The following is a 144,179-nucleotide window of genomic DNA, read 5'->3' as shown; positions in this document are numbered from 1 at the left end:
CCTTTGTCATCTGCCATGTTTATTTTCAAGTTTGTGACGTAACTGCTCAAAGAAATATTTCGCAGCACGCCGATCGTCAACTCTCAGATGCGCGCGCTGATAGTCAAACGTCACACCGCGGTAGGTGACAATTGCAGAGCTATACCGGGTAGAAGACAAGATGGCACCTAACTTTGAAAATAAGTGACAAACACCTACTAGGCACTTAATCCAGCTATTATGGCATCCATCTTGTGTTCTTAACCGTAGCAACAATGAAGATGCTAATAATGCTAACAAATAAACTTTGCATGAAGAGATGATCAGAAACGAATTCTAACTACGTGAATAAGCAACTCTGCAAGGAAATAACAGCGATAGGATAAAATGAAGCAGTAAGGAAAGAAATTCCGGAAATCAGTTTTTTTTTATACAAGACGCGAGATTCTATGCGTAATGAAAAACGTACTTACATCAGTCGTTTTGCGCACTGTTGTTATTTTTCGAATTTTTTTTTTTTTAATACTTCCACGGTTTCGTTCAGTACTTCCTTTACGGCTTCCCGATGTCCACCGGATGATGTCATGAAACAATAACAGAACAGATTAAAAAAATTTTTTATCAAGTCCCTGTTCGGGCGCCAGATCTAGTATGATAAAAAAAAATTATTATTATTATTACGTTAAATATATTTCAATTCTATCAATTTAAATCTGTATTTCATACTAGAATGCCGTGTTCCCAGTTTGGCACACAGCTTTGCCACAGGACACACGAAAGCGGTCGAAGACGTCCATCTTCTGGTCGGCTCCTGATCGTTGTCAGAAGGAGGCTAGTTTTTGATTACGCAAAGACTTCTATTATTTGGAAAAGAACAACCCGGATTTCTTTACGTAATCAGTATGAATTTTATAATTACCTAAGGGACCTTTAACAATGAATAGTAAAAAAAATTGCTTTTGCAAATGAAATCATTAATAAATGGGGCAGCTATGAGTTGTATAGAAGACAAGGAGCGGCCTTCTGTCTACGACCAGGATGCCGCAGTATTCTCTGCTGTAGTAAAGGCTGTTTGACATTTATAAAAATAATATGCCACGGAGGATAAAAAAGTATAAAGGAAAAGAACAGAATAAGAAGTCTTGTAAACACTAAATATATTCAAACAATTCTCACTAGCAAATTAGGGCTTATTTATAAACAATACAACTTACATAATTACTTTTCTAACAGTATGGTGCGATCAGATTTCAGCCTGTCCTGTGCTGTCTCCTTGGTTCGCGTTTTTGTCACAAATTATAGTCACTACTTTTCTCCTTTCGTTGAAGACAATTCTTGCACTGTTCAACACCTCTGATAACAATAACTTGCTGATTTACAGTTTCGAACATGAATTACTTTAATTTTATTAATTAATAATGTTGTCTGCACGCTAGCAAGACCGCTCACTTTTTTAACTTAAAGTCGACCTCCTTTACGTTTTCACATAACCAGCAGAAGTACATTAAAAATCTGAAGATCTACAAACTTTTTTACTGTCATCTTTTATTTAGATCGAAGCGGAACGACAGTTCAGCTTCTGTTAAAATGTTTCTTTGACTGCGCAATCGATGTATTAGCGTCCGCGCTAGATGCGCATCTTTACAGTTATGTAAATTATACAAAACAAATGTCTTTCAAAGGGTACTCAAAGCTTTCATAGGACGGAAATACCAATAATATTACAAATTGTATGTTTTCTATGTGGATAGTAGAGCCCCTTCATTGTAATTGTAGTGACCAAAACTTACTGTTACCTGAAAACCATCCATTCACTTGTTGCGAATTCCAAGGAACATCCATATTTCTCTTGTTTCCATGTTAAAAATTTGCTTCTTTTGGTAAAAAGAAGCAGAGTTTGCACAATGTCACTTTGCTAACACCCTAATGCACTTGCAATTATGACAGAACCCTGAAACAATGGTTCTCTAACCAAGAACTGAGGAATAACAGGATGGTGAATGTAAAAGTGTGGGGTGACAGATTGAGCTTGAGTTGGGATACAGTTTTGAAACACATTTATTAACGTGACCAACTTCAGATATCTTATGAAAACTGAAATAAAATACCACATTTTGTAAATACAGATTAGACTCTAACAGACTGCTGCATTGGAATTAATAACTGAGCTTTTATAAAACACAAAGTGATAAGGCAAAATGGCGGCTAGTGTTGATATACATAATGTTCATGTGAAAAAAAGTGAAAATTACACCGATAAAAACAGAGTGTGCACAAATTGTAGTGATGAAATCAGAAAGTTAAGTGATCATGTAAGTAGTCTGCAACTAAACATTAATACCCTGATGAGGGAACTAAAAAGACTTATGTCCAGAAAGTGTAAACCTACATCAACCTTGCCTCACAGTAACCACAAAATTCCAGGTAAAGTGAAAAACAAAGTGCCTCATTCGCAATGAAGTTTATTGTATGAGCCTAATATCGCATTTACAAACAGGTTCAGTGTGCAATCAACTGTGCAAGATAAGAAACATTGTGCATCTGATAAAACTAACTTCTGAGCTGAATATGAAACTACAAATACGCGGAGTGATACATCCAAAAGAATGCCTAACAACTCAATTACTGTTATGAAAGGAAATGAAACTGAAAGACCTGAACACTTGCATGACCTAAATATCAAGTGTTTGTCCAGTGCTATTACTAAATTGTTTGGCCATAACGCCAGTGGGCCTTCTAAACATGCAGAGATACCTAAACAAAGAAAAGTAGTAGTGATGGCAGACAGTCATGGTCGTGGATTTGCTCACCTTCTGAATGGTCAGTCCAGTGTACAAACAATCGCTTACATAAAGCCTGGTGCTTCTATGTCAGAAGTTTGCAAGCATGTACAATCCACAGACGTTGCTGATTTATCCTGTGAAGACTTTGTTGTGCTAATTGGTGGGTCAAATGACGTATATAAAAACAAAACACACAAAGCAAAACAAGAACTAAAAAGGTGCTTAGGACAGTTGACTCACACAAATGTTTTAGTGCTGAACATCCCACATCGGCATGACTTACCATCTTGGTCATGCGTAAATAAAGAAATAATCAATGCCGACCAACAACTTTCATTACTTTGCAAACATTTCAGAAATGTAGAATTCGTAAATGTTAACAATATTGGGTGCAGATTCCACACATTACATGGATTGCACGTTAACAACATGGGGAAAAAACTGCTTGTCGGAAAAATTGAAGAAATTATCATCAAGAGGCGTCAAACACTCAAAAGCAAAATCATCCTGGATTGCCACCCCACATATTCGAAGGAAACAATGCCAGCAAGACCTCACTCACCAACATCAACAACAAAAGAAGGAACAAGGTGCCTCCAGTATTCAGACACAGTAACAACAATGAATGCAATAACAGCTCTACCAATTGCAGACCAGCTCTAACACCAGCAGCAAAATTATCAACAGTAGGATCAGCAGCTGAACAACTACCAGGGGGGCCAGACACAGAAGAAAATTCTGCTGCAGATGATAATAGAAGAATAGGTGCAGTCGGGAAAAGAAAAGCAGTAATTCCAGCACACCTGAATGATTTTTTATTGACAAGGTAAAGGTAAGTGATCAAGTAAATATGCCAAAGTCTAACAATATGCCAAAGCCTAACAAATCCTGATTCATCAAAATGTCCAATCTTTGCTAAACAAATTAAGTGAAGTTGAAATTTTACGTACTGATGAGCTAAAAAACGCTTCTGTAATGTGTATAACTGAACACTGGCTGCCTAAAGATGCAATGTCAGTCACAAAACTTGCAGACTTCAATCTTCCATCATCATTCTCTAGAATTACATACAGTCATGGAGGCTCATGTACATTTGTTAAAAGTGGCATTGATTACTGTAACATAAAACCCATTGAACTGTTAGCTGAAGAGAAAGTTTTTGAAGTATCCCCAGTTGAACCCTCTGCATTAAAATTAATAATATCTGTGTATATAGGAGCCCTGATGGGAACTTAAATGATTTCTGTCATCAAATAGAAGCAGCTTTAAATACTATAAAAAACTTCAACAAAACAGTGATCATTTGCGGAGATTTTAATATTGATTTTCAAGAAATCTCAAAAGACCAGCAAAGCTTGATGCCCCTATTGGAAACATATAACATAAAAGCCACCATAGACTCTCCTACAAGAGTTACACCATCAACTAGCTCAACAATTGATCAGATATTAGTAAATACAAATGTAAATCACAATCTCTGTGCCGGAAATCCTAATACTGACTTCAGTGATCACTATGCACAGTTTATTGCTTTGCACACCCCAAGTGAAACAACTGAAAAAGAGGAACTTGTAAAAGAAGCAAGGAAATTCACTAACAAACAAATAAACCTTTTTGTACAGAGACTAAGTGAAGAAACTTGGTATCAAGTGTATACTTGTGAAAATACTAACAAAAAGTTTGAAAAATTCATGGAAATCTTCATGTCATACTTTGAAGCTGCATTTCCATTAAAAAGGCAAAAATGTCAACCTAACTTCAAAAAGAACAAATGGATTACAACAGGTATTAAAATATCTTGTGCAGAGAAAATAAGATTACACAATATAGCAAAGACACAGAACATGCCTCGTGAATTTCATTTGTGCCTGAAGAATTACAAGAGAATCCTCAAAAATGTTGTAGGGAAAGCTAAAACAATGGCAAATGACAAATACATTGAAAATTCAAAAAACAAATCTAAAGCTATATGGGAAGTTATAAAAAATCAAACAACAAGTGAAACTAAACAATATAAAAATATGACCTTATGTTATGAAGGACAAATGATTTCTTGCCCAACAGAAATTGCAGGGAACTTCAACAAATATTTTGCAAACATAAGTGAGTGGACTGGAAGAACACAACAAAATATCACCTCTATCATGCAATAGTGTGAGAAATGTGTCTACATCTTTGTTCCTGTCACCCACAAATACTGAAGAAATTTTATCAGTTATAAAAACCTTGAAAACAGGGTACTCATGTGGAATTGATGGAATACCAGATGCAATTATTAAAAAACGCTGTCTTGCGTTAGCTGAACCCTTGACAAACTTTTTCAACAGTTCACTGGCATCAGGAACCTTCCCTTCATGCTTAAAAACAGCCAAACTGGAACCACTTCATGCTTAAAAACAGCAAAACTGAAACCACTGTTCAAAAAAGGAAATGCAGAATGTGTTGCAAATTATAGACCAATAGCCCTGATGCCTGTATTTTCAAAAATTTTAGAATTTTTTTTTATATGAGATTGTCTGATTTCCTAAACAAAAATAAAATTCTCTCTCCTTCACAGCATGGCTTCAGTAAAGGCTATTCAACGGAAAATGCAATATTTGCATTTCTTAATGAAATCTATACTAAACTGGATCAAGTGAGTTTGTGGCAGGCATATGTCTTTATTTATCTAAAGCTTTTGACATCATTGACCATAATGCCCTACTGCAGAAGCTTGACCAATTAGGAATTAGAGGTATATCCAATGAGTGGCTCAAGACATACCTCGCAAACAGGTGGTTCAAGTGCAATATACTGACCATAACAAAATCAGCTACTACTATTCAGGATATGAAAACGTGAAATATGGCATCCCTCAAGGATCAGTACTAGGACCCATTCTGTTTTTCCTCTATGTCAATGATCTTATGTACAACAAGTATTGCAAACTACCCTCCAATTTGCAGACGATACAAGCTTCCTTATTAGTGGTAAAACAGAAGAAAAACTAAAAGACTCTGCTATCCAAACAATGAACAGTGTAGAATAGTGGTTCAGTTATAACAAGCTAATTATAAACAAAGAAAAGACAGTAGCACTGAACTTCTGTAATGTAAAAGGAAGACACCACCCAAACATAAAAATAGAACTTAGGGACAGAGTTCTTGAAAGTGTTGACAGCACTAAATTTCTGGGACTCTGGCTCCAGAACAACACAAAATGGGAGATACAAATTGAATATTTGCAAAGAAAACTAAGCAAAACTTGTTACATGATACGGATCTTAAAAACTTGTTGCAGCAAAGCCAGCCTGTTAAATGTATACTACTCCTATGTGCATTCTGTAGTTAAATATGGCACAATCTTCTGGGGTAATACAACAACAAATGTTAAACTTTTCAGGATGCAAAAGAGAATACTAAGAATTATTGAAGGGGTAAACAATATGAAATCATGCAGACCCATATTCAGAAAACTGTCGGTTCTTCCTCTTCCTTGCATTTTTATCTACGAAACATCAGTTTTCATCAAACAATATATTGATAGACACCCAGACATCTTATTTAAAAATGAAGATATACATGCACACAATGCAAGGCAAAAATCTGATCTTCATATGAAACAGGTGAGAACATCATTGTGCCAAAAAGTTACACTACATACTGGAATAAAGATTTTTAATAATCTGCCTAACAATATTAAATCAATAGGTAAACTCTGTAGTTTTAAGGCTGAAGTAAAGGCATATTTAATTGATCATTACTTTACCTCACTCGATTACATACAGACCAACACTTCTTGTTAAATTTTGTGCGAAAGCCTCCCCACAATAAAACAATTATCACTTTACTAGGAAACACAATATTAGGTAAAGATATTCTACTTTCTACTTTGGCATGGACAAGTTTGAATTCTTTCCATAAATTATCTATGCCTCTCTTAGTATCCTTAAGTCCCGAAGCTAAATTTTGAGAAACATTGTCAGAGGTTACCCTTGCAGCAACTTTTCTGTCTATTATCTCTTCTACCTGTTCCTCCAGATTACTTATATTTACTATGTCTGAAGTGGCTAGTTTCTCTTTAACATTTCATTCCACATCCCCTACTTGAATGCTCAAGACTGCAATTTACGATTGGACCATAGGCATTAATTTATCCTGTTTGTCCAAACTCTCTTTTAAGGTGTGTAACCTATGCTTTACAGCATCAAATGTAACATTGCATATGCTTTGAAATGATACTAACTTTTCGCAAAGTTCAGTTTCTACGTTATTACATTTATCTTCAATATCAAATTCTAGTTTTTTAGCTAAGTCCTGAAACTGGTTACTCTGTGTCTTGGTTTACATGGATAGTCAGAGAATTACTTAATTCATTCTTTAAATCTAATTGCAAACTCTCCATTTTATCATTTAAGACAATGAACGTAGCATTTAAAACCTCACCCTGTGCTTCTAGTTTTTCACTTAAAGTAGCACTTAGTTCCTTTCATATAGCAGCTGAATCCGCCTTCTGTTCATCTAATCTAGCATTTAGTTGAGCATTTGCTGAGTCTAATTTAAGACTTAGTGCTTTCATTAAATTTGCTACCTCAGTCCAGTCTGGCATTTCTTTTCTCACTGTCATGGCCATGGCTGGTTCTGACGTTTCCCCAGTCTTTTGAGTATTATCCATACTCCCCCCACTTTTAGCTCTAGTGATCATTAAAATAAATTCACCTCTGGGTATAATAACTATACTAACAGTCTATTATTGAAGCGTGTCCTTAACTTCACACTCAAATAATTATTGTCTTTCGTTCACCCTGCATAGAGTTTTAGGCTGCATCAGTGAGCCACTGTGGAGCACCAGTGAACAGTATGGGCACCGGTAGCATCGTAGGTTGGTTTCAGCGTCAGTGCCGTTGAAAGGATTTGTAGTCAACACCGGTGAGCAGCAGCTGGTGCCATTGGCGTTGGTTGCTGGTTACAGGGTCCTCGCCCCCGTGATGTGTGTGAGCGCTGCTTACTTTCCACACTGGATCTTCATCATCAAACAGATCTCAACGTAACTCTTCTTAGTCTAAACTGTTGAGATTTTCCTTGCGTCTTTTCTTGTGTGGTATTTATTAATTTTCGCCCCTTTTCTACTGTTTACGCAGAATCCAACTCTGCGAAAAAATTTCCCTGTTTTGTTACTATTGGTTGCTATGGCAACCCACAATATCTTTTTATCTTGATTTCGTTTCAAAATTCCTCTTTCTTTGAGTCCTGATATTGTCAGTCACCATGTTCTAACTGTTTTGATGACAAGAGAAGAGGTGCAAAACTGGATTGCTAACTTCACACTTCTCTTACTACTTGAAACGTTTAGCTGATCCTCTTCTCTCTCTCTCTCTCTCTCTCTCTCTCTCTCTCTCTCTCTCTCTCTCACTAGACATAACTTGGTTCCCTCATACTTTCAGTTCAGTTCAGGTATATTTTCAAATGTAGTGGGTTTAATAACCACCAGAAATTCTAAAACAGGTCTTGCTTCTAGCAAGTCTAACATTAAGATTAAGTAAGTCTCTAGACACATCATGTTTCAATTGTCTATAACAATTACAATTAATTGACCACCAAGGAATAATGTGTAGTTACTCCTTGCACCCTCCATACAGGTTCTATGGTGCAAGCGGCAAACACTTGTCAGCGTTGCCCGTCTGATGCAACGCCTGTCCTCCCATGACCAACGTCCATCCTGCGCACACAGACATGTGTTGCACAGTAAATAGTCTCTCTCTCTTACACATTTATCCTTAAAACATCGCATGATTGAGGCAGCAGAAGATCGAGTGGTTCCAGACTTTATGTGGAAATTCTCGAATCACTGCACAGTGAAGGTGCTCAGTGTAAGAGGGGTTAGGATAGTATGGGATCATGGTAATGTGTTGGACTCTCATCCCTAAACAAACTTGTTCAAATCCATTGGCTGTAAAACAGCTCACATTATCAGTAATGATGGGTTTTGGTGGTCCAAATGTACCAAAAATCCTACTTAAATTCTGGGTGACTGCATGAGTTGTTGCTCCTCTGTTTGGTAACAACTATTTGAATCTGATACAGGCATCAATACAAACTAATATATATTTGTTCACGTCCACAGTTCTTGGCAGGGGACCCATGAAATCAGTACACATGCGCTGAAATGCCTTCTCAATGGGCTTTGAAGCCAAGTGCCCAACCTCGGTATTCTGAGCTGGTTTACTCAGAGCACATACCTGACAGTTGGCTACCCTCTTGCGAATCACTGTGTCCATTTTTGGCCATGAGGAAAACTCTTGGATCTTTTCCTGTGTTTTGTATGTCCCCAGATGCCCTGTCCCCTCCTCCATCCGACACTGGGGTTTCATGGAAATATTTAACAACAGCGGGACCAGTTCCTCAGGTGCTACAGCCTTAGGTTGTCCCTCATCATGCACCTTACAACACAACACATAATCTTTCATTTAAAAAGGTCAACATGCTCAGTATCCACAATCCTCTGCTAGATGACCCTCACAAATTCAGCCCAATCTTGAAAGTTTCAAATATCTCTGAACAAACCAGGGATTTGAGTTGGGATAGAACTAAATTTGACCTGCCTGTTTCTGTTCATCCTCTGGAGGATGTGATAGACTATCATCATCCTGTTCATATATGCAACTTAAGCCATTGGCCAACACATTCAGCCCTTGATATTGTGTACCTCAAATCTAAATGCCACCAGTGCACAAGGAGCTCTGTTAGAGTCACATGAATTCCAATCAGTTGCAAACATAGTGACTGGCTTGAACTGTTCATCTAAAGGTATCTGGCTGTAAGCTTGGCTTTGATCTAATGTGGTAAAAACCTGAGCCCCTCGGAACCACCCAAAGCACCAATGAAGGTCTGGCGGAGGTACCGTAGCGACTTTAACTACACCTTTTTATTTAATTCCCAATAATCCACTACTGGCCAATATTATCTACTCAATTTAGGCACCAGAAATATTGGCACTATGGTGGGTGACATAGAGGGATGAATGACACCTTGATCAACCATATTCTTAATTTTTTTCTTGTAATATCTTCATCATAGGCACAGATAACCTATACGGTGTCATCTTAACTGGCACATGGTCCACTAGCTCAATGTCATACTCAAGCATTCGGGTGACCCAAGTTTCTTTGTTAGCACATCCGGAAATTGGGAACGAAGAGCTTCGATTTTGTTCTTAACAAATGATTCAAATGGTTTAATTTATCATTACATGTATCTGACTCCTCTTCAACTGTCCTGCTCTCCTGGGACTTCTCCTTACCAGTTACCATGGCAACACATTCACCATGCTGGCAGAACTTGAACAGAGTTCCTGGTTTAAATTTGAAATAAAAGCTCCTCCAAGCCCAATACGGAATTATGCCCACCTTTTCAATGAAGTCAGCTCTAAGTATGCAAGATAAGGCCGGATTTTTAACAATCTTCATATTAATTTTCCACTCAATATCTCCCAAGGCTACCTTAATCAGCAAACTACCTTTAACCATTAAACTTGATTTATCCGCCATCATAAACAACCCCTTTTACAATGACAATTCTTCCCACTTACATTTACCTTGCTGTTGGGTGAACCAGACATAATCAGTCACTGAGATGGTACTCCCTAAATCCAAGACTGCACAAACTAGCTCATTATATACAACAATACACACAAAGGTCAGTTGTTTATTCGACACATCCCTAATTGCACATATTAGTTTATCCTGTCAGTGATACAATAATTGTCACAACACAAAGTTGCAAACGTATTCCCATTACAACCCTTCTTCACATGATCTGGAGTATTACAATTCCAAAATTTCAATTTTGAGCTTTCCCCTCTCACAAATTCTGTTCCTCAGTACCTACTGATTGTATCCTGACCTGGATGGTATTTTCCTCAGCACTCACTTTCTTGTTCACAAAATTCTTCCCCTCCCATTTCTGTCTATGGTAGTCTAGATACTCCTAGCTTGAATCTGTCTGATCAGATCCTCTAACTGTAAAAATGTCCTAGATACATGACAGAATACCACCCTTTTCCTACTTTCAGTGTTTAATCCTTCTAATAAGAATGTTATGACCTGTTCCTCTGTGTGATCCAGAACCAGTGCCAATATGCTTCTCGTAATTTGGGCAACATATTCCACTAATGGTTCATTAGAATCCTGCTCATTTTCATACTGCCAATAAACTATTTCACTCAAAGCTCAGGGAGGAATGAGCCTAATTATTCAGTGCCTACACTATTGCTGAGTATTCTTATGTTGTAAGGCTGGCAAAATGTAGGGAGGAATGAGCCTAATTATTCAGTGCCTACACTATTGCTGAGTATTCTTATGTTGTAAGGCTGGCAAAATCTCCTTGCACTGCCTAACTTCCACAGTTAATGGCAATTAATCTTAATGCACCAATTTCAATTAGTTCAATGACCAAAGCCTTATGCTGAAATTCTAATGAAAAATACAAAAGCTTCAGGATTGAATACGCCAACTCAAGCGGCATGCTAGAGCACTGCTTTAAAATATCTTGCAACAGATTTTGCAACTTGGTAAAAATAATATTCAGGATCATTCCCTTCATGTCCACACTGTATGCCCCTAAATTATTGACAGGATGTGCAGAATGCACATTTTATACAGCCATTCCCGAATATTATCAGTATAATTCTGTAGATCCTTGGCCTGTCCTGGATCAACACCAACCAAGTCATTCATTCTATCAAGAAAATGATTGAATCGGGCCTGTAACCTACAAACCTGACTAGTCCAGGATAATTTCAACGATCTCTACCAAGGCTTCACAAACAGCAGGAGAGGCCAACTTTACCTCACTGGGTGCTGTCACTATGTGTGCCACTGGAAGATGATAGTGCTTATGTATTTGTTCAATCAATTCCTGTACCGTATACTTGGGTTCAAGCTCCTGTTGCTCCAGTTCATAAAAAAGTTCACTTCACCTCAGACAAGCCACGCATTCTGGAAAATACAAAGTAATTAACAGCCACAACTTAATCTTAATATCTGCTCATCCCTGGAGCTCAATCGATCAAGCTCGTTCTGCTACCAAATTTGTAACAGGAAGATGGATGTAAAGCTGTGGAGTAACTGACTGAGCATGACTTGGAATACAGTTTTGAAACACATTTATTTAGCTGACCAAGTTGAGATAATTTTAAGAAAACCACAATAAACTACATTTTGTAAATACAGACTAGACTCGAACAGACTGATGCATCAGAACAAATACTTGAGCTGTTGTAAAACAAAATATAGCAGATCCAAATGAACTGTCAACATTCTAATGGTTTCTGATGACACAAGACAGTGTGGTACTGAGGTGCAAGACTCACACGCCTCTCACAGTTGACTTACGTATTGTGTGCAGCCGATCTTCTTCTTGGGTCAGATGGCTGCGTCGATCTTCACAAACTCTTCTTCTCCAAAGACTATAACTGGTTAAAGGAATTTCAAAATAGACTCCTTTTCTACTCTTGAAATGGTTCTGTACTCTTACGATACTTTTTGCTCAACTCTGTTGTATTTTCATCTCCACAATAAAACAACTTCACAAGTTTCACACAGCATTCAACTCTCGCAAGTCAACCCCATCTTGGACCATCAGATACCATCCGCCACACACCATTGGGTGGCTTGCGGAGTATAAATGTAGATGTAGATACTAACAGATACAATTACAGTATGTTTGGTTCAATAACCACTATAAAACCAGTTCTTGCTTCTAGCAAGTCCAACGCCAGAAAATCAAATGTAAGTGTCTTTAGTTCAATACATAATTCATTTGTTCACAACAAATACAGTCGTTACAACATCAAGAAATAAAGCATGCTTGCTTCTTGTACTGGACATACAGCTTCTATGGCGCGAGCGGCAAACACTTGTCCGTGCCGATCGACCGTCACTATTGCGGTATTCTCCCAATACACGTCCATCCTGCTCACACAGAAATGAGCGGCGAGGCAGACACACATCCACTCTCTCACCCTCGTACTTAAAATATCGAGTGTTCGAGATGGTGGAAAGTCAAGTGTCTCTAGAACTTACACCCAAATTCTCGAGGCACTACTCAAACCACTACTCAAAAAAGGTAAAAAGGATGAAGTGGCTAACTAGAGGCCCATTGCTCTACTATCTGTATTCTCAAAAATCATAGAAAAAATTTTTCAAAGAAGAGTAGTAGATTTTTTGGAAGAGCACAAAATACTATCCACAGCACAACATGGTTTCAGGAAAGGCCAATCAACTGATACAGCAATTTTTGAACTATTATGTGAAGTACTTCAGAGACTAGATTATTTATTTATTTATTTTTTTCTATGCATCTGTAGACAATATAGATTGTATGGATGTTGTCAACAAGTACATATATATGATAGAGACACAAGGGTATATGAAAGTACAATTGCATTACCTAAATATAAAATTCAATTATTTGTCTTACTGTGTTTCATGATTATATCTGATGTACCACTCTGGTATTGAACATACCAAAGAAAGCCTCTAGTTACAGTGCTTAATCAGTCACATTGTTGACAAAATTTTACCTACTTTGCAGGTAATCTTTGACAGAATAAAAACACTTTTCTAACAAATAACTTTTTAGGCTATGTCTGAAGGTGTGTATTTCGCTTCTATCTTTTATATTCTGTGGAAGTTAGATGAATAGTTTAAGCCCATTGTATAGTACACTATTCTGTGTTTTCGTTTTGTTTTTTCTGCTCAGATGTAGGTGGTCTGGTTTCATGTTCATGTAGGGAACTGTTCATTGGGTATTGATTGATGTTTTTCTTTATGTGAATCACTGTTTGAAAAATGTATTCACAGGGAACAGTCAAGATTTCCATAGATTTAAACAACTTGGTGCAGTGCATGCTCTTGTTACTATTTGTCATAATTCAGATGGCTCTTTTTTGTAGTTTGGAGATTGTTTGCATATTCTGAGTATTTGTTCCCCAAAAGATTATTCCATAACAAATGATTGAGTGCACATATGCAAAGTAAGTTGCTCTGGTGGATGCATTACTACACATCGATTTTATTATTCTAAGGGCATAGCATGCTGATGTTATTCGCTTTCCAAGGGCATTAATATGTTCAGTCCATTTTAGTTGAGTGTCAATATGCATCCCCAGAAATTTTGTTTTTGAGACACATTCTATGTTTTCATCTTTCACTTTTATAGAGTTACCATTGGATTTTTTATTGGTGTGGAAGCTGATACTATTGGTTTTGTTTACATTTAAAGTGAATTTGTTGTTATCTATCCAGTTGCACATTTTCTTAAGTGATTCCACAGCTTTATTGTTTAGTACGTTTTGTGATGCATCAGTGAGCAGGATGTTACTGTTGTTGGCAAACAGTACCATTTCACCAAGTTTAACACTCTTCAGTAAATCGTTGATATATATCAGAAAGAGTATTGAACCAAGCACACTTCCTTGAGGGACTCCAATGTTAATATACTCTGGATCAGAGACGTATTTTCTAGTGTGATTGTTGTTAGTTTGAGAGATTTCTACCCATTGCACCCTGTTTGTCAGGTATGAGTGAAACCATCTGTTTGCTACTCCTCTTATGCCGAGTGCATCCAGTTTGTTTAGCAGGATTGTGTGGTCAACTGTATCAATAGCTTTTGTGAAGTCTAGGAAGATGCCTGTTACCTGGTTCCCTTTATCTAGTTCTTCAAGAACAATGTTTGTAAATTGAGCTATAGCTGTCTGTGTACTTTTGTTAGGCCTGAAACCAAACTGCTCTTTGTACAGAAGATTGTACTTTGTTAGATATTCCATTAGTCTGTTTTTCATTATGGTTTCTATTACTTTTGAAAAGGATGACAGTAAAGAGATAGGTCTGTAGTTTTCTATATTTTCTGGGTTGCCTTTCTTAAGTTTGGGTAAAACCTTTGCATATTTTAGTGCTTCTGGGAAGTTCCCTGTGATGAATGATTCATTTATGATGTGTGTTAAAGGCTCATTGAGACTTTCTGTACTGTCCTTAAGCAGGCACATAGGCACTTCATCTATACCCGTTGCAGTTTTATTTTTCAGGTTCCGAACAATGTTGGTTATTTCTTCTGTGATGGTGGGTTGCAGCATCATTGTGTTTGTAATCTAGTGATTGTACATGCTGTTTTCTGTCAAATTTTTGTTGTAGTTTGGTGGCTATATTGCCGAGATATTGATTGACAAAGTTTGCTGCTTTTTTTAGGCTCTTGTATTATAATTCCGTTGTGACGTAAGAGGATGTTTTCCTGTTTAGCTTTTTTTTATTTGTCTCCTCTTTGGTGACATTCCAGGCTGCTTTTATCTTGTTTTCTGTTTTATCTATAATTTTATCATTACGAGACTTCTTTGCTGTTAGCAGCACTTTTCTATATATTCTTTTGTAGGTGCGGTAGTATTCTTAAGATGCGTGATCATTTGGGTTTTTTGTGTTACTCAAGTGCTTGAGTGTAAGGGAGGATTTCCTTATCCCACTGGTCACCCAGTTGGTTCTATTTAGAGGTTTGATGACTCTAAGTACTTTTGGGAACATTTCTTCAAGTCTAAATTTAAATATTAATAGAAACTTTACAAACTTTTTATCTATACCGGACTCCATGTAGACTTCATCCCAGGTTTCTTTGTTAATCTGCATGGCAAATTCTGATCTTTTTGATTTTTTTAAAAAAAAAAACTCTTCTATGTGTGAGTATTTTAGTTTTGTTTTCTGTAGGGATGCGTAATTTTAAGATCTGACAGAAATGGTCTGAAAGTCCAAGGTTATCTACAATAATGTCACAGTTTCTTTTCTCCAGGTCCATTAGGACACGATCAATGATTGAAGCTGATAGCTTTGCTGCCCTTGTGGCAGTGTTAACTAGTGTGATATTTTATAGCTGTACATGATATTCAAGAATGTGTTGCAGTACCCATCGGGATGCAATGTGTTAATGTTTAAATCTCCACAAATGAGAATTTTGCCCTTGGGCTTAGAAACCAAGTCCAACACCTGGGTTAGTTTTGCAAGGAAGATATCCATGTCTCCACTTGAGAATGGTAAATACACAAAATAGTAAGACTTGGGAACTTATATAGCTTGCTTATTTCTACAGCTGATCTCTCTGCATGTTTTTCTTCACTCAATAGAATAACATCATTTCTAACTTTATACAGCATCCCTTCCTTTACATATATGCATGATCCCCCACCTCTCATAGTTGTTCTACTATAATGGCAAGCTAGATCATATGAGTTCAAAGCTACATGTGTAATTTCAGACTTCCTACACCAATGTTCTGTTAAGCAAATAATTGAACAATCAGAAGTCTGTAGCTCCACTTCTAGTTGTTGTATTTTGTTTCTTATGGACTGGATGTTTTGATGGAGAACTGATAAATACTGAGAACTGCTTACCTTGGAGACATCATGTTTTTCTTGCTTTCGCTTAAAAAATCATGTGACTGAAGACGAGCTAAGGTTACCTTGTCATTCACTTCACTTATCACTGTTGATATTCTTGGCTCTTCGTTTATTCTCACATGTTTTGCTGGTGCAGATGACGGTTTTACAGCTTCTTTTTCTTTTAGAATTGCTTCTATGGTTCTTGTCGGTTTTGCCACTGTCTTTGTAGCTATTATCATTGTTTTGAAGCTATTTTTGCGGTTTTTTATTACCTTGGATATCAGTTTAGCCGAATATTCTTTTCCCAGGGCGAAAATGTCATTGGAATAAGGCTTTTGATATCATAGATCACACAAAACTATTGCCTAAGCTTGACAACATGGGGATTAGAGGAATAACTTAACAGCTTGACAAAGTCATACCCAAGCAGTCAAAAACAGTGGTTGTAGTGCAACATCAAAATTTCATGAAACTCACTCAACACTATTCAAACTATGAAACCATTAAATATGGAGTGCCACAAGATTCAGTTCTGGGACCTCTTCTATTTGTGTTATATGTGAATGACCTAAACAAATTCTGCGGGAACGTCATCCAGTTTGCTGACGATACAAGTGTGTTAGTGAGTGGGAAAGAAATGGAAATGCTTCAGCAGTCTACAACAGAGACACTGAACAATGTTGAAAACTGGTTCAGTCACAACAAATTGGTAATAAATGCAAGTAAGACAGTGGCACTAAATTTCGATAATGTGAAAAAAGGAGAGCAAACTGTTCAGATTCAGATATCTGACTAAGACCTTAGAATGTAGACAACATTAAGTTCTTAGGAGTATGGCTCCAAGATAATCTTAAATGGGGGACACATAGTGAAAAAGTTTGTAAGAAATTAAGCACTACATGCTACTTAATGAGAATATTAGAGGTATGCCACAACAAAGATTCTCTGAAAACTGTGTATTATGTCTATATATACTCACAACTGAAATATGGAATTATTTTCTGGGGTAACTCTTCTGTTAGCCAAAAGCTCTTTAGGCTACAAAAAAGAATTACAAGAATAACGGAAGGTGTAAAACGGAACAAAACCTGTAGACCACTCTTTAAAAAGCTAGAAATCCTCCCACTCCCATGTATGTGTGTAAGATAACTGTGTTTGTGAAAAAATATTCAGTGGAAAATCCCACTCTCTTCCAGAAAAATGAAAATATCCACTCCTATAACACCAGGCAAAAAGGAGACTTTCATCTATAACCCACCAACACCATCCCAAATAAAAAAGGACCGCTGTATTATGGGAAAGTTATTTATAATAAACTTCCCACACAAATTAAATCAATAAATGACCTGGAAAATTTCAAGTCAACTCCTAAGGCATATTTGACTCATCACTGCTTCTACAGCCTCCACGAGTTCCTTCAGAAAGTTCACTAACAATATGTGTCTTTGCCTTAGTGATGTATCATATAAATGTTACTAGAACTTTAATGATTTACCATGTAAATGTTACTGTAATACAAATATTAATCTCCCAGTACAGTACATGCTCTTTCTGCTTTAAAATATCTACTCTAATCTCTACAATATTTGCTCTGTATATTGTAATTCAGTGATCATTTAATGTAGAAATAATGACATTAATGCAAATTTAATATCATATTTTGTTATATATTGACTTGTCCTACGTTGGAATGTACTATTTGTGTACTATATGATTACCAGGACCAATAAAACTCAACTCAATTCTACTCTACTCTAATACAGAAGTGTGTCACCTTTACTATTTTACTTTAGTAATGGATTTTTAAATGAATATGGTACTTTTGAATTTCCATGTTATTTGCTTATATGTTTCTTTCCCTTAATAATGTGAACTTATTTAGAAATAGTTTTCTGAATCTTTCAGAAAATATCCACTTATGCACTTTTCTGTTCCTTGGCATTACACATGTATTATGTGAACACTTGTATCATTATAAACTCACTGTCATAATCATTTGAACCATATATCATCTCATTTTTGACTTGTCCTATATCATCATGTGCTTTTCTGCACACAATCTATGATCTACAGGATTAATAAAATTACAATTACCAGTCCCAAGAACTGTGGGTGTTGTCTCAAGGTCAGGCCTCCACAAATGCACAGATGGGGACTGCAGGTACCAAGAATCCACGGGAAACATCTGTGACCTATTGGGAAAAATCTGCTTGTACGTGGCCAGCTAATGTGGAGGTAGGCTGTAACTTCAACCAGAGCCCTTGCATCTCACAAGGCTTTCTGTAACACTGGGGGCATTCCTCTTGGACGTGATCCCTGTTTGTCCACTTGCTCATGTTTCAATTCATCTTCAAAAGTGTAACAGCTTTTTCTTGCTGCAGGAGCATTGTCAACGAACAATTTTCTGTCCTCAGACCCATGGCAGGTCTTATGGTGTTCAGGTTATAGAAAGTGGTGACACAAGTCAAGGTGAAATTCAGTGCTGAATGATGACATTTGAGGGCATCAGGGCCCACAAGATGTCAGAGTTCCAGGTGTATTTCACACTATGCAGCAAATCTTTCACTCTCAGGAAAATGGGGAAGATGGACCCCATCAGCCATGTGGAAGGAGGTAAGTACTCCAAGGTAGTTTTTCTGGTCAGGAAGACAGAGGACATTTGTCTTTTTCGTCAGTACTCAGTAAGTGAAGCACTACAATCACTAAGTGACACACAGACTCTGAGGTTGCCCATGTAACAGAAGATCTAGGGTCAATGAGTGTGAAAAGAGTTTAAGGAAAGGAAAAGCACCCTCTGGAGCTGGTATTTGAACCCAGGGGACATGTTTGGAGGAAGGTTCTCAGCTTGCATTGTTCTGTAGTTGTGTAGCGCCTCACAGTCTAACGGTTTCTTAAACCAGCTCTAGAGTGTGTTTTTATTCTTATGCCGTGTTCTTTATAAACTCAGTGACACTAATGGAATTTTATTGTTGATGATTGCATTGTTTTTAGCCCATTGTTTTTGTGATGTATTATGCTGTTAAAAGGGTATTCCAGTGACTCTATAAAACCCAAGCATGGAGAAAAGGAATGTCAAGTGAGCTGGAAAACCTCACCAACAGGCTGGTGCTTCAAAGTGACTGCCGTACTTTGGCATTCTCAACTGCAGCTTGATTTAAGCTACCCTTTTGCTTTCTAATGTCAAGTTTTGGCACTCATTTTTGACACTTGCTATTGATTTTGCAGTACAGAGGGAGGACTGGCAAGGTATGCCCTGCTTTCCTGGTTTTTCTTCTTCCTTCCTCTTTATATGAGGGGGTTGGTTTCATTAACCCCTTCTTTATCGTGAACACATACTGAAACTGGATATACTCATCTGTTGACGACCACTGTTCTTTCCTTGACAGTATCACATAGCTGATGTCATCATCTTATTGGGATATTTCATTGTCTTTAGAGTGCTGGTACTTCCAGATCATGCTCCCTATAATATGGCAAGATAACTGTGGGTGAAGAAGACATTCCCTTGATGCTTGATGACATGGCAGTGACTGGTGAATATTGCAGTTGACAGTCAATTGTTGTCCTCCCAACAACCATGGCCCAGTGCCTAGTAAACCACTACCACTATGCTGTGTCAGCTGACAGTTGTATTTCAAAGCACCTGATCCAGGATAATGTTACAAGGGCAGAAATATTATGGCCTTTGCAGGCTATCAAAAACCATCTGTCATTTACTACTACAGGTAAGCAGAATCCTTTATTTCTGGTAATATAGCTGGTAACATGAAGCTTGGGTGGACCAAGACATCATACGGTATCATTTATAGGTTAGCTCTGAACTTCGGGAAAAATATTCTTGCAGATCATGAAGGGTACATTCTCTTTATTTTATGCCCCCAGGGGCTTGGCATTCATTTGCTGGGTATGGGCTTGGTGACCCTGGGATTCCTGAGCTGGGGACTGGTAAGCACCGCCAGTCCCCTGTCACCGTATGCTCTGGGCATGCTTCAGTGACCATTGTGCGGTGCAGCAGTGAAACGTTGTGTGTCTCAGGGAATAGGGATCTCAGCTTGACCACCTGGATTGTGAGGATGGAATAAACCTCTATAAAAAACCCTTCAGTCTCAAGATGTGCTGCGTGCTGATGAGATGCATGGCTGTTGAGGTGGAACAGTCATTAGAGGGCAACCTCTGGGGAACCGGCGGCACCTCAGTTGTATAAGGCTTACCTAGGCATGTGGAGCTCTATCTAGGTGGACTTCTAGTTCTCTAGCTGCTTGTGGGACTGAGATGGATCCTTCAAAATCTTTTCCTCCTCCCAGCAAAAAGGGTGGACTGCTGGTAGGTTCCAACACCCAATCCAACAAGAGGGCACATATAGCCAGTCCTCCTGACTCAGGAGTGAAATCTGAGAGTATCATGACTAGTAACAGAACACATGCTGGTGGTCAGAATGTGCTTTTAATTGTTAAAAGGAAAGAGGGCAGCTTCGAGAAAATTCCCCCTTTCTGTATTCACAAAGGGCTCGAGGGCATTGCTGGCAGTTTGAAATCTGTTAAGCAATTGCATAATGGGCTGCTGTTGGTGGAAATTGGAAGTTCCCAACAAGCTAAGAATCTACAAAATGCACAATCCCTTGGGGAACATGCCATCTAAACTGAGCTGCACACCATCTTGAATTACAGCAAAGGTGTTGTGACATGCAGGGATCTGCTGGACATTCCCAAAGAGGAACTGAAAGATGAGTGTCTTCCAGCAGGAATAGCTGATGTGCAAAATATCATGAAGAGGGTGGACGGGGTTCTTGTTAAGTCAGACTCCTTTATCCTGACGTTTAATAGCACAAAAATCCCTGAGCATATTAAGGCAGGTTTCCTTCGCTTAAGTGTGCGGCCGTATGTACCCGACCCAATGCGGTGTTTCAAATGACAGCGCTTTGGGCATACTACTCTTGGGTGTCATGGAGAGGCTACTTGTGGCAAGTATGGTAAGGCCGCCCATGAAGGTGTCCATTGTTTGTCTCCATTGAAGTGTGTAAATTGCTCTAGACCTCACCCTATCCGGAGTCGAGACTGCAGTGTGTATCTGGAAGAACGGAAGATACAGGAGCTTAAGACTATTAAGCACATCCCATATACTGAGGCAAAAAAGCTCTATAAAGCCATGCTACCTCCGTGTTTTGCTACCTCCTTCAATTTCAGTTGTTAAACAGCCCACACAGAAAGCTGACGCTCCTTTTTCTATTTGCTGTTCCTCCTCTTTTTTCTTCTTGGCTTGTTCTTCCTCATGCAGGTCTCCATTTGGGTTCAGGGGTTCTTCAAAATACGCCTTCCACATATTCTTGAGTTCCTCCTTATTCTCTACATCTTGTCCACTTTTGTTCACCATTCGAGCATAATCTGTTGTACTGTTCTTCCTCTTACTTTTAATCATCCCATATGACACCTTTTTTGAACCTTCACTATCCTCCTCCATCATTCTGGTCCACTGTTCCATCCACTTTCTTCTTTCCTCCACCACCACTCTTTTTGCTTCTTTCTTTCTTGCCTGATACTCTTCCCTTGTCTCTACTGTTCTCTTTTGGAACCATACCCTAAAGGCTCTATTCTTCTTTTGTATTATATCCTTTGTTTTATCATTCCACCAGGGTGTTTCTTTCCATCTCTTTTTTGTTGCTTGTCCTCCCACATATTGCTCCTGCCGCTCTTACTAATGTTCCCTTGAATCTACCCCAATCATCTTCTACAATTTTTGGTTCATCCTTTGGGATGCTTTCCTTTACCACTCGTAGGTACTATAGCCTGCTTTCTTCCTCCTTCAACTTCCATACCCTTATACATCTTTCCTGGTTTTCTGTCCCTTTATTATCCTTAGTCCTTCTCAGGTTCATTACCAGTGATCAGTGATCGCTATCCAAGTCCTCTGATGGTAATACCTTAAGGTCAATGATGTTCCTATTCATCTCACTATCATACAGGAAGTAGTTAACTATTGACTTTCTCTTTTAGTCTTGACTGTACCAGGTAATCTTGTGGCTCTCCTTTTCCTGAACCAAGAGTTCGCAACCAGTAAACCATTCCTTTGATAGAACTCCAATAGTCTTTCACCTTCCTCATTTTGACAGCCCCAAACCTCTGGTCCAAGCACACTTTCACAACCTTATCTTTCTCCTACAACGTGTGTGTTTAAATCCCCCATTACTATCATATGCTTCCTTCCCATCTGCTTCTGCATGTCCTCTTCAAGCTCTTGCTTCTCCTCAGAACTGCAACCCACCTGCGGTGCATGCACTTGTATTACCTCTATGATCGTCCCCTCCTTGAGTGATATTTTGTCTTCATCATCCTATCATTTACTCTTTTAATGCATCTCTTACTACTATTCTGACTCCATTTCTCCTTCCCTCCTCATTTCCACTCCAGTACAGTTGGTAGCCTTTCCTCAGTTCTCTCCTTCCTTCTCCTTTCCATCTCATTTCAGCTAATCCCAATAGGTCTACCATCTCCTCCACCTTTCCAGTCAATGTTTGTATAGTTAATGTTCCAAATCTTAGTCCTTATTTATAGTCAGTTTGTAGTCAATTAAATCTGTCCTTTCTGAGGCCCGTTCTATTTTTGAAAGCAGAAATCATAATCCACTACTGGCTTGCTGGGCCTATAGCAGCTTCACCAGAGCCCTATTAGCTGTCATCTTTCCGGGTTCCTGTAGGACCTTCATAGCCATCGTAGCGGTCCCGGGGCACACACAGTCCCCACTGTACCTTGCTCCTACAGGTAATCACCTAATTCAGGCTGCTGCCCATCTCCCATGACTTCGATGAGGGGTTGGACTTGAGAGAAACTGGGCATCTCATATAAATAAGGAACAGGAGTGGCCCCAGCACTGATCCCTGGGGCAACACCCATTTAACCATACCTCACTCAGATCCCACATCATAGCCATTCTCGACACTGTGGATAATGACCTTTTGCTGTCTGTTGTTAAAGTAGGAGGTGAACCAATTGTGAGCTGCTCCCCATATTCCATAATGGTCCAACTTCAGGAGCAATATTTTGTGATTAACACAAACATCTTAGTAAAATCGAAAAAGGTGCCTAGCATTTGAAATCTTTTATTTAATCCATTCAGTACCTCACAGAGAAAAGATAATATAGCATTTTCAGTTGTTAAACCACTTCTAAAACCGAACTATACATCTGGTAGCAAATTATTTGAAATAAAATAATCAATTATCCTTACGTACCCAACCTTTTCAATAATTTAGCAAAAACTGATGGCTTAGAAATAGGTTTAAAATTGTCTACATTATCGCTTTCTACAGTGTAGCTTTACTACTGAGTACTTCAGTTGTTCAGGAAACTGACCACTCTTAAAGGAAAAATAAACTTAGCTCATCGTGCTTTGCACTAAGAGCTCTCCATCAGTTAGTAGACAGAGAAATAATGTTGTTGTCATACTTTGCATATTTCCATTCTGTTCTCTCCTACGGCATAATCTTCTGGGGAAATGCTGCAGGTGTTGAAAAAGTCTTCAGAATACAAAACGAGCAGTGAGGCTAATATGTGGGGTCCCTAATGGGACATCTTGCAGAGGTCTCTTCAAATCTCTCAGGATACTTACCATCACAGGTCAGTATATATACTCACTGATGTTATTTGTAGCCAACAACAGGCAACTGTTTCAGAAAAATTGTGACATCCACAACCATGACACAAGACAGGTGAAAAATTTTCATCAAGGCTCTGCATCTCTCACTAAAGTACAATGGGGAGTTACTGAGTCAGGTATAAAGGTCTTCAATAAGCTCCCAATCAATATAAAAAAGGAAATAAATAATGTACAGGTTTTCAAAAGGAAACTAAAATTATTTCTCATCAAACAAACTTTTTATAAAATGAATGAATACTTAAGAGTTATGATGTACAAGAGTGGGGGAAACTGCCTAAGAAAAGCACTCCCTTAAAGATAAAGTGTGATGCTATTACTCGTAGTTTAATTGAAATTGTGGTGATAAAATGTAAATTTATCTGTTTCGTTATGAGAAAATGTGAACTCCCATGTATCCCACTCTCTGGAGCATTCACTTAAGCCTCTTCTTAAGGAATACAGTTAAAACTTGTATTCATTCAAACCATGACCATGAAGAAAATTTACTTCCTTATATAAGTCAGTAGCATAAAAATATGCACGGTCACTTATTCTACTATTTTAAACAATCACTTAAACTGTTTTTGGCATAATGCAGGCTTTAATACTGCATGCAAGTAATTGTTCTTGTAAAATAAACCAATGTCTGTGCAATGTGATATATAAATGTTAATGTACTACTGTAATTGCATCAATTGACTTGTCCTATATTACTTGTACACTAGCTGTATAATATGTAATCAACAGGACCAAATAAATAAATAAAAATACAAATATGGCTAACAAGGGAACCTCCCCATCGCAACCCCCTCAGATTTAGTTATAAATTGACACAGTGGATAGGCCTTGAAAAACTGAACACAGATCAATCGAGAAAACAGGAAGAAGTTGTGTGGAACTATGAAAAAATAAGCAAAATATACAAACTGAGTAGTCCAAGTGTACGATATGTAACATAAAGGACAATGTAACCTGAGGAGCGTCGTGGTCCCGTGGTTAGAGTGAGCAACTGCGGAACGAGAGGTCCTTGGTTCGAGTCCTCCCTCAAGTGAAAATTTTACTTACTTTATTTTCACAAAGTTATGATCTGACCGTTCATTCATTGACATCTCTGTTCACTATAATAAGTTGAGTGTCTGTGTTTTGTGACCGCACTGCAAAACCGTGCGATTAGTAGGGGACAGGACGTGCCTCTCCAATAGGAACCGAAAACATTTGATCGCAAATTCATGGGACAACCCATTCCTCCTCAGGAAAACACGTCTGAAATATTCTATAATATTCTATATGACACTGGTGACGGCATGTGCGTCACATGACAGGAATATGTTGTCAACCCACCTAACTTGCACACTTGGTGAATGGGTAAAAAGATTCTTCTACCTTGCCCGACTTAGGTTTTCTTGTGGATGTGATAACCACTCCCAAAAAAGTGATGAAAACATAAGAGTTTGTCACATAAACCGGAACAAATGAATGCAACAGTTTCACAGTCGCACCGTTTTCCCTGTGCTCTGTCAAAACATATGTTTTTTACGTTTTAAAATGTTTCCGTGTGTAGACCGCCAAATCCTGCATATGTCCAAGCAAATCTGAACATGTCCTGGAATTTTGGAGAGCGAAGTTAATTATGTGTGAGTGCCTGAACTTTGATAATTGTCTGAAAATAAAAAATTAAACTTTTCACTCGAGAGAAGATTTGAACCAAGGACCTCTCGATCCACAGCTGCTCACACTAACCATGGGACCACGGCGCTCGTAAGCCGGCACCCTCCTTGATGTTGCCTACCTTGCGTATGGATTACTCAGTTTGTATATTTTGCTAATTTTTTTCATAGTTCCGCACAACTTCTTCCTGTTTTCTCGATTGATCGGTGTTCAGTTTTTCATGGCCTATCCCTGTGCCAACTTATAACTAAATCTGAGGGGGGTGCGATGGGGAGGTTCCCTTGTAAGTACAGGGGTAACATGTACACCATAGTACTTTAATGTTCTGCTAGGTACTCCATCATATCCATGAGAGTCCTTAGCCTTCAGTGATTTAATCAATGACTCAATGTCCCCCTTGTCAGCATCACAGAGGAGATTTCAGACATCAGTCTCAGAAAGGCATTTTCCAAGAGTGTTGTATAATTCCCTGTAGAAACTAATTTTTTATTTAATACTCAGAAAATGATTGGTAAATACTATACATGTATCTGACTTATCAGTAAAAGAAATATTTTTACATTGAACTCACTTTATATTGTTCACTTTGTGCTGCTGACCAGGCACTTCCTTCACAACTGACCATATGGTTTTAATTTTATCCTGTGAATTTGCGATTCTGTTTGTGTACCACATACTCTTTGCATTCCTAATAACATTTTTAAGCACCTTAAAATACTGTTTGTAGTGGGCTTCTGTAGCTTGATTGTGACTACTTCTAACATTTTGATATAATTGCCACTTTGTTCTATGTGATGTCCTTAACCCACTATTCAACTCCCCCAGGCTGCCTTTTACTGCTAGTACACTGTTCAGAACATTCTAATGGAAAGCAACTTTCAAAGAGCATGAGAAATGTGTTAAGGGAAGCATTATATTTGTCATCTGTGTTATTGGCACTACAAACATCCTGCCACCCTTGTCCCTTAACGAGGTTTAAAAAAAACTCTCTATCACTGTTGTATTAGCTTTTCTACAAAGTTTGTAATTATATATAACTTTCATTCGGATACAAAAACATTTTAGTATTAAAATTTGTGCTTCATAGTCTGAAAGGCCATTCATCCTTTTACTAACAGAATGCCCATCTAGTAACGAAGAATGAATAAAAATATTGTCTATGGCTGTGATATTGCTCCCCTGTGCCCCAGTTGAAGAAACAGTCTGCATCAAGTCAGATGAATTTAGAAGATCCTCCAACATCCTTTTTCTTGCACAGTTATATACAAAATTAATATTGAAGTCACCACATATAACTAATTTTTGGTACTTCCTATAAGAGAACCAAGAACCTCTCTAGCTTGAGCAGAAATGCTCTGAAGTCAAGAGTTTGGGGACCTATAAATAACAACAATTAGAAGTTTAGTTCCCCTAAATTCAACTGCCCCTGTACACCATTCAAATACCTGTTCAGTGCAGTGTCATGATAAATCTATGGACTCAAATGAAATACCATACTGTTTTCATACACAGCCACTAACTCACTCTGCAAAGAACTTATTGAAAAACAGCCAACTAATCTGTATCCTGGTAAAGGAAGCCTCTGAGTTGTTAAATTATTTAAGTGTTGCTCTGACATACCAATAATGTCAGAGTCAATATCTATAAGCAGTTCACTAACTTTAATATCTTTTATATTTTGATGAAAAATGCTAATTCCTTTAATATCTGGATCCCCAACCTCCTTTGAAGATCATTCCTTTGTTAGAGGGACCTCCTTTAAGTGGGGATACCTATCAGCTAACTTCAATCTAAAAAAGTTGCAGCTCTAACAGCAACTACTACAGTAATTTCCCCATTAGTTATCCCACTACCACCCACTACACTGTCCTCTATAAGCTTTGCATCCTCCCACTCCCATACCCACTGAGGTGCTCACCATGCCTAATAACTCTGATCTATTGGTAGACTCAAGTGGCACCACTACAATGTGAGCCACACCCTACACCATCAGTGTCTTCTCCAGCCCCATGCCTAACAGTAGCATTAAGATGAGGCCAATCATGACGCCGAAATCAGTGTCATCAGTTTGAGTAACTATCTTTGCCAGGTCACCACCCACATCATACTCCCCATCCCTATCAAGACTATTCCCAGCTCCACCCACAATCACTACCTGATCCTCTTTTGTAAAATTCCTACATAACTTCTCTATGTTAACAGTCACCTGAGTCAGCCCTGCACTAGGCTTCACAATGCTGGTGACCTGGTACTCAATCCCCAACACTTCCTGCCACTGCTGATCCACACCTCTGTCATGCGAACTACCTATCAGCAGAACCTTCCTCTTTCTGATAGGATTTGCATCTGGCTTAGGCTTCCTTACTGCTGCATGCTCCTACACCTACAGCTACAAGAGGCTCCTCTCCACTAAACTCTGACAGTTGGTCAAATCTAATGATTATACGCAAAGTAAAATTGTCTGAATATCTCCTCCTCCCAACTGCCTTCTTACCAACTGCCACTTTCCACTCCCCCAGTGCCTTTCACCCTCCTGTTTGCAATCTCATTTTATGAGAGCCTTAACAAGGTGACTGGGTTACAGTGAATGGCTATTGCCCTCAGATAATGGCACAAAGTAAACAATAAGGTTGAAACACACTACTTTTTCTCTGCATTTTTAAGCCTTACTACTGCTGCCAATATTTTGGATGGTCTTAAGAAAGAAACTTCTGATCTGAATCTTACCAACAAGCTTCAAGTATCAATGGATAGGTCAAAAATCAACTGGACATTCTTGAATTGAAGAGTATTCATGGAGACAGTGCATCTCCTTTTATTGCTGAGGCATCTTGTGGTCTCCGTACAGTTCACCAGAGTTTTTTCTGAGATTGATTTATCATGTGTTGAAGAATTTATGTGCAAGAGGAGCTGATTACAAAAGATTTAATAATACAAAAAAAAACTGCCCTTCAGTGAAAAGTTTTGCTCCATGTGCTGGCTGGAAAATGAGGATTTGGCCAATTTGGGTATAAAACTGATGCCCTTTCTAAAGACTTACAAGGACACATTAAAGGAGCTCAAGATTATTTACTTACAGCTGGCAAATTATGTTGAAGAACTTGGAAGATCCTCTGCCAATGGCTAAATTACCTGTTTTTGGCTTTGTTTAGGGGCAAGTCGCACCCTTTTTGAGGTAATTCCAATGTGTGGCCCCATGCCATCTTTCCGGTACAATGTTTTGTCTTCTATTATTGTTGATGCAATGTCCATAGTAGTTAAGCCTGATGTATTATCTACTTGAATGCAGTATGTGATATAAAACTCAATACTGAACCTAGACTTTTCCCAGCAAAGAAATTAACTCAGGTTATGCTGTATGGTCCTAGTTGAGAAAGATAAAAGGCCTCCAAAGATATTTTAACTTTCAGAACTGAGTGCAGGGACTTTGTGGTCAAAATGTGCTCAAACCTCCTTTTCAAGTCACTGTTAAAGCATAGCATTTGTAGATAATAAGCTTTTGTGATACAGTTGTAATAAATAGCATCCCAAGAACCAGTAAGACTCACATCTCAAATTCCTTGCAGACATTCTCTTCATGCTATTGTATGAGTGCGAAGGCCAACTTCTTAGCAAGCAATAATTTTTGGATCTCTGTGTACACGACAAGAGATGTAAGATGAGAGTTGATCACTTTTGGAGAGACTTATTGGCTGTTGGTTCCACCTGTCAGCATTTGTATAGCTTTCTTCAAAAGGTCCTCTTGCTGAAACATGGTCAAGCCTTCACAGGGCAAGGTTTTCCCATTAATAAGGAGTGTATGACAATCAAACAAGAAACTAATCACTGGACCCATATGTCAAATACATGATGTGCTGAAATTGGCTAGTAATGTCTTCAACAGTGGCATTAACAAGAGAATTATTTTGGACTGCCGCAATCCTCGAGACCGGTACGGCGAGGATTTTAAAGCAGAATCAATGTGAAGATGATGAAGTCGAGAGAGCTAGATGGAAGGAGTCCATCATCCAGCAACTTATTGAACTAAAGGCCAAAACGTTACAGATACTGGCTGAGAGGGCCACTGAACTAAGTGTAATTGACAGAGATCACTTCTCTCACAAAGGAGTTTTGACTGGTTTTCATTGATCGATTTTAATTGTTTGTTTGACTTTTTATAGTTTGATAAAACACTGAGTATTATTTGGCAAAGTTACTGTCACTATACACTGATGAGTCAAAACATTAGGACCACTGCAAACCACGAGGCCGAATGCCTCCTGATCGTGTTGCGGCAATATAGTGCAGTGAGGAAAGAAAGCAAGCCGAAGAGAGGTGGATGGACAGTCATCGTGGCAAAGACAGTGGAAATCCACTGATATAAGTGATTTTGACAAAGGGCACACTGTTGTGACACAGTGGCTGGAAATCAGAATCTCTGACCTGTGGAGGTGCACCAGTCCTCGAGCTGTCTGTAAATCGTGAAAAACCACAGATTTACATCACACGCAGATAGACCTGAGCTGGAGGCAGGTTGGAGAGACTAGATGTGATGAGTGGGCCTGCATATTAATGGGAACGAAAAGGCTTCAGATCGGATGGGACGATCCATCAGTGACACCCACGGAACTGGCCTGTTGTGGAAATTCGCTCGTATGTGGTCAGTTATTCATGCCCGTAGTCATGTGTCACTGACAGCATGTTGATGAACTGAGACAGCTCTGATCAATCTGTGCATAAGGTAACTGTGTGAACACTCTGAGATCCAAATAAACTGGTCCTCACACCTCCCTGCTGCTCTTGTCGGCAGCTGCTCGGCTAGTGGTAAGCAGCGGCGGCAGTACTGATTGCAAGATTAGGCCACCAGTGGGGAGGGGAGAAGTGGTAGGAACAACGGAGTATGGAGGAAGCGCATAACATTCAGCAGTTGTACTCAGCTGCACCCAGTGATGATGTGTGGCGTATATAAACAAACAATTTCATCCAGAGAACCAAAAACGAGATTTTTCAGTTCACCCCCCCCCCCCCCCCTTCATTAGTCCCCTATTCAGATCTCCAGGAGGGAACTGCTAAAAGGAAGGTGACTACGCAGATATAAAAAACCAACTAAATCACCGTTCCGTGAGTCTGAATGTCAGAAGGTTGTATGTGGCAGGGAAGCAATTAAAAGCAAAAAGGGAAATGCAAAAGCTCAATTGAGGTAAAGTAAAAGTCAGTGAAATGAAGTGGAAAGAACATAAAGATTTGAGGTTATTTGGATACAAAGTAATATCAACAGAAAATGGCACAATGAGAGTATGATTCATTACGACTAAAAAGTGAATTATTGAGAACTGTCCAGTGATAGAATTATTCTCACTAGAAAACCAATGCAAACAACAGTCCAGATAACAGGTGGTTATAATTAAAGTGCAGCTGCTGATGGAGGTCCCTCGTGGGCCTGTAATTATTGTATGGGAGTGAAACTTAATAGATATGCTATCCATTACCACAGAACCAGTTTACCCTGGAAAACAAATTAGTTCCAGTTGTGGCCCGAGAAGAGAGAACATGCCCTGTTACTGACACTGTTTTATGTGAATGGTAGTAATACGGCGCTGTGTTCAGAGAGTCTCACCAACTGAAAGGTTTCAGGAGAGGCTCGATGTCATTATATGGTTTAAAGAAGATTACAAAGAAATTGAAACACATGCGTGAGCTTTGTGTTGCACCTGGAGGAGGAAAGAGACGTATCCTGATGGAAGTTACTGACAGTGTTGCTGTTGCTGTTGCTGTAACTGACCATGCAGCACATGCCCTGGCTAGTGCTAGAGCTCGTACAGTGTGATGACAGTTGTCCACTTCATGGTCAACTGTACAGAAAGATTTGCAGTCAGTTTTACATTGACACCTGTACAACATCCAGACTATGCGGGAACTGAAACATTATGATTCACAACAATATTCTGAATTTGCTCTTCAGTTACTGGCATGGATTAAAGTTGATGACAAGTGGTCATATAATATTAATGGAGTGGCAAGGCACATTTTACACTACAGGACGCAGTGAATACACAGAAATGCTTGACTTGGGGTACTATTAGCACATTAATGGCCACAACAATTTTCTGTTTTTGATTAAATTAAGTCAAAGTAGTTCTTTTAAGGGTACCAACATGTTTCAATGACTGAAATATTAAATTTTAATTTTTACAATGTTTTATTTCACGTATGATAAAACATATGGTGGGCATTAACATTTACAGTTCAGTAGCACAACGTAATTTTTTGTGTAGCAAGAAAGCAATGTTACAGCTAATTTTGTTCATAAAAACAGATACATTACTCTTATTTAAATTTACAATCCAATCATTAAAGGTATTGGGAATATAAAAATAAACTGGATGAAATCCAACATCACATTATATCAACGATATGTTCTGTATTTCGCACAATGTTTACCTGTGATACTGCCAAAAACCAGAAGCTGGATGAAGATGAACATTACATTTTATGCAATGAAATTATGTGGATTTTCTGCAATTTTTACATCTCCTCTAAGTTAGAATTTTGTCCACAAAGTGTCCAACATTGTCTCTGTAGATATCACTTGGTACACTGTCCCCGGATTTTGTCATGGATGCCTGAAGGTTTATCCATTTCTGGTTACATCAATAGAGATAGTGCAACACTTCATCAGAACCCCAATAAGCTTATGTTATTCACGTTTCTATACAGCATCCCCATATTAATGAGGCTACCGTTAAGGCAGATTCTAACAAGAGGCAAGTACTATGTCTTAGAGCAGATCGTCATTCTATATAGACCTGTCAGTTTGTCGAAAAGATCGACACCTCCCGCCCCTTTGTTGTAGAGTTGTATTAAGCCTGGTTGAGGCACGGTTGCATGTTTTCATTCTGCTTTACTCCATCTCTTGCAGGTTCCCTCAGTAAGACAATCACAGTTACAAGTTTTCGTTCTGCTTTACTCCATCTCTAGCAGGTTCCCTTGGTAAGACACTCATTGATTTGCAGACTTGTAGCTACCATCACTTGACTGTTATCACGCCACTTCAGCAGTTAAAGTCATTCATCTTGAAGATCCACAAGGTTCCTTTTTTAAGTTTTTCACAGAGTTTTTTCAATCCCCCCCCCATCTCTCTCTCTCTCTGGATAGTGCCAATGCAGTGTAATTCATGCTTGATGAGTAATTCCAAGTGGGTGAGAGTTGAAATAGTTGTCAATAAAGACAGCAGAATTAGAAGTGAGAAAACCTGCACAACATTTTTCTTTAACTGAAGTTTCCAATGTTTTTCCTTCTTCTTTGTCACCAGCACCAGAGTAAGGAATGAATGAACTTCACAATATGGCCCTCAGATGTTGCAAGGCACCCAACTTTTAACCATAGTGAATAGGTTTTCCCCTTATGAATTGTTTCATCTTGTTATGTCCTTAGTAGGGTTCCATGTCCTATTGACTGAACAAGTTGCAGAAACATGTTGCGGTGTTTCAAAAGCGCATCAATTTTGTAAGTTTCATTACTTAGATCTATAGTTGTGTTATCATTGAAATGCGGAAAGTGATGGATTTGTTCAAACTTGTTTCTACTGAGTGAATTACTTACAAGGTAATTGTAAGTATGTACCCCTGTCTCCCAACACATTCAAAGGGAATGGACTGTAACCAGACAGAATAAGGATTCCAAAATATTTGCATAATTCATCAACTGATAGTTCAAATTCTAAATATCCTTTCTTATCAGCATATTTCACTGTCTCTTTACAAATGTACTCCATGAATTCTTCATTGAAAACATCCTTGAATATATCTACAATCATCTTATGTGACTGCTTCATTTTAGCCACTAGAACAGGCTCTGATACATTACCAGTGAAATATACTCAACTGCCAATGTTCATGTTTTCAGTTCCTTTGATACCCACTTCTGTGGAATTGTTTTGTATTTCTTTGCTAGTTATGGTGTGTTCTTACCTCCATTATGGCTTTCTCTCACAGGCTGCACAATAACATAGTTTCTGTTTCCTTCTAAAGTGGCCTGTACTTCCATTGGCTGCAAAAGAATTCTTTTACAAATGTGACTAAAACTAATGAATCTTTCATTGTCACTAAGAGCATCATCAGTCACAATTGGAATCATTTCCCATCAGGTGATGGACGGAGAAATAAATCCGGCTCATCAGCTCATTCTATTTCAATGTAGATACTATATTCATTGCTGAGATTCTCAAGTAGTTTTAGAATCTCTTCTGCACCAGGGGAATTGCCAGGATTATAATAGTATTCATTTGACCTGACAATGAAATATATCACATAAGAATCTAGCAAAATGACCTCAGGAAACAAATGGTTCAAATGGCTCTGAGCACTTTGGGACTTAACTTCTGAGGTCATCAGTACCCTAGAACTTAGAACTACTTAAACCTAACTAACCTAAGGACATCACACACGTCCATGCCCGAGGCAGGATTCGAACCTGTCGCGCGGTTCCAGACTGTAGCGCCTAGAACAGCTCGGCCACTCCGGGGAAATACGGAAGCGTCCGATCCCGCCCGTCTGCTTTGACCCATGACGTCACAAATATGGCGGAAACAAAAACAAACACACACACTTTCCACAAGAAGCCTAATGACACTAACGGGACAAGCGCGGGAAATGGGGTGTTTTGGGTGGGGGGCAAACTAAATATAAACAAATTTAGACACCTTGCGTAGCTACAACGTGTAAGTGAAGACAGCCATGCATGAATACCCACCCACCTCCCCAGGGGTCGTAACCCCTGCAACCCATAGAAGATAAAGATGCTTCAGTAGCTGATTAGTGTTTTTTACTTTTTTAAAAAAAAAATCTCACGGGGTAGAACGAACAGATCAGAAAGATAAATATAATAAAGTAAAACAGAAATTGGAGGAAACAGATAATTAAAATAAGTAATAAGTGTTTTTAAATTAAAAAAAAAAAAAAAAAAAATCTCACGAGATAGAACGAACAGATCAGAAAAGTAAATAAAATAAGATAAAACAAAACTGGAGACAAACTCCGCGCCGTCATGACGTCACACACGACAACACTCTTACGTCATGGGTCAAAGCCGACGCGTGGGATCAGACGCTTCTGTCGACCCCACTCTGGCTGGCCTCAGGAAACAACTGCATCTATTTATTTTACTCTAAAAGAAAAAAAAATAAAAGAAAAAATAAACGTTTTCTGAATTACGTTTAAAAGTAGTGATAGTTTCTCATTGTATGGCATATCATACAACAAAGTATTACTCTATTACATAATCCTAGATAAAGATTTTACAACCAGAAATATCATCATCCTTAATTATTATTCTGATCTAATACTAAAACCATAAGCCAAACATTTATATCAATACAAGCAGTTTGAGTTTAGGATAAAGTTCTCACCTGTCACTCATTATGTTGCTGGTTCAGAGTAGCACCAAAAGTAAATGGCTAACTGTGCAATAATGGTATTTTTGTGTCACTGAAAACTGCCACATTGTGGAGCAGCACCCGCTGACTGTACACGCAAATATTTGTAAGCAGCCTACGCCATTCTATCTTGTGGTAACAACACAAAATAAAAGCACACGTGCAATGTACGATATAATACACGATGGGCATTAATGGATTCTGTGTTGTGCAAGAAGAGCCACTGTACCTGCCATACGTGACTGTGTAGTAAGGATTCACGAGCATCTTTATTCTGAGTCTGTTCTTCTTCTAAGAGAATACACCCAGAGGGCCTGTCAGATGCACCGTGACATCTGCACATTATCGGACCACCTTGTACAGAACATGATTCCTGCTTTGGAAGAGTGCAACTGTGTAGAATCACTGTTTTCATGCAAGGTGGGTAACATCGCATGTCACTCAAGCAGTGAAAGATCTGCTTAATGCAACATTCCATAAACGTATATCTCCACAGGTTTTGCAGATGCATGGCCTGTAAGATCACCTGATCTGAATCCATGTGAATTTGGCTCTGGGGATATCTAAATTAACAATTCACCAGGGACATGTCCTGTCTCACCTGATCTGAAGGCCACAATACAGGAACACATTGCTCAGATTCCACCGGCACTGCTGCCACCAACTGCTGATCACATCATTTTATCGATGCAGCATCTCGTCAGCATTACCTGTGCCCATATTGAACAAATCGTGTAAGCAGCGGTTAATAATAAAATCAACACTATGTTTATTTCACTTGTTTGACCTTTTGTGCACATGTTGTTTTCCTAATCCTTACATACGGAAACATTTCTGTACGTCTTTCCTGCATTTACAGTGGCAGATTTGCACCAGGTGATCAAAATTGGAACTAATTTTTTCCAGCGTAAATCAATTCCACATTAACACATTAGAATATCTATCGAGCTTCACTGCTATATTGTAATCAGAGCCCACACTGGACCTCCATGAGCAGCAGCACTTTAATTATAACCACCTGGTAAATGCTGATGTCACAAGCCAAAGATGAAGAGATTGTATGGAAAGGAATGGAAGGCAGAGTTACAGGAGAATACAGGTTCAATAGTAGGAATGAGAGAGGAGAAAGATTCCTTTACATATGCAATAAATTTCAACTAGCAACAGCAAATACACTGTTCAAAAGTAATAAGATGAGGAGGAGGAGGAGTACTCTGAAAGGGCTTAGAGATATAATGGTCAAGTGGAGACTCCAATATGAGATACTGAATTGTAAGACGTATCCAGGGGCAGATATAGACTCAGACCACAGTTCAGTGACGATGAAAAGATGGCCAAAACTTAAGAGAGTGGTCACAATGAATACACGTGTAAGGAAGTGAGATACTGAAGTATTGAGGAATGATTATGTGCACTTGAAGTTCTCTAAGGCTGTACATGCTGCAATAACAAATATTATAGTATGCACTTCAGTTGACAAAGAACGTACAAACCTAAAAATGGGGTAATCGGTGAAGTTGCATAGGCAAATGGAAGTCACAAGGAAGGTAACTGTGAAGAAATTTTGGTTAATAGAAGAAATATTTCAATTGATACATGAAATACAAATATTTTCTTGAAAAGATAGGAGCACAGCAATATAAACCACTTAGGAATAAAATCAATAAGACAGTAACGAATATAAAGCAAAATGGCTGCAGGAAAAAGAAATGGTTGTCTGAAGGGCAGATTCATCATATAGCAAAAAGCAAGGTGACAACATTAATGGAGTCAAATGCAGCAGAGAGCACGTAGCACAACGAGGGCCTCTCAAATGAGGATATCATAGAAGAAATATGGATGTCAACTTGGAAGACCAGCAGATACAATATTAGATTAGAGTCTGGCACAGCTTCGGAAGACTCACAATCAAACTAGGTGGAAGGCAAAGGAAACATTCTTTCAGAATTACTAAAATCATTGATGAAGTGGCAGCTGAAAGATTATTCAAGTTAGTGTGTAAAATTTATGAGATTGGAGACATACTATTAGACTTTCAGAAAAACATCACACACTTAATTCTAATGATAACAAGGGCAGATAAATAAACAGACAACAGCATAACCAGCTTAACAGCTCACACGTCTAAGTCGTTGACAAGAATAAAATACTGAGGAGTAGGGAATAAAATAGAGGATCTAAGAGGTAAGAAATAGTTTGGCTTCTTAAAAAGTAACAGCAATTGAGAAGCAGTGCAGGCAACACAATTGATATTGGAAAAATCAAGACACCTTCACTTTTTATTCAGGCTAGAAAAAGCACTCAATAAAGTGAATGTGTGCAATATGTGAGAAATGGGTATAAACTGTACGGAAAGATGGATAATAAACGATATGTATAAGAACCAAGGGGGACTAATGAAAACTGACCAATAACGAAGGCTTTGAATTAGAAGGGATATAAGACAGGGACACAGTCTTTCACACTTATTATTCATTATTCATCCTATACATCAAAGATTCTGTGACTGAAATAAAAGGAAGATTCAGGAGTGGGAATATAGGTCAGGGTGAAAGGGTATCTGTGATAAGATTCACAGATGAAACTTCTATCCTCAGTGGATGTAAGGACAAACTGCATGACCTGTTGAAAGGAATAAATAGTGTACTGAGAACATAATATGAACTGAGAGGAGACCAAAGAAAAACAAAAGTAATAAGGAGTAGCAGGAATGATAATGGTGATAAATGTAACATCAAAACAGGAGATTATGAGATTTTAGAGTTCTGCTATCTAAATGAGTGTGATGGATGAAATATGAGAATATTAAAAACAAGACTAGTACAGCCAATGAGTATTTAGTGCTATCAAACATGGACCTCAAATCGAGATGGAAATTTGTGAAAATGTACAAGTATGCTCAAAAGTATCCGAACGACCTGAATTGCACTTCGCCTGATTCGCATGCAACCCGCTTAACGCAGCTGTCTAGCAGGTCCTCTAATCGCTCCTTGGTACAGTCGTTTGACTATTGAAAATGGTTCCAACAAGCCACCACTAGAAAACACTGTTCTGTATCGCAGTAACTCAAGATGTAAAGTAATACTACGATACTACAAATATTAGAGAACACCTTATCACAGATAAGACTGACCTTAAGGCTTGTACGCTCACATTTATTACAATAAATGACATACCTGAAATGTTACCACTCTCATTATTACGTCAGATAGGTAATGCACGTACTAAGTCGTCGTATTCATGATTTCCTCTTCAGAGTAACATACTGTTCTTATTATTTAACAGAAAATGACATTAAAAATTTAAGTTATTCACGAGCAGCTAGTTGGGAATATGTATGAACTTCAAATGACACGACGAACCGTCTCGTTCTGCATATGGATTCAAACCCAGGTCATGCAGACTAAGCAAAGATTTCGTGACTGACGGAAACTAACAGTCATTCCTGACTAGGCATACAGAGAGTGATATACCTCAATTTTAGACAGTATAAGTTAGCAAACATCAACTTTAAATTACACAACGTAAACATTTTTAATGGACCGAATTCCTACCCAACATCTATTGTCCCAGTTAACGAACTACAAGGAATGTTAACTATTGCTTCTTCACAAGTAACTTACTTGAAATGCTGTGAGTTAAAGCTTTGTGTTCGAGAGGGATTCGAACCCAGAACCTAATCGGATTGATATCAAAGCACAATCAACTGTGACATATCGGATTTTCTCGGCAGTAGCTAGATGTTTTAACTGAAATGACGAGACGAAACATTAATTTTTTACTTCCCAGATCTCCAACCTGGCACCTATCGCTGTTATATTCTAGAGAAAACGAACGTTAAATATCGGATTGTTACACCAGCAGCGACATGTGCTCATATTTGAGCTAAAAATAATGTGACAAAGAGATCAGTGCTGACTGGGAATCGAACACCACACATATCGTTGTTGACTACACACAAAGAGACGTGAGCTACCGAATTTTTCTCCACCAGCAGCTCGGCATAATATCCTTGAACTTAGAGTCATCTCACAAATAGTTCTGTGTCTCACTGGTAGTCAAAAACGTCAGATATCGTTAGTGTTGACAACGAATGAAAATACGAGGGTTATTCCAAAAGTAAGGTCCGGTTATAAAAAAAAAAAATCAAAACTAAAATGTTTTTTCAAAACAATTGTTTTATTTACATTCCTTACATCTTTATCTATTTTTCTACATAACTTCCATACTTATTTAAACATTTGTCACATTGTTCAACAAGCTTTTGAATGCCCATGTTACAGAAATCGGCCGCCTGTGGCGATAACCAGTCCTTAACTGCTTCTTTCACTTCATCATCTGTGTCGAAGCGCTTGCTGCCGAGAAACTCCTTTAAGTAACGGAACAGGTGGAAATCACTTGGCGCCAGGTCCGGACTGTAAGGAGGATGGTCCATCTGTTCCCATCCAAATTTCTTGATCAGAGCTTGCGTTTCATTTGCAGTGTGGGGTCTGGCATTGTCATGCAACAACAAGATTCCAGACGACAAAAGACCACGTCGCTTATTCTGGATTGCACGTCGAAGTTTAGTCAGGGTAGCGCAGTAGGCGGCTTTATTAATCGTTGTTCCTCTCTCCATAAAGTCGACTAACAATACTCCACGTCTATCCCAGAACACAGTCGCCATAACCTTACGTGTTGAGATTGTCTGCTTTGCCTTGACCTTGACTGGCGATGACGTGTGACGCCATTGCATTGACTGACGTTTAGACTCTGGAGTGATGTGAGAAACCCATGTCTCATCCCCTGTGACAACATTGTCTAAAAGACTGTCACCTTCCTTATGATATCGCTCCAAAAAATCAAGAGCAAAAGCCATTCTTTTCATTCGTTGGGGCTCAGTAAGCAGCCTGGGAACCCAACGGGCACACAATTTGTGAAACTTCAAATGTTCAGACACAATTCTGTACAAAGTTGTTCTACTCACATTCGGAAAATGCATGTCTACGTCTGTAATAGTGAATCGGCGATCTTCACGAATTTTTTTGTCAACCGCATTGACCAAATCGTCTGAAATCACTGATGGTCGGCCACACCGTGGTTCATCGTGCACATTATCCCGTCCTTCATTAAAAGCTCGCACCCACTTGCGCACTTTACTGTCGCTCATTATGTTAGGACCGTACACTTCAGTAATCTGCCGATGGATTTCCGCCGCTGAATTGTTTCTTGCAGACAAAAACCGTATCACTGCCCTTACTTCACAATCGGCGGGCTGATCAATTGTCTTAAACATTGTAAAGTGACACTGTGAACTACACTCAGCAACAGTAACAAAGCGAATGGCGGCGTTTGACGCGCAAGGCTTGCCGGGAGTCGGCGCGCATGCGTGTTTTGTCATTGGCGCCAAATTTCAATAGTTACGGCGAATCGGACCTTACTTTTGGAATAACCCTCGTACATTAAAAATCAAAATTATTATCCACCAGCAGATAGGTGATCTCGTGCTAGAGCTTGATAATACATAATGAAAACTTTAGTGCCGGTCCAGGATTCGAACCCATTCATGTGCAATATATGGAGATGCTGAAGAATCTGCAGTTTTGAATAAATAAAAAATTTTAGTCGAGCTGTATTGTCACGAAGAGGTCAAATTCCGCGTTAAGGGAGGTCTGAGTTGCATTCCCAGTTCAGAACCAATTTTATCGACGTACAGAAGCGCAAATAAAAGATGGAATAAGTGTCCTGTGATCCTACATAGCGTTTGTATCGTCACTAAAAATAAATAACTATTTTAAGAAAGGTTACTGGTGATAGAGTTTCTACATGTCGCCACTTCTGACTTTATTGTGGTTCAACCTAATGTCTACTTGGTAGAGAAGGAATATCATGCTTAATATGAATTTCAGACCGCAATTCCATTACACCATCTTCACTTGGCGTAGCCAGAAGAGAATAGAATCTGTATCTCCCTATCAAAAATCAGCAGCAGAAGTTAGAATCGAACCCAGACCGTAAGTATATGAACCTATCATCAATCCAACAGACCACGGAATCCTCTTTTCTGAGACTCATTTCTCTATCGTAACGCCGTTGCGCCACACTGGATGAGAATTCTGACACAGTCTCCCTGTAGTGGTTTGCAGCATGTTCAGTACATTCATTTACTTGTTTGACCGAATCGCCATGAATTGCTGCCTCGGCTACCCAGTGCATACATTCGACTCTATTTTGTAATCACCGAAATAAAATCACGTAATTGCCACCTACACAGAACTGCCCACAGTGTAGGATGCAGAAATTTAAATAGGAAGTGTTCCTTTCCACTTGAGCTAGTATATTGCGCTATCTGTTTGTTGAAAACGTCGTGCAGTGCAGAAAAAAAGCTGGAACTGTCTGTCTCTCAGAAGTCTAGATCTGGCCATATGCATTATCTCACAGCACTGTGGAATGCGGAAGTTCTGGAGGAACTGTTTTGACTTCTGGAGCTGCTATTGCTACGTGTCACCTAGTAGTGTAACTTCAAGTGTCGTGCACCACAGATAAGACATCGCGAGGTCGAATACAGTCACTGCTACTGTTTTTAAAACGCAGTGCTGCTGTCTGCTGAAGTTATCAGTCTAATGGAACTTTGAACATAATTCCCTTCACTTCTCATCCCAAATAGTCGCATGTGGAAAAAGGATTAACTTCTGTGACATTTTGTTCTTTTAATATTTAATAGACGGCCAGGCAACAGATGCATCAGAAAAGTACTTCCTAGTTTAGCTGTCGTGTGGTAGTGGCATTTTATTCTTGTTCAAACCTTGTTTGACAGCTTTAACTCAGAACAAGTTTTCTACATGCGTGTAATCAATAAACTGCATGTGCATTGTCAGACTGTTATAGATAACATCTTTGCATACCTCTACAGTGCTGTTCCTAGCACAGCCGAACATTGGCAACATCGTCACAAACATTTGGCAACACTGTGACAGTGCAATCACTCCATGTACGGTACTGAATTTGACTTACTAAATTCACTTGATATTCCCTTTATGTTTGAATGGCTCATGCTATACAATCCTCAAGTAATCTAAGACACTGAAACAGAAAATATTTTGGTTAAAGAAATGCTATTCTTCAATAAGTGACAACTTTTATTATCTTTCACGATGCTTTAATGAGGCCGAGGGCGCAAGAAGACTAACGAATTATAATCAAAATACACTGAGACGCCAACTTGTCTGTCATCATCGTGTTAAGTCGACAGAAATAGTTGGGTATTATTGCCTGCATCACCGGCATCCCATTGTCATCTTCTCTTACTGAGATTTTCATATTTCCCTGAACAGAAGACGCCGAGATATACCATGATGAGAGTGGTGTGCTGGCAGCAGTGTGTCCATAACCCCGTGGTACAGCCCGTGCCTCGTGTCGCAATGACTCAGTGAGTCGTCAGTTCTATATGTGGTAGGGGCCAACATGTGCGAGCTTTTTTTCTGATTTATTTTATGGAGCTGCGAATTTCCAGAAAAAATTCTGTAACGAAATCTGAAGAAAACCTTCACACATCAAGTTCTCTTGGTAGCTCGACTCAGTAAGTTGTGTTAATGGTGATAGATCTTGGCTTTCTGACTGCCAAGCTGCTTCACAATACAAGCATCTCTGAAGAAATTCGAATCAACTGTCAACAATACGAATTTCAATATCGTTCTTCACTTAAGACTCGCATGCCAGGGTGATAATTATGAAGGAAATGAACCTCTTGATTACTATAGGGCCTCTATGCTAAATTTCCACAGTAGCAATAAGGAACTCTCTGCAGACATTTCCTAACAGCGGCTCTAGCAACTTACTGTTTCTCTGGGTAGCTTCAAATATGGGCAATTTTGTCGTCTCAAATCCAATTGAATTTTTTAAATATCACTTTTGAAAAGCATTCACTTCTCCATTAATTAATCTATGAACCTAAAAACAAGCAATTTGCCTGAGTAGCTGTAGAGCACGTTCTGAAAGGTATTGACAAAATGTTTCGCATCCATTTACCATATGGAATCAAAGAAAGAAACCAAACACATTACATTGCATTTACTCTCTGTGCCTTGACTAAAATAAATTATTTGAAGAATTTCCTGTGAAAGGAAAAAGAACAGGATGTGACACTTAAAATATAGCGCACTGGATCAGAAACAATGAAATTAATTCTGTGCCACATTGATGTATTGCATATTAGTGTAATAAAATGTTGTTGTTGTGGTCTTCAGTCCTGAAACTGGTTTGATGCAGCTCTCCATGCTACCCTATCCTGTTCAAGCTTTGATCTCCCTGTACTTACTGCAACCTACATCCTTCTGAATCTGCTTAGTGTATTCATCTCTTGGTCTCCTCTACGATTTTTACCCTCCACACTGCCCTCCAATGCTAAATTTGTGATCCCTTGATGCCTCAGAACATATGCTACTAACCGGTCCCTTCTTTTTGTCAAGTTGTGCCACAAACTCCTCTTCTCCACAATTCAATTCAATACTTCATCATTAGTTATGTGATCCACCCATCTAATCTTCAGCATTCTTCTGTAGCACCACATTTCGAAAGCTTCTATTCTCTTCTTGTCCAAACTATTTATCGTCCATGTTTCACTTCCATACATGGCTACACTCCATACAAATACTTTCAGAAACTACTTCCTGACACTTAAATCTATACTCGATGTTAACAAATTTCTCTTCTTCAGAAACGCTTTCCTTGCCATTGCCAGTCTACATTTTATATCTTCTCTACTTCGACCATCATCAGTTATTTTGCTCCCCAAATAGCAAAACTCCTTTACTACTTTAAGTGTCTCATTTCCTAATCTAATTCCCTCAGCATCACCCGACTTAACTAGACTACATTCCATTATCCTCGTTTTGCTTTTGTTGGTGTTCATCTTATATCCTGCATTCAAGACACTGTCCATTCCGTTCAACTGCTCTTCCAAGTCCTTTGCTGTCTCTGACAGAATTACAATGTCATCGGCGAACCTTTAAAGTTTTTATTTCTTAAAATACTCATCAAATAAAAAGGGTTTTGTGCCGCCGTTGCTATCGAGTGTGAAACACAAATCGTAGACAGATTTTATGGGTCACCACTCAACAACATTAAAGCATTTTACACCGTCGAGAGTGAGGAGTGGAGCAGACGTTGGTGGCAGAAGACGAAGCAACGCAGTGCCTCAGCTCCCGCGCCAGTAGGCAGCAAAGGGGTCCCAGAGAAGAACTGAGACACATGCAGTGTTTAGAGGCAGATGGTCGGCCAACAAATCTCTCACTAAAATATTGTTGAACCAAACTGTTATTACCAATGTGACAGAAAGAGAAATATGCTGTAGATTCACTTGAATTACACTCATAGCTTCAGCACCGAAAGGAAAGGGGCGATAAAAATTTTGTTGACGCGTGCTTTCAGTTCCCAGACGTCGTATTAGCTAGTCCCGCGTTTAACCTCAAGACTATGGTCGTAGTTAAGGGTGAGGTACTCAGACTGCAGTCAAGATTTCCTCCGGGAAGTGCCTCAGTTACAATGTTGCCAGATGGAGCATACTGCCGGATATAGAATTCTGACGGGAGCATGACTGTATTGTCCACCTTACGTGAACGACTCGGTTGTCAATTTTTTAGTGTAATACTGTATCTACAAACCATATTGCACGCTGAAAACCCAGAAGAATTTAAAAAAGAAAATTAGTTTATGAGGCAACGTTAACTATAGTGTTCGAAATACTGATAGTATTGTATACGTGTGTGTAAATGCCTTCCAATGCCCACTCAAGGGAGACAAGGATAGACAGTCTAGCTTCAATACTATAAATACGCCTCAGTTTGTGGATAAACGCATACTTAGGTTACTGATCGTTTTGAATATTTAGCAGTACTGTACCCATCGGTGTTAAACTCGTTTTCAACCAATGATTCCCACAGCTACAGGAACACTACTTGTGATACCTCTTAGACAAAATACTAATGCAGTGCTATCAGACAAAAAGATCAACCTGACACAAACTGTGGGAAATTTGTTTTACAAAAATGGCTCAAATGCCTCTGAGCACTATGGGACTTAACATCTATGGTCATCAGTCCCCTAGAACTTAGAACTACTTAAACCTAACTAACCTAAGGACATCACACAACACCCAGTCATCACGAGGGAGAGAAAATCCCTGACGCCGCCGGGAATCGAACCCGGGAACCCGGGCGCGGGAAGCGAGAACGGTACCGCACGACCACGAGCTGTGGACATTTGTTTTACAACCTTCGAACCTGGATACAGAGCTTTTCCTATTTGAGATATCTGTGAACGTTGCTGCATAAGGCGATTTAAGAAGAAATTAAATTCCTTCAGCTACGACAATGTTTAAAGAAATCGTCTTAACGGCACTAAATCATGGTTTGTGAATCGTTTACAGGCCGTACTCTGCCGCATTTCGCTGGTTGGAAGGCAAAAAACGTAGTGACAAATTTCACATAAGGAAAAGGGGGACGAAAAATCTCCCACTGGAAGGTCATGTTGTTTTATTTAAATGATTACAAAATCGTGTAAAAAGAACAGTGAGGTTGTCAGTATAAGCACATTACTGTTTTCAGTATGATGATGTACTGCCCAAGGGCTGTAATGAGAAACGGCCTGTTTAGGTCAGGCATATTGTATAGAGAAGTAGAAGAGAGAGCACCACTAAATTCTACAATCCATATGCATTGCATACACATAGAAATTACTGGTACAGTGTACTTATGGAGCCCAATGAGTGAACTGCCTATTTTCCAGTGAGAAAGAGCACTGGCAAACAGTATTCGCTACATTAGGTTACTTAAACTGGTGTCACTCTGAGCTGGAATTTATGGTCAGCGACTAAGTGTAAGGTCAATGAGTCAAATGCGGATTTTGCAACTGTGAAATACTTTCCTACATTATAGAAGCGAATATTAAATTTCAACTAATATTGCTAAAAGTTTGAACTTGGATAGCTTAGAATGAAAATCTTTCTGTTTATTTCAAAGGAAAACAATTGATTTTCTAAAACATCCTCTGTCCTACACAACTTGAAACAGGTCACGTCGACCAAATCATATGGCAGAACTGACAGCAACGTATATCGGAAGGCAGTAAGATCCCTTGGCTTTTGGTTTGGCAGTATTCGACAGCCATTTCTAGGCGCAAGTAAATGAAGAAAGGCAGCATGTTTTGCTATCAAGTAACGTCTTCATCAATTACTTTAGTTTTAATGTAATCTACGAGTAGTTGCTGATGTTTGATATTAACACGAAAAGGATTCTGTAGACAGGGAAAGAACCTGTTCTTGGGCAACTGCTTCTATAATCACCAAAAGGCATTAAATGGTCTTCAAGCACATGTGTTTCAGCAGAGGTATGAAGAAAATGATACTAATAATGACGGTAATAATTGAATTATCTGGTAATTTCACACGTCACAGAGGATTTTCTCGAACTAAGAAATGTGCTAAATTAGTGAAAATTTCATAATGGCTTCACATCGAGGCTATGATGCCTAGAAGAGTCTTTACATCCTGCTGACATGAGAATAGCATAACCTCCACGTCAGAATCTTGCTTCTACTTAACAATTTAATAGACTCGCATTTTTTCCCCCATGATTAATTTTGTAAACTAAGTACATCATCCGTTACAGTACACTCCTGGGGCTGGGAAATGTGGCCACAATGATCTGGTGGAACGAACTATCACAGGTGCAATGCGTGGGTTCAGGCTTTTACTTCTGAGACGCACAAAGAGATTTACTTTACCTCTGGTAACCTCAAGAGAAAGACGTTATAATCCAGAATCCGCATTAAACATCACGTTCCTTCATTACCAACTGGGCAGAGCCGGTTTGTGTTGGGAAATGACATTGGCGGAAGTCATGGTAAACAGAAATACTGTCGCCACTAAACTTACTTACATTACAAAATTTTATTCCATTTGATGAACCGATAGCCATTTAAAGGAACAGGGCTCTTATTTTATATGTACTTGATTGAAATTCCTCTCTTGAGGAACTGAATCTCTTGGTACAGTACAGATCAATAATTTCGATCCTTTTCCCCAGACTGCAGTCTTCTATAGGTCTCCTCTAAAAGTAAGGGTCCGAATCCTGATCCAGTACAAAAATATTCATAATTTCATTTTCACGTGCAAACCAGCCTGCTAGTGAAAATAACGTGCTTTTTTAATGTCTGTTCATGTGTTGTCAACAATCGCAGTAGGCGTCGTTTTTACTGGTCAAACGAGCACACATCTTACTGTTGGTGACTAAGCAATTGATACTTAAGCTGTATTCGTGGATGATAAAGAAGGACGGTAGGTGTGTGGTTCGATTGTCGCTCGGCACAAAAATTTGTATCCATATTTTAGATTCAAACACCTAGCAGCTGGTAAGAAAAACCAATACGTAACATTTCATTTTACTTAATTAACAATCCGATTATGAGTTGGGTTCGTATCTCCATCACAGAACTTCTCACCATGCGCTTCATCTTAAAAAGCACGCACACTTTGTTACTTCTGAATGGAAATATATAAGACATCTTTCATGGTTAGTTAACAGAGACGAAAGAGTCTTGATACGAGTCCCGTTTTATTACAAAAACTGTCGTCTTTTATTTTCAAACTTAGATTGGGTTACTGATATTGGCGAAAATTTCAGTGATTCCTGACTCTTCATGGCTAGTCAGCAGCATGATATGATTAAATTAGATTAATTCTGATTAGATTAATACTTGTTCCACAGATCATGAATACGACATTTCGTAATGATGTGGAACGTGTCATTTTAAGGAAAGGTTTCTTTACATACCATGATTCAATTTCTTTACAACTATTTTTACTCTCTCTCTCTCTCTTTCTTTCTTTTTTGTATTTATGTGTGTCTCTCTCTCGTCATACACACACACATTTTTTTTTTATTTTTTTTGTTGTGCTCGACTATCGGCCAGGCCGGAAAACGACAATGAATGGATCTCCTAGTTTTGAATTCACTTATGAAAGAAATAAAAAAAATATCTCTGAGAGTTACTGATTTATGATGCTTAGTTTGCAGTCAGTTCTGAGTGTTGTTAGTAACTCTACTCCAGTCCCTAAAACTAGTTACAGAAATGCTATTCAGACGCATTACGTATTCCAGCCCATGGCAGCCGCGTCTTTGAGACGCCGGCTATGGTCACTTCCCAGACCGCTGTAGGAACACATCTGTTCGTCCTCTTTCTGCTGGTACTGTAACTGAGATTTGGCAACAAAGCAAGGTATGTTTGGCGACTGTGTGCACGGAATAAAGCCTCAAATTTCACTTGATTTTCCCTGTCATATCCATTGAATAATCTGTGTTATTATTGCTTGAGGTGTAACAAAAGACTGTAAATTTACGGTTTTCAGTCCACTAAAGTCGCTGCACTCTGAAATCGCAACTTATATCGTCTTTTAAATAGCGGTTTACAGGTTCTAGACAGTACTGGCCTCGAAAGAGGAAGTTGAGACACATACCTCTTTGCTAGCTCTGTGGTAACGTACTGACGTGTGAAAAATTTTCTGTTATGGTTCCCGGTCCCAGTCACACTGACTGTGAAGTTTTTACCCATTCCGTGAAAGATCTACATGCAGTCAGATCAAATATCGACAAGGAAATCGTAAGGAAATACTTTCGGCTAATAGTGAAAAACTTACAATGCTGCACAACAGGAACGCCTCTTCCCGCTACTGACAAGCAAATTTTGGGTTTCCAGGATTACATAACTTTGTTTATGAAATGGCACAGTGCACAGTTTTCGTAAGGTTCCTTTAGTGTTATTAAAACAATAGTAAACATGAGACACAAATTAATCATCAACAATATATGCGATTTCTCTGATGTTATAGATAACAGTCTGACAATGCACATGCAGTTTATTGATTACGTGCATGTAGAAAATTTGCTCTGAGTTAAAGCTGTAAACAAGGTTTGAAGAAGATTACAATGCCACTACCACACGACAGCTAATGCAGGAAATACTTTCCTGGCGTATTTTGGCCCGATGCGCTCTCCCCATACATAATACTAAAGTTTCGAGATGTATCTGCTGCCTGGCAGTCTATTAAACATGAAAAGAACAAAATGTCGCAGAAGTTATCCCTTTATCCACATGCGGCTATTTTGGATTTATAAGTGAAGGGAAATTCTGTTCAAAGTTCCATTAGATTGATAACTTCAGCAGACAGCAGAATTCCGTTTTAAAAAATGCAGCAGTGAATGTATTCGAACTCGCGACACTTACCATGACGCTACCAGCTGACACGTAGCTACAGCAGCTCCAGAAGTCAACAAAAATTCCTCCAGAACTTCTGCATTCCACGGTGCTGTGAGATAATGCATATGGCCAGATCTAGACTTCTGAGAGACAGACAGTTACACCTTTTCAACAAACAGGTAGCGTAATAGAGTAGCTCAAGTGGAAAGGAACACTTCCCATTTAAATTTCTGCATCCTACAGTGTTGGTAGTTCTGTGTAGGTGGCAATTACGTGGTTTTATTTCGTCGATTATAAGATAGAGTCGAATGTATGCACTGGGTAGCCGAGGCAGCTAGTTCATGGCGATTCAGTTAACCAAGTAAATGAATGTACTGAACATGCTGCGAACAACTACAGGGAGCCTGTGTGTCAGAATTCTAACCCAAGGTGGCGCAACGGCGTTATAATAGAAAAATAAGTCACCGAGAAGAGGATTTGGTGGTCTGTTGGATTGATGATACGTTCATATACTTATGGTCTGGATTTAATTCCAACTTCTGCCGGTGATTTTTGATAGGGGCAGACAGATTCGATTCTGTTCTGGCTATGCCAAGTGATGAAGGTATAATGGCATTGTGGTCTGAAATTCACATTAAACATGATATTCATTCTCTATCGAATATACGTTATGTTGAACATCTTTTACTTGAGCTTCTGTATGTCGATAAAATTGGTTCTGAACTGGGAATGCATCTCAGACCGCCCTTTACGCGGAAATTGACCTCTTCGTGACAATACAGCTCGACTACAATTTGTTCTCTGTTCAAAACTGCAGATTCTTCAGCATCTCCACATATCCCGCGTGAATGGGTTCGAATCCTGGACCGGCACTAAAGTTTTCATTATGTATTATCAAGCTCTAAAATGAGAACACCTATCTGCTGGTGGATAATAATTTTGATTTTTAATGTATTTTCATTCGTTGTCAACACTAATGATATCTGACGTTTTTGACTCCCAGTGAGACACAGATCTATTTTCGAGTTCATTGTAAGTTCAAGGATGTTATTCCGAGTAGCTGGTGGAGAAAAATTCGATAGCTGATGTCTCTTTGTGTGTAGTCAACAACCATATGTGTGGGGTTCGATTACCAGTCAGTACTGAACTCTTCGTCATATTATTTCTATTTCAAACATGCTCACATGTCGCTGCTGGTGTAACAAACCCGTATTAATCGTTCGTTTTCTCTAGAATATAACAGCGATACGTGCCGGGTTGGAGTCCTGGGAAGGAAATATTAATGTTTGATCTCCTCATTTCAGTTAAAACATCTAGCTACTGCCGAGAAAATAACAGTTGATTATGCTTCGATATCAATCCGAATAGGTTCTGGGTTCGATTCCCTGTCCTACACAAAGCTTTACCTCACGGCATTTCAAGCAAGTCACTTGTGAAGAAGCAACATTTAACGTCTCTCGTAATTCGGTAACAGGGACAGTAGATGCTGGGTAGCAATTCGCGTACGTTAAAAATGTTTATGTTATGTAATTTAAAGTTGATACTTCCTAACTGATACTGTCTAAAATCGAGGTATATCACTCTCTGTATGCCTAGTCAGGAATGACTGTTAGTTTCCGTCAGTCACGAAATCTTTGCTTAGTCTTCATGACCTGGGTTTGAATGCATGTGCAGAACGAGATGGTTCGTCGTGTCATTGGAAGTTCATACGTATTCTCAATTAGCTGCTCGTGAATAACTTAAATTTTTAATGTCATTTTGTGTTAAATACATCTTTTACATCTTGAGTTATTGCGATACAGAGCAGTGTTTTCTAGTGGTGACTTGTTGGAACGATTTTCAATAGTCCAACGACTACACCGAGGAGCGATTAGAGGACCTGCTAGACAGCTGCGTTATGCGGGTTGCATGTGAATCAGGCGAAATGCAATTCAGGTCGTTCGGATACTTTTGAGCACGACTGTACACCAACAATGTAGTTAAAGACAGATTGCTACTTACTGCAAAGAAGACACCTCAAATTGCAGAAAGGCACAATGAAAAGGCAGTTACATAAACCTTTCTGTCAGAGCCTTCATCAATAAAAGAGAGATATACTCCATTCACACACACAAGCAAGCACACTTCACGCACACACGACTGTCAACTCCAGCATCTTGGGTCGGAATGCTACCATCGTGTGGGATGCAAGCAGCAATCTGGATGGGGCGAGGGAGGGGAAGGGCTAGTAGTGTACAGGTGGAGAGAGAGACGGTGCTGTCTGGTGAAGTGTGCAGAGACTAGACTGCCTAGAGGTGCAGTGTCAGGAGGTTGTAGGGCAGGGAGATGGGGAAAAGCAGGAGCAAAAATGGAGAGGCGTGGGGAAAGACAGGCGGTTGCATTGGCAGAGGGCCTGCAAATAAACTAAGTGGGAGATGAGAATGGGGAGGAGACAATAGGACAAAAGGGGTGGAAACTGTTGGGTGGAGGGTGTGGGGACAGTATGTCACTGTACATTGAGGCTGAGATAATTACAGTAGCGGAGAATGTGTTGTAAGGATAACTCACATCTGCCCAGTTCAGAAAAGCCGATGGTGGAGGGAAGGATCCAGATGGCTCGGGTAGTGAAGCAGCCATTGAAATCAAGTATGTCATGTTCAGCCACACGTTGCATCACAGGGCAATCTACTTTGCTCTTGTTCACAGTTTAGCAGTAGCCGTTCAACCTGATGGACAGCTGGTTGGGTGGTCGTCATACCAACATAAGAAGCTGCGAAATAATTGCAGCAGAGCTGATAAATGTGATGGTTATTTTAGAGGAGGCCTGGCACCTGATGGTAGGAGAAAACTGTTCCTTCACAACCTCAACACCTTCTCCCCCATCTGCTTCACATGGTCCTCCTTAACCCAGCATGCCACCTTCCTAGATGTTGACCTTCACCTCTCTGATAGCTCCATCTGCACCTCAGTCCACATTAAACCCCCTAACCACGAACAGTACCTGCATTTTGACAGCTGTCATCCTTTCACACCAAAAAATCCCTCTCATAAAGCCTGGCCACCATGGGATGGCATATCAGCAGTAACAAAAACTCCCTTGCTCAGTATGCTGAGGGTCTCACCAAGGCCTTCACCGACAGGGACTACTCCCAAACCTAGTCCATGAACAGATCTCCCATGCCATTTCCCCTCACAACCCCAATCCTCCCACCACCCCCAAAAACCAGCCATGAAGGAGTGTCCCTTTCATCAACCAGTACCACCCCAGACTGGAACAACTGAACCACATCCTCCACCAGAGCTTTGATTACCTACCATTGTGCTCTGAAATGAGGGACATCCTATTCAAGATACTTCCTAGCTATCCTAAAGTGGTGTTCCGTTGTCCACCCAACCTCCGCAACATCCTAGTCCATCCCTTATGCCACTCCTGATCCCAACCCCTTTCCACAAGGATCATATCCCTGCAGAAGACCCAAGTGCAAAACCAGCCCAGTTCACTCACCCAGAACTTTCTATTCCAGTCCTGTCACAGGTTTATCCTACCCATCAGCGTCCAGGCAACCTGCAAAAGCACCCGTGTCATTTACCAGCACCATTGCAATCATTGTGCAGCTTTTTATATTGGTATGACAACCAACCAGCTGTCCAGATGAACGGCCACGGCCAAACTGTGGGCAAGAGCAAAGTAGACCACTCTGTGGCACAACATGCAGCTGAATATAACAAGGCTGATTTCAGTGGCTGCTTCACTACCTGAGTCTTCTGGATCCTTCCTTCCACCATCAGCTTTTCTGAACTGTACAGATGGGAATTATCCTTACAACACATTCTCCACTCCTGTAATTATCCCGGCCTCAACCCACAGTAACATACTGTCCACACACCATCCACCCCCTCCGTACTATCATCTCCTCCCCACTCTCATGTCCCACCCTGTTTATTTGCAGTCCTCTGCCAACACATCCGTCTATCTTTCCCCACACCTCTCCTTTTTTCCCCACCTACCCTTCCCCGCAGCCACCTGATGCTGTGCCTGTTGGCAATCTAGTACCTGCACACTCCATACATTCTGGCCCAAGAGCTGGAGTTGGTGGTCATGTGCACGCATGCGTTTGTGTGTGTGTGTGTGTGTGTGTGTGTGTGTGTGTGTGTGTGTTTTACTGAGGAAGGCTGGGGGTGAAAGCTTTATGTAATTGTATTTTCAATGTGCCTGTCAGCAATTTGATGTTTCTTCTTTACAATAAGCAGCAATCTGTCTTTTTCTACATTGTTGATATTCCTATTTGGAGTTTCTGTTGTTTGAGAATGTACACCATCAGCCCAAAAAGCACAGTAACTATCGTGCAGGTCGGACAACTGTAAACAACAGATGTGCATTTGACAAGCCAGATGTGACCAGCTGCAGCAGTGGGCACGCGGCCACAGTGTGTCAACGCTATTGTGTCACAAATCACAATGGAGCGACATCTCTACATCCTGTGCTCAAGACATTCTTTGGAATGTTCTGAAGAAGAAAAAGATGTTTGCAAAGTTTGTCCTGCACATCTCAACTACTGACCAAACACGATGACAATAAAACCTACGACAAAACAACAAAGTGCAGTTAGTCAAATGAGGGTGTCAATGTTTTGGTGAAATAACAGACATTAAGTCAGTGTGGCCAGGGAGTTGCACATCCCAAGGAAGGAAGTTTGTCACCGTTTCATAAGATTGTACAAACATTCTGAGCATTGTACTCAAGTGAGAGTAAGCTATACAGAAGGCATCTCAAGCATTAAAATCAGCATCTCAATGTTTCCCTACTTTTTATTAATGCAGTCTCAAAACTTTTTGGACTGTAAGTGTATTGTGCAGTGCAAAACCCTTGAAGAAGACATCCAAAGCATTTGAGATATGGTTTTATACAGGGTGTTGGTAATTAAGCATATCAATAAAATAAGAAATGAAAAGGTTCTGGCGTAATTTATGAGGAAAATAATGTGTGAAGAAAACTGACTGGAATAGGAGACAAAGATAACATATGTTAAGACACATATCACTACACAGTGCTGTAAAGAGCAAAAACTATATGAAAAGAGACAGATTAGCTGCAACAGGCAGAAGACGTGCTTTGCTGGTGCTGCACATTTTAGTGATTCTGACCGAGATAAACGAACACTGCATTGTTGTTCTTCACACACTGTTGAAGAAGTTGACATAGAAACAGCTATGTGAAATATCTGTGCAATTTTGGAATTTTCCTTGTGTGATACCGCGTGTACAGGATTCATGGGCCGATTTGAAATTCTAGTGTATTTAGTGTTCATGTCACTTCTGCATAGTCTTTCAATGACTGTATCAATATCAATTTTTATTAATATATTTTGAAATGTCAAGCATTTGTGAGTGCCACGATAAACTTATACTGTTATTGTCAATTGTAGACTCAAATTTAGTAGCCCTATCCTCATTCAAAACAATCACTTTCTAATTTCATTATACAATTACATGAGAAACAGGTGATGTCTAAGACTTTTCGGACACTTACAAAACTATATTTTCAAAGTTGCTGGTATCAGTGTTTTGTATATGTAATATGTTTCACAGCAAATTAGAGTTTGTGATTCACAATTGCTGCCAAAGACTAGATGTCCCCTAAATTTCGCTGCATATAAATGCAAACAAATGAGCATTTTTGAGAATTTTTGGAAGCTTCCATTGTTCTATGCATAGTCTAATTTGTAATAAATCAGTGTTTGTGATTTTGTTACTGTAGCAGATATTCTGACATATTGTGTTGGATCTAGTTCTCCTCTAATAGAGGAGTAATATGTTATTTACATTTACCATATATTAACTCTATTTTCAAGTTTGCTGACAACTATAACTAACCTCATAATGTTTTGGGAATCTAGTAATTTTTACCATACATTCTTCTTTTGCCTTAATAGAAATCTTGTTTTGTGTATTTGCTTCAATTCTTACAGGGAATTAGCAAATTTTTAGCTCAACAGATTAAAAGATAATCAGCAAGCTTACTTTAAAGTTATTTATTCACTGCCCTGTAATACATTACACCAGCTAAAATGCAGCCCCACTGTGAACGCTGTTCTCAAAAACGGAGTGAGTTGGTCGACATTTGCAAGGAGCTGGAAATCTCTCTACTACTGTCAAATGACTGGCAGCTGCCGTGAGTCGTCACGTTGGAAGAGCTTCCGAAAGTCATGTACCTGTGGTACCAGTACCAAAGGTACCTCAAGTACTATCCGCTCCTGTGGATCCCTTGTCCTCTGCAGTAAGTACGGGATCTGTCAGTACTCATTCACTTGACTGCCAGAGGCATCTCAACGGGAGAGCTAGACCTCCTGTACAGGGTGGACAGAGACCAGGAAGGACTCACAGCGTTGCACCGATCCCCCTAATCAACAAATTTCAGGTGCTGTCTTTCACTGAAACTAAGCCTGTGGGACTCGCTTCACCTGTTTTGGGGAAATCTGTTTGTCCTATACCAAGAGGAGGGAAACACAAAAGGACAGGGACTACACGGATTAATTGTTGGCAGTTCAAATGTATGACAAATGCCTTATGGAAATGGATGCAAGGGACACGAAAGGACACCTGGTGCACTCAGTGTGTAGCCTGGTGGCCTCATACAGCATGTTGAAGAGGCTATAACTGCGGCCATTGAGGGAAAAGGCTGCATCCAACTGCAGACTGTGGCACACGTTGGAACAAATGAGGCCTGTCATCTGGGCTCAGAGGTCGTACTTGTGCCAATCCAGTGACTGGCAGACAAGATGAGAAGACCAGCCTTGCGCATGGAGTTTTAATGGACTCACAATTTGCAGTATATTGCCCGGAACTGATTGTGGCCCTTTGGTTCTGAGTCAAGTGGAAGAACTGAACCAGAGACTTCGAAGGCTCTGTGACTTCCTGAACTTTGCACCACAGGGTTGAGAACTGTAGGGTCTCACTAAATGAGTGAGGTACACACTACGCATCAGAGGCTGCTACTCGGGTAGCTGACTGTGTGTGGCGTAGAGACAAGGGTGTTTTTAAATTAGGCAATCTTCCATCCAGTTCAGATAATGATAGCTGTAGGAAACCCAGAAGTATTAATGTAGGATTGAAAGAAAAGTCTCATACAGGTTGTTAATTGCCAAAACATTCACAATGAAGTGCCAGAATTTGAAGAGCTCCTGAAAAGCAGTGAAGCTCACACAATACTAGGTACAGAAAGCTGGTTGAAATCTGAAACTGATAGCAGTGAGATTTGGGGGGGGGGGGGGGGGGGGGGAATTTATGGGTAAACGAACGGCTAGGCAAATGGGAAATGGAGATCTGTCGCAGTAAACATGAAATCAAGATAGAAACTGAAGCTGCGTGTGAGATTGATGGGCACACTGAGTATCAGTCTTGGGCATAAAATGATAACTGGATTGTTCTATCACCCACCACACTCGTCTCTTGATGTAACCCAATGCTTACAGAAAACCTCATTTCACTTGTATGCAAGTTCCCCCGTCACAGTGTAATCATCAGTGGAGATTTTAAACATCCAACAATCAAGTGAGAAAATTACAGTTTTGTTAGTGGTAGGTGTCATTAAGAAATGCCTACCTGGAAAAGATAGTTCAGAACCGCACTCGTGATGGAAACATATTGGATCTAATGCCAAGAAATAGACAATCTCCTTGAGGGCGTCCACGTCAAAACTGGTATCAGTGAACACGGTGCGGTTGTGGCAACGATGATTACCAAAGTACAAAGGAAAACTACAACAAACAGAAACATGTTAATAAGCAGAAAGATGTATGTTCAGTAAACCAGATAAAAAATCAGTAGTGTCATATCTCAATGAGGAGCTTGAAACTTTCAGCACAGGTCAGGAGCATTTAGAGAAACTGTGACTCAGGTTTAAAAGAATAACTGAGCATACACTGGATAGATATGTACCCAGTAGAACAATTCATAATGGGAGGGACCTTCCATGGTAAAGAGTCACTGTAGAAACAGAGATTACTTTATAACAGGTGTAAAACAAACCACAGGGCTCTAGATACAGAGAAGCTAAATGAAACATGTTTGGCCATCAAGAGAACGAAGCCTTCAATGACTACTGTAGCTTAATACTGTCAAATGATCTTTCACAAAACCCAAATAAAGTCTGTTCGTATGCAAAGGCTGTTAGTGGCACCACAGTAAAGTGTCCAGTCCCAAGTGAATGAGGCAGGAATTGGAACAGAATAGCAAAGCAACAGCTGAAATGCCTAATTCCATTTTCAAATGTTCCTTTGCAAAGGAAAATCCATAAGAATTGCCCCCAATTTAATCCTTGTACCCCTGAAAAGATGACTGAAATAAGTATTAGTGTCAGTGATGTTGAGAAACAGCTGGAATTGTTAAAATTGAAAAGAGCTCCAGGACACAATCGAATCCCTATCAGATTATATAATGGCTTTGTAGCTGAATTAGCTGCTCTTCTATCTATAATCTATTGTAGATCCCTCGATCAAAACACCAAGCACAGTTCTTGGCAAAAAGCACAGGTCACACCTGTCTACAAGGAGGATAGCAAAAGTGATCCACAAAACTACCATCCAGTATCCTTGACATAGATTTGCTGTAGAATCGTAGAACATATTCTGACCTGCCGTAATGAGGTAGCTTGAACAGAATGACCACCTCCTTGCCAACCAGCATGGATTCCATAAATATCAATGATGTGAAACCCAACTCACCCTTTTCTCACATGACATACTGACGATTTGGATGAAGGCAGGCAGGTGGATGCGGTATTTCTTGATTTCCGAAAAGCATTTGACTCAGTACCACACCTACGCAGATAGTCAAAAGTATGATCAAATTGGGTATCAAGTGAAATTTGTGACTGGATTGAGGACTTTTTGGTAAGGAGAAAACGCAGCATGTTATCTTGTATGGAAAGTCACCATCAGATGTAGAAGTGACTTCGAATGTGTCCCGGAGAACTGTGTTGGGACCCTTGCTGTTCATATTGTATATTAATGACTTTACAGAGAATATTAACAGTAACCATAGACTTTTTGTAGATGATGCAGTTATCTGTAATGAAGTGCTGTCTGAAAGAAGAGGCAATGGGAAAAATGATGGACGTCATTTGGAATAAGCTTTTCAGGAGATGCAATTTAAAGTTTGAAACCCTTTACGATCAAAGCTTGGGTGTGTAGTGTGAAACTATGTGCACTAATACTTGGGAGTACTTTATTGTCTCATGTTGTTAATAAATTTTATAATTTTTATTTTAATATTACAGTCACTACATCCAATTTTCAAATTTTACTACACACTATTATCAGAAACAACAATGAATGTCAGATATGTGACACTGAAATAATACATGTAAGGCGATGTCTTTAGTTCTCACTGCTGCACCGAATACTTTGCTGTTTTCTGACACTTGCTCTTTGATTTTTTTCGTCTCATAAAACGGCTGTTTTCATTTAGCATGCCCTTGCTGCTGGGCTGCAAAACCGCGTCAAGTGTTGGAGGTCCCGAAACTTTTCAAGTAAGAGTGTGATGAGATCTGCAACAGAGCGTAAAGGATATTATTTTTCTTCGTAACTACAGAAATTGATTTCTTGTAATGAAAGATTAATACTAAAACAACAGTGCCAGATATTTTGTTTTATTTTAAGAGCATTAAATTAGAGTAACCATCTTACAGTTGTACAAATACGAGGGTGGTTTGAAGAGTTCTCGGAATGCAATAGCAAAAGAGTACTTACATCACTCAAACTTTTTACATTTTTCAATGTAGTCTCCTTGTAGGTTAATGCACTTATTCCAAAGACATTCCAGTGCCTTGATCCCATCTCAAAAATGAGTTTCCTCCAGGCCTACAAAATAGTTGTCAACTCCAGCTATCAATTCTTCGTTTGAAGCTGAATCTTCATCCATCAAGAAAAATTTTCAGTTTTGGGAAGAGATGGAAGTCTGACAGTGCCATATCAGGTGAACATGGCAGGTGTGGCAACAATTCATACCTTAGTTCGTGTAATTTTGCCATGGTGACGCACATGTGTGCGAGCGCGCATCAAGAGTCGCGGCACCCATCATGCAGATAATTTTTTTGTTACTAATTCTTCAGTTAAAATATGATATACCCTTCAGATGACATCTGGAAAGCATGAGCAATTTCACGCACTTTCAATCGGCGATCCTCCATGACCATTTTGTGCACTTTTGCAATGATTGGCCAACCACTGCGCGGATCATTATCTAAGCTCTCCTGACCAAATTTAAATTCATTTGTCCACTTGGCAACAGCTGAATATGAAGGAGCAGAGTACCCCAGTGTATTCTGGAAATCGGCATGAATCTCCTTTGCTTTCATACCTTTCTTTACGAAATACTTAATTACTGCTTGAATCTAGGTTTTTTTCCATCTTTGCAAATCACTACACAGGAACAACAACAGAACCACATCATTGCCATAGCTCTCTTCCAAGAGCACTGATGTGGCATGTGTTTACAGGCAACAGCCCAATGAACAGTGCTGACCTCCCGTGGTGATTCCGAGAACTTTTCAAACCACCCTCGTAATCCAGAGGGAAGAATTCTCAAAGATTTAGCTCATTAGCTGTATCCTCAACTTCATGGCGACATGGGCCATGGAGAGGTTGCTTTACTGGTGAACTCTCCCATGCACCATTGTAATACCTTTGGAATTTTTTTTAAAAAAGAGTTCTCATCTCTTGTTGTAACAACAGCTTCTTCACCGACTGAATTCAAAAGAGCACTACTTCTTGAACAGAAGTGATAAAAAGCAGGTCCAAGATCTGAGAAGTGATGCAAATCTTGTCTAGGCTATGCTGTTTTATTGGGTTTATACACATCAGTCCAAATAAGCAAAAATTTTGCTCATCGTAACATCTCATTTGATAAAATTCTTTAAGAATTTGTGATATCTCTTCAACACACACATTTTCAAAACATTTTAATGTCTTACACTTATAGTCTTGGTCGGAGTCATGAGATGATAAACACAGTGTCATCATTAGCTTGAACATTCTGCCATAGCTTCTTCTCTTCTTAAAAGACTTCTCTGTGTTACATACATTTTGAGAGTCATCTATGTCATCTTCTACATTTCCCATGTTATTGTCTTGCAAATAAATAATGTCCATAGGGTAATAGTTATAAAAACAAAAGACTGACAACAATAACAGCGGGGCTGCCAGCAGAGTTTGCAAGGAATACAGAATAAAAGAAACAGATTCGGAAACATGCTGGAATGACAGTCATCATTTTTTCCTATGCCACAATTGACATCTAGCATTGTTCCCACTCATAGGTAATTTTCAGATCATTACTACACAATCACTATCAGTGTCCTTGCTGTATAACACTGTATGTGCATTCTGTGTCATCAGTTCTGCATTGCCACACCTAACTCATTTTCAACAAAAAAGTGACACCCACCATTTTTCCCGTTGGTTCTTCAAGTATTAAGTCAGATTGTGATAAGATTTCGAAGTGATGCAAAGATTGTCAACTTGCTTTAAATATTCAAAAACATAAAATTGTGCACATCACACAAAGAAAAAATACAGTATCCTATGACTACAATATCACGGAGTCACTGATGGAATCATACCTGGGTGTAATGCCTTTTAGGGACATGAAACGATTGTGATAAGATTTCGAAGTGATGCAAAGATTGTCAACTTGCTTTAAATATTCAAAAACATAAAATTGTGCACATCACACAAAGAAAAAATACAGTATCCTATGACTACAATATCACGGAGTCACTGATGGAATCATACCTGGGTGTAATGCCTTTTAGGGACATGAAACGGAATGATCACATAGGCTCAGTTGTAGGTAAAGCAGGTAGTAGATTTTGGTTTATTGATAGAATACTGGGGAAGTGCAATCGTTTACAAAGGAGATTGCTTACAAATTACTTGTGCAACCAGTTCTAAAATATTGCTCAAATGTGTGGAACACACATCAAATAGAACAGGGGATATTGAATGTATACAGAGAAGGGCCGCATGAATGGTCACAGGTTTTTTGACCCATAGGAAAGTGTCAAGAGATACTGAAGGAACTGAACTGGTACTCTCTTGAAGATAGACATAAACTATCCCAAGAAAGTCTACTAACAAAGTTTCAAGAACTGGCTTTAAATGACTCTAGGGATATACTACAACCCTCTACATATTGTTCACGTAGGGATCACGAGGACAAGATTAGAATAATTACAGCACACACAGAGGCATTCAAACAATCATTCTTCCCATGCTACATACATGAACGGAACAGCAAGAAACCCAAATAACTGGTACATTTGGATGTACCCTCTGCCATACACCTCATGGTGGTCTGCAGGGTATAGATGTAGACGTAGATCCAACAGATAGTCAAGGACACTGGATGTAAATGCAACTCTGAGATGCAGACACAGACGGGGAAGCTGTTGCAGGCCACAACATACCAGCCATAAGCCTGATGGGGTGGGGGTGGGGGGGAAGGGGGAAGCCCTCCCCCCTCTCTCGGGAGAGGTGGAGGGGAGGGGGTGAAACCTCATATGGCATGGCTATTTTCACAATTGACACTGATGGTGTAGGGTGTTTGTTTATTGCTTATTTAGCCTGACTGGATTACACATGACCAGAACAACACATACGAAAAACACTGCAAAAACATTCACAAGAATACTGGTACTAAGCGAAAGGACTGTACAAAGATATGGTGGATGGGTGCTTTTTTTAAGTCTTGCATGTGGACCTTTCGTATGGTAATGAACAATATCACAACACGTTAGAAACAGGAGGTGCATGTTATAACCTTTAATCACCAATAATTGCTTGGATATTCAAACACACTCACTTAGAAACAATAGCTGGTTACATGACAACAACTCAGTATCTCTCATTCGACTGACGTGCCGTGATATACGGCCGGAGCCGTTCGTAGCTAGGTGGCGCTCCCGCACTCAGCCGAGTTGCGGAGCGCCTCTATCGCCGTTTGCGCGTACTGTCGTGGCGGCACTGTTAAATGTCGTGGCACTGTCACAACACTTTTCCCCCTTGAAAAAAAAACACTCACTTCCTTGGAGACATGGACAGTGCGGAGACATCCATGGCGTCTTGTGAGGCCCCGAGAAGATCCCGCGAAGAGACACGAGAGTATGGTCGAAAATGTCCAGGACGGAAGCTCGTGCATGGAACGTGCCTCCTAGACGAGATGATGGGTGAAAACTCCGGAGAAGCAGCCATAGGTGTCGTGGACCTGGGGGTGTGCTCCAGCGAGATGGGTCCCGGAGAAGGCGGCGTCGCGACTGGGGCCGGTTCCGGCGTACTCGGAAGCGGTAGCAACGTCGGCTGCATCAACACGTACGGTAGATCGGCAGCAGCGACAGGACTGGCTTCTCGGGCTGGTGGAGGCGAAGGAAGGGACGGTGACACCGGCATGGCCACCACTCGTGGGCGCATCTGGTCGTAATGGCGAACAACCATGCCGTCGTCCGTACGTATTTCACAAAGCCGGCGCCCGCGAAGAGCCTTGACCACCCCTGGAATCCATTTAGGGCGAGATCCATACCCTCGTGCCCACACGTCGGCGCCCACAGAGTATTTTCCCGTACTAGGGAACACAGCACAAGGCCTGACAGGGTGAAGCAGGTGCAGTAGAGTGCGTGGTTGGCGGCCATGCAAGAGTTCAGCAGGGCTGCGATCACCCATAGGCGTGAAGCGATAAGAACTCAGAAATTGCAGCAGAGAGTCATCTGTGGAAAAATCACTAAGGAATTTTTTCATCTGGCTTTTGAAAGTGCGGACAAGGCGCTCAAACAGAGAGACCAGCGGCTTGTGGTCGGGGATGAGGTGAAACTTAGAACCATACAAAAAAACGCTGAACTTTTTTACAGCATAAATGATAGCGAGCGCCTCCTTTTTGATTTGAGAGTAACGCCGTTGCGCATCGTTGAGGGTCATGGAAGCATAGGTGATGGGTCGTTCCGACCCATCCTCATGCCGATGGGCGAGAACAGCCCCTAGGCCATACTGTGATGCATCAGTCGCCAGAACCAAGTGCTGACCTGGACGGAATGTGGCAAGACAAGGCGCCGACTGCAAATGAGCCTTCAGGCGGACAAAAGCCTGCTCACACTCGTCGGACCAACAGAAAGGGACGTTTTTGCATAACAGCTGATGCAGAGGATGAGCTACCGCCGCCGCGGATGGAATGAATTTGTGATAATAAGCAATCTTGCCTAGAAACGCTTGAAGTTCTTTGACCGTAGACGGCCGGGATAGAGCGTTAATGGCTGCAACGTGCTGACGTAGAGGACGTATACCCTCACGGGACAAGTGGAAACCAAGATACACAATGGAGGGTTGGAAGAACTGTGACTTGTCCAGATTGCACTTCAACCTAGCCGAATGCATAACCCGAAACAGTGAACACAAATTGCGAAGGTGCTCCTCAGTGGAGGCCCCCGTGACAACAATGTCATGCAGATAGTTGATGCAGCCGGGAACGGAAGCCGTGAGCTGTTCCAAAAACCGCTGAAAAATGGCCGGCACGCTAGCGACGCCAAATGGTAACCGCTGGTACTGATACAACCCACAAGGAGTGTTGATGACGAGAAATTCCTTGGAAGAAGCATCCAACGGCAACTGATGGTACGCCGCCAATAAGTCAAGTTTGGAAAAGAACTGTCCCCCAGCGAGCTTGGTAAATAACTCCTCAGGACAGGGAAGAGGATAAGTGTCAATGAGGCTCTAAGCGTTAACGGTGGCTTTAAAATCACCACACAATAGCAGACTCCCGTTTGGTTTAGAAACCACCACGACTGGCGATGCCCATTCACTGGAGGTAACAGGAAGGAGAATCCCTGAAGCTGTTAACCTGTCTATCTCAGCCTTGACAGGTGCACGCAACGCCACCGGAATAGGGCGTGCCCGGAAAAACTTAGGGCGAGCTGTAGGTTTAAGTGTAATGTGGGCCTCAAAATCCTTGGCACGACCCAGACCAGCAGAGAACACGGACGAAAATTCAGAACACAATCCATCCAGCTGTTGATACGGAATATCCTCAGATATGAGGTGCACATCATCATCAATGGAGAACCCGAACAAATGGAAAGCATCATAGCCGAACAGGTTTTCAGTGCCCGCATGATCCACCACATAAAACGTGAGGGGCCTAACAACAGACTTGTAGGCAGTGGAAGCATCAAACTGGCCAATGATAGGAATTTTCTGTTTATTGTAAGTTCTCAGATTTCGCGTAACTGGAGACAAGGGAGGGGAGCCCTACTCCAAATACGTGCGAGAATTAATGAGAGTTACTGCAGAGCCAGTGTCCACTTGCCTGCAAATGTCTTTATCCAGAACACGAACAGTAACAAACAACTTATTTGTTCGAGAAAGCACACAGTTAACATCCATGTCCGAAGCCTCGTCCTCGTCGACAGGAACTTTAGGGGACTGACACACAGAAGCAATGTGGCCTTTTTTCCTACATGAATTACACGTGGCCCAACATTCTGGACACTCGGCCCTGTCATGCTGTACGAAACAACGTGGACAAGAAGGAAGTGCGGAACGAACCTGCTTCTGTGGTTGCTGTTTTCGCTGCGAGCGTTGCGGCCCAGCGCGACGTTGTTTAGGCGAGTGAACCGCCGCCACATCTTTGTTCTCCTGTGAAACAGGTAAATTGTCCGTGTCGAAAGTTGAATGTACAGCACCTACATCACACCATGCGTCTATTTGCGCGCCAGCAGCGTGAGACACTTCAAAGGATTGAGCGATGCTTAGAACATCTGACAACGACGGGTTTGCCAGTTGGAGGGCACGTTGCCGAACTTCTTTATTAGGAGCAAGCCGTAGAATAGCATCCCTAACCATTGAATCAGCATAAGACTCATGATGAGTGTACGTGAGAAACTGACATTTTCTACTCAGACCGTGTAGTTCCGCCGCCCAAGCCCGGTAAGATTGATGGGGTTGTTTACGACACCGGTAGAACGCCACGAGGGCGGCAACGGCGTGGGTGTTTTTGCGGTAATAGTTACACAGTAAGTCACACATTTCTTGGAAGGTCAGGGAGGCAGGTTCCCGCAGAGGGGCTAACTGAGATAGCAGCTGATAGATCCGTGGGGAAATCCAAGATAGAAATAACGACTTACACATAGGAGCGTCGACAACGCCAAAAGCCAAGAAGTGTTGCTGCAAACGCTTTTCATAATCCTCCCAGTCTTCAGCGGCCTCGTTCCAAGGAGGGAATGGAGGCGGAGAAGAGGAAGACAGTCGATGAGTAAGCAACGTCGACAACGCCTGAATAGCAGCCGTCAGCTGTGTTTGTTGTGCCTGAATAGCAGCCGTCAGCTGTGTTTGTTGTTCAATGAGCGCTTGCATAAGCTGTTCCATGTCTGCCCCGTCACGAACACACAAATCCACAACGCAATGAAAATATCCGACCTCGTCGCCAAAAAGTGTTATAACCTTTAATCACCAATATTGCGTGGATATTCAAACACACTCACTTAGAAACAATAGCTGATTACATGATAACAACTCAGTATCTCTCATTTGACTGCTGTACCGTGACATGCGGCCGGCGCCGTTCGTAGCTAGGTGGCGCTCAGCCGAGTTGCGGAGCGCCTCTATCGCCGTTTGCGCGTACTGTCGTGGCGGCAATGTTAAATGTCGTGGCACTGTCACAACAGTGCATGGGTATGAATCAGTGATGTACAGGTGGTACAACAACTGTTTGTATTAGAGGAAATCATACAGAACATCCCAAGAAAATAAACTGGATATCAGGTTGAGAAGAAAGTAACTAAAGAAATAATAAGGAAAGTGCTCTATTTATCATAATTTCAGGACATAAACAATAATAAAATACATTAGTTGCACATGGAATCACTGTACATAAAAAATATACAAAGAAAATGAGCTTGTTATTAACTGCATGCACAAATACCTTTCTGAACACGAACAAGCAACTGACAATATGTTCATCTTCCTTGTTCTTCCTATGAACACATCAGCAGTCTTCTGATGATTCATTTATTTCCTGCAGCATTCTTCTCTTCCAGTCAGAATAGCTTTCCTCCTCTTTTGGAGGTGACTGACTTCTTCTTTTCACTGCTTTCTGCAAATCTGAAAGAAGTGAATTGACTGCTAAAAGGGTACCAGTTTTTGCAAAATATAACAGGCATATGTAGTTTCCTACTGACCTCTATTAAAAGCACACAATAATACCACAACAGAGTGAGAAGGTAAAGGATATGTGAGGGTGTGGGTGGAAAGACAAGGAGCACAGAGCTCATAGATGTAGGTGGAAGAGAATTAAACGTTAATGATCAAGGAAACTACACACAACACTTTTAAACTCAGTTCTACATTTAACGAGTACTTTCAATCGAATACCGTCATTTCACTTTCTTTCTTTGTTGGTTCTGGCTCTTTCAATATTCTCTTATCATCTCTGCACATTGTTTTCTTTCTGATGTCCATGTAACTCCTGTTATATTCATTTTCCTATGTTGAAATTATTCTAATTTTAATAACAACACTGTAGGAAAAAGACAGATTGTGGCTTACTGTAAAGATTACATGTAAAGTTGCAGACAGCGGCAATTAAAAGACACTTACACGTAAGCTTTTGGCCACAGTCTTCGTCTAAAAAAGAAGGAGAAACACACACCACTCATTCACATGAACAAGCACACCTCATGCACGAGATCGCCAACTCTGGCAGCTCAGAGCAGAATTCTGGTCTGATATTGCAATCTGTAGTTTCTATTGTTTATTCTAAGTTTACCACCTTCTTTAAGGAATTTTTTTCTTTATTTGTGACTAACGAATATTATTTCTTTTCAGATCTTTTTTGCTCCTTTGCTCTGGACTATAGTTTATTTCTTTTATCGGATTAAAATGCACATTACCTTTGAAACTTTCTGGCAGATTAAAACCGTGTGCCGGACCGAGACTCGAACTCGGGACCTTTGCCTTTTGCGGACAAGTGCTCTACCAACTGAGCTACCCAAGCACGACTCACGCCCCATCCTCACAGCTTTACTTCTGCCAGTACCTCGTCTCCTACCTTCCAAACTTAACAGAAGCTCTCCTGCAAACCTTGCAGAACTAGCACTCCTGAAAGAAAGGATATTGCGGAGACATGGCTTAGCCACAGCCTAGGGGATGTTTCCAGAATTCTGGGCACATTACCTTTATTAACCTGTTCCCAATCATTCTGTGAAAGATGTCTAAAGCGAATTAATCTCTATGCCACTAATACTTCTGACGTTTTTTCATTATTCCACCAGCATCACTACTTTTTCAACCACCTTCAGTATGTAAATAATAACAATAATGATGATGATGCTAATAATAAATAATAATAATAATAATTATTATTATTATTATCTTTACTTTCTCAGACGTTAAGTCTGGTTAAGAATGGAGTGACGCGGACCTTTATCAAGCGTCACTTCCTTTTAACTGAACGGTATATGTTATATTGCATTTAGGAACTTTCGGGTAATTGAACATGTATCAATAATTACGGATTTCTGTAGTTGTATACATAAGTTTGGATGTAGCTGTATTGAATTGATGTACTGGTGGATATTGTGTGGTATGACTCCTGTAGTTGATAGTATAATTGGTATAATGTCAATTTTATCCTGATACCACATGTCCTTGACTTCCTCAGCCAGTTGGATGTATTTTTCAATTTTTTCTCCTGTTTGCTTCTGTACATTTGTTGTATTGGGTATGGATATTTCGATTAGTTGTGTTAATTTCTTCTTTTTACTGGTGGGTATGATGTCAGATTTGTTACGTGGTGGTGTTTTATCTGTTATAATGGTTCTGTTCCCGTATAATTTGTGTTCATCACTTTCCAGTACATTTTGTGAGGCATACTTGTATGTGGGAACGTGTTGTTTTATTAGTTTATGTTGTATGGCAAATTGTTGATGTATTATTTTTGCTACTGTCACGTCTTCTGGTGTATTCTGTATTTGCTAGTATTGTACATCTGTTTGTGATGTGAACTACTGTTTCTATTTGTTGTTTGCAAAGTCTGCATTTATCTGTTGTGGTATTGGGATCATTAATAATATGCTTGCTGTAATATCTGGTGTTTATTGTTTGATCCTGTATTGCAATCATGAATCCTTCCGTCTCACTGTATATATTGCCTTTTCTTAGCCATGTGTTGGATGCATCTTGATCGATGTGTGGCTGTGTTAGATGATACGTGTGGCTGTGTTAGATGATACGGGTGCTTGCCATGTAGTGTTTTCTTTTTCCAATTTACTTTCTTTGTATCTGTTGATGTTATGTGATCTAAAGGGTTGTAGAAGTGGTTATGAAATTGCAGTGGTGTAGCCGATGTATTTATATGAGTGATTGCTTTGTGTATTTTGCTAGTTTCTGCTCGTTCTTGAAAGAATTTTCTTAAATTGTCTACCTGTCCATAATGTAGGTTTTTTATGTCGATAAATCCCCTTCCTCCTTCCTTTCTGCTTAATGTGAATCTTTCTGTTGCTGAATGTATGTGATGTATTCTATATTTGTGGCATTGTGATCGTGTAAGTGTATTGATTGCTTCTAGGTCTGTGTTACTCCATTTCACTACTCCAAATGAGTTGGTCAATATTGGTATAGCATAAATATTTATAGCTTTTGTCTTGTTTCTGGCTGTCAATTCTGTTTTCAGTAGTTTTGTTAGTCTTTGTCTATATTTTTCTTTTAGTTCTTCTTTAATATTTGTATCATCTATTCCTATTTTTGTCTGTATCCTAGATATTTATAGGCATCTGTTTTTTCATCGCTTCTATACAGTCGCTGTGGTTATCCAATATGTAATCTTCTTGTTTAGTGTGTTTTCCCTTGACTATGCTATTTTTCTTACATCTGTCTGTTCCAAAAGCCATATTTATATCATTGCTGAATGCTTCTGTTATCTTTAGTAATTGGTTGAGTTGTTGATTTGTTGCTGCCAGTAGTTTTATATCATCCATGTATAGCAAATGTGTGATTTTGTGTGGGTATGTTCCAGTAATATTGTATCCATAATTTGTATTATTTAGCATGTTGGATTGTGGGTTCAGAGCAAGGCAGAACCAGAAAGGACTTAATGAGTCTCCTTGGTATATTCCACGCTTAATCTGTATTGGCTGTGACGTGATATTATTTGAATTTGTTTGGATATGAAGTGTGGTTCCAATTTTTTCATTACAGTGTTCAGGAACTGTATCAATTTGGGATCTACTTTGTATATTTCCAATATCTGTAGTAACCATGAGTGGGGTACACTATCAAAAGCTTTTTGGTAATCAATGTATGCGTAGTGTAGCGACCTATGTTTAATTTTAGCTTTATATGTCACCTCTGCATCTATTATCAGTTGCTCTTTACATCCTCGTGCTCCTTTGCAACAGCCTTTTTGTTCTTCATTTATAATTTTGTTCTGCGTTGTATGTGTCACTAATTTCTGTGTAATGACTGAAGTTAATATTTGGTATATTGTTGGTAGGCATGTTATGGGGCGATATTTAGCTGGGTTTGCTGTGTCTGCTTGATCTTTAGGTTTCAGATAAGTTATTCCATGTGTAAGTGTATCAGGGAATGTGTATGGGTCTGCAATGTAACTGTTAAATAATTTAGTCAGATGTGAACGTGTTGAGGTGAACTTCTTTAGCCAGAAATTTGCTATTTTATCTTTTCCAGGGGCTTTCCAATTGTGCGTAGAATTAATTGCTCGGGTGACTTCATGTTGCAAAATTATCACTTCAAGCATTTGTGGTATCATCTTGTATGTGTCTGTTTCTGCTTGTATCCACCGTGCATGTCTGTTATGTTGTACTGGGTATGACCATATGTTGCTCCAGAAGTGTTCCATGTCTGTTATGTTTGGTGGATTGTCTATTTTAATGTGTGTGTTATCTACTGTCTGGTAAAATTTCTTTTGGTCTTTGTTGAATGTTTAGTTTTGTTTCCTTCTATTTTCACTTTTTTTGTATCTTCTAAGTCGTTTGGCCAATGCTTGTAATTTCTGCTTCTTTTCATCTAATTGCTCTATTGCTTCTTGTTGTGAGATTTTACCTAACCTTTTTCGTTTTTTTCTGACATTTCATTTCTTATAAATTGTGTTAGCTGTCCGATGTCTTTTCTCAGCTTTTCTATTCTGATCTGTAGCCTGTGTTCCCATGCTGGTTTTGTGGGTTTCTTCTGTGTGTTGGCTGGTTCTGATCTCTGCCTAGTGTGTATATTTAGTGTAGTGAGTGCTCCTATATAAACCAGTAGTTGTAACTCTTCCATAGTTGTATTTTCATTTATTTTGTTGTGTATGATTGTGTTGATAGTTGTTGTTGTTGTTGTTGTTTCGATTTGTGGGTTATTTGGTGGTCTATGCAAGAATGGTCTAATGTCTGTGTTTGTGTCTTTGTATTCTATATATGGCAGCTGAAATTTTTCTTCTATATCTAACATGTGTCACGTCATGTTCTATTTGTGCTTGTTCTGGTGGCTGTCTTAAGATTTCGTTTTCCTCTGATTGTTTAATTGATGTGTGTTGTTCTTTGTTTGTTTGCTCTGGGATGTTTGAGTCCATTACTGTATTTTGTTCTTTTTCTTCTGATTGCACATTATTTTGTTCTAGTATTTGTTGTACTTGTTGTTTGATGTTTTCTAATTCTGACTGGGGTATCCTGTTATTTTCGATTGTTACACGGATCTGATCAGCTAGTCGTTGTTCTGTTAAAAATTTTAATTCTGCGTATCTGGTAATAAATATTATGTATACTTGTGATCTGTATCCAGTTGTGTTGGTTCCTAATTTTGTTGCTTGGTATTATTGCTTATTATTATTATTATTATTATTATTATTATTATTATTAAAAGAAATAATATAGCAGCAATAAAATGGTCACAATATCATTTTCAGTCATGTCTGCCAAATACTTGACAGTGTGCCAGCATCATGGACTTAATGTGGAGACCAGAGGCTGAAGCAGCTTTCTTCAAGAAGCATCTGGCACAGGAAACACCACTGGAACACCCAAGATGGAGCACCCCTTTGGTGCTTGTGATTGATGCAAGCCAAACAGCAGTGGGTGCAACTCTTCAACAAAAAGTAGATGGCAAATGGCAGCTGTTCGCATTTGTTTCTAAGAATTTAACACATGAGCAGCAAAAATGAAGTGTTATCGACTGTGAGTTACTTGTTATTTATTTAGCTATCAAGCCTTTCTGGCCATTTTGCAATTTTTACAGACCTCAAGCTGCTAGCAGCTATCTTTCAGTGAGCCACACACCTCAGCTCACTGCGACAGTGTAGGCAGGAAGAGCGATCACACAGTTTACAATTGATGTGCGTCACATAACAGGAAAAACAATCCTGTCACAGACTGCCTATCTCAGAACTGTGCCACTTTAAACTACATTCATTGGGTAGAGTTGGCATCTAAACAACAGGAAAATCCTCTCTTATGCTGTCATATGGAGGAGCAGTGAACGGCTCTGGCATCTGTCAGCTCCGAATGTGCCCGACAGAATTTGATGTGATGTAGCAAAGGGGAGGCAACAACCCTAGATACCAGAATAATATTGTCATAACTTGGTACACCCAAGAATCTGATCTACAGCCAAGATAGTATTCGACAAATTGATGTGGCCTTTTATGACAGTGTAATAAGATTAGCAGGAATGTCTTCCTGCCAATCACTCACTTTCCAATGCCACCAACAGGATTTTGGCATATACATGTGGACGTCATGGATCTGCTCCCATACACTTTGGGACAATGTTATTTACTCACTATCATTAATCATTTCACCTGGTGGTGAGATGTCATCACAATCCAGGTTATATCTGCTGGGATGGTTGCAAGGGCGTTAGTGCATATACAGTTCTCCAGGTTTGGCTTCCTCAAAACGTGATCACAGATTGTGGGAGGCAATTTGAAAGTCAACTTTTCCACAAACTTTTACTGCTGTGCAGCTGCAAACAAGAGTAATTCTACCACATGCTCAAAACTGTCCTAATGTGTAATGCAAAATTGTGGACCAAAGAACTGCGTCTGGTCATGGTCGGACTGAGACTGAGGGTGAAGGAAGACATACAATAATCCTCTGCACAATTAGTCAATGGGGAGCAGCCGCTGGTTTTGGGAGAATTAATCATGCCAGTTTCCTCCCACTCAGTTGTTCCAGAGCTATGTACACAATTCGCACAACAACTCAGTGCCAGAATGAGGAACATTCAGCATACTAACATTGTCAGACATGGCAACTGAATAATGTTTGTGTACAGAGACCTGTACAAAAGTAACACGTGTGGCTCAGTGATGGTGCAGTGTGCAAATCACTCAAATCACTCATTTCTCTGTACTCTGGATCGTATTGGGTAGTTTCAAAAGAAAACCACAATTTCAAAATTGATAATGGCAGCAAGAAGGAGACAGTTTCTACAGAGCAGCTCAAACTTGCATACCCCTATAGGTGCACTCCTCACTAACCTCACATCACTACACTGGAACATAGAGGGCACAAAAGTGACATCTGCAGAACAGGAGCAGCTCATTCCTGCACCAGCAACCTTTACAAGAACTTCCAGACAAATACAGTGCAAGGTCCCTCAAATACCCGGTGCACCCAGTTCCAAAAAACAGGAGGGCTGATGTGTTGGCGTCACAGATTTACTTTGTCACAGTGAATGAGCAAAGCTATTGCTGGCTATAAAAGGAATCATTGCTTCATTTGGCATGGTGACAATTACTGCATGTTAACCGAAAACTATCCACTACACCAACTGTACAGCACGACTAATGTGTGCTGACAAGAGGTAGTTACCTTACATGTGGTTACAAGTGCTGCCAGATTGCCACTCTTTAACATCCTTTTTCTGCCGGATGTACTCGTCCGAGAGGTGTTTTTTTTTTTTTTTATTGCTGGCATGTGAGGATTCATGCTGTGAAGCCCGACTGCACGAATTTCACTTCAACCTATATATAGACTGACTAGTTCAATATAATGAAAAATGGCTCCCAGCTCTCCAGTTGGATGACACCTTTAACACTGCTTATGAACTCTTAAATGATCTTACTCAAATAACTACCGCATAATAGGTGGTAAGCATATCAAGCAACTTTTTTACTATCCTATATATTGTGCTCATTCTGGAATTGACAATGAATTGTACAGGGTAAGATATGCGTATAGGAACTACTCTGAAATCTTAGTCTAAAGGTGTTTGGATTCACTGCTAAGAAGTTACATAGCATCAGATTCTGCTGAAAGGAAGTAGCTTTACCTGAATGAATTTTTCTAATTTTCTGTGAAATGTACTTAAATGTGTCCAGAATGAGATTTCACTCTGCAGCAGTGTGTGCACTGATATGAAACTTATTGGTAGATTAAAACTGTGTGCCGGACCGAGACTCGAACCTGAGCACACAGTTTTAATCTGCCAGGAAGTTACTTAAATGTGTGCTTGATATAAAAAGCTATTTTAACATATGGGATTCTATATTGGCTGATACATTTAAAATCTTGTCCTCGGCTACAGGAAACAATAAAGCAAAATTAAGTATCATAAAATTAAATGTATTGGTACTGCAGTAAACAAAGCACAGTTCCCGTTAGTGGATTACTAAGAGCATATTTGAAATCTTACATCAGCTTTTCCATCGAGTATGTTCAAACTGATTTCCACCCTGTTCTGATAAACTGATGGAAAATGGTTGAAACATAGAATTCAACTGACACTGATATTGGTGGAAATGGCATATCAGCTCACACAAAATGCAAGAAGGAATCCAAGTATGATCATGATTATGACAGAACTATTTTAGGGGACCAAGATCACAGTCTTCAGCACCTGTACTAAACTACTAAAAGCAAATATGGATAAAAAAGTAATAATCACACACACACACACACACACACACACACACACACACACACGCACACACGCACACACACACACACACAGGACATGAGGCACATGTAGCACAGTGATGATGATGATGATGATGACATGGAGATGTGCGCTTGGAGGGAAGACAGGCAGAGAGAGGCGGAACAGGGTCTGGGTGCAGTGGGTTAGTAGACATTGAGGCCAGCAGTATTACAGGACTGAAGGATGTGTTGCAAATGTAACTCCCATCCGTGTAGTTCAGAAAAGCTGGTGTTGAAGGGAAGGATCCAGACGGCATGGATTTGAAGCAGCCACTGAACTCAAGCACGTTGTACTCAGCAGCGCATTCCGCCACTGGGTGGTCAACTCTGTTCTCGACTATAGTTGTCATCTAAACAACCCCTCACACATCCACATTCTACAGGCTCACAAAATTCACAGCCCCAACAATACAGGATGTCTCAATAGGTTCCCTGTGTTCCCACTGAAAGAATCTTGGCTCTTAACTAATTAGTCTCTCATATCAAAGATACAACCACATCCTTCATCGACACTCTTCCATCCCCGCCCAATAACCACCTGGATCCCTACTCGTCACTGCTGATGCAATCTTTCTACACACCAACATCCCTCAAGTCCATAACCTTGCTGCTATGTACACTAGCTCTCCTAATACCCTTCCAACTCCAAACCCTCTATCTCATTCCTTAAACTCCTTTCAATTACATTCTCACACACAGCTATTTCTCCTTAGATGGGAAGATATATAAATAAATCTGTGGTGTACAGTCATGGGCACCTCCATAGGACCTCCTATGCTGACTTGTTTATGGGCCATTTAGAAGGAACCTTCCTGGCCTCCCAAAACACCAATTCCCCTGTGTGGTTCAGATTAATTGATATCTTCAAGATCTGTACCTTATCCTCATTCTTCTGCAACCTCAACACTTGACCTCAACCTCTTTGATGGCTCCACACATACCTCTATCCATATCAAGCCGACTAACCACCAACAGCAGACTCGAACTGCATTTTGACAGCTGTCACCAATTCCACACCAAATAATTGCTCCCATTTAGCCTGGCCACCTGTAGACAGCATGTCTACAATGATGAGAATACTGCTGCCCAGTATGATGAAGGTCTCACAAAAGCCTTCACAGACAGGCACTAACCCCTAAACCTAGTCTGCAAACAGATTTCCTGTGCCATATCCTCACACATTCCTCATCCTCACATTACCCTTACAAACCATCTGTAGAATGCGCTCCTGACCACACATCATCATCCTGGACTACAGCAACTCAATCATGTCCTTTGCCAGGGCTTCGACTACCGATCATCATGCCCAAGAAAGAGGACCATCCCATCAAGATCCTTTCCACCCTTCCTTAAGTGGTATTCCACCATCCATCCAACCTATACAACATCCTGGTCCAGATGCCTCTCCCACAACCTTACCTTGTGGAAGGCCCAAATGAGATCTGCCTGGTTCACCCAGCCCATCCCGCTCTAATCCCTTCAAAGGCTTATCCTATCCCATAAGAGGCAGAACCACCTCTGAAAGCAGTTATGTCATACACCACCTCTGCTGTAGTTTCTGCACAGCACTGTGTCAGCATGACCACCAGCCAGCTGTCCACCAAGATGAATAGGCATTGCTAAAATATAGCCAAGAAAAGAGCTGATCATTCAGTAGTGGAACATGCTGCTCACCGCAACACATTCAACAGTTGCATTACAAACTGTACCATCTGAATGGCACAATACCAGATTTTATGAGTTACACAGTCTAGAGTTATCTTTGCAACACATCCTTCACTCCTGTAAACCTCCTGGTCACAATCTCTGCTAATCCACTGCACCCACATCTCCTACAGAGCAGTCCAGTCCCCCCTTCCTCTGTCCTTTTACCCCCTCCCAATCCATACCACCATTTCATTACTGTCATCTTGTGTCGCATGAACTCACTGGGTACAGTGACAGCGTGTCGCATTCCTAACCCTTGCACCTCGCTGCCTCTCCCTCCCGCATTCCATCCCAGTCCACACAATGAACTGCAACCATCGCAGCATAGTGTGTTCAGATGACACACTGTAGCTGCGCAGGTGTGTGTGTGTGTGTGTGTGTGTGTGTGTGTGTGTGTGTGTGTGTGTGTGTGTGTGTGTGTGTGGAAGGGGGGGGGGGGCAGTCCATCAACCCTTCCATACTCTAGCTTGTTAAAGGATTTGTCCAAAAGCCAGCAAAGTTTTCTTTACTTTTCTCTTTTGTGAGAACATCGATGACTCAACATTTCTACGATTTGGTAAGTGGTCCCCTTTACTCCTAAATTATTCACATAAAGATCAAATAACATGGGCAACAGGCTGCCGCATTTCCAAATCCTTTAATTCTTGTTAGCTTTTCTACTAACTTCAACTCCTCCATTTGTGTCCTTAATTAATTTATATTCAACTGAAGGATAAGAGCTTCCTAGTGGGTGTCAGATATTTTTCTCCTCTCTTGCTATCTGTTGAAGAGGGGACAATGTGATGGTTGGAGAGCTCACAGAAGAGCTTACTGGTTCTCTCTAGCTGACTTCAGTGTCACTATTATCTGTAAGGTGGTCTATTTTTTACTCAAAAAGAAAAAAAGAAAACTATGGTCTCATGCCATTGGACCTGGCATTTTTGTGTTCGGTCACTTTCATCTGATATTTCCTTGGTTGAAATGAGGGAGTCTTTTGAGATGGTTGAAGTAGGCTCATTTGCTCTCAATAAGCCTTTATGGCTGAGACAATGAGTCCTACTGCAGCTATGACTGTCACTTTTGAAGGTGGAGTGAAGGGGACTGCCGACATTAGCAAAGATCCACATTTGCATGAAAAATTTCAGGTGCATGTGTTCATACTAGTTTGTGTTGACAGGGTCTGAGTTGAGGAATCTTTCCCCTAAGATGGGTTTATCACAGAAGCAAAATACGTAGCAAAACACAGAGAGGACTTTTTAATATGATAACCTGTCTTTACTTCTGAATATGTAATTTGCTTCGTGTCATTTTTGGTATTTTTTTTTTCTCCAAATGTTGTTAGACTCCACATAAAGTGCCCAACCAAAAATATTATGCTCTTGCTTGGTCATGTGCAAGGGGTAGTTGACTAGTTGGTGATTAGTTTGTATTTCCCACAGATAGCCAACCCTTGAAACGATAATGCTATCTCTCCTTGGTGCTAGCATTTGAAGTAGTGCATTGGACTTGGAATGGACAGCTTCATCATAAATTGTGTGAAACCAGCCACACAACTGTAGCCATTCAGCAAAGCTTGTTGCCAATCTTCTTCATTTTATCCTACAAATCAGCAATACAGTCCCTTTTACTTTCTTCTTTTAGCTCTTTAATATCAATGCATATTAAATCTATGCATGAGACAACATTGCTGCTATAGATGATAATTTGATGAAGCTCCATCAATGCTGCATACTCGCATATTACTCTGTGCTCTGGCAGGAGGAGGAAGAGGAGGAGGAGGAGAAGGAGGAGGAGGCGGAGGAGGAGGAGGAGCTGGTTTAACATCCTGTAACTGATGAGAGCACTACACAGAAGTACACACACAAGTTGGAGGATGGGTAGGGAAGAAAATGAGTTGTGTCCTTTTCAAAGGTATCATCCTGGAACTTTTAGCTGATTTACAAAAACAATGGACAATCTAAACAGCTGGATGAATATATGAAGTGCCATCCTCCAAAATGCAAGTCAACAGTCCTAACCACTGCAGCAGCGCACTTGGCATTTTATGTTCTGGATTTGTGTTCTTAGAAAATTCACCAACTTCAGACTATTGGCCATGCACTGGAAGTCCTCTTTTTCTACAAAGAAGGAATAAAACCTATTCAAATAAAATCTTGTACTATTTTTATGGTTGTAAAAACATTATTGACAACACCCGTTTCTTTGTAACTGTTAGAAATACATTCTGAGCTGAGCTCTATTGATTATCAAAAGCCCTCTTTCACCAGTTGGTGTTACTGGTCACAGATGGCACAACTATTTGTAAGGAGTGTTTTCATTTGATACAATGGTAAACGGTGTGCTCCCCCAAGCAACAGTGAAATTTAAAGTGAATTCTGTCCCTGTTTCGTAAACCTGAGAAAGCCTAAAACAACTGAAATGTATTTGGTTCTAAAAATGCTGCTTTGATAACAAATATTTCACTAGCCACCACCCCATCAGTATGCAGCCAACAAATCATCATGTACCCAACACTGAGACTGAACGGGGGGGAGGGGGGGGGGGGCTTTATATAGGATTTGTAACATCGTTATTGTTTAGAGTTGAACTAAGATCCCAATTTCCTGTGAATCAGTGTATTCCATTATTGCACTCAGTGGTCTTCACCATGGTATGCAAAGAGTGTACGTTTACAGAGAATTATTACCGCTGTCCAGCCCCCAGTTCAAGCATACCAGCTTTGCCAAACACACACACAGTAAAGGCTGGCCAAACTGCGTGACATGTTTACCTTTGGCATCACACACAGAACACACGTAGCTTTTAAAATGTTGTGGAGATGTTTGAATTTGCTTTTTCCCACCCACGAAACAATCTCGGCATACTCCAGTAATGACTTAGGAAAAGCTATGAAAATAATGAATCAACAACATAGGGAAAGACAGACTGCTTCTTACCATGAAGAAGATACATCATGTTGCAGTCAGGCATGCTTAAAAGATGCTCACATATAGCTTTCGTCCAAAACCTTCATGAGTAATGGCATTCTGGCCTGAGATGTTGGAGTTGGTGGTTGTGTTTGCATGAGGTGTGCTTGATTTTGTGTGTGTGTGTGTGTGTGTGTGTGTGTGTGTGTGTGTGTGTGTGTGTGTGTGTGTGTGTGTATATATATATATACACGTGTGCTTATACGTGTATGCGCATGCACGCATAGTGCATATGAGTGTCTCTTTTACAGATTAAGGCTGTCTCAGGATGTCTACCTGGAATTAAATGGCATATCACATCAAGATTTATGTTCCAAAACATTATTACTAATGAATAAAGCAGCTGCCAACATTTCTTTTCCATAATCACAATTCCTTTCAATTCCACAAAAATCTCTTTCTGGATTTCTCAAGATTATTACTACAAAATGAAGGCAAGTTATACAGAGCCCCTGATTTAACACTTCAGATGTTCATTTATGACATTTTGTAAGCAAAATTACGTTTAAACTCCACGTATGACGAAAAGTAACAATCAGACCCTGTTCCTTACCATTCAGATTGACTTCTTTTGATAATGGTGCATGTTCTGCAGGTTCTTCTTTTTGTCTTCTCATAGACGCAATAGATTTGTCAAAATCAGCAACTAACTGAACAAACCCACTTTTTTTTAGATTACACATTTCCATGAATTTACGCATCTGAAGCTTTACTTTTCTTTCCCTGAAAAGATTAAGATTGAATGTCATGAGAAAAGCTGGACTGCTGTGCAATACTAATGGATCAAACAGTGCCACCGCCATGAAAGTTGTACATTTATAATGATCTCAGAAACTAAATTACAGTAAAGGTGGAAAACTATACTTTACAAAATAGCAGAAGGCAAGGCATAGACATTAGCTTTCAGGACCAAAGATTCCTTCTTAATGAAAAATTATGGAGAATGTTGCACGAAATAGGGAGACTGTTAGATAACGTTTGAAGTCGCCCACCATTTCATATTAAATTATAATCACTAGGATAGTGCAAGAAGGAAATCAACAATGAAATGTAAGCCACAAATAGGTTTTGTACACCTGAGAAGCCACAAGGAGCATGGAAGGTAGTCAACAATTCAGACTGTAGGGGTGAGAATACAGTTGGGTTTTTTATTGACTTTTTCAAGCAAAGAGTGGTTTTTTTTTCTAGTTTGGGTTCCCCCTAGAGGTAAATGACTTGCTTTAGTCTAATGCCAAGCTGAATGCTGGGGTTGGACATGGAATTGGGGAGGGAGGGGGGGGGGGGGGGGTAAGGGCATGACAGCAGTTATATACACACATGAATGTTAATCTGGCAATAGAAGTGTTGAAAATTAAGAGACGAGGAAATTACTAAATTGGTATCTCGATAGCAATGTGGAGAAAAACAATGGATGTCTTTAATGAAGTCAAGAGAACAACAGCACTGGCCAAGGGTACTATGCTAAGTGGAAGCATTGCTACCAGTTACTCATCAGAGCTTTTTAAATCCTGTGATACATCCTACATGGAACATGTAGCGTTAGTGAAAGCAGCAGTGACTACCTGGACACACTACAGCATTTAAATAGTATGCCAGGCCAGTAAGAATGTGCAAACACTGCTCAAGTACCCAACTCAGCTGCATTCATTTAAGGAAACATTTTTTTTTAATAAATGTTTTAAATTCCATGTGAAACAAGAGATATAAGATGATATATACGAATATAAGGAAAAAATTCTACCCAAAGAAGTAATGGGGAAAGTATACAAGGATTAAAGACTAAAAAAGCTTCATGAGAAGAAGGAATTATAACTGAACTAGCTGAGAAAGATCTGCTTCACTTAGTCTTCATTTGTTTTCTTAGAACATTCCAGATCACTCAAGAACACTATACAACATTCCAGATCACTCAATTGAACAAATAAATAATTAAAGAAATCATAAAAATGTTAGTGTTTGACACTCAGAAATATTCTCGAATGCTCAAAAATAATCTTATATCCATTAAAGTATTCAACACTACCTATTCAACAGCACCCTAATTTGAAATGTAGCCCTCTTTTCTTGAGTTGCACTGAACTGCTGATCATGTTCTCCAACTAGTCTTTTGTCGGCTCAAATTACAGTTTCACACTTACACTATTTGATCCAGTGCTCTATATTTGTATTTGCATGATGTTAATTAACTGTCATTTGTTCATTACCACTGAAATAAACCTGCAAACATTTATAAGACTTATTTGGAAATGGTGACAATGATCCAATTCTATATCTGCTCTTTTATTGAAAACACAGGACTGAACTGATGTTCACCAAATTTGGTCATTTGAAAGTAAGTATTGTATGGTCTGATATTTTGTAGGAAATGTTCTGATTCCAGTTTTTCCACTCATGTAGTTAAATAATTCTGGTGGAGAAATTTACAGTAGTGCTAATCAAATTTTTCCACTCATGCAACACATTCCTGGTGTTTCTCTACTGAATCTCTTGGCACCATAGAACTGGCACACATGATCCATTTTGCCAGAGACAACATGTTTGTGTCTGTTCTAGTCTCTATTGCGATCATAACGGAATGCTTCTCCTGTGAAACTGTAATTCCTACTACTTCTGCTTTGCACTTCTCTTATACTAATGTTTTGTTCATGTGCTTGTGATTGTATTCTTTGATAAAGTTCACTAATTGATTTATTTTGTAATCTTGTTTCTTCATCAATTTCTCTCTGTCTGCTTACTGAGTGTCTCATTCAATCATCTTCTCCAATTCATCTCGTTTTTCATCTGTTAAAGTTTTCTCTCAACCTATTCATTTTCTTCTATTGTGAAGTTAAACATGCTCCCCATACTTCATCTATTCATTTCTTTGCTGTTTTTTCTGTTCCCTTCTTTTAATTTCACCACTGGCAAGATCTCTTTGTTACTTAATATAATAAAATTCCTCTTAATACTCTGTTCACTAGCTTAAGCAATTCACTTTGGCTTATATTTATTTAACTTCCTATCACTTCCATTTTTCCTTCATCTACTATAATCAAGTTCTGGAAGTACAGTGACACATGTGTCTCACCATCGCTTATATCTACTCCTCTGAGCTGCACTGTATCCCCACAACAGGATAATGGAACATTCTTGCACATCCTAGAAGGAACATTCTAGGAAGTCTCTATCACTTTCGTGCTAGATTCTCAGCTGCTTCACTGACTCTCCCCCCCCCCCCCCCCCTTTTCCCAAGCATCTCAGTATTTGACATCATATCTCCTGAACTATGTGTTGTACAATGACATAATTTTGTAGCTACGTTAAACAACATATGTGGCTACTGCAAGTGAAAAGTGTTGTGAATAGGGTTAGTTGTAAATAAGTAATAAATTAAAATGTCACGCTTCATGTGGAAGTTTTCCTGCACGAACAGCAAAAATGCAGTAAGCAATAAACTTTCTTCCTTTCAGTATTTTATGAGAGCTGTCAATGTGAAAAAGTTCCGTAAAGGTTTGAAATTATGTGTAACGTTTGCTCCAAATCACTAAGTGCTCTCATTCTAAGTATGAGTATGCACGGGTCATTGGCTGCACTGCTTTTTTTGCCCCCCACCCCCACTCTCATCCCTTTGTAGGTATGTGGTTCTCATCACCAGAGTGATTCTTCCCAGTCAGTAAGTGATATGTGCAGCAAGTTCAGTTGAAATAGGTCCAACGGTTTAGGAGGAGATGTGGAACATACAAACGTGTACGTACATATACCTTTTAATATATATGGCTTAATAAAACATATGGATAATGAAACAAAAGAATACATAACTTAATCAAACTACTGTTGAGGGGTGTGAAAATAACTTCAGAATGAAGAATGTGAAGATTATACTCACTGCACTAACAAGGACACAAAACAAATTTTACAAATTACTGGGATATGCTTCTGAAAGCAGTCTACAAAATGTCAACCCTTAAGTACTTTGTATGTTATAGGAATACAATTACCATGGACGGGTATCTCGGCCTCCTTTTTATTTTTTATATATAAAATATTTGGTGAATACATATGTTTACATGACTTCTTGTTCATTACACTTCTCAACATAGTCCTTGAGGGAAATGGGATGTTTTTAAACAATGCACGATTTAAAATACTTAGCCAACTAAAATACAACAAAATTTGCAGTATACTTTTATTTTATATATTACTAAAATAACAATAGCTGGTAACCTGTCTACTCACTCACAGATTATCATAAGGGAAACAATATTATCAAATTGCAATATAAAGACTTGGAAAAACAATTACAGTTATGAGAACTTATGTGTGAAATCAACTTTGAGTTTACCACTTAGCGTATCAATGTAGAGCAACTATTACACTGAATAATTCTATGAATGGAGAAACTTTGCCATATTTTAACTATAAAAGATGAACCGTGTGCTCTTACGAACATTGAATCATGTTTTAATCAATTTCAGCCTGCACGAATTCCTAGTAGACCTTCTGAAAACACTCCAAACAAACTGAAATACCACACTGTTAATGCAGATACCCTGTTTTTCCACTTCAAACATGCTGCGCAAAAGGCATACATTTTTCATTTTCAAACTATTATTTTTCTGTTTGAGGTTCTTCTTAAAGATTTAGTATTCTTCCGATGGTGTCAAATCTCGTGGCACGCACCCAGTAGGAAGTTTTCGCTTCATATGACACTCAACAAGGTCTCTTGCTCCATGAAGAACAATCTTGTCATTCCTTTTACCCTTGGATAAGCCTCATACAACACCCAAGTGTTCACATCACAAGCAACATCCACTAATGTAAAGAAAATGGGCAAAAGTTGTCACCTTTTCTTGTGACCTGACGAATAACTTACACATTTTTGGTCAAGACAGTCCCCATCTTCTGTCATGTTAAAAAAAATGATAATTCAGGGTTTATCCAAATCAGGATCATTATTAACTGGGTGGTGCATAGAAGAGTAGTATTGCAGCTTTGGGCTTTTGGGCACAAAGGAAACACAGCCGGATGAGTGGTGGATGGTAATGCAGTCATGTCACTTGAGGTGGAGGGCCAATGTGAAGGCTGTCCATCGGGTCTTGCCCATTCACCCTGTGAGTGAACAGATGGCCACTCCTTCAAACCAGGGTTCGAGCAGGCTCACATGGGCAGGAGTTTGCTAGGTTCTTTTTTAAGGGCTTAAGCAACCGTTCAGCGGCTTAGGGAAGGGTAAAAAACCAAATGGGAAATCAGCAGCAATGGGAGTGAAACTCAAACAGAGGGGAAACTAAAAACAGAAGGAAATCTTAGAAAACTACCATAGAAGGGGGGGAGAGGGGGGGGGGGTTGTTTTTCCGAAAAAGAGCTTCAAATGACCGATGTCATCTCACTGACACTTATAAACTTCAGGACGCGATCGACTGAGTGCATGTCATCTGCTAAAATGGAAGATATATCAGGCGACAGCTGTAAACGGGCATGTAGCGGATTAAAATAGGAGCTCTGAAGTAGAAGGTGTCTTACCATCGATGGTTGAGAGAAATGGGGACAAAGCGGGAGAGGATCACCACTTAAAAGATGACGATGGCTAAAAAGACAGTGCCCTATCTGTAGTCTAGTTAAAATTATCTCCTCCTGAGGACGAGGTCGGGAGGAAGAGGTCCAAGCACAGGGAAGAGGTTTCACTTCCCGTAATTTATTTTTGGGAAGTGTAGACCAATGTGCGTGCCATAAAAGAGCAACGACATAAAACGCTCTTGTAGATCGGCTAAAGGAACCATGCGAACAGCGGGTCGAGGAAGAGAGACTGCAGCTTTGGCCACTCTATCGGCTGCCTCGTTTCCGCAGATACCAACGTGCCCTGGGATCCAGAGGAATGCCACAGAGACGCTCCCCAAGTGGAGCAAGTGGAGGCAGTCCTGAATCCGGTGGACCAGAGGGTGGATAGGATAAAGAGCTTGGAGGCTGAGGAGAGAGCTTAGCGAATCCGAGCATATAATATACTGGATCCGCTTATGGCGACAGATGTATTGGACAGCCTGGAGAACAGCGTAAAGCTCCGCAGTAAAAACCGAACACTGGTCGGGAAGCCGAAATCTATTGGAGGTGTCACCAACAATATAGGCACTACCAACACCAAATGTTGTTTTTGAGCCATCAGTGTAAATAAATGTGGCATCCTCCATTTGTGCACATAGAGCAGCAAATGCCTGACGATAAACGAGAGGAGGGGTATTATCCCTGGGAAGCTGACAATGGTCACAGAGCAGGCAGGTCCGGAGGCAAAGCCAAGGCAGCACCGTACCCCCAGTTTTAAGAAAGTGGAGGCAAAAGAGAACTCCTGAGAGAAAGGGTGGCCTGCATACCCTAAAACTAAGGAGGCATCGAAAAAAAGGCATGGACTGGATGAACAGCCATGGAAGACAGATGACTAGAGTAACGACTCAGAAGGACAGCTCGCCGATTGGACAGTAGAGGTTCAGCAGTATCAGTATGAAAGCTTTCCACAGGGCTGGTGTAAAAAGCTCCAGATGCTAAACGCAATCCACGGTGGTGGACACAGTCGACACGCTGAAGAATTGACGGTCGTGCAGAGGAGAAAACTATCCTTCCATAGTCCATATAGGCGGAGAAGGACCACTCAGTCCGCTCCCCAGGAGGTACCATTCAGAACACAGAGGGTGTTGATGGATCACAGACAGCGATCCGAAAGATATGAAACATGCGAGGACCAGCACAGTTTTCTGTCAAACATAAGTTCCAAGAATTTAGCGACATCCGTGAACGGAAGGTCGACAAAGCCTAGATGTAAGGAAGGTGGAGGAAACTCTGTACAACGGCAAAAATTTACACAGACAGTCTTACTGGGAGAAAAGCGAAAACCGGTTTTGATGCTATATGAGTGGAGGCGATCAAGACATCCTTAAAGACATCGTTCAAAAGGGCTGTTCCGTTGAGAGCTGTAGTAGATCGCAAAATTGTCGACAAAGAGGGACCCCGAGACATCGGGAAGGAGACAATCCATAATTGGATTTATGGCGATGGTAAAAAGTACAACACTTAGCACTGAGCCCTGGGGCACCCCATTATCTTGGGAGAAAGTAGTGTTCACCCACAGCTTAAATGTATGCGCTGTCATAAATTTATGAATAAAAAGGGGTAGCCGACCTCGAAAGCCCCAAGAAAACAGTGTGCGGAGGATGCCTGTCCTCTAACAGGTATCATATGGTCTCTCCAGATCAAAAAATACTGCTACCATTTAACGTTTCCTGAAAAAATAGTTCACGATATAAGTGGAGAGAGCAACACGATGGTCAACTACGGAATGAAGCTTTCAGAAACTGCGTTGGACAGGTGTTAAAAGGTGTCGGAACTCCAGCCACCAGGCTAAACGGCAATTCACCATACGCTCCCAAACCTTGCATATACTACTCATGAGGGATATGGAGCAATAGCTAGAGGGGAGATGTCTGTCCTTTCCAGGTTTCAGAACAGGAATGACGATATTCCCACCATCTTCTGGGAAAGGTACTGTTGGTCCAAATTCAGTTATCAAGGCGAAAGAGGTAACGCAGACTATGGTATGATAAATGCAGCAACATCTGAAAGTGGACATCATCCGGTCCTGGTGCAGAAGAGCGCGAAGAAGACAGTGTGTGTTGGAGTTCTCACATAGAGAAAACAGTAATATAGGTTTTACTATTTTGAGAGGAGAATGCAAGAGGTTGCACTTCAGCTGCTCGTTTCTTCTGGAGAAAGGCCGGCTGGTCATTTAAAGAGCTTGAAATCTCAGTAAAGTGTTGACCCTATGAGTTAGAAATTGTGACTGGGTCCACTAAGGTATGCGCAACAGTGAGCCCAGAGATTGGGGAGAAACTAGATGTGCCGGGTAACCGTTTAATTCGACTTCAAACTACTGATGAGGGAGTGAAGGTGTTAAAGGAGCTGGTAAAGAAGTCCCAGCTTGGTTTCTTGCTATCACGGATGATGTGACGGCATTGCGCACATAACTGCTTATAGCAGATACAGTTGCCCAATGTAGGATTGTGGCGGAAAACACAAAGAGCATGTCTCCGCTCGCGTATTGCATCATGGCATGCTTTGTTCCATCAAGGAACTGGGGGGCGCCAGGGCAAATCTGAGGTGCAAGGTATTGAACATCCTGCGGCTTTAAGAATAACTTCCGTAACATGAGTGACCTGATCGTCAATGCTAGGAATGTGAGGGTCATTGAATGTCACTAGAGAGGAGAAAAGTGTCCAATTGGCTTGTGAAAACTTCCAGCATCTTGGTAGCATAGATGGCAGTTGTGGCTGTAATCTAAGGACACATGGAATCATCAATCAAGTCTGTATCAGCAAGAGCGAACCATTCAAAGCACCGAGCTAGGTGAACAGTAAAGACCAAAAGGTCGAAATAAGAGAAATTTGTTGTGGAGGCAGACAAAAATGTAGGTTCCCCAGTGTTGAGGCAAACAAGATTCGCTTGGTGGAAGAGGGCAATCAATAGAGAGCATCGCGGACAAGGACGCAGAGGTCCCCAAAGTGGGTGGTGGGCATTGAAGTCCCCAACCAGCAAATAGGGGGGCGAGGGCTGACCAAGGAGATGAACGAGATCAGCTATTGCCATCGGTGTGGACAATGGAATGTATATGGTAAAAAGAGAGAAGGTGCATCCAGAAAGGAAAAGACAGACAATGACAGCTTGGAAGGAACCGTTTAAGGGGATTGGGTGATAATGGACAGTACCATGGAGAAGAATCTTAAGTCCCCCATGTGCAGGAGTGCCATCAACAGGGGAGATCAAACCCGACTGATTGGGAATGAGGGAAAACAAAGTGATTGTGGGGATGCAACTTTGTTTCCTGAAGACAGAAGATGACCAGGGAGTAGAATAATATGTGGATCGACAATTCATCTCGATTGGTTCGAATGCCGTGGATATTCTAAAGGATAATTGACGTAGGGTGGACAGAAAAGGGAAGAATCTCACCACGGTTGCTGTCAACTCAACAACCACTGTGAGCCGGCAACAGACAGTGTGGAACAGAATTCAGCCAAAGGCAGAAGATCCTGATCCATAGGTTGTTAGGGGCCAGCTCCTGCCACCAACGATCCTGCCACCAACGATTGGCTGGTTGATCAGCCACCAGCAGTGCGCCTTGGCGACACAGAAGACGGCTGAGGGCGGTTACCGCCGGGTGGCACTGTAGATGAGACACACCGTGGCAGAGAAGGAGAGGAACTTCGTTTCTTATGAGCCTTCTTGGAAGCAGGACATTGAGATGAGGGAGGAATCGATGGTTGTGAACTCAGGGTATGTAAAAAATCTTCGCGAGTAGGCTCTTTTTTGGAAGTCCGGGCATCCGATTTTGGAGCTCATGATTTAGCAGGAGCCGATGAAGGGTGAGCCATAGAGAGAGAGAGAGCAGGTGATAGTGGGGAGGTTGAATGGGCGATCTTTGAGCTGGCTGATCTGATGACTGTGGCACTAAAGGTGAGATCACAAGGCTGCGTGGATACCTCCTTTGTAGGCTGAGAAGATGCAAGGACAGTGCTATATTTACCTGCCAGAGGCACAGTGGGCTTTTGACTGGTAAATAACTTACGAGCAGCAAAAGAAGACACCTATTCCTTCACTCGGATTTCCTGAATAATTCGTTCATCTTCGAAAGTAGGGCAATCTGTAGATGAAGCAGTATGGTTGCCCATGCTGTAGATGCAACGAAGGGATGGAGGTGGACAATCACCCTCATGAGTATCCCTGCCACATGTAACACATTTGGCCGGATTGGAACACGACTGGCTGGTATGATTAAACCGCTGACACCAGTAGCAATGTGTAGGGTCAGGGAAGTAAGGGCAAACTGAAATTATCTCATATCCTGCATGAATGTTCGATGGAAGTTGAACTCTGTCAAACATCAAGAAGAGAGTACAGGCTGTCCTTGTCAACCCTTTTCATGACTTATACAGCTGTTATGCCCTGGTCAGACAGGTAGTTTTGAATGTCCTCATTGGACACTCTGTTAAGTGAGCGTGTATAAACCACACCGCATGATGAATTTAAAGTGTGGTGTGGTTCCACCCAAACAGGGAAGATGTGCAGCAGTGTAGTTCACAGAAATTTTTGTTGTGCCTGGAGGGCACTGACTGTTTCTAACAGCACAAGGTGCCATTTGTTAATTGGGAACAATACATTACAGGACCTGCAGTTGTGTTGATACCTTTCTGAATAATGAAAGGGTTGACTGTGGAGAAGTCTTGACCTCCGTCAGGCCGAGAAACAACTAGGAATTGTGGCACTGATGGAAGAATTGTCTGTGGCTGAGACTCATCTAATTTTTGCTTGTGAGCAGAAGTTGTAGACGTAAAGAAAACCGTTGCAAAAGTATCCCCCATGATTAACAGCATCTCCGATGGTGCGCTCCTTTCTCGTTGGGGCCCTCTCTGAGGACACTTCTGCCTTAGGTGATTGTTCACACCTCAGGTCACACCTCCCGAGAAACGGACGGAGGGACCAATCGGCATGTTCGGAAGGCACCAGCTCAGGTAATAAATCCTCCCTGGGCCTGGCATTTACCAGGGGCTACGTAAGTGTCCTACCAGTCTACCCGGGGTGGGGATTTACGCGTTACCCCGTCACCGGCTACATGTGGGAACATGTGGGTCAGCCTTCATACACGCACAGAGAGGAAAGAAAGAGAAAGGGAGAACAATGAAAAGGAAAGAAGAGAGGTCTCAAATGGCGCATTAGAGAAGAGGGTAAAGAGAAGAGGCAAGGAAACGAGGAGGACAAAGGGTGGACAGAGACTTTCCAGCATAGAGAGCAAAGAAGAGAAACTATGTCTTACAGTTACAAGCATCTGTCTCTGGACATAGTCATGAAACATACTCCCAAAGTATGGGAGAAGGGGAAGGGAAGAGGTGGGGGGAGGGGGAGGAAAGATGGGGGATGAGGTAGGATGTGGAAAAGTACGGTATGCAGCCTGGAAAGGAAAGAGCCGTACTAGCGGGTCCCGTGCTCGCCACGCATTTATCCACAAAAGAGTTGTGGACCCCCTGGGGGAGAGTTTGTTAGTTATCAGGATCTCCAACATTAGGTGTGTTATGGAGCCCCTTAGGAAGATAGTGTTCATGGCTGGAAAGAAAGCCAGAGTGCATTCAGTACGTCTGCCACAGGGCCTCATCCAAGACGCAGCGGTGGACTTGCCTGCAGCAATCGAGACTGCAGGGTGCAGCCATCTGCAACTTGTGGCTCACATCTGGATTAATGGTGAACGTCACACGGATTCACAGGCATCTGGCAGAGGTGGTGAAGACTGCTGGCCTCATGCGCGGGGTGCAAGTAGAGCTCGCAATTTGCACCACTCTTCCCAGCTTTTATCAGGGTTCTACAGTTTGGAGCTGTGTCGAGGGTACCAACAAAAGCCTTCATCGACTATGATGGTCTTGGCTGCAGATTTCTAGACCTGCATGATAAAGTACAGAATTATAGGATTCCTACTGTAGGGATACACAACACAAAGGAAGCATCCACTTGGGTAGCAGAGTACTTGTGGAGTGCAAATGGTCTTTTTAGGCTAGACATTAGTTTAAGGTACTCTGGTGAACACTCGCCAGTCAATGCACAGATTGCGAATTCAGACTGCAGAGTTAAGACACTGAGACTGTCAAAATTTTATCAGTAAATTGTTGAAGTATTTGTGACAAAGTTCTCGAATTTTACTACACTCCAGGAAAGTTCTCGCACTCAAATTATTCTCAGGACTGACAGCTGGCTGAAACCCAAAGTTGAAAGCTCTGAGATACTTAGTGAGTAATGGAACATACACAGAAAGACAGGTTAGACACCAATATGGGGAGTGTCCATTGCAGTTGACTAAAATATTATCACTGCTGAGGTCGAAATTGAATGTGACAGTAAAGTTATCGAGTCACGTATAACAGGTTTAGGTGAAACGAATTAATTGTTGTCGTGACAGTTATAGTCATTCAAAGAAAATCTATGGCCAGTAGCGAGTAAATACCCAGCTCATGCAATTCTAATTAGAAGCAACTTTAACCTACCAAGTATAGACAGATTTATCTATGGATTCATTGCAGGGATACAGACAGGTAGTCTTGTGAAGTACTTTTGAACACATTTTCTGAAAACTGTTTTGAGCAGCTAATTCATCAGCCCATATACAATGGAAATATCTTAGACCTTGCAGTGACAAATAGACTGGACCTTATCGATGGTGTCAGTATAGAGACGGGGGTTGGTGACAGTAAGTCATCATAGCTGCTATTGTTATGAAAGTTAATAAATCAGTCAAGAAGGCTAGGAGAGTGTTTCTGCTAGAAAAAGCAGATAAGCAGTTGTTAGCATCTCATTTAGACAATGAACTGACATAATTTAGTTCCAGTATGATAGACATAGAGGAATTACAAGCCAACTTTAAACAGATGGTAAATTGTGCACTGAACAAGAATGTGCCCACTATGTGGATTATGGTTTGGAGAAGACCCACTGTGGTTTAACAACAGAATTTGGAAAATGCTGACAAAGTAAACACTGTTGCACTCTCGGCTCAAAAGAGAACGCACAAATGATGACAGGCATAGGTTAGCAGAGATTCATGCATCTCTGAAATGATCCATGTGTGAAACGTGCAATGACTAGCACCATCGTACATTAGCAAAAGATCTGGCTGACAACCTGAGAAAATTCTGCTTCTTAGTAAAATTCCAAAGCAGGTCCATTTAGTCACTCATTGACACATTTGGTGTGGCAGTGGAAGATAGCAAAACAAAAGCCGAAGTTTAAAATTTCACATTTAAGTAATCGTTCATGCAGGAGTATAGTACAAACATACGGTCATTTGACCAACTCACACAATCCTGTATGGACGACATAATAATAATCATCCCTGGCATTGAGAAATAACTGAAATGATTCTAATGCCACCAACATACATTTCACATAAGGACAACAAAAATAATACGCAAGAGATTAGGACTCAAATGAAGCCAAATAGACAGTAATCTTTTTCTTGCTCTATTTGTGAGTGGAACAACAAAGGAAATGACTAGTAGTGATACAGTGTGCCCTCTGCGACGCACTGTACAGTGGCTTGTGGAGGCTGTAGATGCGCTTGTAGCTGTATCAGTACGCAAACTAAAATATTCCAAGGAAAGTGTGGCTAAAGAGTTTAAAAGTGAGAAACAGATTCCATAAAATCTTCCTTAAAATCTCAATCACTCATTTCCCACATATTAACACGTGCATACAACCTACAAACTTGTCAGACACCCTGTAAATTGGTTCAGCAGTTTTTGTCATGAAAACATAAGACAGAGTTACTTTTGCATTTATGAGTATGGATTTAGTATATCGAAGATTACATACAGTACAGTAGGTATTACTGAGTTGTTACTATGAAGGAGCACTAAAGTACTTAAAATATGTTATTAAAATACCAAAACAAACACAGAAGAAGCTGAAACAATAACTCAGGATACTGTGATTCGCTGAATGCTAATATAAAAAAAACAAATTCAGCTAAAATGTTGTGTACAGACATTTGTTCACCTCCAACACTGCACAATGGTGAGAGCTCTCACTGGAAGAGAAGCCCACACACAGCACAACTGACTGTTTGGAAGTGTGTTAATATCATCAGCTAAGTGATTACATGCAAGGACAGCAATTTTTTCATTGTGTGTACCATGTATTCATCCTCTGCAAACTACTCTGCAGCCCCATTTCCTGAATTCTGACTTTTTGTAACTCCCAGTAAAATGACACAACCTTTCTTTTGTCTGTAGGTAAAGAAAGGGATCTTGGGCATAAACAGAGTGAATTTAGATGAAGACTTACCATAGCTTTGAATGTGTCTCATTGACTTAATATCCTTTACATCACATATATCTCTATACTGAGAACTATGAATTCACTGGTAGGAAAATCATGAGGACTGATTCAGAGAATATCACACAACAGGTGATGGAGTATCCACATACCTACGACAACACTGTTGCATTGTTATTGTGCTCAGATAAAATGCTACAAAATGCAGACATAAAAACAGTCTGGAATACAGGACTTTTTGTAATGTCGATAGCTTTAAAATTACTCTGGGCATCTTTCGTAATGAAGGTAGTGAATGGCTCTATCCTTGATCAGTCTATACAATGCATCATCATGACAAATGGCAGTCACTGATGAACACCAGGGCCTTACAGTTCCAGAAGACTGTTCGCAATGGTCAAAACCTGAACTTAGGAATCACAGGTTAGCCAAACCTGTACCAAACCAAACCAGGGTGCACTTCTTTTGGCATGACCCGGAAGGCACTTGTGGTTTCTTATTGAATGACATGGATATAGCAAGACTCTCTCTCTCTCTCTCTCTCTCTCTCTCACTCACTCACTCACTCACTCACTCTCTCTCACACACACACACACACACACACACACACACAGATAGCTAACGTATTAAGTGGTGACAAAAGAAAAACTAGAACATGTAAATATATTTCAATATTTGGATCCAGTAAGGGACAATGCAGAACAATACAACAAACATAATTAAAGAAAGAATCCAAGCTCGAATTGGAGCATACTATACAAATTTATAAAACCTTAATCTTTTGGCTGCTGCAGACATGGTTGTTAAACACAGAGCTAAGCACCATGTGATTGTCTAACAGTCAGCATCGGGGCTTCAACCTGGGCTGAAGCTACCCAAGCGGCCTGTCTCACTTCGTGCTGAATATTTCGGAAGTGCTTTCTACAATGTCTCCTTCTGTGCTGAGAGGCATGTTACTGTAGATGTAAGAATTGAAGCCTGACTGTGAATTAACTGTTATTACAAATCCATGTTTTCTGATACAATTTTGCTTACCAATTCCAATAATTTAGTGTTGCTTTCAATACACACCAGTAGTTCAGTGTCCTCCATAGTTATAAGCCAGTAATACCTACTGTACTGTATGTAATCTTCAATATACTAAAGTCATACTCATACTATAAAAGCAAAAGTAACTCTGTCTTACGTTTTCATGACTGAACCACTGAACAGATTTTGTAGATGAAATCTGGTATGGAGATAGTTTAAACACTAAAAAAGAGCATAAGCTACTTTAGAATGTGTGTAGGACAAGATATTTATTGATTTGAACAATATTATGTGAATTGGGCAATATTTACTCTTTGAAAAAGCTATTCACTCTTTGACTTTTGAACTTTATATTTGTGAAAATGTTTTTATAAGTAGATTATGTTCTAGATAATACACTCCTGGAAATGGAAAAAAGAACACATTGACACCGGTGTGTCAGACCCACCATACTTGCTCCGGACACTGCGAGAGGGCTGTACAAGCAATGATCACACGCACGGCACAGCGGACACACCAGGAACCGCTGTGTTGGCCGTCGAATGGCGCTAGTTGCGCAGCATTTGTGCACCGCCGCCGTCAGTGTCAGCCAGTTTGCCGTGGCATACGGAGCTCCATCGCAGTCTTTAACACTGGTAGCATGCCGCGACAGTGTGGACGTGAACCGTATGTACAGTTGACGGACTTTGAGCGAGGGCGTATAGTGGGCATGCGGGAGGCCGGGTGGACGTACCGCCGAATTGCTCAACACGTGGGGCGTGAGGTCTCCACAGTACATCGATGTTGTCGCCAGTGGTCGGCGGAAGGTGCACGTGCCCGTCGACCTGGGACCGGACCGCAGCGACGCACGGATGCACGCCAAGACCGTAGGAGCCTACGCAGTGCCGTAGGGGACCGCACCGCCACTTCCCAGCAAATTAGGGACACTGATGCTCCTGGGGTATCGGCGAGGACCATTCGCAACCGTCTCCATGAAGCTGGGCTACGGTCCCGCACACCGTTAGGCCGTCTTCCGCTCACGCCCCAACATCGTGCCGCCCGCCTCCAGTGGTGTCACGACAGGCGTGAATGGAGGGACGAATGGAGACGTGTCGTCTTCAGCGATGAGAGTCGCTTCTGCCTTGGTGCCAATGATGGTCGTATGCGTGTTTGGCGCCGTGCAGGTGAGCGCCACAATCAGGACTGCATACGACCGAGGCACACAGGGCCAACACCCGGCATCATGGTGTGGGGAGCGATCTCCTACACTGGCCGTACACCACTGGTGATCGTCGAGAGGACACTGAATAGTGCACGGTACATCCAAACCGTCATCGAACCCATCGTTCTACCATTCCTAGACCGGCAAGGGAACTTGCTGTACCAACAGGACAATGCACGTCTGCATGTATCCCGTGCCACCCAACGTGCTCTAGAAGGTGTAAGTCAACTACCCTGGCCAGCAAGATCTCCGGATCTGTCCCCCATTGAGCATGTTTGGGACTGGATGAAGCGTAGTCTCACGCGGTCTGCACGTCCAGCACGAACGCTGGTCCAACTGAGGCGCCAGGTGGAAATGGCATGGCAAGCCGTTCCACAGGACTACATCCAGCATCTCTACGATCGTCTCCATGGGAGAATAGCAGCCTGCATTGCTGCGAAAGGTGGATATACACTGTACTAGTGCCGACATTGTGCATGCTCTGTTGCCTGTGTCTATGTGCCTGTGGTTCTGTCAGTGTGATCATGTGATGTATCTGACCCCAGGAATGTGTCAATAAAGTTTCCCCTTCCTGGGACAATGAATTCACGGTGTTCTTATTTCAATTTCCAGGAGTGTACAATTCAACATAATGGATACAATGCTTATACGATCCTCAAATTGTTTAATTTATATTCACATACTAATATTATAAATGGGAAAGTAACTCTGTCTGTTATGTTTTCATGGCTAAATCACAAAATTGATTTCCATGAAATTTGGTACGGAGGTAGCTTGATCCTGAGGAACTGTATCACAATACTTACTTGGCAGCATTATGAATGACTTTTGATGAACTACTTGAATGGTTATCGCACTGACTTCCTAAAATTTTTTCCCATAGTTGACAATATATTTATTATTTAAATTCATGAAAACTAGCATATTTTGTCTTACACATTTTTCACAAAATCATATAATTTTTACTGGAATTCTTTATACACCTATCTTTACTATTTACTGAAGCGCTGAGAGTGAGGACAATATTGTTTTAGAAGCTCTCATACTGTGTATCACTTTTCTTCTTCGCTGCTTTGCATGCTACACAATTCCTGGAGGGTCCTTTCTCGATGGGATTGGGAGGGATAAACCTAACAAAACCTGAAAACGTAGAATGGAGTTAAACCTGACTATGAAGAAAAATAAAATCAGATAATTTTTAGCATTGATGTTATGTGTTTTTCACAGGAGCTATGAATTTATGGCATAGAACTGGGAAAAATGTAAGATCAAAGAACTTAAAAAAATCAAAGTTTCATTGTAGATCTATTTAGTGATGTAGAATGTACTTGACTGCTTTTGATATTTTGTGAGCTATAAGCACACAAAATATCAAAAGCAATCAAGCTATAAGCACACAAAATATCAAAAGCAATCAAGTACATTCTACATCACTAAATAGATCTACAATCTGATCTTACATTTTTACCAGTTCTATGCCATAAATTCATAGCTCCTGCGAAAAACACATAACATCAATGCTAAAAATTATCTGATTTTATTTTTCTTCATAGTCAGGTTTAACTCCATTCTACATTCTTACTTGACGTTTTGCTTCACTTCATACCGTTTTCTTCCTATTGACACTTAATGTGACTGAACAAGACTTTAGTGGCACCAAAAACAGACAGTTTACCCACCGGTGGTGCCAAATTTAAGGGAACATTTTAAGCCAGTGCAGAGAGGGGAGATGTGAGAGAGGAAATGCTGACGTAATCCACAATCGGCATTGCCAAACCAACTTGCAAGTTCAGCTTCACCGTGCACTTGTGACACAACTACTGCTACACTGTGGCAGCAATGGAAAAACAGGACAGTCGGCATGAAGTATTCTGGAGCGAGGCAAAATGTGTTGAAGGGACCCAGCCGCCACCTTTTCTCTTAACTCAGTCTCGTCTTTTTGGCTGTATTTCCGATGTACTGTATTCAGCAACATCGATTGTTAACCTTCAAATTCAAACACTGAGTTTAGAAGAATATTCCCGGTCAGAATCAAGGAAACATCGGCCATTTCCAGCTAGTGAGCGCTTATTGTCCGACATCTTGTTACGTCACCCAACAGCCAGTGCACTCACCACACCACACTAAAGCCTAGTTTTTACGAGGACACTGGGTTGCACACAACTGCCCTACCAGTCAATGAGCATGTGCGGCATGCATTTGTGCAACTCGTTGATAGGAAGCAACCTCTAACAAGCCGCTTAGTAATGTATGGCCTAAGTGAGGCCTCACTAGCTATCTGTTTATAATTATATGTATGCAGCCAAGAAGAATCCTGTACAACCAGTTAAGTACAATATATATTATTTTTTACCAACGACTTCTAATTATTTTAGTTGTTGCAGATCCAGACCATGCAGCCAGCACCTTATCGACATTACTGACAAACCTGCTGTGACTTATATGTTTCTATTTAGCATTGGCCACCAGTCAACACTGGTGACGACTCGTTTGTCATCACCATAACAGTTTGAACTGTTGTCCATCTAAATACGAGTCCAGTGTGCTAACCACTGTGCCAACTCGCACTGTCAAGAGAGAAAACTCATATGACTTATCCGTAGTGTAATGAATAACATTGTGGTTTAGAGATTTGGGTGCGACAAATTCACATCCTGCTATATGCTAACATTTTTTGTCCATATTAGCATTGTTAACACATTCTGGGACTTCGTTATGAATGTAATACAAGTATGTTCTGCAAAATTCGTTCCTGAAACATTTCCATCTGATAAGAGAACAAAGGATGAAATAAATATTTGGCTGTCCATTTCCAAATATGTGGTGATTTCAGAGTGTTTGGCTAGGCAGGAACCTAAGAGAAAAACCTCACTGTTTATTTCCCAACTATGCAGCCATTTCAGAGTGAGTGGTTAGGCAAGAGCCAAAGAGGACAGCTTTAATTGCTGAGACAAACAAGTAATGATAAAATTCATATTCTTCCTTCTCACAAATATTTGGCTCTGTTTCCAAATATGTGATGATTTCCAAGTGTGCGGTTAGGCAGGAACTAAGGAGGACACCTTAATTGCTGCAAGTGAAACGATGAGCAGTAACATTCATATTCTCCCTTGTCACAAATACTTAGAATGTTGCACAACTACAAACACTTTCCTGTAAAGAGTCCTCACTACAACTGAGATTCTCCTGTCACTTACGCATTCATAAACATCAACTTTGCACTATAGCAATCAACAAATCAAAAGCCTCGTTTCTCATCACCTTTATAGCATCACTACATCAGGATTATGTCAGGTCATGCAAAAAGTAGTGTAAAAATTACTCGATCCACAGACATAAAATGTGCTCCCCTTCTGGATGTTTACAAGCAATACACTAGAGGTCACTGTGCTCGCATCACCAGAATATGCAGCACTGCCATTAGCTACAGAACACACACACACACACACACACACACACACACACACACACACACACACACACACACACACACGTTAATTCCAATGCCTTTCACTGTATTTCACAGTTTTCAGTTTTATTCACCATGTTCATCAATTTTTGCTTTTTTCTGAGGGAGCACAAAGGAAAGATATCTCAAACACACATTTTGACGTATAATTTGTGGTCATAGCAGGTCAGAAAATAGCTTGATTACCTTGTACCCGGATACCAATTTCAATTTTCTGACGAATTTTCGCTTGCTGTTATATACCTGTGATTTTTTAAGAACTGATGAAATTCATTACCACAAATTATTATTGTATAACTATTGTATTGTAGATTTAATTTCCTTGACTTCTACAGATTTATTGCCATGAATTGGAGAGGATTACGATTTTTAATCACATATGCTATTCACAAATATTTTTGTTCATGTTTTGGAGGTTTTAATGTTTTCCTCGAGTCTGAATTTTCCTCAATTTTACATTTTTTAAGTGGGGACCACATAAAATCGTGAAACAGCAGTTTCACTGTATTTCTCAGCTTACCAATGGTATGTAACATGTCATGCAATCTATTAACAAAGACGAAACAGTAAGAAGAAGCTATAGTGGCTTGGCCTGTCTCACAGTCAGCGACATAATAATGGACTTGAAACCTGTGAGCCTACTGTATAAGCCAATGGGTTAATCATTAGAGGAGGACAAACTGCCTTTCTATACTACATACACTATGGAAACAGAGCATCTACTGCACAGTTTTCACCCCATTAGGAGATTTGCCAATTTGTTTCTGAAATTTTCAATGATTTCTTGTTGATCAGAAATGTCAGATAGTTAGTAATTTTTTGTAACTTAAATGTAACGCTGGAAATCAAGTGTACATAGTCCAAAATGTTCATCTTTTTCTGTGTTTTCTGGCAAAATAATTCACCTGTGGACAGTCACAAAGGACCAGTTGTGTTTGGGCCCAAACAGTTAATGGAAATGTGCAAAAATGGTATCTTTGTACAGGCATCTGCAACAAAATTTTCAAGGCTAGAGAAATCTCAGCGTATCAATATTTTTATTTATATATGTGTGCTCCAGTATATAAACAGATAACTGTTTATTACTCTTGTCTTCCTGAAGCACTGTATGCTAAATATTTACTTTTAAGCACTTGACATACAAAATAGATATTACAGTACTTCACACCTCAAGTCTGTGTATTTGTCAAAATAGTATCTTCTGTCAAGGATAAAATGAAAAATAACAAAATTGCATGGATCATTCTCTAGCTGACAGTTTTGCCCCAAAGGCAAATAATCAAATGCACAACTAAGTGCACAATCCTTTCCAATCAAATCTGACACCATACCATGCTTTTATCACAAGCATTTCACTATCCATTATATTCCTTGTTGAGACCTTCTATGTTGACAGCTTAAGCCTGTGCTTTCAATATCTGTAGAGGAGTTATCAGTTACGCTGACATTGAATAATTTATCCCCACTGTTGCTCTTTGTATCTCTGTTATCTGTTCCTATGAAAATAGCTGATGACCGAAACATTGTGACACCTATCTCGGTAAACAGTAACACACCATGTGAAACTGAATGCATAAAAATGGGAATGCAGCTGAACACAATCAGCCAAAAGAGTGAAGAGCTACTGAGGTAAGGGGAAGAAAATCCACTGAATGGGTAAACTCGTTAACAACACACAGGTATCCGAGGAGCAGTGCAACTATACTCATCATTAGCACTCAGAGCACAGAAAGGTGGCACGAGTTAATTCATCAACAGTGCTCAAGGAAAACACAAAGAAAGTGCTTCAACTCATCAACAGTGCTCAAGGAAAACAGAGAGAAAGTGCTTCAACTCATCAACAGTGCCTGTAGACTGGCGTTTCATTACAATTTAACTTGTAAACATCAGGCAAATGGTTAAGGAGCAAAATAATTATTAGCTGGACAGGGTGTATACGTGGACAAAGAAAAAAAATTCCTGGATTTCCCGATTAAAAATACACGTTCTCCCAGGTGAAAATACACTTTTTCCGTGTTAAGTGACAGTATACTCTTCCTCGGCAATGTAAAACTCATCAATCCTTTGAATGTTTATGGTTTTATATACCGACATAGAATTTCCAGGCACTTTATAAAACGAAACTCCCGGGGCGGTGGGCATGTACGCTGCATATTTTCGTATTACGATGGTATAAATTTGAATTCCACCAAACACCACATGTCACTTTCCGAAGCACTGAAATCGAGATTGTGATGTGCTTTTGTAAGCCTGTCATGGCTCATGTCACTTGATCTCGCCCGCTGCTGACAGCATAGGTCACGTGATGTAGTCAGCCAATAGCAAGATCACTCTTAAGTAGCGCGAACACACAAATAAGAAAAGTTCATGGTTTAAATTAAGATACATCACACAAATGTGCCAGTAAAATTTTTAATAACGACGCAAATGTCTGATCTGGGCTCGAAATTCTTCTAAATGGTCATCCTCAAAGAATTGATTTTTAAATGAGAGTCAAACGCTTTGTGATTTAAGAAATTCATCGAACGTTCTCACACTTAGTTCATCTTGCGCAAAAGGAAATTTGCTTTGAATGTAATGCTTTTCAAACCACCATTCGCAATATTTTCCCGCGACCAGTTAGAAATAGGTTTGTTTCAGCAGTTGCAAGACAGCGCCAGGTAACAGGCGTCACAGAGCTTGCGCAGTTACGATGACGCAAGAAACCCATATGTTCGTACGTGTAAAACATTAAAAGATATTAGGTCATAAAAGAAACAATACATCAGAGGATACTTCAAGAGCATTGGAATTTCGTGAACCACACTAAGATGAATAATTCGGCTTAAACTGCACATTCGTATGTCCATATTCGGGTGTAAATTTTCTTGGAGTACCAGTGTAGTATTATCTCATGTTTGGTTCTTTATTATGGTATAATGCCATACATGCACTTGAAATTCAGCAAACAGTTGAAACCAGCCAAGAGTGTGAAATTAAACACTTCGTTTCAAATAAATTGACTGCCTCAGTAGAAAAGAATAATAAAAGCCAAATCTCTTTAGCAGACCAACAAAAATAACTTCATTGTTCTGCAAGACGATTAATGCTTGACTGTCAGAAAAGTGGAAATAAAATCTGAAACTAATAACGTATTTTAGCCTTCCGTTACTAAGCGAACGTATTTTAATTCATTTGATAGCTCCCGGCCACAAAAATCCGTTTCTTCATCATTTAACGTGAGGGAAATAAACGAAGACGAAACAACTAAATCACTCAACGTAAACACAGGTCACGTGGAGACGACCCACCTCCCCACCACAACTCGGACTGCTCTGTGTATCAGCCCCAGATTTACTATATTTCCGAACTGGGGCAATATTAGGTAGTGGCGTCCAGCCACCCTTCTGTAACCAGAAGCGGGAGAAGGTACTACTCATACGCGACTAACCTGCGCATGCGCAAGAGCCCGCCCACAACTACTCGAACGACTCTAATCTAAACAGTTGTCACGTCAAGCTCGTTGGAGGCAATTCGTTGCCATGAAGCATTGCATAGTCTTCCTAAGCCTTCGACACATTGTGCTGTTGGCAGACACTTGTATAAGAACTGTGTTTTGTTGTTGTATACGGCGCATTTCCTTTGCTACTTAAGTTTTATTTTCGTTTTTTTTTTTCTCTCGTTCATGTTTTGTTGCTGCAGTATTATTCTGCAGTAGCGGGATACAGTAATATCCTTTGTTAGATTATTTGTTCTTACCAGTCAAAATCACAAAAATTTAACTGAAAACCAAAACAATGAAAAATTCCCGGAATTCTAAACAATTCCTGGGTTTTTCCCGGTTTTCTCCCAGATGAAAAAATTCCCGGGTTTTTCCCAGATCTCCCAGTTGTCCCAGGTCGTAAACACCCTGTTGGATGAAATGTAGTATATGTAAGATAATCATCAGATCAGTTCTTACCTATGCAACAAATGTCTGGATGCTAACAAAAGCCAATAAATGATGCTTACAAATTTTCTAAAGGAAAATAAATGGGAAAACTATAGCCCATTTGGCATCTGTGCAGGTAAATTAATAAATAAATGTTTTAGAAAATGAGGACACTGTCACATTTATAACATCACACAGACTAAGATGGCTAGTATATGAATAAGGAATGATATGTGACTTTTAAAAGAAATTATGGAAATGGGTATAAGATATTATGGAAACTGATATATTATAACAGAAAAAGGAATAGACCAAAATGAAAATGTTTACATGATGTTATAAAGTATCTGGTAGCAATGAATGCATAAGATAGGAATGAGAAAGCTAAAAACTGACAAAATTAGGAAAATGGTGAAGCAAGCCTACGCTAAAACTGAACTGCAGAGCTGTGTGATCCAACAAGGTACTCCGTGTGGCATTCCTGACTCCTGCTCTCTAAGGTCTATAATTAATTACTGACAATTCTTATTTCAGAGATATCAAAATGCAAACTACAATATAGTTCTAGAAAGTGACAGATTTTAAGGAAGAAGTCTTTATGTGAAAGTTACAAATATGAAGAGACAAAAGTGGAATATGACTTCAAATAATGTATATCTGTAACAGGATTTTTGTAATACGAATAATTTTGAAAATGTGAGGTTCCAATGAAAAGAAAATTTGTATTATTGTATAACAGAATTAACTTTACAACAAATCTGAAATAGCAAAAACAGTTTTGTGATGAGGCTTACCTGCAAGCTACATATACTGCAATTATACCGTACATCTTGTCATTTTTTTCTGCAACAGCATTTTGTTCCAAATATCTGGCAAGAAAGGCAAAGATTCATAAAACAGAAGTAAATTGAGGGTGAAGTGCACTACCTTACTCTTGCTATAGCCACCATATAACTTAATGCACAAAAATTTGACTTCATCGAAGTGAAACATGTAATAATTATGAGGTAAGATAAAACACCTTTCACACAAATTTCACAGCTGTACCTAATTACACTCTAGTTTTCTAACATAAATACTGTCCGCATATTTAGTAGCAGATTCTCTCTCTTCACTGGCTACAAAAATTACACAGAATAATTCAAAAGCTAAAAGTAATATATTCATAACAATGGACTGTAGTATCAGTGACATAGTAAAAAAGTAAAGAGAAAGTATTAATAAACAACAACTCAAGATTAGCTCGCTCACGGTTAGAGCTTTAGAAGATTAACAAACGTATGATATGCTCCTCACTGCACCACTGAAGTTTGAAGTATTGTTTTTTATTGAAAGAGTTATAACAATATCAAACCACTTGCATGTCGTGTAAGAGCTTAATACACTGAAAGTAAAAGTAAAATAATATAAAATTTAGAGAGAAGGGCAATGGTAAATCAAGAGACAAAATTATCTTAGTAATTAAAGATAATGACCAAACAGTACATGATGCCAAACATGTAACAAACCTCTTTAACAGTCACTTTCTAAATGTAAACAAGAAACTGGGGACAGTCAGCTTACAACAAAAAGCATTGCAGTACACATGATAGTCAGCACCACAAGCATTCAATCAATTTGAGATCACTTCCAATTAAACCAGAAAAATAATTAAGTCCCTTAAGAACAAAAATTCTCATGGATTAATAACATTTCAAGCAGAATACTGAAGTTGTATTCTTCTGATATAGCTATTGTGGTCAGCTGTACCTTTTATACATAATAATGTATCATTCTAGACACATAAAAGTAACACATTGTTAGAACTTTATTTCAGCAAGCATTAGGAAAAGGATTAGTAAGTACCTAATTGTTTTACTGTTAATCTCCTTCTCAAAAGTTTTGGAAGAGATAATGCATTTAATCATTGAGCATACCTGCAAATAGAAAATCCTGGGCCAGTCACAATTTGAATTGTAGAAGGGCTTCTCCACTGAACATGATATTTACTATTTCACTGACAGTGTATTAAAATATGTGAATGACAAGATTTCACCTACTGCAATTTTTTGTCTGAGGCATCTGACAGTGCAAATAAATTTTAGTTTGGAGAAACTTACAACTCTATAGCTTTTGAGGTATAATGAGTAAGTGGATCACTTAATATTTAACTGATAGAAAGCCAAGTGTTACTTTATACTGGACCACTGTTGTTCTTGCTATATATGAATAACATTCCACCTTACACTGATAAAACAGAAATTGTGCTCTTTGCAGATTATAAAAGCATCATAATCAAGGGTACACAGTACATTCAATTCTAAGCAAGGCAAGGTATATCATAATCAACAACAATACAGCACGTGAGGAAGAAAATATGTAAAACTGATTTTTCAAAATTCTCATTTGTGCATAAGGATTAGCACTAAAGTAAAAAGGCAGCTGAGACAAGTAGGAAGATTTACATGTTTGGGAAGTTAGATAAAGATGCAGTAGTACCACACCTCAAATAGACACTTAAAACATTTACCCAGAGGCAAGAACATGTAGAAGAACTGTGGCTAAAGTTTAAAAGAATAGTTGACCAAACACTGGACAGTTTGTACAGAGTACATAGCTAATGACGGGTGGGACCCTCCAGGGTATTCAGTCACTTCTAAAGAAACCACGACCTTTGCACGATATGTGAAAGACAAAGCGCAGAGCTGTCGAGAGATGCTGAATGAAATGCATTTAGCTGTGAAGAGGACAAAGCATGAAACATTAAATGACTGCGATAGCAGAATCTTATGGAAAGATCTCTCACAAAATGTCGAAACCCAAAGAAATTCTGCTCATATGCAAATTTTATAAGTGTCCAGACACTCATGGATGACACAGAAACTGAGATGGAGGGTAGAAAAACAAAATCAGAAATACTGAAATCAGTTTTCAAATGTTCTTTTACTAGGGAAGTCACAGATGTACAGCCCCATTGCCAATGCAAAGATGAGTGACATAGATGTTAGTGTCAGCAGCATTGAGAAACAGCCAAAATTGGTATAATTAAAGTAGGCTCCAGGGTCCAATGGAAACCCTGTCAGATTTGATACAGAATCTGTAGCAAAGTTAGTTCCTATTTAAACCATAATAACTCCAGGGTGAATACAGGGACAAGGAAACAAAAATTCCCGGATTGTTCCCGGATTTCTCCCGGATATTCCGTATAAAAAATACGCTTTTTCCTGGGCGAAAATACACTTTTTCTGTGCTAAGTGACAGTAGGTTTTCCGTAGAATTTCCCTCGGAACTGTAAAACGTATCAATCCTTTGAATGGTTAACGTTTTATACAATCGCATGGAACTTCCCGGAAAAAAAAGAAAAGACGGGGCAAAGAAGTTTTGGAGAGACATTTAATAAAAAAAAAAAAAAAGGAGAGAGAGAAGTTTTGGAAAGACCTTTGATTTGCAGCAACATATACGCTGCATATTTTCGTATTACGAAAGTATAAATTCGAATTGCACCAAACACAGCGCGTTAGTTTCCGTAGCGTTTTGAAACCGAGGTTGCGATGTCCTTTTGTAAGCAAGTCACATCTCAAGCCATGAGATCTCGTCAGCCGGTGACAGCAGCTATTCAGAGCATAGGACACGTGTTATAGTCAGCCAATAGCAAGATCACTGGTTACATAGCGCGAACACGCAAGAGGAAAAGTTAACGGTTTACATTAATGTACACAGTACCGTACATCTACAAGAAAAGCTAAGCTTTCACATTTAATGTTAGTCTCTAAAATTAACACGCTACAACAGAAGCTAAGCTTTCACATGTAATATTGATCTTTTTTGCGTATGTTATACTTTAAGACACATCACACAAATGTGCCAGTAAACTTAAAATTATGACATAAATGTCTCGGCTCGAAATTCTTGTAAGTGGCTGGTCCTCAAACTGTTCAGTTTCGAACGCTCTGTAATTTAGATATCCATCCCACTTTCTCACGCGTAACATAATTCATCTTGCGTAAAAAGAAATTTACTTTGAAAGTAATGCTTTTCTAACCACCGTTCGCAATACAATCCGGAGACTGTTAGAAATAGGTTTGATTTTCCAGTTGCCAGAGAGCACCAGAAAACAGGCATTATTGTGCGTGTGCAACTGCAGTGGTGTAGGAAGCCCATATGTTCGTGTGTATAAAGCACTAAGAGAGCTTACATTACACCATAAAAGAAACAGTGCATCAGAATTTCGTAAACCATACTAAAATGCATAATTCGGCTTGAAGTGCAAATTGGCTTTTTCCAGATTCACAATGAAGTAGGTCCCATATGATGCTAAGCTTTTCAGTGTGGTTTTTGGGATGTAAATTTTCTTGGGGTACCAGTACTCTATGATCTCATTTTTGGTTCTTTATTATGGCATAATGCCATATATGGCAGAAGATAATATCGTGCACTTGAAATTCAGTGAACAGTTGGAACTAGCCAATACTGTAGAATGAAACACTTCGTTTCAAATAAAATGATTGCCTCGGCAGAAAGATTAATAAAGCCAAACTTGCAAAAATAACTTCACTGTTCTGCTACTAACTTGGAAATAAAATAAAATCAGAAAACTGAAATAAATAATATATTTTTGCCCTCCGTAATTATGTGAATGTATTTTAATTCACTTGACAGCTCCCGGCCACAGAAATCCGATTTGTTTTCATTTGACGTGGGAGCTGTGGACGAAGAGAAGCAGCGAAATCACTTAACGTAAACACGGGTCACGTGGAGGTTAACCCCTCCCCACTACAACTCAGACAACTCTGTGCAAGCGTGAATCTGGCAGCTAGGGCGCGCGAGAAAAATTTTTCTCGTTTGCATCTGGCTGCTTGCTGCTACTACCGATACAGCTAACAGCCAAACTTCAATTAGCGGGAAGCGGGAGAAGGTACTGCTTATACGCGAGTCAAATGCGCATACGCAACATACCGCTGGCAATTGGTCAAACGAACCTAATGTGAACAGTTGTGACGTCATGCTCATAGCAAGCAGTTTATTGTTACAGTCTGCGCCCTACGGCCTTTGACATATTTTTGCTATTTGCAGACGCTTGTGCGTACACGGTTTTTTGTTGTTGTAAATTGGACATTTCCTTTGCCACTAAAGTTTTACTTTTTCCCTCTCGTTTATATTTTATTGCTGCAGTATCATTCTCCAGTAGCAGGATACAATAACTTTCTTTGCTAGAGAATCAATTCTGCAGTCAAAATTACAAAAATTTAACTGAAATCTAAAACAATGAAAAATTCCCAGAATTCCGAAAAATTCCCAGAATTCCGAAAAATTCCCGGGTTTTTCCCGGTTTTCTCCCGGATGAAAAAATTCCCGGGTTTTTCCCGGATTTACCGGTTGTCCCGGGTCGTATACACCCTGAACACACAGATCCCTTGAACAAAAAATTGTGCACAGAGTTTGGAAAAAAACCATAGGTCACATCAGTCTTCAAAAAGGGTAACAGAAGTGATCCAGAAAAAATAACTTCCTTCAAGCTGACCCATCATGCATTCCAAAAATACTGATCGTACAAGACCCAACATGGGGTTTTTTCTTATGGCATCCTGAGAAAAGGCGTATGACTTGGTAACATAGCAATGTATATTAATGTAAGTACAATTATACACAGCATCAAACAAAATTTATGACTAGGTTGAGGGTTTCTTGCTAGGGAGGATGCAGCATGCTATCTTTTGTAGAGACTCATATGGAGAGTCATAAAAAATATAGAAGTAACAGTGGGTGTATCACAGGTTAGTATGTTGGGGCCCTTCTTGTTCATGTTGTGTATTACAGACTAGACATATAATATTAATAGCAACCTCGGACAATTTGAACACGATGGAGTTACCTACAATGAAGTGCTGTCTGAAATAGCTGTGTAAATAGTCTATCTGTCTTGGATAAGGTTAGAAAGAAGTGTACAGACTGATAACCAGCTTTAAATATACAGAAATTATGCACTTTGCAATACATAAAAGCTTAATATCCTGTTGTTACAGTATCAATGATTCACAGTTAGAATCAGTCAACTTCTACAAATATCTGGATGTGACTGTTTTTGGGATATGAAATAGAATAGTCCCATAATTTCAATTGGGAGTACAGTACTGGCAGACTTGGCTCGATCAACAGGATACTAGGGAAATGCAGTCAGTCTACAAAGGAGACAGCTTACGAATTATTTGTATGTCCTATCTTAGAAAATTGCTCTTGAGTGTGGAATCTATGTCAGGTTGGACACATGGAACATATGTCAAAAAACCTGAATTAGCAGACTCAGAAAGATAGACATAAATTATCCTGCAAAAATCTACTCACAAACTTTCAAGAACCAGTATTAAGTGAAAAATCTAGAGATATACTTCACACACATACATGATGACGATTATAATGATATCTTAGGCTGGGTGCACAACAACATCTTAATCACCACTCCCAGACCCCTAGACATCGTTCCTGTAGAGTCTGTGATGACACAATTCGACTAACTGTGGTATGCAGAGGTATTTACGTAGTCTTTCTTCCCATGTTTCATATGTAAGTGGAATGAGAAGAAACCCTAACATGTGCTACCATGCTAAGTACTTGCTACCTACACTTCACAGCAGTTTGCAGAGCATGGAATTCAAGATTACAAAATTAGCTTAATTTGTATATGTCAAATCACTGATATAATACAGAATAATTTTCTGGAGCAATTCTACATAGAAACACACAGAATTCATTGTACAGCAATGTGCAATGTGCCATCTAGTTACAATCCTGAACTTATATGTCACCAACTGTTTCACAAAAACAGGCAGTGCTACTAGCAACTGCTTCACAATACATTTATTCTTTTTTGAAGTTTGTTGATAACAATCTGGCACTATCTGAAAATAGTTTTAGGTTAATAAATATAACACATTAAACAAAAATAGCCTCCACTATTCGCACCTTAGTCACATAAAGTAAGCAGCCATAAAAAGCTATGACAACTCCCTAGTGAATAAAAGATGACGGCAGATAGTTTAAGTTTCAAAAACAAACTGAAATGATTTTTACTTGACAACTGCTACTCCACAGATTACTTTCTGAGTAGGCAGTATGCACATGGTTGGGCTACATTCATCAAATTTTGTCACTGACTGAGATCTTAACGAAAAGATTGAATTACATAAATGGCTAGCTTAGCCATGTTTACACTGATAAAATGTAACCTGCCAACATGTTCCACATCATGGTAAGTTGTCACTAATAAGAACCATGGCACAAGGAAAAAATACTAAACTAAACTAAAAATCAAAATGTAATGGTTATGGTTATAACACATCATACATATGGTTATAACACATATTACACATTATGTAGATAATTTATGGATACACAAACACATGGAAAATTTGCTATGGATGATAGCACTGTTGCCACTATGAAAAATTTTAAAGAAATATTAATGAGATTTTGAAGTTCACTTACTGATCCAAAATTGTCTGAGCAAAGTTGCTTATTTCAGAAATACCAAGTTGTACACAAATTTTATTCACATCTAGTGTCTCCTCCATTCCTACAAGCTTTTCTATTATGCTGCGATTTGTTATATATAATCTATTCTTCATTCCAGAAAGTCTTACAAAGTCATCCTGGAAATAGACAACATTCAAATAATTTAAATCAGAGGAGCGACATATTATCATCAATCAAAAGAAAATGTTCTTCGTTACTGGACATTTCTAGCATCCTGCACATAACATATAATACAATGTCTAAATCATCAATGAAAATTACTTACCTAATGTTAAACGGACCTAATTAATAGTTGTATAACACTAAAAAGATTTACAATTTGCACATTTAACTCAAAGATGATTTAATTGTGTTTTCCACTTTAGTTGCTTCATTTCTACTGAGTAGGGTAAGTTCAGGTGCTGAAAGTACTAACACAATGCCTGCTTGTGGGAATGCACTAGTCACACTGTGGTATGTCAAGTTTTCTTCTATTATAATTGCATATATAGTTTTTCGTTGTGTACACTACAAATCAATAACACACATCACATAATAAAAAAACACATGGAAAATTTGTGATGGATGACAACACATTTCTAATGAACCGGTAAAGGATATTTGCCAAAAGTTACTGTGCAGGTAATGGAAGTAAATTTCACGGACTGCACAGTAACTTCAGATATCTGAAACAATTGTGCATAACATCCCCAAAAAGCAACTGAGACTGCATAAATAGAAAGCGCAGATCCTACAGAGGTCACTGTCAATATATAAGCTTCAACAATGCCGCTCACCACGCAACATTTTAAATCATATTGCCAGACAACAATTTTCTGAAATACATTAAAAGTATTCACAATTCCGAATATGGACAGCCATCAGCTGTATAATAGAATGATGACAATGAAAATCTGTGCCAGACCAGGACACGATCCCGGACTTACCGCTTATTGCAAGTGGCCGCCTTACCATTTGGCTATGCGAGCATGACTCATGGCCAGACCCAAACTTCCATATGTTGTTAACCAGGTGTCCTTAACCTGTACGCATACATCTACTATGTATATTCTCATACATGGCAGATATTTTACTTGAAAGTTGCTTGCCCAGTGCCAGCGGATAAATAGGGTACTGCAGTGCTTGTGTTATTCAATTACGATGCAATGCCCAACATAGCATTGTAATTTGGCACAACAAAGGCTTTGCAGTATCTTAAAATTTTCCATGTCAAATAAACACAGTGTGTAATCTAAATGTCATATTGCAGGAACAACAAATATGTGTAACTTCTGGATATGGGTTTCAGAATATCCACATAACAGAATACTCACAAAGAAAAATTTCCACAGCAGTATAGGAGACAAGATAGACCCTGACATGGTCACCTCATTTCACATAGCTCAACTGCTTCATTTGGATTTAATTAAGTACTGGGTTTATATCCCTAAAGTACAGATCCTCAACACCCCACAGATTCATGCAATCAGCAGCATCACTTCACACTGTGGAAAGGCTATGAGAGGGAACTGACTACAGAATGCCAATCCACTCTGTAAACCAAAGCAGGCCAAGTTAAAAATTATAATATTACTGTTGCAACTGAAATTCTAAACTCCTAAGAATTGTGTGTGCAATCAGTCATCTATCTGTATTAGTTTGAATTTTGGAAATTTGTAATGTTCCATCCCTTTACCATCTTCCGTAATTTGTCTGCTTTCTCTTAGATTTTTGTCTATTTTACTAATTTTATCAGAAGGATGATTCCTTTGAGTTTCCTCCTTGTTCTCTCAAGAAGTGGTCTCTCTCATCCTGGAGTCTGAGTGACCTGCCTTTCATTTCTAACTTTCCACAGCCATTCCTTCTTTCCTCCCTGGCAAATGAGGCAAAATTGCTGTTTCTTCTTCGCATTCCACTGCCCCTTTTTATACATATCAATAAAATAAATATTCTACTAGATTAATCGGGGTCACTTAATGGAATGGGCATGCAAAATTCCACTTTAAAAATCATTTTGCTTGTAACTGGAAACAAACCAACATTTTCTGTCAACAATGGGCATCACTTGAAATATGTGATGAGAACTGTTTGTTTGGGCTTACTACAGCTACACAATCTGAAAACAAAATTGCAAATATCTACTCAAACACCAGAGAACAAGTGCCTGACAACTCTTGGGAGGCAAACCATGTGTAAACATTTTCAGTTTTAACAGGGTCTATGAGTAGTGCTGGAATTTCACCTTATCATTGTAAGGTTTAATGGCAAGCCATTCTATTTCCTTAATTTCTCAACCCTTACTGTTGATGTTGTATGTTAATGACTTAAATGATTAATGGAAAATCTCATATTAAGATGTGAAACAAATACTCACAAAGAGATAGAGAGGCTGGCCAGTACTTACCTCAGCTCAATACAGCCAATAGATTCAACAAAACAGAACAGAAAATTTACGTTCCTAGCTTTCGGAACAAATGTTCCTTCATCCGGGAGGAGAGAGGGGAAAGAAAGGGAAGAAGGGAAAGGAGATTCAGTTACTCACAACCCAGGTTATGAAGCAACAGGGAAAGGAAAATAGGGAGGGTAGCAAGGATGGAGGCATGGTTGTCAGAGGGAAGCCAAAGACATTCTACTGTAAGTACTATGCCAGCTTCAAACCAAAGAGGATGCATACAGAAGTAGAGAGGTATATAGTATAAAGATAAACACAACTATGTAGGATGAAAAGATGCATGAATGGCTAAAGAGAAGAGGGAAAAAGGAGAAGACTGAAAAGTAAATTGGAGTGAGGTTGGTTAACGTAGGTTCAGTCCAGGGGGATGGCACGATGAAAGGATGTGTTGGAGTGCAAGTTCCCATCTCCGCAGTTCTGAGGGAGTGGTGTTGTGTGGGAGAAGCCAAATGGCACGTACGTTGTAGCAGGTTCCTAGGTCCCTAGAATTATGCTGGACGGCATGCTCTGCTACTGGGTATTGGACATCTCCTAGGTGGACAGTTCATCTGTGCCCGTTCATGTGCTCAGCCAGTTTAGTTGTCGTCATACCGATGTAAAAGGCTGTGCCGTGCAGGCATGTCAGTTGATAAATGACGTGTGTTGTTTCACATGTGGCCCTGCCTTGAATTGTGTATGTTTTACCAGTAGCAGGACTGGAGTAGGTGGTTGTGGGGGGGATGCATGGGGCAGGTTTTGCAGCGGGGTCGGTTACAGGGGTAGGAACCGCTGGGTAGAGAAGGTGGTCTGGGAATATTGTAGGGTTTGACAAGGATGTTACGGAGGTTGAGGTGGGGAGGGGGGCGGGGGGGGGTGACGAAAGGCAACTCTGCGTGGTGTAGGGAGAATATTGTTAAGGGATGATCTCATTTCAGGGCTTGACTTGAGAAAGTCATATCCCTGCCGGAGTAATTTGTTGATGTATTCGAGGCCAGGATAATAGTGGGTGGAAAGGGGGATGCTTCTGTGTGGTCTGGGGGTAGGAACATTGTTGTTGGACGGGGAGGAATGTATTGCTCGGGAGATCTGTTTGTGGACAAGGTCTGCAGTATAGTTGCAGGAGAGGAAAGCACTGGTCATGTTGAGGGATTCGTAACTGGAGCAGATACGTTTGCCATGAATACCTAGGCTGTAGGGAAGGGAGCATTTGATGTGGAATGGATGGCAGCTATCAAAGTGAAGGTACTGTTGTTTGCTTGTGGGTTTGATGTGGACAGAGGTGTGTATGTGAGCTTCATCAAGATGAAGGTCAACATCCAGGAAGGTGGCTTGGGTTTTGGAGAAGGACCAGGTGAAATTCAGATTCGAAAAGGAGTTGAGGTTATGGAGGAAATTAAGGAGTGTTTCTTCACCACGAGTCCAGCCCATAAAGATGTCATCTATAAACCTATACCAGGCCAGGGGAAGCAGCTGTTGGATCTTCAGGAAAGCCTCCTCCATGCGGCCCATGAAGAGGTTGGCATAAGACGGAGCCATCCTGGTTCCCATGGCCGTTCCTCTGATTTGTTTGTAGGTCTGGCCTTCAAAAGTGAAGTAATTATGGGTGAGGATGAAATTGGTAAGTGTGATAAGGAACGAGGTTTTTGGAAGATCTTCGGGTGGGTGTTGGGAGAGGTAGTGTTCAAGGGCAGAGAGACCATGGGTATGTGGGATGTTTGTGTAAAGGGATGTAGCATCTATGGTGACAAGAAAGGTTTCAGGTAGGAGGGCGGTGGGAATGGATTTGAGGCGTTCTAGGAAGTGATTTGTGTCTTTGATGTAGGATGGGAGTCTGCAGGTGATAGGTTGGAGGTGTTGGTCTACCAGAGCTGAGATACGTTCTGTTGGGGCTTTGAAGCCTGCCACAATTGGATGGCCAGGATGGTTCTCTTTGTGGATCTTGGGTAATAGGTAGAAGGTAGGGGTACGTGGCTCAGGTGGAGTGAGTAGGTCTATGGAAGCCGTTGTGCGGCCTTGTGAGGGACCTTGGATTTTTAGGATTTTCTGCAGCTCAGTCTGGATGGAGGGAATGGGATTCTGGGTAACAGCTTTGTAGGTTGAGGTGTCGGAGAGTTGACACAGTCCTTCTGCCACATACTCCACAAGGTCAAGTACCACAGTTATGGAGCCTTTATCCGCCGGGAGGATGACAATAGAGCGGTCTGTTTTCAGCTCCTTAAGGCACGGGGTTCAGCTGGTGTGATGTTCTTCAAGAAGGACTGGGAGGCAACACTGGATGTGAGGAATTCCTGAAATGTCTGCAAGGGATGGTTTTGGGGGAGGAGAGGAGGATCCCTTTGAGAAGGCGGTCGAAACTGTTCTAGACAGGGTTCAACACTGGGTTTAGTATTTGGGGGCTGTGTTTGGGTGGTGAAGTGATATTTCCAGTTGAGGTTCCGGGTGAATGAGAGGAGATCTTTAACCAGAGCAGTGCGGTTGAATTTAGGCATGGGGCTAAAGGTTAAGCCTTTTGATAGAACAGATGTCTCTGAAGGAGAGAGGGATCTGGATGACAGGTTTAGAACTGAATTGGGACTGGTGATATGTGGCATGTGACTGTGGTTATAGTTGAGATGTGGTATGTGTGGGGTATGTGCTGGGATTGGGAGATTGAGTAGGGTGGCTAGGCTAGGTTTGTTGACTATGAGGGGGGTTTGTTGAAGGTGCTGTTGTGGTTGGTGTTGTGAGGGATAGGGAGAGGGACCCCACTTCTTAGGTGTTGCACTAGCACTGTGGATAGTTTTTTCAGGTGGTGTGTGGCATGAAACTCAAGTTTACAGCTGGCTTTGCAAACAATATTAATATGAGGGCTGTTCAAAGAGTATCTGACTTTCCTTTATACAGTCAATCTTTATTCATATACAATATTGTGAAAAGAAAAGTTGCTACTCACTATAAAGCAGAGATGCTGAGCCGCAGATAGGCACAACAAAAAGACTGCCTTTTTGTTGTGCCTCTCTGCGACTCAGTACCTCTGCTATATGGTGAGTAGCTACTCACTGGGTTTTCCATTGTTTGATTTACTCAGATACAATTGTTTGACACTAATCGCTTTCAAAGTAGTCCCCTTCAGCTTCTCCACAGCCTTCCAATGTGCTGCTACTGCTGGAAGCATCGCTGGAAAGCCTCTCTTGGTATGGCGCACAGCTGCTCCATTGGATTCTGCATAATGTCTTCCCTGCTCTGAAATGTGGTCTGTTTTAGAGACTTGGGAAATCCCAGAAGTCAATAAGTGCTACATGAGGGGAATAGGTTGGAAGACAAACCACAACAGTGTTGTGTTTGGCCACAAAACTCTGAATTAATTGTGAGTAATGAGCGGGTCTATTATCGTGGTGGAGGTGCGAGCTGCCTGCTAATTAGCATCTGGTTGTTTGTATGTCACTGCTTCACGAAGACGACACAGACCTTCTTGACAGAATTCCTCATTAACGTTAGTACCTTCTGTGGTGTCCTTGAGACGGACCACCACTGGGCTCAAAGAAGACAGTCAACATAACTTTAACACTGCTGCAGTCCGGCCTTACTTTTTTCGGTGTTTGGCATCATGAATGTTTCCAATGCAATAAATGGTACTTTGTTTCTGGGTAATATCCATAAGCTGAGCACTCATCACCAGTGATCACTGTGTTAAGAATATTTAGTATTCACAATATTCAGCACGTCCTGTGTGATCTCCGAACGAATTTGCTTCTGCTCAGTTGTTAGCAACTTTGGCACAAATTTTGCTGAGATCCTCCTGCGGTCTAAATGTTCTGTTGAAATGGAATGAACAGGCCCGATATTCATTTTAATCTGATCTGCAAGTTCTCTGAACATCATTCATCTATCCTGCATTCCAGGGTACTTACAGGATCAATTACAACCTCATTTGCAGATGTTAAGAGCCTATCTGAATATGCTTAAGCTTCACTTAAGAGTAGTCATCTTCGAAACAGCTGTACCAATGCTTTATCTGTGTGGTACCCCCTACCCCGCTCCCCAAACACTTGTTGAATCTTGCATATTGTTTGTTTATACATGGGAATGCCAAGCTTAAAACAAAATTTGATGCAATAATGTTGTTCCACTTTTTCTGTCATTTTGTCCGCAATACAAAATCTGATGACTACAACTTACTCGTGTTCAGTCGTCAACAGCTAGCAACTGACTGACTGTTTTGTAACAGGTTAAAAAAGGCATGGCCAAGGCAGTTGGAGAAGGAGGCAAGGACAAGGGTCCTCCAGACCCAGCATGTGGCAGGAGATGCCTCAACCCCAACCACTCATCCCAGCATCAGCCTCAAAATTGCTTAAAACATTATATCTTCCATAGAGAAAACAGAGAATCAAATCAACTGTTCACTTTCACAGAAAAGATGGAGAACCAGTCCAAGTGTCTACAAGTCATCTGCCAACAATAAAGGCAAAGAATTTGAAATGTTCAGCATTGGGAGCCAGGGGGCAACATTACACCAGGATGTGTGGGAGGGAGGGGGGCCGGGAGGTGTTGCTCATTAAATAAGTTAAAACTATGCAATAATCTGGTACGACTGATGTAGAAGTAACATAGGACATTGGATTCCTTCTGGGAGGAATGAAAGGAAGAGCACCATGCAACAGAAGTCTCCTCAACAGAGCGGATTTTATTAGATGACGTAGTAGTCCACCAGATGTTGCTCTTGGAGTGATGAGAAGTCTTATTTCAGCCCATGAAAATGCACTTGAGATCATGAAGTGAATGTTGGACATGTAACTTCATCTCTTGTCAAATAGCCATTTCATTTCCCAGCATACGCATGTAACCAGAGAAAGACGAGGGAGCATGCAGTATGGCTCAGGTCAGAAAAAAGGTCATAAATAGCAGATACGAGTATCACAAAGTGACTAGAGTCACATCAATCAATAACTGGGAGACTGCTCATGGAGTCACTACAAATTAAATCACAGTCAAGAGAGGTGTGTTTCATAAAATGTGGGGTTCTGTTAGTGGCTCTGAGCTCTGCTGCAACACACTACATGTTCTCGGCAACAAATGTTGTTCTTGACAAGCAGGGGATGTAAAAGTTTATCCCATCTACATCTACGTCTACACGGATACTCCAAAAATCACATTCAAGTGCCTGGCAGAGGGTTCATCGAACCACCTTCACAATTCTCTATTATTCCAATCTCGTATAGCGAACGGAAAGAATGAACATCTTTATCTTTCCGTACGAGCTTTGATTTCCCTTATTTTATCATGGTGATCGTTCCTCCTTATGTAGGTCAGTGTCAACAAAATGTTTACGCATTTGGAGGAGAAAATTGGTGATAGGAATTTTGTAAAAAGATTCCGTCGCAATGAAAAACGCCTTTCTTTTAATAATTTCCAGCCCAAATCCTGTATCATTTCTGTGACACTCTCTCCCATATTCTGCAATAATAAAAAACATGCTGCCTTTCTTTGAACTTTTTCAATGTACTCCATCAGTCCTATCTGGTAAGGATCCCACACCGTGCAGCAGTATTCTAAAAAAGGACGGACAAGTGTAGTGTAGGCAGTCTCCTTAGTAAGTCTGTTACATTTTCTATGAGTCTGCCAATAAAACGCAGTCTTTGATTAGCCTTCCCCAAAACATTTGCTATGTGTTCCTTCCAATTTAAGTTGTTTGTAATTGTAATACCTAAGTATTTAGTTGAATTTATAGCTTTTAGATTAGACTGATTTATTGTGTAACCAAAGTTTAATGAGTTCCTTTTAGCACTCATGTGGATGACCTCACACTTCTCGTTATTTGGGGTCAACTGCCACTTTCTGCACCATTCAGATATCTTTTCTAAATCGTTTTGCAGTTTGTTTTGATCTTCTGATGACTTTATTAGTCAATAAACGACAGCGTCATCTGCAAACAACCAAAGACGGCTGCTCAGATTGTCTCCAAAATCGTGTATATAGATAAGGAACAGCGAAGGGCCTATAACACTACCTTGGGGAATGCTAGAAATCACTTCTGTTTTACTCAATGACTTTCTCTTAATTACTATCAACTGTGACCTCTCTGACAGGAAATCACAAACCCAGTCACATAACTGAGACGATAGTCCATAAGCACGCAATTTCACTACAGGCTGCTTGTGTGGTACAGTGTCAAAACCCTTCCGGAAATCCAGAAATACGGAATCGATCTGATATCCCTTGTCAACAGCACTCAACACTTCATGTGAATAAAGAGCTAGTTGTGTTTCACAGGAAAGATGTTTTCTAAACCCATGTTGACTGTGTATCAATAGACCGTTTTCTTCGAGGTAATTCATAATGTTCGAACACAATATATGTTCTAAAATCCTGCTGCATATCGACGTTAACAATATGGACCTGTAATTTAGTGCATTACTCCTACTACCTTTCTTGAATATTGGTGTGACCTGTGCAACTTTCCAGTCTTTGGGTACAGATCTTTCGTCGAGCAAACGGTTGTATATGATAAGTATGGAGCTAACGCATCAGCATACTCCGAAAGGAACCTAATTGGTATACAGTCTGGACCAGAAGACTTGCTATCATTAAGTGATTTAAGTTGCTTCACTACTCCGAGGATATTTACTTCCACGTTACTCATATTGGCAGCTGTTCCCGATTCGAATTCTGGAATATTTACTTCGTCTTCTTTTGTGAAGGCATTTCGGAAGGCTGTGTTTAGTAACTCCGCTTTGGCAGCACTGTCTTCGATAGTACCTCCATCGCTATTGCGCAGAGAAGGCATTGATTGTGTCTTGCCGCTAACATACTTCACATACGAACAGAATATCTTTGGATTTTCTGCCAGGTTTCGAGACAAAGTTTCATTGTTAAAACTGTTATAGGCATCTCACATTGAAGTCCCCACTAAATTTCGAGCTTCTGTAAAAGATCGCCAATCTTGGGGATTTTGCGTCTGTTTAAATTTGGCATGTTTGTTTCGTTGTTTCTGCAACAGTGTTCTAACCCGTTTCGTGTACCAAGGAAGATCAGCTCCGTCATTTGTTAATTTATTTGGTATAAATCTCTCAATTGCTGCCAATACTATTTCTTTGAATTTAAGCCACATCTGGTCTACACTTATATTATTAATTTGGAATGAGTGGAGATTGTCTCTTAGGAAAGCGTCAAGTGAATTTTTATCTGCTTTTTTGAATAGGTATATTTTTCGCTGATTTCGGGATTTTAATATTCAATCTTGCTACGACAACTCTGTGTGCATCTTATCTACGGTTTTAAAGCTGTCAGTGTAAATGATGACAGCACCCTGGTACTCCTGAAAAGCTAAGAGGAACAGACACTGAGAGGTCATGGGTACGACTAAAAACCTTGGTGCTGGCATTCAGCCAATGTCGTTGTCTTGGTATTACCTGAGGGGAGAGCGTGCAGGGAAATGGGGAGCACATACTACGGAGGTTCAGTGAAGCTCCTGGCAGAGGGCTTCAAGGTGCACTCAGCTGATAATCCCACATGAGAGTGGGTGTCGGAATCAATGCCCATGGTATGCAAGAAGAATTTTGTAAATTGGGAGATTAGGAAATTTTCGGATAATGATTTCGCAAGCGAGTAAAAGTTGGTGCCATAAGAACTTGTTGTGTACTACTTTATACACAATGATAAGGAGGTGTGGGCTAGAGAGGTGTGCAACAGTTGTTGTCATACAGAAGCTGGACAGGAGATCAAATGATTAGCAAACACACACAGTAAAAAGAAGTTTTAATTACTTGTAGCTTTCTTCCAGCATTGAGAAGAAGCTTTACAAAAGAACAAACAGCAATCAAGACCAGCTATTACAAGAAGCAAATTAAAGCATCATACAGTGTGAGGCTACTGCCACTCGTGCACGAGTAAACTATCGATTGTTGACTAAGGCTGAAGACTGTCACAGACTGCGACAGACTGGGCTGTGTGTAGCTGCTGCCGGCCATCCTACACTGCAGTGGCAGAGGGCGCTCATAGTTGTAGCAACTGAAGGTGTGGCCTAGCAAGTGTGCATCACTGAATCTGCCGGGTCACTGAGCGACCCCTGCGGCATGTGTTTGCATTGCCAAAAGTGAGATGCCCATGAGCATGGTATCGGTCAATGATACCAGTGAACTGAAGAGGGAATATCAACACTTCAACAAGCAGACAATCTACAGCTCTAGTCCAGAATGTTCCAGCTGTCAGCCTCATAATGACAGACTGGTGCTGCTGATCCATAAAACTGACAACCACAGCCCAGTCACGATTAGACCAGCGCCCAGTAAATGTGGAGAATAGTAGGATGATCTGCACCCCAAGACACGGGAAAGGAAGCAGAGAGCATTACACTTCCGCATGCACCTAATCTTTAGTTGACAAAGATGGGACAGCCAAATAAGCTTTTTATCAAAAGGGAGACCCAAAATCTGAGACTGTGCGACAACATCCCAGTGCAGGGTACACAATTAGAATTCTAGGTCAGGATGGACTGTCATATGATGACAGAAATCCACAATTCGCATTTTCATGCGAGAGAACCAGAAGCCATGGAAAAGGGTCAATATGGAGGCCCTTTGGATGGCACCTTGGTCCTGGCATTCAGCCAATGTCACAGTTTGGGCACTATACCAAATGCAAAAGTCATTGACATATAATGCAGGGGTGAGCAGCAGTCCAACAGAGATCATGAGCCCATTGATGCTGATGAGGAAGTAACACTTATAAGCAGGATTGCACGATATTGTTCTCTTGGAAAGCTGAGTAATGTACCAACTCTAACCCAAAACAACTGGTGGGGAAGAAACGGACAAACAAAACTCTGTTGAGAGCCTCAAAAGCCCCAGTCATAGGGGGTAAGTAAAATGTCATGAAGAAGCCTGTCAGATTGCTATTTCCAGCCTCAACAGATAGCTTGTTGAGGATCACCCATCCCAGGAAGTGAACTGATAGGGCCGACAAAAGGCTCATGATTCAGTGACATAATTATCATGTTATCATCATTTCAAGCATTTTGTAGAGCACGTTGGCAAGACTAATCTGTCAGCAGCTGCAGATGGACATAGGGTTTTTGCCTGGTTTAAGAATTAGGATGATGGTAATATTGTAAAGCCAAAATAGTTGAAGACTTTAAGGATATGGCACCTCTGAGTTAACAGTCGCATGTTGGATCACTGGATTATAAATTGAATCAGGTCCTGGAGCTGTGTCGTGTCCCAAGTGAAGAGTCTGAAGTAGTTCCCAGTCAGCATAAGATTCATCACGTAATTTGGCAACAGGTGATGGGCAATAGGCAGAGCTCTTCAACTTGGTTTTTATATGTTCAAAAGGTAGCAGAGTAAGAAGAAGAAGAAGCAGACACTGTCACAAAGTAGGTTGCAAGGTGTTCAGCAAGAACTGGGACTTGGGACAAAAACCACCATGAAGGAACAGACCAGGAATGGCGGTTGATCTTTGGTGCCCCAGAAGACTACAGGGCTTGGCCCACATCTGAGATGAAGAGGCACATGTTCCCAAGGGGGAGATATAGTGCTCCAGCATTCCTTACTGTGTTAATTGCACAGTGAGCCTTAGCACCAAACCACATAAAAGTGGAAGAGGGGAAGGACTGTGAATGGGTGTCACTTGGGACACTGCACAGATCTTCAATGATCCTGAATAAACGTTGTAATGTCTTTTGTCCACCATGGCACCACTAGGAGGCGAAGGGGGTCTGTAGAAAGGGGGCAGCAGTTTCAACGGCATGTACGATGGTGTTGAAGACAACTTCCACAACCTCATAGATGCAATATGACACAGGGTGCAGCTAACAACAGAGGTATCCCCCAACTGCTGGTTGGTTCTTTAAAGAGCCCAACATGGCAAGTGGCATGTCAGATGGTGACAAGGAAGTGACAGTATCACCATTAAAAACTTGGTTTTAGATAAAGCACAGTTTAAACAGAGTTTGAAAGGCTTTAAGGTAAGTAACTCCTTCAACTCTAAAGATGAATAAATATCTTAGCAGGGACTGTTAGACAAGCTGAAGTAAAAATATATGTTAGATTTCGGTTTTGACAGCATTTGGTCACAACAGTCAAGATTAGGTATTCTGTGTATCATGAATTTATTAAAATGGCATAACTATGTTTCATTCTGGCAGTGTATTAATTCCGTAAATATTAGCTTTTCCAGTTTACTGAAATATATTCACGTATCTTGACAATCTCCTGACAAATAATCAGGGAAGTGAGTATTATACTCAAATGTTCTATGTTTTTTATGTTATACTTTCTGAATCATCTCACTTTTTGATCTGTGGAATGAAAAACAAATCTAATCTAAGTTCAAAGTGTCCACTGTCACAAAAATTGTTGTGTAGTGACCACTGCATTGAAGCTGCGAGATTGGAGGAAGAGACTAAGATCTGTAGCCAAAAAGATGCTACAAGCAGCACTGAAGTGGGTAAGAATAACATCACTGAGGGAGACTGAGCATGACTGGAAAGAAGCTGGTCAATCAGAAGGCCCCTACCAGACAAAATGGTATGTCACCAAAGTGGGTGGTGTGCACTCAGATCCCCAAGTAGGAAGAAGGGTCTGAGTTATTGGATTAGGCTGGCCATCTCAACATAAGTGCACAGCCTAAAGGTAAACAAACATTACCAACATCTCTGGGGCCGTTTGCACTTACACTGCTGTTGCTTCCAAAGTGGTATGAAGAGGAATCCGTACACTGATGATATGTGTGCAGATCAATGTACAGACCCCTTCTGATGCTCTCTTGGAGCAATACAGCTCTGACAAAAAACACAGTAACTTCAAAGGGTTGGGGAATGATTACCAATGAAGTGTGTTTCTTTGACAACAACACAGGCTTGAGAACAAGAGGAAATTTGTTGATGTCCTGGCAAGTGACAGTAATGTCTAGTGCAGTTTTACTGGATCATCACATTGAGCATGTCCCAGTTCAGTACACAGGTCCAGGGGGACAGATCATCCCTCAGGATCACTGTCACCAGAAGGGTGGAACATCATTAACAAACATTAGTTCGGAGTCCAATGGCAAGGTGAGATCTGGCACCTTTGTGGTCACCAGAGTAGACACTTCCTGAGTTTTTTTCTTCTTTCCATTCACAACCTTTGTTGGTCAAGATTCTTATGAGGACTTATCTGCTGTTGGTGTAGGAACAGAAGAACAGGCAGCCCATGCACTCCTAGTCCATGACTCCTTCAGCCACTAGCTGGTGTCAGGTCTCTGACGGTGGATTTTCAGGGAGAGGGTTCTCGAGAAGGAACCTTGTCACTGATAGACAATGTGGGACGACGCTGCTTCTCTGTTCACGTTGGTTAGTCGCTTAATTCTGGGGAGGGGACCAAACAGCAAGGTCATCAGTCCCTCCAACCAGGTGCGGAGAGTGGTTCCCAAAGACAGTGCCACAGGAACCACGAGAATAGAAGACCTATCAACTCCACGGACAAGTCTATTTGCACAACTTCTGCAGGTTTGGTGGCGCCATCTATTGGTAGAGAGGCTGACACGTGCACACCATTTAATGATGCATAGTGCCAGAGTGATTTCACGTCGAAGAGAAGATGGTCACACAAGTTATTGTCCACTGCTGAACATGCAGTCGAGTAAGCAGGAACAACGAGGAGCGATTTGGTCTTTGGCGGCGGAGGGAATTTGAGGCCATGAAATGTATCGATGGATGAAGGCTGTGTACGGTGAGTACTGTCTGAGTCGTTCAAGTGTTGTGGAATGGCGCAAACAATTCCTTGAGGGTTGCGAGTCACTGGAAGATGTTCATCCTAGACAAGCTCATCGTGTCATCACACCGAAAATGGCTGTGGAAGTGAATGCTTTAATCTTGGATAACCGCCGAATCATCGTGGACGAGATCCATTGGTTACTGGGTATTAGCATGGGCACCCACACACCATAATGCATCAACACTTGAACTTTCGAAAAATCTGTGCACAGTTGGTTCCCCACCAACTGATCGCCACCGACCAGTGCAATACACTAATGGCACAGTCTTTGAGTCATCTGCAACATTATCATGAGGAGGAATATGGCTTTCTGTTGCGTACTGTTATAGGTGACGAAACATGGTGTCACCATTTTGAACCGGAAAGCAAGTGTCAGAGCAAGCAGTGGAAACGTGCAACTTCATCACCTCCAAAGAAATCAAAGGCCATGCCATTAATTCTGGTAAGGTCACAATATCTTTCTTTTTTTACCACACGGGCCCACTGCTTATTGAGTTCCTGGAACAGGAAACCACCATCAATGCCCAGCATTATCAGTCCACTTTACAGATGAGCCATCAAGTTGAAACCCTGAGGTATGTTGTACAATGGCGTTATCCTCCTGCATGATAATGCCTGCCCACACACGGCCAATGTGGTGAAGACGATATTTCAGCAGTTTCGGTGGGAAACACTGGAACATCCACCATGCAGGCCCAACCTTTCATCATGTGACTCACGTGTTTTGGACCTCTAAAACAAGCTATTCACAGACATCGATTCGCAAGAGATGACGAAGTATGTGACTGGTTCTAGGCCTGGATTCGACAGCAGCCTACTAGCTTCTTCAAGGATGGAATCGACAGGCTAGTGTCACAATGGGATAAATGTGCCAACAATTTTGGCGGCTATTTTTGAGTATGTGTACTGCGTATAACTACATTTTTGAGTTCGCAACCTTCAGCTCGTGGATTTTGTAGTCCGTGAGTAGGTTAGCACACTTTGGGGAGGGTGGTCATTCCTGCAGTTGACACAGATACGACTAGCACACAAAGTAGATTTTCATTTGAGATGGCCAGCACCTCCACAAATCGATCCACATGTACACTGTGAACCTGTGAACAGATATGCCACAAGTGCTGGAATTTAAAACATCGCTAGGGTGTGAGAAACACATCATCACATAGCTTCCTTTTCTAGAAGCAAATACACCAGTATCTACCTTCTTGTCTGGTGGTCCATAGCATAAATGACATACAAGGGGCGCAAAACTTCTATGCTCATTAGCGCCTGGTCTGTGACTTAGGAAACGGTAAAAAACGAAAATGGAAACCAGCAGCAATGGGAACGAAACTCAAAAAATTGGAGAAACTAAAAGCAGAAGGAAAGCTTAAAAATCCACTACAGAAAGGGGTTGGTTGTCCCCAAAAAGAGCTTCAAATGACTGACGTCATCTCACTGACACTAATAAACTCGAGAACGCGATCGGCCGAGCGCGTGTCACCTGCTAAAATGGACGATATATCAGGCGACAGCTGTAGACGGGCGCGTAACGGAGTAAAATAGGGACACTCAATTAAAAGGTGACTTACCATCCACAGCTGAGAGCAGTGGGGACAGAGTGGGGGAGGATCGCCGCTTAAAAGATGTCGATGGCTAAAAAGACAGTGCCCTATCCGGAGTCTAGTTAAAATTACCTCCCGACGATGCGTTCGGGAGGAAGAGGTTCAAGCACAGGGAAGAGCTTTCACGTCCCGCAATTTATTATGAGGAAGTGTCGACCAATGTGTGTGCCATAAAAGAACAACACGACGACATAAAACACTCCGTAGATCGGCGAAGAGAATCATGCGAATCGCCCACAAAGAGGTTGCCTGAGACTTCGGGAGGCAGACAGTCCATAATTGGATTTATGGCAATGGCAAACAGTACAACATTCAGCACGGAGCCCTGGGGTACCCCATTTTCTTGGGAGAAAGTACGGGAGAGAGTGGTGTTCACCCGCACTCTAAATGTGCGCTCTGCCATAAATTTGTGAAGAAAAAGGGGCAGCCGACCTCGAAAGCCCCAAGAGAACAGTGTGCAGAGGATGCCTGTCCTCCAACAGGTATCGTATGTTCTCTCCAGATCAAAAAATATTGCTACTGTTTGGCGTTTCCGGAGAAAATTGTTCATGATATAAGTGGAGAGAGCAACAAGATGGTCAACTGCAGAACGATGCTTTCGGAAACCGCATTGGGCAGGTGTTAAAAGACTGCGGGATTCCAGCCACCAAGCTAAACGGCAATTCACCATACGCTCCAAAACCTTACATACACTACTCGTGAGAGAAATGGGGCGATAGCTAGAGGGGAGATGTTTGTCCTTTCCAGGTTTCAGAACAGGAACGACGATAGCTTCCCGCCATCGTCTGGGAAAAGTACTGTCGGTCCAAATTCGATTATAAAGGCGAAGGAGGTAACGCAGACTATGGGTTGATAAATGCAGCAACATTTGGATGTGGGTACCATCCGGTCCTGGGGCGGAGGAGCAAGAAGAAGAGAGTGCATGTTGGAGTTCTCGCATGGAGAAAACAGTATTGTAGCTTTCGCGATTTTGAGAGGAGAAAGCAAGAGGTTGCACTTCAGCTGCACGTTTCTTCAGGCGACACGCTGGCGGGTAATTTGAAGAGCTCGAAATCTCAGAAAAGTGTTGACCCAATGAGTTAGAAATTGCAACAGGGTCCACTAATGTATCATGCGTGACAGTGAGCCCAGAGACCGGGGAGAAACTAGGCGCGCCTGATAACCATCGAATCTGACTCCAAACTTCTGAGGAGAGAGTGAAGGTGTTAAATGAGCTAGTAAAGAATTTCCAGCTTGCCTTCTTGCTATCGTGGATGACGCGACGGCATCGCGCACAGAACTGCTTATAGCGGATACAGTTGGCCAATGTAGGGTGGTGGCGGAAAACGCGGAGAGCACGTCGCCGCTCACGTATTGCGTCACGGCATGCTTCGTTCCACCAAGGAACTGGGGGGCGCCGGGGCAATTCGGAGGTGCATGGTATTGAACGTTCCACACCTGTAAGAATAACGCCTGTAATATGTGTGACCTCATCGTCGACGCTAGGAAAGTGACGGTCATCGAATGTTGTTAGAGACGAAAAAAGTGTCCAATCGGCTTGGGCAAACTTTCAGCGTCGCGGGCGCATATACGGCAGTTGAGGCTGCAGTCTAAGGACACATGGAAAGTGGTCACTTGAGTGTGTATCATCAAGGGCGAACCATTCAAAGCGCCGAGCTAGCGGAACAGTACCGACCGAAAGGTCCAAATGAGAGAAATTTGTCATGGAGGCAGACAAAAACGTAGGGTCCCCAGTGTTGAGGCAAAATAGATCCGCTTGGTGGAAGACGTCTAGCAACAGTGAGCCACGCAGACAAGGATGTGGAGATCCCCAAAGCGGGTGGTGGGCACATAGCAAATAGGGGGGTGGAAGCTGACCAAGAAGATGAAGGAGATCAGCTCGCGCCATTGGTGTGGACGATGGAATATATACAGTACAAAGGGAAAAGGTATATCCAGAAAGGGAAAGACGGACAGCGACAGCTTGGAAGGAAGTGTTTAAGGGGATTGGGCGATAATGGAGAGTATCATGGAGAAGAATCATGAGTCCTCCATGTGCTGCAGTGCCTTCAACAGAGGGGAGATCATATCGGACGGACTGAAAATGAGGGAGAACAAAGTGGTCATGGGGACGCAGCTTTGTACCCTGAAGACAGAAGATGACCGGCGAGTAGGATCGTAAGAGGATCGACAATTCATCCCGATTGGCTCGAATGCCGCGGATATTCCAGTGGATAATGGACATAGGGTGAACAGAAAATGGAGGAATGTGACCAAGGTTGCCGTCAACTCAACGACTGCTCAAAGCTTGCGACCGACAGCATGGAATGGCATTCAGCCGAAGGCAGAAGATCCTGATCCATAGGTTGTTCAGGAGCAGCCCCTGCCACCAGCGATCGGCCAGTTGGTCGGCCGCCAGCAGTGCGCCTCGGCGACACAGAAGACGGCCGAGGGCGATTACCGCCAGGTGGTGCTGTAGATGAGACACGCCTTGGCGGAGAAGGAGATGAACTGGGTTTCTTATTAGCATTCTTGGAAACATGATGTTTAGATGAAGGAGGAACGAATGGTTGTGAAGTTGGGGTATGTAAAAAATCTTCATGAGTATGCTCTTTTTTCGAAGTCTTGGTGTCTGATTTTTGGGCTCGAGATTTAGCAGAACCCAATGAAGGGTGAGCCATAGAGTGGGCAGGCAAAAGTGGGGAGGTTGGACGGGTGATCTTTGCGCTGGCTGATCTGACAACCGTGGCACTAAAGGTGAGGTCACAAGTCTGCGTGGCTGCCTCCTTCGTTGGCCGAGGAGAGGCAAGGACAGTGCTGTATTTTCCTGTCTGAGGCACGGTGGGCTGTCGACTGGCAAATAATTTTCGAGCAGCAAAGGTCGACACCTTTTCCTTCACTCTGATTTCCTGAATGAGCTTTTCGTCCTTAAAAATGGGGCAATCTCGAGAGGAAGCAGCATGGTCACCCATACAGTTGACGCAACGAGGGTATGGAGGTGGACAAGCACCCTCATGGGCATCCTTGCCACACGTAACACATTTGGCCGGATTGGAACAGGACTGGCTGGTGTGATTGAACCGCTGACACCGATAGTAACGGGTAGGGTTTGGGATGTAAGGGCGAACGGAAATTATCTCATAGCCTGCTTTGATTTTCGATGGGAGTTGAACTTTGTCAATGTCCAGAAAACAGTACTGGTAGGAATGATGTTCGTGTCAACCCTTTTCATGACTCTATGAACAGCCGTTACGCCCTGGTCAGAGAGGTAGTGTTGAATTTGCTCGTCGGACAATCCGTCGAGGGAGCATGTATAAACGACCCCACGTGATGAATTTAAAGTACAGTGCGGTTCCACCCGGACAGAGAAGGCGTGTAGCAGTGAAGAACACAGCAATTCTTGTGCCTGGAGGGCACTGACTGTTTCTAACAACAAGGTGCCATTCCGTAATCTGGAACAAGACTTTACAGGACCTGCAATTGCGTTGACACCTTTCTGAATAATGAAAGGGTTGACCGTGGAGAAGTCATGACCTTCGTCAGACCAAGAAACAACAAGGAACTGTGGCAACGATGGAAGGACTGTCTGTGGCTGAGACTCATTGAACTTACGCTTGTGAGCAGACATAGTAGAAGAAGAGGAAACCATTGCGAAAGTATCCCCCATGATTACCGGCGTCTCCAATGGCACGCTCCTTCCTTGTGGGGGCCCTCTCTGAGGGCACTCCCGCCTTAGGTGATTGATTGTTCACACCTCAGGCCACACCTCCCGAGAAACGGACGGAGGGACCAATCGGCACTTTCGGAAGGTATCAGGTCGGGTAATCACCCCTCCCTGGGCCAGGCCGTTACCAGGGGGTACGTATGTGTCCTACCTGTCTACCCGGGGCGGGGAATTACGCGTTACCCCGTCACCGGCTATGCATGGAAATGCGTGGGTCGGCGTTCAGACACGCACAAGGAGGAAAGAAGAGAAAGGGAAAAAACAAAGGGAAAGGAAGGAAGAGAGGTCTCAAATGCCGCAGCAGAGAAAAGGGCAAAGAGAAGAGGTACGGAAAAGAGAATGACAAAGGAAGGACAAAGACTTGCAAGCGGAGAAAGCAAAGAATGTGTTACAGTTCCGAGCGTCCATCTCCGGATGTAGGCACAAAACATACCCCCAGAGGGGGAGAAAGGGAAGGAAAGAGGTGGAAGTGAGAGAGGGGGGGGGGGGTGAAGATGGGGGATGCGGAAAGGGAAGGCATGCAGCCCGGAAAGGAAGGAAGGCCACATTAGCTCGGGATCCCGTGCTCGCTACGCACGTATCCACAAAAGAATTGTGGACCTCCTGGGGGGGGGGGATATTGAAGTGTGATGGTAACAGGTACATCACCAACTAATTTGCAAGAGAGTAATAACCAGGAGTGGATAGAATATGCCATCTTAATTAAGATGAGCAGGGAAGAAAGGGAAGAGTTTGCGTGTTTCCAATATTCTTCACAAAACACCATTGGTTTAGTAGAGAGAAAGGACATGCCATCTGTTTGGTTGAAAACCAGGAACTGAGGGGAATAACTGCACGGGTCATTGTGATTGGGAGCAAATTGCTGTCTGCCTGAAGAGTCCTTTCCGGACCTCACAGCCACAGTCTGATAACTTTGGTCATTTCATGCTACCAAATATCCACCACGAAGCCACCTACGAGGACTCTGGGTGCTACACAGCCAGAGCAAAGACCATCTGATGTGATAGCCAGTGCCCAGGGTCCAAATGCCCCTTATGGAGAGGCTCTGAATCCTTAGCATCCATGGGGAGATGACAGTTCAAGCATTAATAGCGCAATCTCTGCATGGTGAGGGGCCTACTACCATATGGGTATCTCACTAGCACCCCCCACCCCCTCCCCAATATGGACTGGCTACCGTATTGGGTATCGGGCAAACTACCCCACATGGCCTGCAAAATTTATAGAAATTTGGGGAAAATTGAAATTCCAAGCCAGATGGGGGGACTGAAATAAGTTAACAGAAATATGTGATGTAAAAGAAGAGAACAAAGTGGGTGAGAATCAACATCCGATTGGTGAGCTATGTTGTCAGCAAGGAATCTGTTCTAGAGAATAAGTCACAAAAAAGATACGCTGGAGAAAAACTGCAGCACAGGAAAGGAAGAAGTACTGCAATGGCTAGGGGGCCCATGCTCCCCATGTGCATACTCACAAAAGAGTTATGAGTCCCTGAAGGCAGAACATCATGGAGACAATGTAACAGATCAAAAAGCACATATTGCATCATTCAATAACTCATATCTTATACAAGGTGATCCACATTTTTTAAAGAATGTAACTGTTCACATTAACGATTTTATTTACTCACTTAGTCTATTTGCTAATCAATACATCATCTCAAACACACATTATTTAACTTTTAATCAAAAATGTAAAATACATAATTTCTGATAAAAACAAGTACAGCACATAAAAATATTCAATATAGCACACTGAAGTGCCAAAGAAACTGGTACAGGTATGCGTATTCAAATACAGATATATGTAAACAGACAGACAATGCAGCACTGCGGTTGGCAACGCCTATATAGGATGAAGCATTTAAAACTGTTTGTTGAAATATTTGGCAAAATACACATTGGATTAAAAGAAGTGGTAACAAATGTTGTTCACCTTGAAGAGGGACATCCATTAACATAACGCTCGATCCCCCTGCACCACCACGGAGGTGGGTGACTTTAAAATCTTAAATAGAAACCCCTATTTTTATTGCAGATTATCTCTGTGAAAAAACATGTAACTTTTATATGAAACATTTATTTAGTTTCATGATAGAAGGTGCTGTAATTGATACACATTAATATGGGATGACAATTGTTGCAAAACGGTAATATCTCACAAAAATACACATCCGATTAGGAAAATCAAAGTACATTATTTGATATTTGGGAAAATGCTATCATATGACACCATTACCCTTCTGCAATGCATTCTTAGACTACATTTAGCATTACCCAAGAACGATGACGACGTAGTAGTAACGTGTTCCCTTCAGCGTGCTTGATTTTGGGAGTCCCCTTGCCTCTCACTATGCCAGGGTGCTTGATTACTGTGAGTCCCCTTGTCTCCCAAAAGTGTTTCACTGCAGCAAATGTTCGAAATGCTGTCAGTTGTTTGTAATCCACATCGCAACTGTGTCTGAATGATAATACGACACGAATTAGTGCCTCTGCACTAACATTTCCACATCATTGCAAATTCGTTGCCATACATCCACGTAAACTCTCGTGTGGGCCACATTTGAGGACCACCTCCTCTCCTCGTCCAATCCATCAACCCGGATAGTTTCGATTCAAAACTTCTTGTGGTAGTCACGATTAATGTACTGGGCATCCATCATGCTGAAACCACATATCCAGTCTTGTTTAGAGTGGATCATCATCCATTAGTATATGAAAAACATTATCCACAATGCCACTATACATTTGACGAGTGACATAACCTCCTATGAAGTAAGGGCCAATTACCTGCATACCTGAAATACCAAACACCCCACAGGCATTCATGTTCAACTTCCCTTATCCAATGGGGATTCTCAACTGACCAATAATGCATATTATGTCGATTCACTTGACCACAATTCATAAAATTTATTTCACTGGAGAAAAGTATCTGTGAAATGATATTATCAATGACTTCCTGTTGTTCCTGTATCCAGTTGCAGAAATTATAGCATTTGTGAAAATTGTCACCATGCAGTTCTTGTTGCAGCGATAAATGAAATGGATGCAATTTGTGTCCATGCGGTAAGCATTTTTGCCGAGAACTAATGTGAGGATTTGCAGCAACTGCAGCTAAAACATTCAATGTGTTATTTTCGTTTGTCACAGGCTGTGGTCAGACTCCTTCTCTAGGTTTAGCACTTATCATTTCAGGAAACAGGTGGGAAATACAGTGAAATGAAGTTACAGACAGATCATTCCTATCGAAGAACAGAGTAGCATACCTTTGAAGAGTTTCGTCAACATTTCTGACGAGATGTGTACAGTCTGAATCATTGAAGTAACATTCACAGTCTGACCGTGGACTAAGCAAATGATCATGGTCTGTGCTTCATTTGACTGTGGGAGGTGTCACATGATAGCATCATCAAAAATATCAAAAAAGTACTTCAAATGTCTTTATCGGATGTGTATTCATTTGAGATTGTACCATTTTGCAACAACTGTCACTTCACTTCCATGTCTGCTGATTACAGTGCCACCTATCATGAAACAAAAGAAATGTTTCCTACAAAAGTTTTTTCACAGAGAATCCAAATCTTCAAGAAAAAATAGGTGATCCTATTTAAGATTTCAAAGTCACCTCCCCTCCCACTCCCAGGGGTGCTGCAGAGGGGCTGAGCATCATGTTAATGAATGTCCCTCTTTGAGATGAACAATGTTTATTACCACTTTTTTTGACCTGATGTGTATTTCGCCAAATATTCCTACAAACAGTTTTAAACGCCTCAGCCTGTATAAGATGCCAAGTGTCTGGTGTAGTTGTTAGATCGGTTACTGCTGCTACAATGGTAGGTTATCAAGATTTAAGTAAGTTTGAATGCGGTGTTATAGTCGGTGAACAAGTAATGGGACACAGCATCTCCTAGGTAGCGACGAAGTGGGGATTTTCCTTTATGTCCATTTCATGAGTGTACCGTAAATATCAGGAATCCAGTAAAACATCAAATCTCTGACCTCACTGAGGCCAGAGAAAGAACCTGCAAGAATGGGTCCACGACAACTGAAGAGAATCGTTCAACGTGACAGAAGTGCAGCCCTTCCGTAAATTGCTGCAGATTTCAATGCAGGACCATCAATAAGTGTCAGCGTGCAAACCATTCAACGGATCATCATCAATATGGGCTTTTGGAGCCAAAGGCACACTCATGTACCCTTGATGACTGCATGACACAAAGCTTTACACCTCGCCTGGGCCTCTAAACACTAACATTGGACTGTTTATGACTGGAAACATGTTGCCTGGTCAGACAAGTCTCTTGTCAAATTGTATCAAGCAGATGGATGTGTACGGGTATGGAGAAAACCTCATGAATCCATGGACCCTGCATGTCAGCAGGGGACTGTTCAAGCTGGTGGAGACACTGTAATGGTGTGGAGCATGTGCAGTTGTAGAGTTATGGGACCTCCGATACATCTAAATATGACTCTGACAGGTGTCAGCATCCTGTCTGATCACCTGCATCCACTCATGTCCATTGTACATTCCAACAGACTTGGGCAATTCCTGCAGAAAATGTGACCCCCCACATGCCCAGAATTGCTACAAGTGGCTCTCGTGAGTTTAAACATTCCTGCTGGCGACCAAACTCCCCTGACATGAACCTTATTGAGCACATCTGGGAAGCCTTGCAACATGCTGTTCAGAAGAGATCTCCACGCACTTGTACTCTTACAGATTTACGGCCAGCCCTGCAGGATTCATGGTGTCAATTCCCTCCAGCACTACTGCAGACATTAGATGAGTCCATGTCACGTCATGTTGCAGCACTTACACGTTCTGGCCGGGGCCCTATACAATATTAAGCAGATGTACCAGTTTCTTTTGCTCGTGTGTGTGTGTGTGTGTGTGTGTGTGTGTGTGTGTGTGTGTACACCTCAACAAAAGTTTGGAATATCATAGAGTTTACAACAATGTTTTCTTATAGCACACACATTGAAGTTTGTAATACCTTATTAATGAAATAAACATAATTCCTTCTGAAAACAAGAATTAATTTGTTTCGTTACAAAAAATCATTACAAAACAAAGCAGGCTCTCTTCTAAGTGTACATTCTGAAAACAAAAACAATGAAAATCTTTATCTCACGATGATCAATATCATGCCTTTAGTAGTATGTCTTCCCTGCAGTTGGATGAGTTCTTCCACATTGTGAGGCCCCCCGCTATGGAAAGAAACTTGAAGTTTGGAGAGTGTGTGGATCTTATACTGTAGGCATCATTGAAGAGATTGGACGAAATTCTGCTCCTAAGGGGGTGAATTAGGGAATGAAAGCTTTTTTGAAAGTATGTCACTATTAAGGGCATTTTCAAGCTAGAACTACGCAAACTGGTATTTGGTTTCTAAGTCACAAAATGAAACATACGTGTTTCAGCCTTTTTGGAAATTCAACCACTAAGGGGTAAAAAAAGGGTGAAACTTTTTTCGAAAATAAAAAGTACTAAAGGATTTTTAAGGCTACATCTATGACAGTTGATATTTGACTTCTCAGTAAGAAATAAAAAAAAAAGAATACATGTTTCTTTGTTTCTGAAAATTCAACCCAAGAAGGAATGAAAATTTTTAAGAAAATATTTTGTTAAATTATAGAAAATTTAAAGGTACATTTATGAAAATTGGTATTTTACTTCTCAGTTAGATATAAAGAAATAGTCGTTAGGGGATGAAAGTTGCTATGGAAATATCTCCACAAGAACGCAAAAGACATGATTAATAAAAACTTTGGACTACAGCTACCAGAACAGCTTTATGGTCAGAAGCACATTCAGAAAAGACCATGCTTACTTGGCTTTAGTTAGCACTACAAGCTTAGAAGGTGTTGAAATTTGTGAACAATATAAAAATCGATTAAAAACAAACAAACAAAAAATTCTGCAGGCCATACAGTGTACGCAATTGAAGCAGCGGGTGACCAGCTAGTGTGTGTGTGTGTGTGTGTGTGTGTGTGTGTGTGTGTGTGTGTGTGTGTGTGTGTAAATGTTTAACTTATATCAATGTCCAAAAACTTATAGTTACATGGATAGCACATATATGAATAAATACATAGATATGAATATAATAGAGGGAAACATTCCACGTGGGAAAAATATATCTAAAAACACAGATGATGTGACTTACCGAACGAAAGTGCTGGCAGGTCGATAGACACACAAACATACACACGAAATTCAAGCTTTCGCAACAAACTGTTGCCTCATCAGGAAAGAGAGAAGGAGAGGGAAAGACGAAAGGATGTGGGTTTTAAGGGAGAGGGTAAGGAGTCACTCCAATCCCGGGAGCGGAAAGACTTACCTTAGGGGGAAAAAAGGACAGGTATACACTCGCACACACACACATATCCATCCACACATACACAGACACAAGCAGACATGAGGCAACAGTTTGTTGCGAAAGCTTGAATTTCGTGTGTATGTTTGTGTTTGTTTGTGTTTGTCTGTGTGTCTATCGACCTGCCAGCACTTTCGTTCGGTAAGTCACATCATGTGTGTTTTTAGATAAATACATAGATAGATAGATAGACAGATAAACAAATGTAAGAGAAAGTTGAATCTGATGCAATTAAATAAATCTACGTAAAACCCCACCATAACATGAATTATATTTATTCTTCTGATAGGCCTATCACTTTTGTTGGTTTACCAATGCACAACTAAACTGTCACATCCTACCACATGTAGACCTCACACTAAGCTACAGATCAATGTATCACAACAATGAATATTTCTTACATATTTTCAACAGCATCACCAGCTTAAAATATACCATGAGCTACACTACAGACAAATCTCTCAACAAAACCCTGAAATCTTCATTCCCAAAAGTAATACAGAATCACCAATTATGTTGTCAGTTTTCTGTTCTGTAACTATGTGTGCATGTATTACAACACACTGTATCATCATTTCATCAGAGGTCAAAGCTGACATCTGATTGTTCAACTCGCAGTAAAATAATAATAAACCAATGTTCCAATAGTGCCGAAGAAATAAGAATGAACATTAAGAACAGTTGGTTACAGCTCTGAGAGTATACCAGTATGCTCTAAAGAAGTACTAACACATGCCTATTGAAGAAATGTCTCAGAAATACTATACCCTTTCACAAGTTATTCCAAACTGTACAGCTGCTAGATCAGCACACATCACTGCCTTTGCACTTTCACTTAGTTTTAAATTTTTGGCACCTCCAGATGATATTTTCAAGTCTAGTATGCGCTGCAGCTCTGAAGCCTTCCTGAAAGATACAAAAATATTTGTAAAGCATATGACGTTCTTTTTTTAAATTTTCATTGTACTTCTGTTTGAAATGAAAGAGTGGATTTTACTGATTACAGCAGCCTATTGCTTTACAGCACAATGTACAAGGTATATGAAATAAAGGGGTTGCTAAGAAAACGATCTCATATTTTGGTAATACACTTTTAGTAACCAAGACAATATCGCTACTTATAACGGTCCATTATTCTTTCAGCGAATAAATCTTACTCTTGGGCAAAACACTACATCAATGGCTACATAAACATAGAAGCACAAAAAATGGTGCCACAAAATCAAGAAAATTATTTACTGAATATTTATTAAAAAAAAAATTACACTGACTGGACTATTTCAGTAAGGAAGTTAAACAATTTTGATTAAATAAGGGTCAAGGGGAAAAAATCATCTAATTCTTCCTCGGCAAAAGTGTCGTGGCAATAACAGTTGCGTGCAGCGCTGCAGCACGGTATCACAGTCAGTTTTCAGTTTCCGTTGTCTGCGAACTAAATCCGCCATACAATTCTCAACATTTAAAGCAACATGGCACACACATTCGTTACACCTGATTTCGTTCTTGCTTGGATGACCTACTACAATGAGTCCATTATTCTTTCAGCGAATAAATCTTACTACAATGAGTCCATTATTCTTTCAGCGAATAAATCTTACTCTTGGGCAAAACACTACATCAATGGCTACATAAACATAGAAGCACAAAAAATGGTGCCACAAAATCAAGAAAATTATTTACTGAATATTTATAAAAAAAAAAATTACACTGACTGGACTATTTCAGTAAGGAAGTTAAACAATTTTGATTAAATAAGGGTCAAGGGGAAAAAATCATCTAATTCTTCCTCGGCAAAAGTGTCGTGGCAATAACAGTTGCGTGCAGCGCTGCAGCACGGTATCACAGTCAGTTTTCAGTTTCCGTTGTCTGCGAACTAAATCCGCCATACAATTCTCAACATTTAAAGCAACATGGCACACACATTCGTTACACCTGATTTCGTTCTTGCTTGGATGACCTACTACAATGAGTTGCTCAATGGGGTACGTAAAGTTTCCTTTCACTTGGTATTGACACACTAACATAAAAAAACATTCACGATTATCTGAGTTTCTATATGGCTTTTCCTTATACATGACGAAAACAGTTTCTTGGGTAAGGATCATTTTGGAAAATCACTAAAGACCGATTGTCCACGTCGCTCTAGTTAGACACCAGGTTTCTTTTTGCCATGAATTACTCTTCTTGCGATGCCAATTACACATAAATAATTCGCTACTTACTTAAGAACTTTATCGTCTTCTATTCCGAGTTTCGGAAGTAACGACTTCAAAAACGCGTTTTGGAAAGCCATTAGTAGTTTGTCATTATCCAAGAAAGTAAACAAACTTTATTTCCCGCGCATTCCAAAGTCTTTCCACTATCAAGACTCTAGTAATGTAAGAGAATGCGAAAATTTCTCTACATGTCATGTCAGTCATTCGGCCATCGATACCTAAATATTAGGCGTATTTATTTATTTATTCATCCATGTACCATTTGTTACAATACTATCGGACTTGACAGAAACATACAGGTATAATATATACAGTGACAGCTGCGATCCTCTATACAGAAAAGTGTAAGATAATTAACCTACACAGCTTGTATTCCTGCAACTGCTAAAAAAGGAGGCAGATAAACAAAGAAGACAACATGTAAAATATAAGTTTATAACTTTCTACAGTTTGCACGAGTGCAAATTACTGGTCCTTGCTTGGGATCATGAAGACCAATTCAACGAAAATGAGGATATACGACAGTACCACACTAAAAAATGCATGAAATTAAGAATTCCACAACATAACAGAACTCAAGCTGAGGAAGCATTGATTACATGACAGTAGAGTTGTACAACTTTTTACCAACACATATCACTAATGTCAAATCGAAAGTAAAATTTAAAGATTTGATCAAACAGCTGCTATTAGAAACTCCTTTATATTCAGTCACAGAATTTATTTCACACGAAAATAACAGAAGTAACCAGCTGTAGTATAAAAAATGTATGCAGGAAGAGAGAAAAAGGAAAAGTAAAAAGAGATAACCTCTTAACAACATTATAGTATCTAAATATAACTTCGGTACAAGTATTACCGGTATTGCTTTTAAATTTTTGTATTAATTTAAGCAAAACTGGAGCTAAAATATGAATGAGCTATGTGACTGTCTTACGAATTATATATAAAATGATATGGTATCAAATTATTGCAATTAAATGTTCATTCGTATATGTACTGAAAATATGCCTGCCTCATAAAATCTATTTTTCTTACTTCATCTAAAATTGCTCAACAATTATGTAAATTTACAGAAGTTTGTGGCTAAAATTTATAAGTTATCTAAGCAAAGCAGTTTGATTCAGTAGAAGTAATGTTTTGTAATGTAAAACTGACGATGCAAATATGTATTTGGACATGCTTCATAGGTGTACATCATAAGCTGATCAATAAATAAAAATAAAGTAAAAAAACATTTCAAAAATAGGACATGATAAGGTGAGGATAGAGCAGGAAATCGACCATGGCCGAAATAAAGGAACAATCACAGAATTTACCTAAAGCTGGGTTCACACACGCAACGAAAGTATCGCCACAAGTCAAGTCATTCTGAAGTGGCGCCGTGAGCTACCGTTCACACAGGACGCCACAAATTCTTCGTAGTTGCGCAGTTTGCAAAATAAAGTCAACTGCCTCAGCTGATTAAACGACTGTACATATTACTAAGTAAGATGTTTTGGAAACATAATAAATGTAAAATATTACTTACCAAAGTGTTTCTCGTCTCTCTTGTCTCGACTACATGTTTTAAGAACCGGTCTGCAGCTTGAAACCAAGCAAGGCTGGGTTTATAAATACCGTCTGTAGACGCACCACTCTTGAGTGATTTCAGTACTTTTTTATGTCCATTCAAGTAAGCATTTCGAATGCTTCGAATTTTTAAGTTTGTTGTAGCTACATCAATTCCAGGTACATATTCACGCATACTGTTTACTATTTCAATTAATGCAGCATCTCTCAAATTTCTGTCTTTGTATGATTCGTTTTTGTGGTTCCAAAGGCATTCTCGTTCTTGATACACCTCCAAGAATCTCATAATTGTAGCTGTTGACCACTTTTTCGACATATTAATAACAAACACACAAACAAAAGCACTATCTGCGAACGAATACGCACTAGAAAAGTTCGAATCCAGCCGCGAGGTAGCAATCGAATGACGTTACTCGATTGTGGAGAAGGCAAAATGGCGCAATAACGTAGAACCAAGTTCAACTTTTTGTGGCGTGACAAAAGTTGCGCTTCTTAAATGGCGCTACCGAAAACTAGGAGTTCACACATGCAACTACAAAGCAATTGCAGTTCGCCATTAGCAGTGGCGATACTTTTGTTGCCTGTGTGAACCCGGCCTAAGCAACAATCTTCAAAAGACGAGTGCACTATATTAAGACTGGAGCAGTCAACTTTGCTCATATATGATTATAAGGGGAATAACAAAATACATCATCTACATTGTGAATGCAACATACTCAATAAGTAAATAAATGAAAAATAATAACACTACTGAAAAAGTGAAAACACGTGTCTAAATTACACAACTCAAAAAATTTTTGGATCACTTTGGTTTCGAGAGTTCCAGAACCTGTACATTTAATTGGAATAGAGATCAACATAAACATCATTTCCAACAGTTTTATTACACATGAAAACCACACGTTTATTGTTGTACCACCATACAGTGAGATCTTAACAGGTGATGGTCCAGATTGCTGCACACACCGGTACCTCTAATACCCAGCAGCATGCCCTCTTCCATTGATGCATGCCTGTATTCGGCGTGGCATACTGTCCACTAGTTCATCAAGGCACTGTTGGTCCAGAATGTCCCATTCCTAAATGGGATTCAGCATAGATCCCTCAGAGTGGTTGGTGAGTCGCGTCGTCCATAAACAGCTCTTTTCAATCTATCCCAGGCTTGTTCGATAGGTTTCATGTCTGGAGAACTAGTTGAACGACGTCGCTATATTGAAGGACGCCATTCACAAGATGTGCACGACGGAGGCGCGAATTGTCGTCCATGAAGGCGAATGCCTCGCCAATATGCTGCCGATACAGTTGCACTATCGGTCGGAGGATGGCATTCAGGTATCGTAGCGCCGTTACTGCATCTTCCGTGAGCACCAGCGGCGTATGTTGGCCCCACATAATGCCACCCCAAAACAGGAGGGAACCTCCACCCTGCTGCACTCGCTGGACAGTGGGTCTAAGGCGCTCAGCCTGACCGGGTTGCCTCCAAACACAGTTTGAGTCGTAACACGATGTCCTGTGGCCGCACAAAAGGCATTATTCAACATGGTTGCTTTGCTGTCAGTGTTCCTCCGAGCCATAATCCGTAGGTAGTGGTCATCCACTGCAGCAGTAGCCCTTGGGCAGCCTGAGTGAGGCATGTCATCGACAGTTCCCGTCTCTCTGTATCTCCTCCACGTCCAGACAACATCCCTTTGATTCACTCCAAAATGCTTGGACACTTTCCATGCTGAGAGCCCTTCCTGACGCAAAGTAACAATGCGGACGCAATCGAACCACAGTATTGACCATCTAGGCATGGCTGAACTACAGACGACATGAGCCATGTACCTCCTTCCTGGTGGAATGAATGGAACTGATCGGCTGTCGGACCCCCTCCCTCTAATAGGCACTGCTCATGCATGGTTGTTTACATCTTTGGGCGGGTTTAGTGACATCTCTGAACAGGCAAAGAAACTGTGTCTGTGATACAATATCCACAGTCAACGTAACTTTTTTTGATGTGTGTCTATGAAACTGCAGAAAAATACAATGTGGATAATAAGTCAATTATGTGAGTGAAACATGGAACTAATTAAAAAATATCCCTCATAAAACAAAACACAAGAGCACATTAGATAGCACTGCTGAAATGTATGAAGCACAAGCACGCAAAAAACTGCCAAAACTGTAACCATTATGATGGGTTTAGCATTGGATCCTTCCTCAGCAGAGGTGTGTCACAGTGCATCTGACTAATGGAAGGAACTTTCAATGTAGGCTTTCTTGGCTAGTGTCTTTTTCAGTTAAAACTTCAGGGCTAAGAGGCCATGGTCAATGTATAAAACTGCTTCCTGATGTTTTGTCTCCAACCGCAAGAACATCTTCTGTGGCAGTAGCTGCTTTACATTGGAAAATATCACCTGCAGCTGGAAATGAAATGTCAGGAAGCGGTTTTATACTTCTTCCACAGCCTCTCAGCATGGAAGTTTTAATTGAAAGAGCACAAATATTCTTTGCAAAAACAAATGCAGCACCAATGTTTCATCAGTTAACAGAATCAAAAGAACCCAAGAATGAATGAGGATCATGTAGTCCTGTAAGCTAACTTATTCATTTATGTTGTAAAAGCACTTCTCAACTTCCCTCTCCAAAATCTTTATGTATGTTGGCAGCACATTATAGAGAATAGCACTAAAGTAGCTCACATGTTTTTGAGTGCAGGCTATCCTAACTTGTTCAGTATGGAGGGAATAACTGTTGCACAGTTATAACTGTGGTGTCAGAGTTGGTTTTCATCAACATACATTTGTACATGTACAAGAAGGGGACAGTAGACAAACACAACTTTTTAAATATGGGCTTGCAGTGAGCCCTAGCTGAGCTCTGTGACATATTTGAATAGCTCTTTTCTGTAATGTAAAAAATTCATTTAACTGATTATTAATTTTACTCTAGAAAGCTATTCCATAAGGTAGAAGGGACTGGAAATAAAGACAAAAAGTCACTCTAGCAACACCGGGGGACCAAACTTTAGAAATAATTCTCAGGCAAAAATAAGCAGAACTGAGTTTCTAGGAGAGATTAGTTACATGGTCTTTCCAGTTTAAGTCATAGTTGACATGCATTCCTAAAAGTACCATTTTTAATTCATTTCTGCCCAGGTCTTGGATTAGACTTGTTTTCCCAAACTGTGTATAATTTGTTTTCTTCACATTTAGGGTCCTCCTGTTGGCATTGAACTGTGAGTGCAAGAACTTAACCGACTTCATCAGTTGTAGTGGCCAGAGATTCCTTAATGTCACTCACTATTACACTAGTGTCATCTGTGAACACCATGATCTTCGCAGCAGTATCAGAGGTGTATATATCATTTTATAAGTAAGAAACAGTAGGGGCATAACACATTACCCTGGGGTACACCTATCTCAACTCTTCATGCATCAGATACTAATCTGATTTTATGATTAGCATGAGCTGATGTGAGTTGCAACACCTGTAACTTATTTTCCAAATATGTATGATTGGACCAACTTGTTTACTATTCCTTTATCCTTGTTGCATCCAACTTATCTAAAAGGATTTCATGACTAACAGTATTGAAAGCTTTATAAAGATCTAAATTAACTCTGGCAACACTGTTGTTTTTATCCAAATTTCTGATTATTTTGTTGGTGTAATCATTTATCTCTGTTTCTCTACTGGTACCAGTTCAGAAGCTATGCTGGCTGTTATTCTGTAGGCTCTGGTTATCTAAGTATATGGAAACATGTTGTTTCATTCATCTCTCAGTTACTTTAGAGATGCCAAGAGGATTGAAATGGGCTGGTAATTTTCAACTTTATTCCTGTGTACATAAAGGTATCACTTTTGATATTTTTAATCTTTTGGGGAGCACACATACATAAAGGTATCACTTTTGATATTTTTAATCTTTTGGGGAGCACACCCTCAGTGAACAATAAATTAACAATATGAGTTAAGAGCTTCGCAATTTGTGGAGCAGCATGTGTTGTATTATAAATGACACAGGAATATTGTCTAAGGCTTTTAATAATCTTTACTACTTCATGCTCACTAGCTGAACCTAACCTCATGCTGTATGCTGGAGTGTAAAACCTAAATTTATCCTGATTAGCGAAATTTAAGCAAAGTTTCTAGAAAGCCATTATAATGTAATCCTTTATGTAATTTGGAAGGGTCTTTTTTTGCCAGTATTGATATCAACAACATTTGTAAGAGAAATTTCCTGCTATTCAAGTATCAACCCTGTTTCACTTTTTACAATAGCCCACACAGATTTCGATTTGTTGCCTGGCATCCTTATTATGTTATCATTTCTAAACAGCTTTGTCTTTGCAATTACCTGTCCATACATTTCCACTACATATAAAAGGCAATGTTCCGACTGCCTGACTCACTCAATGACTCATCATTGTCCAGCCCAAACTGCTAAGGATAGGAACTTGAAATTTAGAAACAGCATTTGTTTTACACTGCAGGTGTTGTTGAAGAAGGGGTTTTTCAAAATTTCACCCTGGAGTGAAATACAGGATGAAAGGTTTCCGGAAAAGTAGTCACTATTAAGGCAATTTTGAAACTATTTGAAACTAGACCCCCAAAAACTTTTTTAAGTTTGTCGATGAAAAATAAAGAAATACTTGTTTCATCATTTTTGGAATTTAACCCATATGGGGATGAAATAATGGGCGAAAGCTTTTTTTTGGAAATATATCATTATCAAAGAACTACTACAGTGTTTTTCAAGCTACATCTATGAACACTGGTATTTGACTTCTCAGTTACAAATAAAAAAATGCATGTTTCAGTATTTTTGGAAATTCAACCCCTAAGGGATGCAAAAGGGAATAAAATGTTTCATTATGAAAGCATTTTTAAAGCTAAATCTGAACATTTGAAGTTGGCTTCTCAGCTAGAAATAAAAAATATGTGTTCACTGTTTTGTG

General features: G+C 40.5%; 1 protein-coding gene across 1 annotated transcript; it reads right to left on the bottom strand.

The window, feature by feature from the left end:
* Positions 1–58,324: 58,324 nt before the first annotated feature.
* Positions 58,325–137,808, bottom strand: LOC126416089 (origin recognition complex subunit 6). Its single transcript, XM_050083584.1, has 7 exons — positions 137,674–137,808; positions 136,219–136,357; positions 109,585–109,748; positions 102,918–102,992; positions 79,238–79,407; positions 66,043–66,221; positions 58,325–58,627 (listed from the first exon to the last, which is right to left on the bottom strand). The coding sequence occupies exons 1-6, from the start codon at positions 137,742–137,744 to the stop codon at positions 66,106–66,108; spliced, it is 735 nt and encodes a 244-aa protein (XP_049939541.1). The 5' UTR covers positions 137,745–137,808; the 3' UTR covers positions 58,325–58,627; positions 66,043–66,105.
* Positions 137,809–144,179: the final 6,371 nt, after the last annotated feature.

Source organism: Schistocerca serialis, chromosome 8 (genome assembly GCF_023864345.2).
Source record: "Schistocerca serialis cubense isolate TAMUIC-IGC-003099 chromosome 8, iqSchSeri2.2, whole genome shotgun sequence".
Lineage (NCBI taxonomy): Eukaryota > Metazoa > Arthropoda > Insecta > Orthoptera > Acrididae > Schistocerca > Schistocerca serialis.
Note: the sequence above shows the minus strand (reverse complement) of the source record. Positions and strands in the feature narration are given on the sequence as shown.

Coding starts and splice junctions, on each gene's coding strand:
- LOC126416089 (XM_050083584.1), bottom strand. CDS start 137,744: ATGGCTTTCCAAAACGCGTTTTTGAAGTCGTTACTTCCGAAACTCGGA. Junction 109,749..136,218: donor TTGGAATAACTTGTGAAAGG/GTATAGTATTTC, acceptor GTCTATTTCCAG/GATGACTTTGTAAGACTTTC. Junction 66,222..79,237: donor AAAAGAAGTCAATCTGAATG/GTAAGGAACAGG, acceptor CACTTCTTTCAG/ATTTGCAGAAAGCAGTGAAA.